This window comes from Phocoena sinus, chromosome 10, assembly GCF_008692025.1.
Source record: "Phocoena sinus isolate mPhoSin1 chromosome 10, mPhoSin1.pri, whole genome shotgun sequence".
NCBI lineage: Eukaryota > Metazoa > Chordata > Mammalia > Artiodactyla > Phocoenidae > Phocoena > Phocoena sinus.
Window position 1 is genome coordinate 47,424 of NC_045772.1, and position 123,782 is coordinate 171,205.

General features: G+C 54.0%; 5 protein-coding genes and 2 pseudogenes across 28 annotated transcripts in view; 4 read left to right on the top strand and 3 right to left on the bottom strand.

The window, feature by feature from the left end:
- Positions 1-1,136, top strand: part of RABL2B (RAB, member of RAS oncogene family like 2B) — a 16,796-nt gene extending 15,660 nt beyond the window's left edge. For all 17 annotated transcript variants that reach the window (XM_032645523.1, XM_032645535.1, XM_032645531.1 and 14 more), the window contains one exon: positions 1-1,136. This exon is cut by the window's left edge and continues 1,052 nt beyond it. The gene's annotated coding sequence lies outside the window, so the exon portion shown is untranslated.
- Positions 1,137-4,330: 3,194 nt separating this feature from the next.
- LOC116760444 lies at positions 4,331-7,287 on the top strand (annotated as a pseudogene).
- Positions 7,288-10,343: 3,056 nt separating this feature from the next.
- ACR (acrosin) lies at positions 10,344-16,302 on the bottom strand. The gene is made up of 5 exons (XM_032645383.1): positions 16,226-16,302; positions 15,005-15,211; positions 14,518-14,801; positions 11,490-11,635; positions 10,344-10,985 (listed from the first exon to the last, which is right to left on the bottom strand). Exons 1-5 carry the CDS (start codon positions 16,291-16,293, stop codon positions 10,440-10,442), a joined length of 1,251 nt encoding a protein of 416 aa, XP_032501274.1. The 5' UTR covers positions 16,294-16,302; the 3' UTR covers positions 10,344-10,439.
- A 5,064-nt stretch (positions 16,303-21,366) lies between these two features.
- SHANK3 (SH3 and multiple ankyrin repeat domains 3) lies at positions 21,367-71,836 on the bottom strand. Of its 8 annotated transcripts, none has more exons than XR_004351747.1 (22): positions 71,549-71,836; positions 71,038-71,241; positions 70,105-70,176; positions 67,914-68,022; positions 67,687-67,838; positions 67,426-67,593; positions 67,207-67,323; positions 66,771-66,848; positions 65,755-65,821; positions 59,656-59,929; positions 56,526-56,728; positions 55,294-55,407; positions 49,376-49,631; positions 49,100-49,182; positions 48,519-48,643; positions 48,286-48,418; positions 47,271-47,351; positions 39,283-39,413; positions 38,539-38,623; positions 31,946-34,196; positions 22,160-23,846; positions 21,379-21,477 (listed from the first exon to the last, which is right to left on the bottom strand). XR_004351747.1 is itself a non-coding variant. In XM_032645380.1 (22 exons), the coding sequence occupies exons 1-22, from the start codon at positions 71,834-71,836 to the stop codon at positions 23,826-23,828; spliced, it is 5,040 nt and encodes a 1,679-aa protein (XP_032501271.1). In that variant the 3' UTR covers positions 23,691-23,825. The 8 variants fall into 8 exon arrangements, 7 of the variants coding, with proteins under 7 accessions (XP_032501268.1, XP_032501267.1, XP_032501272.1 ...); XM_032645380.1 differs by lacking the exon at positions 21,379-21,477 and adding an exon at positions 24,935-24,962 and having other exon boundaries at positions 23,691-23,846; XM_032645377.1 differs by having other exon boundaries at positions 21,367-23,846; positions 49,376-49,451.
- Positions 71,837-88,284: 16,448 nt separating this feature from the next.
- Positions 88,285-92,929, top strand: ARSA (arylsulfatase A). The gene is made up of 9 exons (XM_032646610.1): positions 88,285-88,456; positions 88,776-89,028; positions 89,245-89,485; positions 89,566-89,784; positions 89,864-90,033; positions 90,356-90,480; positions 90,573-90,700; positions 90,945-91,047; positions 91,143-92,929. Exons 2-9 carry the CDS (start codon positions 88,811-88,813, stop codon positions 91,460-91,462), a joined length of 1,524 nt encoding a protein of 507 aa, XP_032502501.1. The 5' UTR covers positions 88,285-88,456; positions 88,776-88,810; the 3' UTR covers positions 91,463-92,929.
- A 5,898-nt stretch (positions 92,930-98,827) lies between these two features.
- On the bottom strand, positions 98,828-108,997 carry MAPK8IP2 (mitogen-activated protein kinase 8 interacting protein 2). Its single transcript, XM_032646793.1, has 12 exons — positions 108,854-108,997; positions 107,739-107,844; positions 106,138-106,410; positions 105,896-105,989; positions 104,603-105,802; positions 104,246-104,321; positions 103,944-104,116; positions 103,753-103,862; positions 103,015-103,119; positions 102,805-102,875; positions 100,026-100,124; positions 98,828-99,580 (listed from the first exon to the last, which is right to left on the bottom strand). Exons 1-12 carry the CDS (start codon positions 108,916-108,918, stop codon positions 99,508-99,510), a joined length of 2,445 nt encoding a protein of 814 aa, XP_032502684.1. The 5' UTR covers positions 108,919-108,997; the 3' UTR covers positions 98,828-99,507.
- Positions 108,998-111,886: 2,889 nt separating this feature from the next.
- Positions 111,887-112,074, top strand: LOC116760445 (annotated as a pseudogene).
- The last annotated feature ends 11,708 nt before the right edge of the window (positions 112,075-123,782 follow it).

Sequence of the window (123,782 nt, forward strand, 5' to 3'; positions counted from 1 at the left end):
TGCATGCTTTGTGGGCATGGATTTCTCTGAGCAAAGAGTCACAAGAGAACGAGCGGATCATCAGCCACATTAGTAAGGGGAGACTGCCGTGACCTGTAATGTTATCTCTAGATTTATTGTCACAGAGACCGTTTCCGTGGAATTTAGTGTTTTTAAAAGAATGGGTATTTGTTTGGGAGTCAAGAACAAGCATTTTTACCCTTTAGATTACTGATGCTTACAATTTCAACTTCACAGATTTAACCCGACCAGGAAATTTCAGGAATGCGTTACCCTGGTGAGATGTACTTTTAAAAACAAGGACAGAAACAACCCTTTAGTTATTATAAATGATTAATAAGTGTTTTTTAAATATAATGGCTTCACTGAGATATAATTCAAAAACCATATAATTCACCATCAGTATTGGCTTTACGTAACCATTTTGCATCAGGTTCCCTGGAAGCAAAGCCTGAGGAGGCAACTCTTGTTCAGATGACTCATTGTGGCAGTTTTCTGTCTCTGCTGGGGACCAGCTTCAGTCTCCCCATCCCTAGGGAAGCTCTGGAGGACAAACTGCCTTACAAGGACGGTCCCACTTTGAGACCAGGGCCCTTCTTGTGCCAGTTGACCAAGTGTGTGAGGAGGAGGTGGAAGGGGTGACTCATGGTGTCCAGGGCAAAAGGGCTCCTGTTTTAGCAAGGACAGTTCCCTGGGGAAAGGGCAGCTGTGAGTTTCAACACTCAAAGTAGGTAGGGGATAAGTGCTCAGGCAGGGTGCCAGCAATATCCGTGGCCACCTACCCATACATTGCTCAAATCCACGTGCTTCTTAAAGCAGTATGTCATCCTGACATACGGGAACACCACCCCTGAGTCTTTTTTAACTAATTCATTGAGGTGAAATTGCAGAACATAAAATGAAAGTACACAGTGCAGGGCCATTTAGTACAGTTACAGTGTTGTGCAGCTGTCACCTCTGTCTGGTTCTAAAACATCCCCATCACTCTGAAGTGAAACCCCTTACTCGTTAAGTACTTTCTCCAACGCTCCCTCCCCTCAGCCCCTTTGAAACACTGATCCACGTGCTTTCTGTCTCTATGGATTTATCTACTCTGGATATTTCATATAAATGAAATAAAACGATATGTGACCTTTTGTGTCTTTCACTCAGCATGTTTTCAAGATTCACGCATATATCATCTACTTCATTCCTCTCTATGGCTAAATAATGTTCCATTGTATTAAATAACACAAGTTGTCTATCCGTTCATCCATTGATGGATGTTTGGATCCATCTTTCAGCTATTGCGAATAGTGCTGCTATGAACATGCTTATACATGTGCTTATATGAGCAGTTTTCAATGCTTTTGGGTGTCAGAGTCTGCTCAGGCTGCTGTAACAAAATACCGCTGACTGGGTGGCTTACAACAGGTATTTATTTCTCACAGTTCTGGAGGCCGGGAAGTCTAAGGTGAAGATGCTGGCAAGGTAGGTTTCATTCTGAAGCCTCTTTTGGCTTGTAGGCAGCTGCCATCTCACTGTGTGCCCACATGACCTCTTTGTGTTCAGGTAGATTCCTCTTAAAAGACTATGTCCTGGGACTTACCTGGTGGCGCAGTGGTTAAGAATCCACTTGCCAGTGCCGGGGCCTGGGTTTGAGCCCGGGTCCAGGAAGATCCCACGTGCCACGGAGCAACTAAGCCCGTGCTGCACAACTACTGAGCCTGTGCTCTAGAGCCCGTGCCCCGCAACAAGAAGCCAACGCAGTGAGAAACCCGCGCACCGCAACAAAGAGTAGCCCCCACTCGCCACACCTAGAGAAAGCCCACACGCAGCAACAAAGACTCAACGCAGCCAAAAAATAAATAGTTTTTTTAAAAAGACTATATCCTGTGACCCCCATAGTGACATCCTAATTAGGGCCCCACCCTTATGACCTCATTTAACCTTAATTACTTCCTGAAGACCATGTCTCCAAATACAATCACATGAGGGTAAGGGCTTCAACATTTAAGTTGGGGGGTGGGGGAGGAGGGCATAGCACAGTGATCTAGGAGTGGAATTACAAGATCATATAGTGGGACTTTCCTGGTGGCGCAGTGGTTAAGAATCCTCCTGCCAGTGCAGGGGGCACAGACTCCATCCCTGGTCCGGGAAGATCCTGCATGCCACGGAGCAGCTAAGCCCATGTACCACAACTACTGAGCCTGTGCTCTAGAGCCTGCGAGGCACAACTACTGAGCCCATGCGCCTAGAGCCTGTGCTCCGCAACAAGAGAAGCCACCACCATGAGAAGCCCACGCACCCCAATGCAGAGTAGCCCCCGCTTGCCACAACTAGAGAAAACCTGCGCGCAGCTTTCAACACAGCCAAAAACAAATTTATTTTTTAAAAAAAGATCATATAGTAATTTTATGTGTAAACTTTTGAGGAATTGCCAATGTGTTTTCCACAGCGGAACCGCCATTTTACACCATTTTACATTGCTGTCCTACAAGCAATGTACAAGAGTTCCAATTTCCCACATCCTTGCTAGCACTTGTTATTTTCCATTTTTAAAGATAAGCCATCTTAGTAGTTATGAAGTGGTACTTCACTGTGGTTTTGAGATACATTTCCCCTTCATTTGTATTATTTATTTGGAGAAACAATTATTCAAGTATTTTGCTTTTTTTTTTTTTTTCCCGGTACGCGGGCCTCTCACTGTTGTGGCCTCTCCCGTTGCGGAGCACAGGCTCCGGACGCGCAGGCCCAGCGGCCATGGCTCACGGGCCCAGCCGCTCCGCGGCATGTGGGATCTTCCCGGACCGGGGCGCGAACCCGTGTCCCCTGCATTGGCAGGCGGACTCTCAACCACTGCACCACCAGGGAAGCCCCTATTTTGCTTATTTTTAAATTGAGTTGTTTGACTTTTTGCTGTTGAGTTATAAGAATTCTTTACATATTCTGGATATTAAATTCTTATTTATGACTTTTACAAATATTTTTCCCATTCTACAGGTTGTATTTACACTTTCGTGATAATGTCCTTAATGAACAAAAGTATTTAACTTTTTTTTTTTTTTTTGGCCGTGCCTCGTGACTTTCGGGATCTTAGTTCCCCAACCAGGGGTCGAACCCGGGCCCTTGGCAGTGAAAGCACCGAGTCCTAACCACTGGGACATCAAGGGAATTCCCTGAAAAGTATTTAATTTTGATCAAGTCCAATTTATCTTTTTTTTTCTTTTATTGCTCATGCTCTTGGTGTCATATCTAAGAACCCATTGCCAAGTCCAAGGTCATGAAGACTTACCCTTATGTTCTCTTTTAAGAGTTTTATGGTTTTAGCTCTTATATGTAAGTCATTGATCCATTTTGAGTTAATTTTTATATATAGTATAACGTAGGGATCCAGCTTCCTACCTTTGCATGTGGATATCCCATTGTCCTAGCAATATTTGTCAAGAACACTATTCTTTTCTGTCTGAATGGTCTTGCCACCTTTGTCAAAAATCAATTGGTCATAGTTGTATGAGTTTATTTCTGGACTCTCAATTCTATTCCATTGGTCTAGATGACTATCCTTATGCCAATACCACACTATTTCAATTACTGTAGCTTTGTAGTACAGTTTTGAACTTGGAAAGTATGAGTCCTTCAACTTCTTTCTAAAGATTGTTTTGACATCTTAACAATATTAAGTCTTCCAATTCATGAACACTGGATGTCTTTCCTTTTTTTTCCCATTTATTTATATCTTTAACTTCTTTCATCAATGTTTGTACTTTTCACGTATGAATCTCTCACTTCTTGGTTAAATTTATTTCCAGATTTTTTTAGATGCTATTTACTTTTTTATTTATCCCTTGCTGTTTATAGAAACAGCTGACTTTTGTGTGTTGATCTTGTACCCTGAAACTTTGCTGAATTCTTTTATTAATTCTAATAGTTTTCCTGCACATACTCTGGGGTTTTTCTATAAATAGAATCATATCATGTGCATATTGAAAAGGTTTTACTTCTTCCTTTCCAATGTGGGTGACTTGTATTTCCTTTTCTTGCCTAACTCCTCTGACTGGAATTTCCAGTACTATGTTGAATTAAATAGTAAAAGCAGCCATCCTTGTTTTGTTCCTGATCTTAGGGGGAAATTTTTCAGTTTTTCACCACTGAATGTGATGTTAGCTATGGATTTTTCATATGGCCTTTATCATGTTGTAGAAGTTCCCTTCTATTCCTGATTTTCTGAGTGCTTTCATTATAAAAGGCTGCTGGATTTTGTCTAATACTCTTCCTGCATTAGTTGAGATGACTGTGTGGTCTTTCCACCTCACTTCTATCAATGTAGTGAATTACATTGATTGATTTTTTATATTTAGCCACCCTTTGCAAACCAGTAAACAATGCCAAAACAAAAGAACAATTTGAAAATCTGTTACTGAATGGGACAAACAAGGAGTTTCTTTGTTGCTGGATGACTTTTGGAGCTGCAGGACTTGGTTCTGCTCTGGTGGCAGGGTTTTGCTATATTAATGACCTTACAGTAATCCAATCAACACAGAAGATGCACAAATACCTTGAGAGATGTTGAGAAACTTTGTCTTGGGTATGACAGCTGGAGTCAAGTAACTAACAGCTGCAGCATCCAAAGACTTCCTAAACTCACCATTTCAGTCTTGCTGGCTAACGATGTTTCTGTGTACCTTTTTCCGAAATAAGTTCCTACATCATATGCAGTCCAGGAGCTCAAAGCAGTTGGAGGTGTGATGATTACTGCCTCTCACAACTGCAAGGAAGAGAACAGACAAAGGCTCTATTGGGAAACTGGTGTTTAGATCACATCTCCTCATGGTGAAGAAAGTCCACAACGCATAGAGGACTGTGTGGAACCCTGGAATGCTTCCCGGAATAATGATTTAGTGAATGCCAGCCTACTGGAGAGAGACTCTCTGCAGGACATTACAGGAGACACATGGAAGATCTGAAAAAGACTGGTTTTCACAGGGAATCAAACTCAAAGACCACCTTGAAATGTGTACATATATCTTTTCATGGGGTCGGACATGACTATGTGCAGTTGACTCTGCACGTGTTTGGTTTTAAGCCTCCAATTCCATTACCAGAACAAAAAGATCCTGATCCAGACTTTTCTACCATTAAATGCCCAAATATGAAGGAGAGTCTGTGCTGGAAATTTCCCGGAGACTGGCAGAGAAAGAGAACGCTCAGATAGTGCTATCTACAGGTCCCAGTGCAGACCAGCTGGCTGTGGCAGAACTCCAGGAGGATGGTCAATGGAAAGTTTTCACGGGGAATGAGTTGGCAACTTTGTTTGGTGGGGGGGGGGGGGGGGGGGGGTGGGGTGGATATTTGATTGCCAGAAAAATAAATCAAGAAATTCTGATGTGAATAATGTTTATATGTTAGCCTCAGCAGTGTCTCTTCCAAAATTTTGTATCCAGTTGCACTTAAAGAAGGATTTTAGGGACTTCCCTGGTGGTGCAGTGGTTAAGAATCTGCCTGCCAATGCAGGGGACACAGGTTCGAGCCCTGCTCCAGGAAGATCCCACATGCCATGGAGCAACTTAAGCCCGTGTGCCTCAACTACTGACCCTGTGCTCTAGAGCCTACAAGCCACAACTACTGAGCCCACGTACCACAACTACTGAAGCTCACGTGCCTAAAGCCCGTGCTCTACAATAAGAGAAGCCACCAAAATGAGAAGCCCTCACACCACAACAAAGAGTGACCCCTGCTTGCCACAACTAGAGAAAGCCCGTGTGCAGCAACGAAGACCCAACAGCAGCCGAAAATAAAATACATAAATAGATAAATTATTTTTTTAAAAAAAGAAGGATTTTTATTTTGAAGAAATATTATCAGACTTTAAATGGCTAGGAAGTAGGATAAAAGACCTGGAAAATGGGAAAGAAGTCATTATTACATTTAAAAAGTCCATTGCTTTTCTGTGTGGAACTTCAATTTTGAATAAAGATGGGGTGAGTACAGCCATTGTTGTGGCTGAGGTGTTATCTTAACTGGAAACCATAAGCATAACACTGAGCCAGTAACCGATTAAGGTTTGTGAAAAATATGATTATCATATTTCAAAAACTTCATATTTCTTGTGTTTTGATCTGACTACCAACAAATGCATATTTGAAAGTCTTCACAATTTTGATTCTCTGAAAGAATATCCATCTTATTGCATACATGGGACATTACCTGTGAATATGACAGCAGCCAGCCTAATAAGAAGTCAATGCTGGACTTCCCTGGTGGTTAAGAATCCTCCTGCCAGTGGTTAAGAATCCCCCTGCCAATGCAGCGGACACGGGTTCAAGCCCTGGTCCAGGAAGATTCCACATGCCACTGAGCAACTAAGCCCGTGCGCCACAACTACTGAGCATGAGCTCTAGAGCCCGTGAACCACAACTACTGAGCCCACGTGACACAACTACTGAAGCTTGCACACCTAGAGCCCATGCATCACAACAAGAGAAACCACTGCAATGAGGAGCCCGCGCACCACAACGAAGAGTAGCCCCCCACCCCCGCTCGCCGCAACTAGAGAAAGCCCACGTACAGCAACAAAGACCCAATGCAGCCAAAGATAATTAAATAAATTTATAAAAAAGAAAGAAATCAATGCTGCCTGTGAATAAAAATAACCAAATGATTACATTTGTTACCAAACTCAGGTTCAGCTGTTCACCGCTCAAAAGCCAACAATCGAGAGGCAAGTGTCAGTAGACAGGAAAGATGTTTTAATCAGAAAAGCCGGCGATCTGTATTATGCAGAGAAGCGCACATCATCCAACCAGAGTGTCGCTGCCTTACTGAAAGAAGAATTGAAGAAATTCATTGAGGCCCTTCAATTAATTAATCAATAGCTGATCTAAGGAAGGAATGGAAAATTTTACTTGAGCCAATTTGAGTATTATTACCCAGGAGACAGTCTTGCAGAAAGCCCTGAGGACTGTTGGGCCCATTTTTGGTCAAAGAACAGTTATATACCTTTTTGAGACAACGTGTTACATATCAAATGACATATTGATAGTTTACACAACCAGATCTGCGTGTACAGAGGCAGCAGTGGGTCGTCTTTGCTCCTTACACGATTAGGAAAGAAGGTTCTCACCTGAGGAGGTCTGGTTAATGCAGATACACAGCACACACTAAAGGGTCTGAGGAGGCCCAAACCGGGAGAGAGAAATTCTACGTTTAATTGTTTCTTGTCTTGCCACAAAATGTGAATTTTATTTCATCACTCTGATTAAAAATTTTGAGCCCAGTAAAAATGGACTGAACTGGCACTCTGTTTAGGTGTACACCCGTCTGTCGTTGCTTTCGCTGGCACTTGGGACAGAAAACCCAAGCTGCGCCTGGACCTCGTGTTAGCATTCTTTATCTCATCTGGCTGAGTGTCTTTTTTCCTTTTATTTTCTTCTGGCTTGGTCAAGTAACTAAAGAAGCTGTATAAATTTGAAATGAAATGGTCTGGAGGGGAATTATTCAAACTTTTCATAATCTTGAACAAAACTCATTACATTAGAAGTATCATAGCAGCACATTGTTCTTCCTTTAACAAAAACATAACAAAAGTGAGTTTACTAATTAAAGTGTGATTAAGCTTAGTTCCAGTGTCTTGTAATTGTGTATAGCACATTTTATTTATCTATTTGGCTGCGCCGGGTCTTAGTTGCCGCACATGGGATCTTTGTTGCCGGGTGTAAGATCTTCGTTGCGGCACACGGTACCTTTTTAGTTGCGGCATGCGGGATCTAGTTCCCTGACCAGGGATCAAACCCAGGCCCCTACATTAGGAGCGTGGAGTCTTAACAAGTGGACCACCAGGGAAGTCCCTATAGCACATTTTTTAAAGAAGCATGTGTTATGTATTTAATTGTAGAGTTAGTTAAGGAAATTAATCCATTAAATTGGCAAGAAAATGGCACTGTTCCCAGATCACTGTGGAAACGTGTTATTGTTACATCATAGGTATTTATTTACAAATTAGAATATCTGAAGCAGGGCATTTCACACTTCTATATGTGACTTCAGCACCTCTGTTGATACTCTTGGTGCAGTATACGTTTATTGTATATTTTAAAAATCCCGATGTTTACTGAACATAAAACAATAGGGGACACTCCTGGTGGCTTTGTTCTTGTCACATTTCTTGGAACCTTCTCAGGGTCGGGTGTGAACTGAAATGATGTTCCTGCATTGAATATGATTTAATCAGTTCATTTTTAGGCAGCTAGAGAAAAATCTTTTGAACTATTTAGGTGCTTCACCTCTATGTTAAATGGATTTGCTGATTTAAGTAAAGAAAAAAATCAGAGCTGAGAAAGGAGCTGGAATTTATTTAGAAGTCTAACTTTTGAATTATATTTTTGTAAGTAGATTTATGCTAATGTTACCAAGAAATAAAACAAACAGATTTTAGGTGTTATGGAACACTAAAACTCCAGTTTATTGTAACATTTTTCTGACCTGAACAAAATTTCTGATCATATAAGAACCATTTATCATTTTTAATGTGGAAAAAATTTATGGAAGGTCATTTTTGGTTGATTCTGCAGTCTTCTGAAAAAAGACTTAATAGAGAAGTGCTATTTAATCTTAAAGTATATTCTGTCCTACATAGTTCACAGAATACTTAAACACACGTGGTATAGTTTAAGAGGTAACAATCCTAAGGCCTTGAATGTAATCATACTAAACAAATTACCTATAGGAGATAGCAGTGGTATAAGAGAATTTATTCCCTAACATAATAAGAGTGTAAAGTTTGAACTGATTAGAATGTTCAGTAAATCATGGTTTGGCTTGTTGCAGCTGTCAGCTAACATTTGGTTGAATGCACATAATTTTCAAATGATTATATTGCCACTATTGTTAATTTTTTCCTTCTTTACTTTCTCATAGCTGTGTCTTGTATGATTTAGGTAATAGGCAGCTAGCCAAACGTAAAGCACCACTTTTCTGAATGAGTTTGTTTTCAAAGGCTTTGCACTGAAGAAGAAATATGTAGAATTTTTTATTTGCTTTTAAGAATGTAGATTGTCATTTAGGAAATGGTCTCTATTTTACAAAGTGGTATAATACTGTATATGTGAAAAAATGTGTATATTTGGCTTGATATCCGTGTTTCAGTGACTGAAGAACAAAGCGGAGCTGAAATGATACAACAGTCCGTTCATCATCACTAAGCCACGTCTTGATGGTTACTCTCTATGAAGAGCATAGTTTTATTTGAGTGCTTTAATATAACGCAAGATTTAAGTCATCTTAATCAAGGTGAAAAGTTAGAAGCTTGGATTCTTATCTCAAAAAATTTTAAATCCAGGGCTTCCCTGGTGGCGCAGTGGTTGAGAGTCCGCCTGCCGATGCAGGAGACGTGGGTTCATGCCACGGAGCGGCTGGGCCCATGAGCCATGGCCGCTGAGCCTGCGCGTCCGGAGCCTGTGCTCCGCAGCAGGAGAGGCCACAGCAGTGAGAGGCCCGCGTACCGCAAAAAAAAGAGTCTTGCTTCACTTATAAACAGCTTCATTCATAATTTTAAAAATGAAGATTAAAACATCCATTAGATTGGCAAGGATTGATGAATTTGTTATGAACCAGATGTGGGGAAACGTGCACATTGAGGGGGAAGTAAAATGGAAGACGAAATTCCCTCCTAGGAAGGAAACGTGACACTATAGCTCATAAATGCCCATACTGTGGAGCGTGGTTAGAGAAGGGGTCCGTATGTGCTAATATGGAAATGTCTGTATTTGATAAATGAAAAAAAGGAAGTCAAAGAGTAATATGAACAGTGAAAATATAAGAAGGGGATTAGGTTATAGTCACGTGCATGGGAAGTTTGCAGAAGGTATACAAGAACCCGCCGCCTAGACTCTGCAGGCTCCCATCAGAGTGTTCCTTGAGCTCAGCCCTGTCTCTCCAGGAAGGAGACCCAAGTGTCAGCTACAGATCACAGGCCCAGGGCAGAATTTTCCACCTCAAGGAGGAGAGAAGAAACAAACTAAGGACAGATTCCTCTCGTGGGTCTGTCTCTTCACACCACCAGGAGAGCATGGCCTCCAGCAGACTTGGACGCACACCCTTCATTTCTAGTCAGCTCACCTCACAGGAGCTGAGAGGCCCGTTGATTTAATATGCAGAGACACTAAGTGCTAAATGATTACCTGGACCACAGCCCCAGGTCACCTTGCTCTAGTTTTTAAAATCAAGATTTAAAAAGAACCACAATTGACATCATTAATACAAGCAATTCCAACTTGTCGGGTGGTGAACGGAGGCGGCAAGGTGGTTGAGATGAGGGATTGAGTTGGGGAGGGCAGATAGGAAGAAGTCCAGAAAGCATCTCTTTATGTACATATACTTATATTTGTATTTATAATCATTTATTTCGACTTTTTTTCCTCAGGAGTGAGGGATTCAATGGGTCCGTTGAGAAGGGAGTCAGGTCAGAAGGAGGCAGGCTGCTCTGGGATGTCTGTGGTCTCCATTTCATAAGTGCACTTTCTGTCAAAAAAGGCCTTCCCCTTCAAGGCCTCTATGAGCTGCTGTAGTCGCTTGGCAAAAGAAAGTGCTTGGGGAGGTTTAGCGGAAGGTGGCGGTGGGGGACGGGGGGGCGGTTGGGGAGGGGGGGGCGGCTGGGGAGCGGGGGGCGGTGGAGCTGCGGGTTGCGGTCGGGCCACTGCAGCGGGGCTCTGGGAGGGAGGTGGTCGAGGAGGGTGTTGGAAGTACCAAGGTGGGCGAATAGAAGGCTGAGTGGAGGCGGGTTTAGTGGGGGGCGCTGGAGTAGAAGGAGGGGGAGGGGTGGGCAACTGAATCCTGTGCAAAGCGTTAGAACCAATCTTGGAAGCAATCCAGTTCAGATAGGACCAGGTAGACGTGTAGACTCCGGGGCGCTTAGCTCGGGCACAGCCTACGCCCCAGCTTGTGATTCCCACGACCACGTAGCTGTTTTCCACGCTCTCCCTGCACATGAGAGGCCCGCCGCTGTCCCCCTGCCCAGAAGGACACAGAAGTCGCTCTCTGCCGGAGCCACTTTCCCTGCCCAGAAGCGTCATAGACTCTGGGAGGCATTTTTGCAGTCGTATGGTTCCCTGCTGCCATAAACACAGGCGGTTGTGGTAAAGTTGAGGTGCACCAACAGCTTCTCTGGGATGTGAGAAGGGTGTGGATTGTCATGGGTTTCCTCGCAGTGAGGGGGCAGGATGAGCAAACACATGTGCCTGTGCACGTGGTTTTACGTTCATACGTGAGCATGTGTGTGCAAGGGGATTTGACTGTTTTGCATTGTGGTGAAGAGAGGTGAGCATCGTCTTTGGAGCAGTGTTTGGACCATATGATCTCTGCGTTAGGGTGGGATGAAGTTCTACAGATGGTGATTGACTCTTTGTAGGGGCAGCTCACTGACTGCAGATGCTGGAAGACGGGACCAGGGAAATTTGCTCAGGGATCCAAAAAAGAGGTGTCCGCAAGGGCCTGGGCACCCAAAGGAAAGTTACCTGGCAGGTGTCAATCTTGCCTTCAGGATACCCTGCGCACACATTGGTTGAACGAATGCGCCCATTGTACCAGCCGGTCGAGTTACATAAGTTGAGGTCGATGATGTCCACACGTGCCTCCTGCAGTTTAGGTGATATCCTGGGGGCTACAGCCAGGCAACTCAGTGGTCAGTGATCACAGAAGACGTGTTCTGGTAAAGCCTTCCTCCCTCCACTAAAACCCCATCGTCCTGAAATGCTCTGTTTAAACCTGAGATCCATGCAAGTCAATGCCCCCGGCCTCTCCTTACCCACTCCTGAACGGAAGAAAACACACAGCTGGAAGAGCAGAGGAGAGACGGGAGATGGAGGTGGAGGAGAGAGGAAGAGAGGAAGGAGGTGCACGTGGGCAGACGGCAGGTGGAGGATGGAGGGATACAGCTGGAGCGTCGTGTACGTTAATGGTAGATGATGGCTTACAGCGGGGATGTGAACAATTATACTGAGGATGCCCTGAGCGCTCACTATGAATCGCACAGGCTTCGTCCCATTCACTCCTCACAGCTGCCTCAGGAGCTAGGAACGGTTATTCCCCTTTTCTCCCATCAAGAGATTGGAGCACCGCTTGCCAGGGTCACGGCAGGGACCTGGTGCAGCTTGGATTCACACCCAGGTTTTCCTCTCTAGACTCAAGTCCAGGCCATGCCTTTCGTTCTGGCTATAGGTCACCCCCCTGCTTTTTATCCTCCACCCGGTTGTGGATGGGACCCGCTGGACTTGGTCTGATGAGTCCCTCTCCATGTGCCTCGTATCTGTTTTGAGATGTGGAGAGAGCAGGGCTATGCAGGGCCTCCACACACAGGCAGACCTGTCAGGGGCACGGGTGGTTGAAATGACCCCTGAGGCCACGTTAGAACTTCCTTTATTACCTCAGATGCTCAGCCATGACCAGGGGTTAAGAAAGGCCCAGCCTGTGATGGGGCCGGAGCAGCCAGCTCCATTGCCTCTGGCTTGGAGCCCAAGAGCCCACGCGACCGCCCCTCTGCATCACGTGGTCCCACAGAGAGGAGGGTTCCACTGGCCCTGCCACAGCAGCACCCACAGCCCAGCCACAGCCCAGTGGGCTTGACCGTCGTCTGCAGTACAGATGGGAGCTGCCAGGACAGACCTGTCGGAGGGGCAGACCCGGAGCGTGGCTCTGAAGGCCGAGACTGGAAGGCAGGCGCCCCGTGGAGCTCTGCGGGTGGGGCGGGCACAGGCAGCATTCAGTAGATGGCTGCTGAATGCATGTGTACGTGGCTTTGGTTACGCTTCCAATCTCCTCAGCCCCCACCTTTCCTTCCCATCCAAGCAGCAATGAGGGTTTTGTACACGCACTGCCCTTCGGGTAGGGGTAACACGGAAATAACAATGGCAAGCCTGGCTTGTTGGCCATTAAGGTGAGCTTTTAAATCTATGGCAGAGCCCACAGTCTTGAAAGCCATGAGATTCACTGTTAAGAGCCAGGTGTCCTGAAACACAGAAGAGTTTTCTCAGTCCCAGCACCTTGGCTTTAAACATCAAATGGCAAAAAAGCCTGCAGGAGCTAAAAATTCAATGGAAAAAGAGGCCGATTCCCAAAAGTGCTCTTCCAGCCCCAAAGCATCCGAGTTCAAGGAACAGGTAGGTCAAGGAAAAGAAAGGTCGGAAGGAATATCACAGGAGGCTGGGGGTTTCTTTAAGACTTGGCCTTAAAGGTGGGGGATGTGCTTGCAAAAAAAAAAAGATAGAAATCTCATTAAATTTAAGGTGATTCTAGAACAAAATAGGTCTTGCATGACATCCAGGGTATAGGTGGGAGCCCACAGTTCTCCTGAGCAAAAGGACAGCAGAGGTGGGGTTGGCGGGCGGGGAGGGGGGGCGGCGGTCACCAGATAGGAATCCTGAGACCAGCCTTCCAGGGACTGCAAGAACCCCCAAAAGAACCCCCGTTGGACGGGTGGGCAGAGCAGGGCAGGCCAGGGGATGAGAAAAGAAGAAAGTGTGCACTTTCTCTAGAGATGATGGCAGAGCCACAGATACCAACAGCCGGACAGGGATTGACACCCCAGGCCAGGGAGGAAAGGTTGTGAGTCAGCAAAGGCCAGTGAAAGCACAGGCGGCTGGGAGGAGATGCCCTTCCCCAAGGGACAGCATAGGTGGCAATCCTATCAGAAACTAAGAGCAAACTTTGAGAGAGGAGAAAACGAGTTAAGGGAAGAATCCAAAATTACCAATTTTTGTTACCAAAAAAAGAAAACAATACTGAGTTTTAAACCCCAAATGATTGAACTGCCTTGAGTTAGGAATCCCAGATTTTCCATTATCAATGAACAAAAGAGATTGAAAGCTAAGTTAATTTCAATCACACCTTCACATCCCTAATGTGACTCACGCACCCACCTACGGAAAGCTGAATGGGCAGCTCACGAGCAGAGCCTGTCCTACTCCGTCTTGCCCCGCTAGCAGAACCTTGCTGATCCGCAGAAAGCCACACCCACCGCCAGCCCCTCTCCCGGTCTCCAGAGGACACGCGCAGTAACGGCTGGGCAGGATGGGCTGCTGGGAAGCATGTGGAGCAGAGGTGGCACTAGGACAGAAGGGCCAGGCTCAGGAGCCGCAGAGCTTGGAGACCACGTGACCTGCCCTTCCATATACAGATGGGGAAACTGAGGCACTGAGAGGGAGGCTCAGTCTAAAGCCCTTCTCCAAGTGCTGCTACGGGGCATGTCCCCCACTTCCAGAACTCACCCCGGGGCTCCAGGCACAGCCTCGACCCCATGCTAAAGACGCCAAGGTTCTCCTGGCGCCTGCCATCTGCCTCTCCCCAGGGGGCACACCAGCCACCAGTGAGGGGCCCTGGGCAGGGAACTCCACTCTGTTTCTCTGGCTGTGAAAGGGGACAGTGACTGGACCCGCTCACAGCACCGTGCTGGGGACTGGGTGGGGCTAGGGCAGGCATCCACATATTTCCCCTTCACCTCAAGGACCACCAACGAGGTGACCAGCACTTCTCCCTGCCAGTACTCACCGTTGTCTTTTAAGAATCCCCAGCCGGCCACCCAGCATGTCTGGGGAATTCTGGGTGGGCCTGCCCGAAATTGGGGCAGGCAGCCTGGTCCAATGAAGTGCCCACAGGGAACAGGAGGGGTGATCTTCATGAGAGCAATGTCGTTTGCCTCTGAGCCCGAGGAGTATTTCTCGTGAATGATGATCTTCTCAGCGTATCTCTCCTGCAGAGGCGGCTTCACTGGCTTATTGCTTCCCCACACGACTTCCCTTGCTCCGAAAATCAGCCTCCAGTCGGTAACTTTGCTGTGGGCACAGAGGTAAGCCAGGTCACCCTCACTGTGGACTGGCTGGTGACCGTGACCCTTGGAGCACCCCATCCCCAGCGGGTGTGGGTCAACCACACGGGGCCCAAAGCATCAGGTTTCCCCGGCACACAGACCCTCAGAGAACGCCCAGTTCTGAGAAGAGCCTTTCTGAAGACCCCCTCCGCGTGTTCCCGCACATACGTTTTGCTCCGGAAGCAGTGAGCAGCAGTGAGCAGCCAGTGGGCGTTCAGCAAGGTGCCCCCACACACGTGATACCGCCGATTGTCATGGTACGTGAGGACCTGGAGGCTGACCATCCAGGGCCAGGCCCCGACCGCTGCAGGCTGCCCACCGATGATACGCATGCCCCCTTGCTGGTTCTGCCTGAACCGTAGCCCGCAGGGGCCACTGAGGAGAGACCATGGGCACAGTTCGAATCAAGAATAGGCCAGCCTGTCCTCTTGCCTCCACAACTGGGGGAGAGGGGCATGGGACTGGTCACAGTGGGGAAGAGCTGTGGGGTCCTGCGAAAGCAGGGGCAGCTCGAGGGTGTGGGATCCAGGGGGACGGCTGAGCAGTGGTGCTGTGGCGGCTGTGACAGGAAGCCACGGGCTCCAGGAACTTTTCCAGGGGTGGCATTTCTTGGGTCTTGTGAGTGTGGTCACAAGGTGGGGATAGAGGGGCCCATGGGTAGCTAGGACAGACTGTGAGGGCCCTAGAAGTATGGGAGTTCCCTGATCAGAGGGGGAGGCTAAAGGTGGGAGCAGAGGGGGGTCATCTTGTGTGGGAAACTCCGGGAAGAGCCGGCGGGTCCTGGGGCTGCAGGGCTGGGTTGGACAATGGTAGGAGGAGAGCAGCCGCAGGTAGATAAAGTGACCCCCAGGGGAGGGGGGCACACTGGGGCGGGAGCGGTCCAGAGGGGGAAGGTCAGGGCTCTGTGTCTCTGGTGGGAGTTTGGCAGCCATTGGCATTGCGGGGCACCTTGGGGGCTTGGGATTCTACACGTGGAGTGGAGGTCCCAGAGGTACCGCCTGACGATACCCTGGGGCCTTTGGGGTCACCCTCAGTGGGGGGGGTCCCAGTATCTGCGGGAGGACAGGAGCTCCTGAGAATCAAGACTCCCGTTCAAGAGGCAGTGAAGTCCGTCACTGGGCGGGGAGGGAGCACAGGCCTGTGTGCTGCAGAGCCCCAGGAGTCGATCTCTGGAGGAAACCATGGACGTCTGGGGCCCTGGGGGCTCTGGGATGAGGATGCTGGGAGCAGGGATGGTCTGGGTTGGGGATGTGGGTAACAGGCGCTGTGAGACCCGGGGGACTGCTGAGGCCCCAGCTTGGCTTCCTCCAGAGCCCTGGACAGAGGGTGTCTGGGTGGGGTCTCTTACTCAGAGGACACCCTCCCCGCCCCTGTGTCTCCGACACTTACTCACACGTGGTGTTATCTCTAGCGACCACAGACACTGCCAAGACCAGCAGAACGGCAGTTGGCAGCATCTCTACCAAACTCCTGCCCCAGCCTGGCCTGGAAGCCCAGTGACCTCACAAAGCTCCATGGCCTTCTGACCAATCAGCAGAGTGACCTCCCACCCCCCACCCTCCAAGCAGTCAGGCCAGGCAGGAGGAGCCCTTTAGCTCAACCGGTTCATGCTGAAGTGACTTCCCAACTTCCTGCACAGGTTTCCCCCGCGCCAGGGTGACGTGGGTTCACATGCAGCCCCCTCCCTCTGTCCCAAGGCCAGGATCTTCAGTCCCAGTTATCTTCCAAGGTCCCACACCATCTGAGGTTCCAGCTTTACGCAGGTTCAGGGTCTGACCCTCACGCAAGCTGTAGCCACAGTCCCATTCCAACTCACAGACTGAGGGGCAGCTCAGCCACTCTGCGACAAGATGGTGCAAAATGTCAGCGGTTCGAGGGAGGCTCCACGTGTTGACAGACCCTTAACACTGCGGGGGGAAATTGTCTTTCCCTCTTCCAAGTGTGTGCTATCAGCACGCTTTCTGAAGACCATTTTGAACTTACCCAGCTTAAGACTACAAAGCCCACCTTTGTGTCCACAGGGTCTTGGTGTCTTCTACCTGAGTGTCTCCAGGTCTCCTCCCTGGGGCCATGTGCAGCAGGGTCTCCTATACCTGAGTGTCAGGAATTCTCAGCACAGTTACCTGAATGCCATGAAGTGATGTTTCTTCTGATCGTCAGGAGACAGCATCTCGCCTCCCAGGGTAGGAGAATGCTCACCTCACCCACCTGGATGTTAAAAAGTTTTACCTCCCCCGTAAGAGTGTGGGAGGTCGCATCTCTACCTACTGGAGGAGCAGTCTTAGCTCCTGTACCTGAGTATAAGGTCTCAACTGGCCTATCTGAGTGTCAAGGAGTTGCACTCCACCTATATGAGTGTCACAAGGTCCCACCTCTCCCACCCGACTGTCAGGACACCTCATGTCCTCTTTCCAGGTGTGAAGAGTTTCCAGGTTGTCAGACGATCTCGATTCCTTTACCCGAGCATCGTCTCTGACGAAATGTCCTACTTTCTCATTTCATGTAACTTTCAGGAGGTCACTTCCCGCTCAACTGGACATCCAGCAGGTGGCATATATCTTACCTGAGTATCAGGGGCTGCCGGCTCCTCTCCCCGACTGTGACGATGTCTCTTTTCTTCCATCTCGGGGCCAAAGGCCTCAGCTCCACCGCCTGAGTGTCACTTTGTCCCATCTTCTGCCTGAGAACCGAAAGGCCTCACATCCTCTATCTGAGTGTCAAGAGGTTGCATCTCACCTATGTGAGTACTCTGAGGCTTCAACTGCCACACTGGGGTGTCAGGGATGCGAGAATCCCCACTTGACGGCCAGGAAGTCTCCCAGCCCCTGCTTGAGGAGACCGTCATCTCCCTTCTGGAATGTCGTGAGCTTACATCTTCTCTACCTGAGCACCACAAGGTCTCCTCTCCTCTACATAAGTGTCCAAAGCTCTCCTCTCAACCCCCTGACTGTCTGAAGTCTTTCTCTCCCCTTCCTGGGTGTCTGGAGGTCTCATCTCCCCTACCTGAGGGTCATGAAATCTCTATCTCCCATGTGAGCGCAAGGAGGTCTTACAGGCCCTGAGTGTCGGGAGGTCTCATCTCTTCTGCTCTGTGTCTGGAGGTCCTGCCTCTTCTCTCTAAGTGACCGAGGGGTCTCCTGTCCCTTACTTTAGTACAAGCACGTCTCATCTTCCTTATTTGAGTGTCATGAGGCTTCGTTGTCCCCGGGTATCAGGCTTTTCCATCTATTCTACCTAATTGTCGGGCCATCTCACTTCCTCTCCAATGTCCAGAGACATCCTCTCACACACCTTGTTGTCAGGAAGTTATTTTCTCCACATGACTGGCCCCAAATATACTCTCCCTGCAGGTCAGAAGGTCTTGTTCTCTCCTATTACAAAGATGAGTTTGAGATTCATTATTTCCCTTCCTGCCAAGCGGGAGGTTTTATCTCCCTTATATAAATGCAATCAGGTCTCAAAGATATCAACTATTGGAGTGTCACGAGATTTTTCTCTCTGCTACTGCATGTCGGGAGGTCTCCCTCTCCGCTCCCTGAGCGTAAGGAGGATTCATCTCCCCTCCGTCCGTTTCAGGGCTCTTAGATACTTTATCTGTTAGGATCTCTTACTGCCCATACCTGAGTGTCACAGGACTTGTTTCTTCTACTTGACTTTCAGGAGGACTCTTCTGCCTTACATAAGTGTTCAAGGTGTCTCTCTCTCTCCCTCTCTCTCTCTCTCTCTCTCTCTCCTCTCTCTCATCTCAGGTGGTCTCACCTCTTCTATCTGAAGGTTTCGAGGTCCTATTTCACCAACCTGAGGCCTTGCTTATTTTAACTCAGTGTCAGACTGTGCCTGTTTGGAAATATAGTTCGAGAAATGGCAACAGGAACTCTAGAAGTGATGTTAAAGGTCTGCTTGTTAAAGAAAATGTTATTCAGGTGTTTTCACAGGATTTTGATGGGCATAAAATTGATACGGTACTTAGATCCATGAGAATCATTTAACAGAATGATGTAACCATTTATTTTAAATGTTAATAGGTACAATTTTCTGGAAATCATAACTTTTGCAAGTTTTTCAAAATATAGGATGAAAACGTAACATATAAACTTCAAAATGAAAAGTGGTACCCAGTTTTTCAAAACATTTAGGGGTTATGCAGTAACAAAGATTGAAGACCCAATGTCTAGATCCTAGAAGACAATTCTTGTTTGACTCTTCAGAGTAGCGCCCACTTCTGATTCTTGGAGGGGTTAGAGCACCTGCCCCCGGCCACAGTCATGGGTTGAGCGATAGACACACAGACCGGCAGAGGCTTAATTTTGTCGTTAAACCTAATGGAAGGGTGACTGCGTTTGCCTTCTCCACGCTGTTCCCCAGAGCAAAGGAGGGAGGTGGGAAGGTACAGGACAGTTAGGATTCCGGGGCCAGAGGATGGGGTCTCAGTGGCTACTGGGGGCTGGGCTCAGGCCAAGGTGGGGCTCCCGCACCCCTCCCCGCGAGGTTCCTTCTCCCCGGTCTCCTGTCCCACTCCCTCCGCACCCCGACGTGGCTGACCCCAGCCCTCCGCCCTGCTCCTGTCCACTCTGCACCCCACTCACCTGAACAGTCCAACTCCCACCCCATCTTCCTCACGCTGACCCTTGACCTCTGCCGGCTCCCACCGGCCCCTGCCTCACTTCTCCCATCCTCTGTTGTTCTCCAGCACGGCCCCCGGCAGAGAAGAAACCTCATCGTCCAGCCAGCCTTAGTGCCCCCAGGACCTTGGGGGTGGCTGGTGGTGAGGGAGGGCTGGAGCCACAGCCTCTGCTCCGGGTTCCACAGAGAGCACTGGTGAGTTGCTTGGGGCCCCTGAGAGGATAAAGCTGGAACATTCTGAGGTCGTGACGAGGCAGAGGCGGGGCAGGGAGTTCGTCGTCCAGAGTGAGAAAGTGGCCACAGGCGTTTGGAGGCTTCAGCTCACTCAGCCCTGTGTCCCTCTGCCATCTCTCCACCTGCCGCTGCAGGCTTCTCTGGTATAGATCTGGAAGGTTCTGACCCATTTTCTGAGGCACTGGGGTGGCTTCCAACCCGTGGGGACATCGGTCTCCCCAGACCCCTGGGGGCCAGGACGGCAACGCCATTCCCAGGGAAGGCGGCTCCCACTGCCGAGCTCTTCCTCTCCTCCACTGGAAAGCTGGACTCGCCCCAAGTCCAGGGCCCAGTTCCGGGGAGGCCCAGGGTTCCACGCGCAGCTCAGAGGAGCCCAGCGCCCCAGCTGCCACAGCGCTCCGGCCCAGAGCGAGTCAGGGCCCCACCTCTGTCCCGCACACCCGGGCCCTCCCAGGCCCCCACTCCTCGACTCCCTTCTTGGCCTCTTCTGTAGGATGACCACTGCTTCTAACTTGAAAACGAAGCCAAAAATTTGAAAAGTGTTGAAAATTTGAAACTGGGGGGCTTTCTAGACAGACGGTGAGCCTCTCTCAAGGTCCCACTGCCAAGCAGTCGCCGTCGCAGCCTCACTGGGGCCTTCACCTTCCTTTGCAGGCCGTCCAGACCTTCACCTGCTCCTCAGAGCTTCTCTGCCTTCCCCCCACCTCCGGGTAAAGACTCCTGAGTCCACCCCGCTTCTGCCCACAAGGCTTCACCCATCCACCGTTCTTACTCTCCCTGGGATCCTCACCCTTCCCTGGAGGCGTCGCCCAGGCCCCATCCTGAATCGAGGTCTACGTTTGTCGTGTGTCACTTTCACATTCCACCTTGACCCAGCGTGGCCAGGCTCTGCACCCACTGCCCTCCTAAAACCCCACCGGGCGACTGGTGCCCAATTGGTCTGATATCCCACCTCTGCGGCTTCTGGCCCTGTCTCAGACCTGGGCCCCGCAGTCTCCACCCTTTCACGGCTCCCTCTGGGTCTCCTTGGCCCTCTCGTCTCACTGTTCCTCCTCCTTTCACTCTTAGAGGTGCCTCTGCCCTTCCTGTGAGCTACCAGCCCCCACCAGGTGCCACACGGCACTTGCCCCATCAGTGGCTGGTGGCAGCTGGCTCAGAGGGGAGAAGGCCTGAACGTGGGCAGAAGCTTTGGGGGCTGGAAAGCACGGGTAGACAGAAGAGGGTTCAAAGACAGGAGCAGCAGAATTTAGGGACAACTGGAACCAGGGGGAAAAGTGGACAGAGGCCACGGAGGACAACCGGACTTATAGCTCAGGAGGTGTCATTCACTGAGCTGGTGAGCAGAGGGCGAAGCTTCCAGCTCAGGAAGCATGGGCTCAGGTCCAGCAGGGCTTGGAGAGAGAGAGAGGCACGGAGAAGCCGGGCGCGTGGGCTTGGAGCTCGGCAGAGAGACTGGGGCAGAGACGGGGATCTGCAGGTGATCGTGGCGTGTGGCTGAATGCTTACTTGAGGCCGGGGAGGTTTGTGTGAGCTGTCCAAGGGACAGCAGAGTTTGTGCTCCCAATATCTCCTCTCAAGCAGGCAACAGAGAGATGGTTTCATTTCTTATAAATTTATTACATAATAATATTATAATAATTATTATCAATAATAATAATATAAGAAACATAGATCTCTGTGGGGTGTATCACAACGTCAGGGTCAGGAGGCCTCAGGACTGGAGCAGGGGGTGAAATCCCCCAGCTGGAACTCCATACAAAAGGAGGGGTGAAGCAGAACTGACCCTGTAAAGTTAAAAACCCAAATTGAACGGAACCAAAAACCCACAGGTGAGTGTGAGACGAGTGTGTATGTGGCAGTCTGTTACAGTGACTGCTGCTGTGTGTGTGACCTGGTCTCTTGGTGAAAGGGTTACTGGGTGTGAATCTGCCCAGGGAATGGGGCCAGCGGGCTGGGGGCGGGGCAGGTGGGCACAGACCGGCGTGCCAGGTCCCTGGGCTGTGAAAACTTCTGTTTTCTGGGTTTTTTAATTTTTATTAAAAAAAGCTAGAAATATAAACAGAAACTTGTGAGTGACGTGGATGGAGCTTAGTCCAGACTCCACAGCCTAGGTTTAAAAACGTCCCGGGCCCCCCGCCCCACAGGTCATTGCTGAGTGTGAGTAGTCACAGTAAGGGGGCTGGGGTGCCCGCCGGGGCCTTTGCCTCTCCCCGGGGCTCGCAGTGGCCTGGCTCTAGGGCTGCCCCTATGAAGCCCGACGGGGTGGGGGGGGGAGAGCACTGCCTCCGGGGGCCCTTGGGGGCCTCTCCCAAGCAGCAAGCCTTCACCAAGAAGGCCCACGCAGGCTCGGCGAGGCTCTGGAGGGACAGGCTGGGCAAACAGCAGGTCCCAGTGTGCAAGACGACCTCTGACTTTCTTTGGAAGTGGAGACGGGGTGCTTTCACAGGCACACACCCATGCACGCACCCTGTGCACGCTTCCGAAGCCCCTACACTAGTCCAGAGTGGCCCCTAGGGACCGCTCTCCAGTCAGGCACACGCGGGGCTCCGATGCACTCAGTCGCACCCCGAGATTCACACACTCGCACATGTGCGCCCACACGCAGGGCGGAACTGGAGACTTCAGGTCTGAGGCAGGGAGGCTTCTTTGCTGTAGTCGCCCAGCAGCGTGGGGAGGAGGCTAGACCCCTACTGGGGAGGGACCCTGTGAGAGAGATAGCTGGGGGCGGGGGCCAGGGCCCTGCCCTCCCACCCCACCCCCGCTCCAGGGCCACGGTCTCCCAGGCCATCTGACCTTGCTAGTGCCCAGCAGGACTCGCTGCCTGCCGCCCCTCCTCCACGCAGCACCTGAAGGGTCGGTGGGGCACACTATAGCTCAGCGAGGGGAGAGGGCCCAGCCGGGGCCCCAGGGCGGGTTACTAGGACCCTGGCCAACCCCAGACCAGCTGGAGCGTCCCCCACCCCATGTGGGGTGGCAGTGGCAGTTGAGGGGCCAGAGATGGAAGACTGGGCAGCCGCAGCGGAACCAGTGGGGGGCTGGAGGGGAGGGGAAGGGAAGCTATTGAGGACAGAGATATTTGTTCCTTTTCTCGTTCCAAATATAGAGTGGATTAAAATATGCAAAACAGGGGGGCTCCTTGGCCCCCAACCGAGAACCCCAATGTCTCCCCCCTCCCCCCGAGTCACCAAGGTGTGTCTTGACCTTGCATGCTGGACTAGGTTCCCCCCTCTGCGAAAGTAGCCACCAGGAGCTGAGCGGGAGATGGTCAGGCCGGAGCACCCCCGTCCCCAACCCCCTCCCGCTCCAGCCCCCCCCACCCCCACCCCCGCCCCACGGCCCGCGCCCTTCCTGACCGTGTGCTGGGTGGGGCTCGACGGCCTGGGAGGGCACTAAGCAATGTACAGGGCAAGTCTCCGAGCAACAGCAAACAGGACGATTCATGCAACATTCCTGGCCCGGGCGCCGTTGGGGTGGGGGTTAGGGGGCGGGCCGAGCCCGCGGCCCGGGGGCGGAGGTGGGGGACCCTGCCGGCAGGGCGCGGGCATGGGGGGCGGGGGGGCGTCAGCTGCCGTCCAGCTGCCTGAGCGCGCGCTCGATGTTCATGCGGTGGCCCACGCGCGTGACGCCCAGCTCCACGAAGTCGTCCTTGGTGAGCGCCGGCAGGTGCGCGCCCTCGATCTCGTGGTCCTCGAAGCGGTCGCGGTGCTCGCCCAAGTGGATGCTCTCCAGCCAGTCGCCCACGTCGAACTTGCTCCAGAGTTGCAGGGGCTTTTGCTGGAAGGGCCGGCGCGGGCTGGGGGCCCCGGGGCCGGGGCCAGGCGCTGGCGAGGGCAGCGGCGAAGGCGAGGGTGAGCGGCTGCGCGCGCTCACACTGCGCACCACAAAGCGCACCTCCTTCGGCTCGTGCGGGATGGAGAGGCTGGACGACTTGAGGATGGTGGGGGGCGTGAGGCCGAAGGGCCGCCCCGCGCCCCCCGCGCCCGCCCCCAGCCCCTCCACCCGCTCCAGCGACGCGGGCTTCACTGGGCTCGGGGCGCGCCGCGCCACTGGGTAGCGGCCGCCGGGCCGCACCGGGTAGGAGGCCCCGCCGCCCGGGCCCCCAGGGCTGCGCTGCGCTGAGATGGAGCTCAGCTCACCGAGGCTGCTGAAGAGCCTGCGGAGGGAGAGGGGGTCAAGGCCAGGTGAGGGGCACTAGGCCAGGTGGGGGTGGGCGGAGGGGCGGGGGCCAGCGGCCAGGAGGACTGTGGGAGGGTGGGGGCGGGAGGGGGTGGCCTGGGACTCGGTGGGTAGCCTTAGGGCCAGAGGAAGAAAGGAGGGTAGGGTCCTGTGGTTACTCTGGCCTGGTCCTCAGACTCAGAGCCAGTGCCCTGCTGGGGGAGGCGGGGCCCTAGACTGAGCGGCCCACGAGGAGTAAAACCCCTGGCCCCCTCCACTCTTTGCGGGCTCCAAGAGCAGGCTGCCAGAGGAAAGACAGCTGCTGGGACAAAGGGCTTCCCACCGCATTTCTGACAGCCCGGGACACCAGCTCTGGACACTGCCCCGTCCACCCACACCCTGGAGAGTAAGACTCCGGCAAGACCCCTCACCACTTCTCCCACACACCACTTCCCCCTCTGTCATCACGAGGGGACCCAGAAAGACCTGGGCTGGCCACACGGCTGGCTGAGTCGTGGTACAGGCTGGTGGCAGCACAAGACGGAACAAGTCCATGAGGTCTGAGACAGACACGAGGCGGCGTTCACACCCACACAGAGCGGCGGCACGTGCAGGGCAGGCGTGAGGCAGCAACACACCCATGATACTCGGCCTCCCCGCACGGGACAGCACACAGCAGCAGCGGTAGCACCCACATGTGTTACATACATGCAGCAGCAGTGGCAGGAGTGGCAGTGGCCTGCTCACGACAGTGACAGCAGCACGTGTGCACGCGCACACACACACACACACGGGTCTTCACTTCCCAGCATCACCTGATAGGACCCCAGGTCTTCAGCCCCGCCACGCCCCCCAGCATGGCCATGGTGGGAGGCCTGGCTGGGGGAACTCCTCCAGAGAAAACCCACTCCTAGATCCCATGCCACCTCCACCCCGTTTCTTTCCCTATCCCCTACTGTGGCCACGGGAAGCCTCATGGGGCCGTCAGTGGCACCAAAGCCCCATGAAGCCACGCAGAGCAGAGATCCAGGCGGGCAGGTGCAGCGCACAGACAGTGAGAGGCATGGGATGGGCATGCTCACTTACACAGCCGGCGCTCGGGACCACCGCGCAGCTAGACAGAGCAGCCACATGCAGATGGGCGGGAGAGAGCAATGAGAGAGAGTGTTAGCGGCCCAGGCCCTCAAAGCAGGCACATGGCCCCCAGTCACGGCCACAGCGAGGGCAGCCAGGTGCAGGGACCCCCTGGCCAGATACCCAGTAAGAGAGGGATTCAGGTGCAGTGGGCCCAGGTGCGATGGGAGGGAGCACATCTGGAGCTGCTGGAGGAAGGAAAGTGCAGGCACGACGTGGGCAGAGCTGGGTGGGCTCCTGGCTTGCCTGTGAGCTGTTCTCTGGTCTGTGAAGCGCAGACCACAGTGGTGTCCATCCACAGGCTTTACTAAGAGCCCTGTGTGGCAGCTGCTCAGCAGACCCCTGGCACTTGGGGATGCTTCGTGTCCCCTTGTGTTGCTGCTGCCTGAAGGGCCTCTCTCCAGCTGCCATCGCACCTCCCTCTCCCTGCCCTTGCCCACACTGGGCTAAGGACCCCTCCCCTGGGTTCCCCCACCCACCTCTGTGCTACCCTGACTGGCACCTGTCCCACACTGCACAGGCACCCTGAGCATCCCTCCTCCCCTGAAAGCAGGTTTGGTCTCTTCCTGTCTCAGCCGTGCAAGGTGAGCCTCCCGCTGGAGACCCAACTCTGTCCCTCCCACTCAGCCTGGTTTCCACTGCCTTCCACTGGCTCCCTCTCCTCAGCCTCTGTCCCTGCTGCCTCGCCCACCTGCTCAGACCCAGAGCAGAGCCTCTTGAAGAGGCCAGACCATGCTTCCCCCACCCAGCAGAGAGGGACTCAAAGGACGCCTGGGGTGATGGGCTCAAGGAACAGGCACCGATCACCGGAAGAGACCCTCCCCTCTCCCACATCTGACCTCCACGGTACCGCCTGGGTTTCGGAGCAAAGTGGGGCGGCAGTGGAGGGTGGGGGAGGGTGCCAAGGAGGTGGTAGGTGCCCAAGTGGTCGTGATTGCTAGGGAGAGGGCGAGGGGGCAGTGCTGGGGGATTGGGCCCAGTACAGCACTCCCCTCCCGCACCCCGGGGCCTCAAGCATCCCACCCTGGCATGGGGACCTGCATCTCGGGATGCAGTTCTGCGTGGCCCACCCCCAGAGTCCCCTGGAGCACGGTCTGCAGCCCTGGCAGGGGGTGAGCTGGAGGCCTAGGATGAGGGCAGACTGGCTCAGAAGCACCAGGGAGACCCTGCCGAGGGGAGATACTGGGTGTGGGGAGGTGGGCACCTGCCAGAGGCTAGGGCTGGTGCCAGGAGGTGCCATGAGTGAGGGACTGATCCAGCGGAGTGCAGGGGAGAGGACGGGTCACAATCCTAAGGCTGCCCTCCCAAGGCCCCAGGGCATAGCAGGGAGTGGCCGGGGATGCCCACGGCCCAGACGTCTGCTGCTTCTCCCCTTCCTCTTGGGGAACAGGGCACTTCCCACATTGTCCCAGGCCAGGCACCCCGGGAGTGTCCATGGTCAAGGTCCACATGTTTCCACACCACCTCTGCAGAGCCATTGCTGTCCATCACCACTCTGAGCTGTCTGACGGCCTCCCCAGCCAGGCTCTGACCACGGCATGGCCACATCACAACCCCTGCCAGCCTCCCAGAGGGCTTCTGGGCCACCCACTCTCTAACATGTGGTACCTCACTAGGCACAGCACCCCTGGACGCCTTCCGGTCTTTCCCCAGACGTCTCAGCCAGGCTCCACACTCCCCAGCAACTTTGCCACCAGTGTCTGAACCTTGCACTGCCTGCTTCCTCGTGACTCCTCGACCAGTGAGGTCTGCTCCTGCCCCACCACCCCTCGCCCGGCACCCTCTCCTCTACCTCTTCCTTCCTAGATAGGCTCCCCTCTTAGTTTGCACTTTCTCCCAGGCCGTGTCACCCACTCCCACCCTTTCCTGTGACCGATGTGCCCAAGAATGCCACATGTGAAGCCAAGCCACTCTCCCCAGACTTCTCCTGGGGTCTCCAAACATGCTCTCCCTCGCCCCAGTCCTGCCCACACCAGAGGCCTGCGAGCCACCATCAGCCGCTCCACCCTCCCCGCCATGGCCGATGCGCCACCAACTCCCAGCATTAACCCTGGCCCTCCTCGCCCGCAGCCACCTCTGGACCCAGACCTTCCGCGCTCTCACTCGGGACCTTCATCTCACTTCCTAATTGCTATCCTTGACGCTCGGTGCCTAGCTCAAAGCCAGGAGCACAATATGCACTGAAAAACTGTGTTATAAAACAATGTGACATGTCACTCTCAGGCTCGACTGCCTGTCAACCCGTTGGTGCCAACAGGCAAGGAAAAGCCCACTCCGGCCCTGCTCCCCGCCTGGAGCCTTCTGCCACTGCACTCACACAGGGCAGGTCTAGGCCTGTGGCCTTTTGAAATCTAAGAACCTCATTCACCGAAATAATCCTCAACAGGAGCACAAACTATATACGGGCTTGTGAGCGTCCACTGCGCTCTCTCTGGTCTCTGTGTCTCACTCCAGCCCTAACTTCCCACCGCCCACACCAGGTCATGGCTCCAACCTTGATGCACCCAGATGCCCCTACGGCCCCTCCTCTGTGACCCCTTCCCGCTCCCCTAGCAGAGTTCCGTGAACTCCTGAAGCCCTGATCACACCTCCTGCAAAAACACACCTCACAGGTCCCCAACCCGTGAGGACCTCCGCAAGGACAGAGCACATCCTGGCCCCTGTGCCCTGCACTGGCCGGCAAACAACAGGTCCAGTTTCAAAAGAACAAGCCCTGAGGCACCTGCAGTCATGTATAGCTTTATCCAGATCCCTGTCAGATGGGCTAGCAGGACAGAGCTCACAGTAGGTCCCCAGGGCGGGGTTTCTCCACCATCGCAGAGATGTGCATCTTCTGTGGGATGCTAATTAGTGATCTACCAAAGAAGCTGTCCGAGACCACAGCACACAGCACATCAAAAGTTCTGAGAAGTACTGCAGGAAAGAAACCTCGTCAACTTTGGGTTTCCAAAGCTATTTCGCCATGAACTTTTTTCTGTAACATCAGATGTGACGGTCAGACAGGTGTAAAACTGAGGGCCACAGCAAAACTGAGTATTGCTGTGGGGCTCAGAGACATGTGCCCCTCAGACCACCCGTGGGGTCTGGAAGACAAAGGGAGTTCAGAGCAGATGTGGGGCTCTGAGCAGACAAATGTTCTGCCTATCAGGCTAGACCCAAAGCCAGAAGCATAAAGAGGTGGATGGTCTGGGATCAAAGTTCCAAAAAGCCAAAGGCCATGGGCCTTCCGGATGCCCCAGTGCCATTTCCACAAGGTGCTTCAAGTCCATGACATAAGGGGTAACGTCCCCTTCCCCTTCTGAGATCTTCCTAGACCTCGGGCCGCAGAGTGTCTTGCGGGGGAAGGACGCCGGAGCCTAGACTGAGCTGCCAGCGAGGAAGGTGAGCAGAGCAAGCGCTTCCTTTCTGGTGGTGTCTGTCGGGTGAGGAGAGGGGCAGGCCCGCGAGGGAACACATGGGGGGCCAGTGGACAAGGCACAGGGGCGTGACCCACTGGGTGGCCGTGCCAACTGCCCTAGGGCTTCAGCTAGGATCCATCCTGGGAAGGAAACAGCCCCGCTGGACATCAGAACTTCCTGCACTTTGGACATGTCTCTGAAAGACAGTATCACCAGCACTTTTATCGCCGTGTGAGAAATGAGTGTCAGACACTAGCCGCCGCCGGCGGCAAGACAAGAGCTGCCCAGCAGCGCCGATGGGCAACACAGCCACTGCCGGCCACGTGCGGGGCTGACTGGACGTGGCCACAGCATCCCCGCTCAGCCGCCTGCCAGGGGCCAGAAGTGAAGGGTCCAGGACAGGCAGTGGGGCCCACTCCGGGGGCCACGGTTCCACCCAGGTCCGAGGGCAAGAAGGGGCGCGTAAGAGGACGGAAGGAAGGAAGGAAGTGTGAACAGGGGCCGAAGGAAACGTAGAGGGAAGTGGGAGTGGAAGCGCAGGGCAGACGGGTAGCTGCTGGGCCTCTCAAGCGGCACTGGCTGGGCTCAACTGCAGGTGATCTCAGAAGCCACGCGCTGCCTGTGACGCACCTGACTGACAGACAAAGGTTCGGTCTACAGAACGAACACACGCACTTCTGTGTGAGGGGAACTGCGGCACACACACAGCGTCTGTCACTAGAAGCGGCTGAACGACAGAGGCCCCAGATTCCAGGGGCCAGAGAGTGGGGCTTGAGGTCAGATGCCACCATCTGCTGGCTGGCACGGATCTCCTTAGAAGCTCAATTTTGTCGTCTGGAAAATGGAGATTCTATTATTATCCATCGAACAGAATGGCTCTGAAGAGGAGGTAACGTGACTTGGCCTTTTCCAGTGCAGAGCACTCATTTTCCCGTAAGGACCCTAAGAGTCCTCCTACCAGCCCGCCTGAGGGCCTGGTCACCCTCACCATTTCACAGGGGTGGGACTGAAGTTCACTGAGGTTAAGTGGTTTGTCCAAGAATACAAACTCAGACGCAATCTGCTGAGGGTGGGGATCCAGGGCCCCCTGACCCCAGGCCGATGTCAGGGAACAAAGCAAGGTGCTAAAGCTGGTGAATGCCATGGCACAGGGAGTCTCTTGCTTTAGGCTCTCCGGCATCTGGCACCTTTGGGAACAGCACCTGATGTTCCTTTGGATACCCGCCCCCCTCACTCAGCACCCATCCGGTAGCTCTGGCTGACCCCATGCCCTGGCTCCCAGGATAGCATATGAGGCAGGCCTGGCCAACAGTAGCCCTATGCCTCCCTGACCCCAGTGACCGTTTCAGGGGAGGCAGGGGATCCACACGAAGCCAATCGGAGGCCGGGATTCTGCAGGAACTCCTGAGGGAAAGAGGCTCACTCTCCCGTGGGCCGGCAGGACAGATGGGATGTACAGGTTGGAACTGCTGGCCTTGCCCCTCCCCCACACCACTTCCAAGAAAGGAAACAAACACAGGTTCTGGCATGACCCAGACCCACTGGCCAAGAGCACCTCGCCGTGACAAAGGGGAAACGCTGAGGACGACCGTGAGGGACGTGGCGGCAGGTCCAGCCCAGAGACCACCTCCTCCTGCCCTGTGACGGCCCAGCTGCACCACAAGAGCCAGCAGAGCTAAGGCAACACCGGGGCTCTCCTGAGCTCGGCCAAGGGGCTCGACAACCAGCAAACCTCAACCAAGCGTCTGTCCTTCTGTGGCATTTGTCCTAAGCCACCTCCCTAGACCTCAAGTCACAAAAGACAGCACTTGCGTTTAGCTTTGTTCTTTCGTCCGTTTAGCAAATGTTTTATTGAGGTCTGTGCTGTGCCGGGCACTGTGCTACCCGCTGTCAATGGCTTTAATTTTCATCAGGACCAAGGGGCACAGAGGAAAGGAAGGGCTGGTGGAGGGGGGAGAAACAGAGACTGAAGATGGGGACTGGTCCAGGCTGCATCAGGGATCCCCGCCTCTGTTCCACAGAGGCCTAGGACCTGGGCTGCTCACTGCAACTGGACACTCCTGGCCACACCCCTGACACCCACTCGAAGGGCACTTTAAACATCACCCTGCTGGGAAGAGGGCTTTCACATTCAACTGGGAGTTGGAAGAGGTGAAAAGGGGAGGGCCCCGGCGCAAGCCTGGGGTGATGGGAGCCGGAGGGCAGCGCTGCCCAACCACGCAGGAGAGGCGTCACTCGTCTCCCGAGACCCCACTTATCCTTCGAGTCCTCAGCTGGAAGAAAGTAGATGAGACAAGCCCTTGTGCACAAGACCTGGATGCCTCACTGCTCTGTGAACTCTGCCTCCCAAGGCTGGCAGGAGAGACTCACTAGGTTGGTCTTCAGGGTGGCGAGAAGGACTCAGGAGGTGGCAACCCAAGTGCTACCCACAAAGCCAGAGGTGGGGGAGGGCTACGGGGCACAGAAGGCAAAGGCAGACAAGGGCTGGCCAGGGGACGACCAGCTCTGCCTCAGACCACGCGTGGGCAGGAACCAGCTCTCCCGCCAGCAAGCCTGGAGCCCACAGGCCCGAGGAGGCACCCCTTGGGGGCGGAGCCTTGGGAATGAGGTCCTCAAGGAAAGGGCCAAGGGATGAGCCCAGAGGCTCTGGCAGCTTCTGCCCAGCCAGAGCAGCACCCCAGCCCCCTGCTCGGCCCCTCCCCCCACTTCCAGGGCACCACGCAGCCTCTTTAAGTCCCCACCGTGTGTAGGAAGTGGGCGGGGAGGACAGAGGAACGGGTAAGGTATGAAGAAGAGAGAGCAGACGGAGGTACAGAAAAACGGCATGATTTCCGCCCAAGAATGGTTTCCCGATGCACTCTGAAAATCACGCACAGGGATCTGTGCTTGAGAGACTCTGAGGCGGTGCTGAGAGACTGAACAGAAATGTTTCCAGGGCAGAAAACGGGAAACCGGTGGTGGGTCCTAAGAGGAAAAGGATCCAGTGTACTCCAGGTTTCAAAAGGAAGCGAGGCAGCTACGAAAGGAAGCGAGGCAGCTACGAAAGGAAGCGAGGAACGATGGCACCGGCCACGTGGGACAGCCAAGTGGCCACAGAGAAGCCAAGTAGCTGGGGTGGGGCTCGGGGAGAGCTGCAACTTGAGTGTGGACCAGAGAACGACCCCTGATGGCAGTAGAGGCAGCTACGTCAGGTGTGAGAGTGAGAGTGCAGGGACCCCGGGGCAGGGAGCCTCCAGGAGGGCTGTGAAGGCGTTCATGGCCAGCTTGGGTCTCCGGTGGGTGCCCAGCTCCCACTGCCAACACCGACAGGGATAGAGAGAACAGAACCCCTGATATTTCAGATCGCTGAAAGAGCCTTCGGTCTCAGACAGGTAAAGCAAGGCCAGATAAAAGACAGAGATGTGGACGGGAGAAGCACAGGGATGGGTGCCACGGACAGGTGAGGGAGGGAACAGCAAGGGCTGTGGAGGAGGAACAGAGGGAACCATGGAAGGACAAGAGGAAGAACGGGGTGGGCATGGACAGGGGACAAGGGACAGGACCCTCCCCACACCGCCCTGCTCACCGAGCTGCCGCGATGGGCGACTTCTTGGCAGGGTCCAGCAGGCCGCCCAGGCCGCCAACCGGCTCCTCCCCCAGGGAGCGAGTGTCTTTGTTCAGCTGTTGCAGGCGGGAGCTGAGCTCACTGATCACAGTTGGCTTGTCGTCTTCGGGCCCGGGGAGCCCCCGGCTCTCCACGGGGTCCCCCCACAGCTTGGACCTTCTCTGGAAGAGGTAGCGAGGGCGAGCAGGCCCGGCAGCGGAGGCCAGCCCGGCGGAGGCGGCATGATACTGCTGGGCCATGAGCTCGCTGTCCGAGGACTGCTTCAGCAGCGGGTCCCTGAAAGTCACCGGCCCCTTCCCCAGCGGGGACTTGAGCTTGGGCTTGGGAGGCACTGGTGGCTTCTCGAGTAGAAAAGTATGTCCGTCGGCGAAGGAGGTGTGGGTGTCGGTGAGTTCCCCGCTCTCCGAGCTCAGGGTGGACATGCTGGACACTGTGGAGATGGTGCTCGTGGTCTCCAGGTGGGGGTCGCTGGAGCTGCGCGTGTCGGCCTCCTCCACCCCCGAATCCGCTGCAGACTCGGGGGCAGGGGGCGGCTCGCTGCTCGGCTTCCCTGAGGCCGGGCCTGGCAGCGTGGCGGGCGAGGGACCTGGGCCAGGGAGTGGGGTGGCCAGCAGGACCCCATTGGCAAACTCTTCAGGAGGCGGCACGAGTCCGATGCGGGCCAGCTCCTCTCTGGTCTCCTCGTCGCTGGAGGACAGCTGGGCCGGCGGCAGGTTCACGGCGAATACCAGCTCTGGCTCCTCCTCCGAGCTGCCCTGGCCCAGCCCAGGGTCTGTCGGGGTACTGCCAGGGGGCTGGGCCCGGGGGCTAGGCAGGGGCTCTGCCACCACAGCCGACTGTGTGGGGGCCGGGGCCAGCTCTGGGGTGCCCGGGCGCTCCTCTCCGGCCCCCAGCCCACTGGGCTCCTGCCCATTGCTGGTGGCGTGCACGACGATGAGGCCGGCTGGCCGCTGCAGGGATGTGTCCAGGACGCTGAGGATCATGGACTTCTTGTCCTCCGGTGACTTCCGCTCCTCCCGGGGAGCTTTCTCGGCTTCCCTGCGAGCAGGCACAGGAACCCAGGCGGGGCTCCTCGGGGAGAAGGCTGGGGAGGCCAGGGGCCCTCGCTCAGTGTCACGAGCCTGCACATCCACAAACAAGGGCCCAGGGCGGTCGGTGTCAGGGCTGTGCACAGGTGTGGGGGAGCGGGAGGGCGCCTGGGAGGCCAGAGCCCGCTCCCGGGCAGCCAGGGCAAGGGCCAGGGGTGAGCTGGGGTCCAGGGGTTTGCCGGTGAGCGGGTGGATGAAGGTGGAGCCCGAAGGCCCAAGGCTCGAGCCGCTGACCAATGGCTTCAGAGCGGAGACAGGGGAGGGCAGCAGCAGGTCACGGCCGGTGGTGGCGCCGGGCCCCAGCAGGCGCTCGTCAATGGAGCGGGAGGGCTGGAGGGAGGGCATATCTGCGCTAGGAGAGCTGCTCTCGACGGCTCCGACAGACAGGAAGACGGTGGAGCGCCGCCGCTCCTCCAGCCGCCGGTCCTTGCCTGGGGCCGGGCCGCCGAAGGCGAGCCCGGGGCCGTCTCCGGCGCTGTAGTCGAGGCCGCTCGGCCGAGGCCCGCGGTGTGTCGGGGAGGGCTCCCGGGCGAAGCTGCCGCCCGCCGGGCCAGGGCTACCCACGGCCAGGGCCGCGCGCTCCTGCGCATCCTCCACCTGCAGCTGCTTCACCAGCGGGCTTTTGCGGCGCTGAGGTTTGGACGGCGCGAAGAGGCTGGCGCTGAAGGCGCCGAGGTTGGCGTAAGGGCTGTCGGGGCCGGGCGGCCGCGGCCGACGCTTCGGGCGCTCCGGCGGAGTGGCCGCTGGCGGGGGCCGGGGGACGTCGCCTGCCTCGGGCGCCGAGTCCTGAAGGATGATCATGGACCGCGCGCGCTTCTGCCGTTCCGGGTAGGGCAGCGGCCCGAGGGCCGCGCCGGGATCATACAGGCCCGGGGCGCCCGCCCCAAGGCGCGCCTCCAGACCGGGTTTGAAGCTGGAGCGCACGGTGTCATAGGCGCGGCCCGGCGGAGGCGGCGGCGAGAAGGCGGGGGGCGGCCCGGAGTCGAAGTAGTAGGGTGCGGGCGGGGGCGGCGGTGCGGTCTGCGGCGGGGGCGGGATACCTCGGCCCTCGCGCACTGAATCCTGCATCGACGTGCTCCTCGGGAAGCGCCCCTCCAGCAAGGACGCCAGCTTCTCATCTTCCCCTGCGGACAGAGGGGCCCCGGTGAGCCCGGCCCAGGAGCCAGGGGCCTTCGAGGAGGCCCCTCCTGACCCAGGCGCCCGCCCTCCCCGTCCGCAGAGGCCGGCCCCGCCCCCCACCCCCACCCCAGGGCAGCCAAGGTCCTGGACGCCAAGGCGCCTTCTTAATCCGCGGGCGGTGCTGGCCGCCAGCCAGAGGACGGAGTCAGGGTGGGCGTGGGCGCTAGTAGAGATCGGGGGAGACACGGGGATCCCAGAGCAGGGGATCTAAGCAAGATCCCCAGTCTGGGCTCGTCCCCGCCGGGTTGGGAGGGCTCCTGCGGAGACTGGGGAGAGGTATCCGTTCAGATATAGCGGAGAGGAGGGCCCCCCAGCGGAGGCTGTGACAGAAGACCCAAATTCTGCCTACTCAGGTTGGGTACATGGAGAGAGCCCAAGGTCAACACCGCAGGAGGGCAGGGGCAGCCCCACCCCCACCCCCAGTCGTGGGGACAGAACTGCAGAGAAGGGCCAGGGGGTGGCTGGCACAGGCCTTCACACACAAGACTGCACAAGGCCTCATCCCAGAACCACCAGCAGTGGAACAAGCAGGTGTCACTGGGAGGCCCTGGTGGCAACCAGAGGCGGGAAGAAGGGAGATGGTCAGAAATGAGCGGGAACTCTCCCAAGCAAGAGTGACGCGCTGTGGACAAGGGGGCAGCAGGGCTGTGGCCGGGGAGGAGAGCCGATGCCCAGGTGAGGGAGGCTTTGTAAAGAGAAGTCCTGAAAGGCTCTACCCCAGAGACCGACGGGCACTGGACTGGGGGAGGCTGCCAGGAGGTCACTGCCATAGCCCTAGTGGCGGAAATTCAGAAAGGCTGGGCAGGAGGGAGGGCGGGCAGCAGTGGAATGGCAGGCTGAGCACCTGACACGTGTTTTAGTTTCACTCCTTATGGGCTGTGTGACCCCAGGCCAGGCCCTGAGCCCCTCTGTGCCCCAGTTCTCTCATGGACAACATGGACTGAAAGTAAACCCTACTTCCTGCCGCACTCAGCTTGTCATTAGGACCTGTGCAGGGTCATGGCTGGAGCGCTCAGAGCCCCCACTGTCCCGCCGCCCAGCTAGGACAGGGCAGGGCCTCCCGAGCGTTCCTGTGTACACAATGCGCACACCTGTGCTGCAGGTGTTCGGTTAGGCTGCAGGTGTAAGGCAGCCCGATCGAAGGACAGTGGAGGGGTAGCTCCTCAGTGCTGACACACAGGTCTCTGGAACAAGCCTTTGGGAATCTACACCTGGCCTCACTCTGGGCTTGGTCCCATTTTTATGAACTCACGACGATGCAGACTGCCTGTTCCCAACCACCTCCTCCTTTGGCCACCACGGTGCTCACCAGGCCTCCCACCCGGCACTGTTTGCGTGTGTCCTGTATAAGGGCTCTTACCCGCCGGCTCAGCAAGGGGCATGGGGCATGGGGGAGCTTTTGTATAAGATAAGGCTTGAATTCCAGCCCTGCCACTTCTTGTCTGATACCTCTTAACCTCTTGGCACTTCAGTTTCCTCATCTCTGGAGACCTGCCCCCTCCCACTGAAGTGTGAAGTGAAGCCATTCAAAGCTTATAGCACAGGGCTGAGCCCCCAGCAGCGCCCCCAGGAAGGTGGCTGAGGTCGTCGTCGTCATCATCATCACCATCATCATTTTTAGGCCAGGCTTCCACCCCCACTGCTGGACACAGATTCTGTGCCCGGTTCGGCCTGGGTCTCCTCCCTGCTGCATTTCTCGCGCAGCATATAAACGCAGCTCAACACCCACAAGCTTGTGCATGAGATGGAGCCACGTGAGACAAGCTGCTGCACCTGGAACACGCCGGAGGGTCAGCATGCCACGTGCTGACCCAGGGTAAAGACAAGTCACTTTCCTTGTGATGAAAATGGGAATCCGTTCTGATACAGAGCGGGTGGGGCCGCTGCCCAAGTAACAGCCGTGAGCGTTTCTCCAGCGCTTTCTGCGCACCAGCCCCAAGATGCAGGACCTACATCTGCTATCACCATGGGCAGTTACTCAGTACTCAGTCTGTGAGTACAGCCCTCTGTGCGAACCTCAACCCTGAGGTTTCAAGGGTTGAGACGTGTGCCCAGGGCCACGTAGCCAGGACAAGGGGTAGGAGTCCCGGAGTCTGAGACACCTCAGCCAGCGTTCAAGTGGGTGACAGGCGGCAGGCTAGGGCAAGGGGGATTAAAGATGAGCCACCCATGGACCGAGCACAGGAGGGTCCAGGAGGGTGAGCAGGGACCACCTGGCAATCTCCACTGAGGCTTGCAGCCTGAAGGACAGGCACTTAGATGCGGACCTGTGGTGGTCAGTACTGAGACTGGGTGGGGCTGAGGGACAGGCCATCCAGGCAGATGAGGGCAGGTGGAGAACAGCCAGTCCTGGTAGATGTCACTCAGAGGGAGGCAGAGACAAAGGTCCCTAGATGAAGCAGGAGAGGGCTGGGGCTAGGCCTCAGGGCCCCAAGGCAAGGCAGAGCCCACAGAGGACCAACTCTAGGGATGTGAGGTGGTTATCTTGTGCAGAAAGCCCCCTGTGGCCAGAGGGATGGACTAGAGGGTGAAGCTGGGGCAGGAGGTCAAGAGGAGACCAAAGCTGTGGTCTCCAGACGCTGAGGCACAAGACAATAAGGCCTGGCCAGGTAAGACTGCAAGGACGGTGAGGAAGCCGGCCATCCCTAATTTGTCCGGGGAGGCAGAGAATAAGGAGGAAACCACAGAGGATGCCCAGGGCTTAGGCCAGGGAGGTGAGGGGGGAGTGCCTCTTGGCTCCAAAGTAGCTGCAGTCTCATGTGTCCTCTCCCCCACCCTCCTACCTACAGAAATGACCCATAGCGGTCTCGGAAGGACCACTGCTGTCAGCAGTTCATGCCATTATCTCTCAGAAACCCCCACTCAGCAAAGTATCCTGCATGTCTGAGCCCAAACACACACACATATGCCCGGCCTTTCTTGACACCCAAGCATGGTTGGTGCTCCCTAGTAAATGTGCTTTTGCACCCCCCATGTAACTGCTGAGCTGAGCTGTCTGCAGACATGTCACCTCCTCCAGCTGAGCCCCCAGACCCTGCCCAGCATCAGCCTAGAGTGTGCATCAATCAACTGGGGTCCTGGGGTGAATGAGGGATTGGGTTTGCAGAAACTGGCCAGATGAGTGAATAGAAGACAGGTAAGGCAGCTGTGTGACCTTGAGCAAGTCATTTTACCTCTCTGCCTCAGTTTTCTCATCTATAATCCAGAGGTGCTGATGGTGTTACCTCAGCAGGGTTACTGTAAGTACTAAATGAACCAGTGTGTGTAGAACACAGAGCGGTGGGGTACACAGGGACAAATGGATGCACAAGTGGAAAGGTCAGTGGGTGAACAGATGGACAGACAACTGGACATGTCTGTAGGGGGATGGATGGACAGGTGGGCAGGTAAGGGGGGACTAGATGCCTAGAGGGAGGAGCAGTGGGTGGGGCTTATTAGATGACCCAGTCTGGGGTCAACAAGAGAGGAGATGGCCAAGGGTGAGATGTGATGAGGCCCCAAGGAGACAGGTGCAGAAGGCAAAGAGGCTAAGGACATAGCCTTGAGAAGGACCCACATCTTGCAGGGGAACGACGGGCACTGAACAGGTCCAGCCTGAGAACTGAGGACAAAACCAGTTAAGTGTTGTCTTAGAAGCCCTGGGTAGGAAAATTTCATGGAGGAGGGAGCAGCAAAATCAAATGTGTCCACTGGGAGGAACGCCCTGGAAACCACTGGTGACCCTGGTGAGAACAGTTTCAGGTATGGACAATTCCCTAAAAGGCCGAAAGGCAGGCAGGGAATGGGAGACAGCAAGTATGGGTGACTTCCGGAGAAAACTGGCTGTGAAGGAGAGGAGAGATACAGAGCAATAACTGGGGTGCCAGGGGGAGGGGAGAGGGCAAATTCAAGGGGAGGGTAGCTTAGCATCAGAAACGTGGCAGGTACTCGGGCTGGAGGGGGCACAGCCAGGTAGGATATGGAAGACCCAGGGACAGGGATGCTGGTGTCTGTGGGAAGTACAGACAGGGGTGCCCACTGGCAGGGGGTGACAGATGGCGAGAAGCCTCAAGGGTATCTTTCAGCAAAGTATCTCTGGGTTGGGGGAAGGACTGACACCCCACACACACATCCATATACGTCCACAAAAAATGAGATTCCTGGGTTGAGGCCAGGGAGAGACAGGACTCAGAGAGAAACTGGAAACCTCAGTCAAAGGGTGGGGAGAGACAGGGTCCTCCAGCCCCGCACGCACTCCAGCCCCCGCCCCAGTCCTCCAGCCCCATGCAGCTCCCTGCCCAGCCATACCTACAGATTTGGTCCGTGGAATCCCCTTCCGCAGGGAGCCTGGCAGCTTCTCTGGGCCTGGGAGGCCCTGGCGCTCAAACAGTGACTGTGAGAGTTGGAGGGGGTGGGGGTATATGGAGGTTCCAGAGCACTGGGGTCCCCAGCTGCCCATCCAGCCCCACCCATCCTCCTCCCAAGCCTGAGATCAGACACCCCATGTGCTAATTCCAACAGTGCTAATTCCCATGGTGTCTGACCCAGAAGCCAGGCCCAGGCCCTGCCTCCAAAGAACAGGGGCATGGCTGCGGGCCCACAGGCATAGGCAGCACTGGACAGGAGTGATGCAGACGGGCCAGAGCAGTCAGGGGTCCTGGGTATGGCCGAGGTGAGGCTGCGGGAGCAGCCCAGAAGGTGCCAAGTGAGAGGAGTGGGCGGGGGGGGGGGGGGGGGCGGGTGACAGCGACACCATGTTGTGGCCTCAGCACGGCTGGGGTCCTTGCTCTAGGTGGCACAGAACCTGCCTAAGGCGGGAGGTGCCAGAAGAGTGAGAGCTCAGCATGAGCTGGACTGTGGCTGTTCTGAGGGCTGATGGCCCCAGGTGCCTTCGGGAGACACTATGGGGTCCTTCACCCGCACCCCTGGAGAGTGGAGTCCAAATGATGGACCCTCACCCTCCAAAATGCACAAACACCCAGTAGGGGACATGGCACTCTGACCCCATGCCCCACCCATCCCCCAGTGCCCCCAGCTGCCAGGCTGGCTTACGCTGATCTCGGCAGGGGTGATCCTCCGACTGGTGGGCCGCTGTTTGACGGTGGCAGCTCTCGAGTCAGCATCCGCGATGTCTGGCCTCAGCGCAGGCTCCGTGGCGGCTGCCAGGATTTCGTCCAGCTTCTCTGCACAGCCAAGGAGGTGCCGTCTCAGCCACAGGGACCTTGAACCCGCTACAGCCCCCTGCAGCCCCACTCACGCATCCTGGCTTGTCCTCCCGGGGCTGCTGACAGAGGCCACTGGGGCCCCGCCCACCTCGGCCCCTCACTCCCCAAGGCACACAATCCAGAAACATGACAGGAAGCCCCCTAACTTGTATCCCATCCAAGGCCCTCACACACCAGAACCCAGACCCTGCTCCAGCCCGGCCCCTCCGTCCTCAGGGAGGCTCCAGGAGACCCCGCGAACCCCACTCCAGGAAAAGCCTGGCTGACCATTAGGGAGAGAACCAGGCAGGGGGCGGGACTGTTTACAGCCCAGAGACCTCCTGAATTTCCCCATTTCCCTTTGCCCTTTCATTCTTCTCCTTAGCACGTGGCATTACTCGCCTGTCTGTACCGCCACTGCACCAAAAGATAAGCTGTAGCCCCAGAACAGACCTGATGCACAGTCGCTGCCCACAAAGAATGTGTATAAACCAAGAACCATGGGGGGCTGGGGGGGCTCACTGCCCGAGGCTAGAGACCTAAGAAATAGCTGTATGCAGATCAGGAGGCCACAGAACCTACAACCCCCGAAAAGCAGCCCCACCAAGGGTGGGGGGTGCAAAGGATATTGGGAGGGGCAGTGCTGGGGGGGCTTCCACCGGCCCCTTAGAAAGCAGCCCCAGAAGCCAGGAGGGGGAAGGACAAGCCCAGGGCTGAGGCCTGAACCAGGTGCCCTCGGGCGGCGCTCTTTTCAAATCTGTTGTAAAAGAAAAACTTTGCTTGTTTTTCTTAAAGCTATGTAATGTTTCTGAAAGTGGTGTTTTTGATTACCGAGTGCCTTGGAGATTTTGTTAAACACGTGTCTGAAACCTATCAGCTGTGGACGGCTGACTGGGGAGGGCCCGCTTAGAGCCAGCACACGGGACACAGCAGGGGCTGGGGGCAGCTCCCACGTGCACCTGGCCGCCACACTGCCCCTCTCATCCAGGAGCCCCACCGCAACCCACCCATCACTCAGCCTCGAAATCCCTGAGCCCTTCCAGACTCTTAGGAGCTGTGCCAACCACAGAGGACCACGCATCTGGTTACACTTAGTCCTTTTATGCCCCAAGTGCCCCCCTTGGAGAACTGTGGTCAGCCCTGACACCTCCTCCCAGCACTGCTCAGCCATTGCTGTGGGGAAGGAAATAAACTCCTCCAAGATGTACAGTACCCGACCCAACCCAGACCCATCCTGTATACTGACTGTTCTGACCTAACCTCTTTGTGACTTGATTTCCTGATCTGATAACAGGCATTAAGAAAGGTACCTGCTTCAGTGTCTGTTGTGAGAATTAGCACATACGGCAGAGGTGCTACAGCTGTGCCTGGCTCAATGCAAGCACTGAGGACACACTTGCTACAATTCTTCATGTCTGTGCGCCTCCACACGGGCTGTCAGGAGAAGAGGGCAAATACCCTCGCCAGCGTGCCCTGCGCGTCCAGCCTGGTCCCCAAATACAAGAGAGTTCAACAAATGCTACGAGTGACCAGCAACACGCTCCATCTACAGACCAGCTCGCCTGGCCTGTGCACAGCTCCCAGCGCCCCCAGCTGCAGACAGGGGCGGGCTGCTAGAGGGGCCTTCCTGTTTGCTTCTGTGATGAGGTAAGTAATTTCCCTTTGGAAGCTGAAATCACCATGATCACCATTTGCTAAGTCCGTGGGGACTTCCAGAGTTAGAAGAGGTTTATGTGGCCCCTCTCATGCTGCAACCACCACAGGCAGAAGGGATCGCTATTGCCCCCATTTTACCCAAGAAGAATCTGAAGCTCTGAGAGAGATAAGTTGCCCCAGATCATAGACCCGATAAGTGAGGGATCAGACTTAACAACCGGATTATCCGGAAACCACAGACATAACGACATGAGCGGAAAGGTATTTCTGTGGGACACACGGGGCGCACGCTCACCCGAGCTGTGGATTTAGAGGCTGCGGCTCTAGGTCCAGAAGCACTCAATCTCAGAGACCCAAAGCAGTGTGCGTGAAGTTATTAGCAAAGCGAATATTGTTGGCCATGGGGCCATGGTGCTGAGGCCAGACGAGACTTACTTTCAAAAGGAAAAGCATCAGGGGTTCTGCAGACTACAAGCTGGTGAGGTTGACACCAATCCCCAACAAAATGAGAAAACTATATTCTTAAATAAATGACTTTAGATACTTAACAAAAGAAATGAAGCCCATTAGGAACCAGGTCTGGGGCACTACACTGGCTGTCAGGGTCGCTATGCGGCAGGGACGCAGCTGGGGATGCAGCTGTTTGAACCAGGACCTAAGCAGGGATGAGGGGCCTGCGGGGGCGACGAACCGCCGTCACTTCCCCTACAGCTGGAAGAAGCACACAGGCCACAGCAGAGCACCCTGGGAGCCCCGCTAATGAGCTGAGGAAAGAACCAAAATATTCCAGAAATAGCTTGTGTGCCTGCCTCAAAGGTGTGAAGAAAAGTGGCCCCAGAGGAGACCTAGTCATCTGTTTTATACCTGAAAAGACCCTGAAAAGGGAAAGCATTTCACCTGGGACCGGGGCAAGGGCGACGGGAGAATTCAGAGGGTGAGATCGCAGGTCACACAGGGAACCTGGGCTCAGACAGATGGGCAAGCGTGTCCCTGGCACAGGGAAGGCCCAGCGGATCCTGGAGTGAGGGGTGGGCGGGCACCAGGCACAGAGACAAACGAGTGAACACACACGCCTGGGGCCACAAAGCCACCTCAGGCCCCTGCCTGGCACGGACTCCTGTGCAGCACAAAGAGGCTCCAGTCTCCACATGAGGTGGAGCCGGCTGGCAAAGGCCAGGCCCTCGACCCCGCCAGACCCTGGACCTCAGCACCCAAGCCCAGACTCTGTCCCCGCCTGGCTGCCGTGCCTCATGTGGCCAGGCTGGACATCCAGGACATCCAGGAAGGAGCTTCAAAGGATCCAGGGTGGGAGGTCTGACGGGAGGGGCGGGGTGGTCAAGCCAGCAGCTCTGGGGCCCAGATTCCCGCTCCTGAAGGGCCAGGCTTAGGCTTGAGCCCGTAACAGATCAGCACAGAGACGGGACCCACACACCAGGCACAGGAGCCCCAGGAAACAAGCAGAGAGAAGCAGCACGGGCTGGGGCTGAGCACCTGACACCCCCGCCCCCACCAGCCCGGTCACCTTGTTCCCCAAGCGAGCTCCACAGCTGGGCCCTCTGAACCCTTCCCCCCTCTGCTCCGGGCTGTGGCACGCGCTGTGGCCTCCACTGGGACGCCTTTCCAGCTCTGCCTCAGCAGCCCCCACGGCCCTCACACCACTGCCCCCAGCTCACTCGGGCCCCCGAGGATTGTGGCCACACTCACCATCCCAGGCCCATCTGACCCTTCCCAGGTCCTTCCACTGTGCCCCCAGCAGCTCCCCACGGAGAAGGCCAACAGGAGGGTGCAACCCAGGCTCCCAGACCCCCTGACTCGAACAGGAGCCCCTCACACACAAGCACTTCCGCAGCCAAGGGTCAGGCAAAGCTGGGCCCCGAGCACAGTAGATGACTCACCCCCTTTCCTTCTCCGAATGGAGGCTTGGAATCAAGAAACAGAGTAAACGGGGTGAGAGGCAGGATTTGTCCCTCGGCACCCGGGCCCCACTCCCCACTCCCACCCCCTCCTAGCCCATCCTTACCCTCCCAACAGCCAGGATCTCCCAGACCCCCACCACCCCTGGCCTATACCCTTGTCAGATCGTGGGTGGGAAATCGACCCAAATACCCAGTCAGTACATGAAATTCAAGGTGGGGACAACCACAAGCAGGGACAATGCTTGTACGCACGCGCGCACACACACTCACACGTGCTTGTGTACGTCCACACACACAGACATGCACACGCCTGTGTGGACACACAGCTAAGTCACACTTGGTTCAAACGTTTGTTCAGAAAAAAGGCAAAACCCCATAAAAACCCATTTCAGAGGCCACCAATGGTGCAGTGGCCACCCACAAGCATTCCTGCAGTGTGTTCCCAACAACAGGCAAGTCAGCGTGTTTTCCAGACCAAGGCCAGTCAGGGACCACACCCTGGCATGGCACCTGCCTTGACATTCTCATCTCGAAAGAACAAGGAACCCAGAAGTTCCAGATTTCTTAGGGGAAAGAGGATGGACAGGAGGGGCTTGGACCCATCAGGGCCCCTCTGGCCTGGGTCTCCACCAACCTCTGCAGCCCCAGCACGTCCTTGGTTCGAGCTATGCAATGAGCACCTGCTGAGTGTGAGGGGCCCCAGGGCTGAAGGGCACTAGAGGGGTCCCACCCTCCCTCCTCCTCCCTCCTCCTCCCTCCTCCTCCCTCTCTCTCCCTCTCAGGAGAGTCCCCACCCAACCCCTCCTCTTAATGCCGTTTCCGCCAGCCACCTCAGCCCTTCCTTTTTTGGGACACCAGTGCCCCCCCCAGGGGGCAGGATATACCTTCCCTTCCTCTTCCTCCTGCAGGGCCCTCCAAGCCACAGGGAGCCACCTTGCGTGAGCCCCCATCCTTGCCACCTGCTTTTCTGTCGCCTCCCATTTTCCCTTCTTCCCAGGTGTTCAGGTCATCTTCTCAACAGACCACAGACACTAAAGGGCCCTATCAGCCCTCGATACTGTGACATAAATCTGACATGTTTATGCTGGCAATGAACCCACGGGTCTTACTTCTGTCCCGTAAAAGCACAAACACTGGATCATGGGATGATCGCTTAGGTACCTGGGAAAACCCTGATGCTGGCCTGGCTTCCTCAAACCAGGTGTGTCTACCGAAGGTCGGCAGGTGGACTGGCTTCCCAGGACAGCTGTCGTCCAGGGGCAGGAGTGGGTCTCCTGTGGGTTTCCTCTGAACAGAGCCACGGGAAGGGCCTGGGTCCAGTTCAACAAAAGCTGTGACCCCCTCACTCAGCAGTGTGGATGGAGGCTCTGTGGTAGGCTGTCCCTTCACCCTCCCCCAGACTCTGCTCAGGAAAAGCTGGTGAAAAGGATGCTGACCTCGGGCCGCAAGAGTGAGCCCCCTCCCTCTGGAAGACAGGGGTCTGTGGAGCAACCCTGTCACAAGGCAACAGAGGGGACACCCAGGCCAGAGAGGAAGGAGGCTCTTCTTCCATCCACTGGTCTCTGCACACAGAAGCAGCCCAGAGGGCAGAAGGCAGCTCTTCTGTTTCTGCAGCGCACAGTCCCTGGGTCCCTGGATGACAGACCTCAGGCTGCCCAAGCACCTCTTTCTGAACGTGCACCTGAACGTGGCCACGTGACGGCCTCTGGCAAGAGACTCCCAGGAACCATCCACCAGAGCCCGGTGTGGGGTCTAGCCAGACCCAGCTGCCTACTGGTATTGGTTTATTGACCAGTTTGGATCTTCAATCAGTGCAGTGGGTCAGCTCCCCATGACTAGCCTTGCACCCTTGTGACCCCGGGGCCCGGAGCTTCTCTGCCTTACTCTTGAATGAGCGAGGTTACTAGGCATAGAATTCCAGGTGCGAAGGCATTCTGACCCAAGACTTTGAAGTTTCTGTTCCGCTGTCTTCTAGCATCTGCTGATCAGACCTCCGCTGTCAGTCTGACCCCTGTTCCTTTCTAAGTCATCATTCTCTGGCAGTTAAGGCTTTTCTTTTCGTCTATGGTGTGAAATTTTACTATGACAGGTCTAGGGGTAGCTTTGTTTTTACTTCATTGCTTCAGACTTACACTCCTGCAAACTGGAGTCTCATGTCCTCGTTCAATTTTAGAAAAGTCTTAGCCATTTACTCTTCAAATATTGCCTCTTCCCCAGTCTTTTAACTCTTTCCCTCTGGGACTCTATTTAGGCTGGGATTTTTCTCAGTTGTCCTCCATATTTTTTGTCTACTCTTTGATATTTTGCATCTCCTTATCTTTCTGTGCTGAATTTTGGGTAGTTTCCTCAGATTTATCTTTTAATTCATAGTTTCTTCCTTCAGGTGGGTCTACCATATTGTTTCCCAGGCACAGATTTTTAAAATCTCAGGGGCTCTATTTTTGTTTCAATAACATTTCTTTAGGAATCCTTTTTAAATCTGCTTATCCTTATTTCCCCCCCCCCCCCACTGTGTTGTTCTTTCATTATGAGTTCTGTTATTTCTCTCAAACTTTGTATTTAAACACTTTGTTTTGTCTCTTTCATAGCATTCTACGGTTCCCAGTTCTTCTGATGCTAATTCCAAGTCCTGGGCTTGGCTCTACTTTCCCCCATCTCTTGGCTTTGTGGGGGTATCAGAGCCCCAGTGCCCTGCCCGTAGGATCTGTATTGGTCCCAAGCCCTCATGGACTATGGGAGCATCTGCTTCCTCTCACTCCCTTGGCTCTGATTTCTCTCTTCATTTTCGAGAACTGGGAAATTCCTCTTCTTTTGTTTTGAGATGGCTATGTATTTTTAGAGTTTTACTTTATTCAGAATATTTATGGGGAAGGAGGTCCTGACCACATCAGCCTAATCTATCTTGGTGGCTGTCCTCCACACCAAACTAAACTGCAGTCAAGAGTACCTGCTCAGGGCTTCCCTGGTGGCGCAGTGGTTGAGAGTCCGCCTGCCGATGCAGGGGACGCGGGTTCGTGCCCCGGTCCGGGAAGATCCCACATGCCGCGGAGCGGCTGGGCTCATGAGCCATGGCCGCTGAGCCTGCGCGTCTGGAGCCTGTGCTCCGCAACGGGAGAGGCCACAGCAGTGAGAGGCCCACGTACCGCAAAAAAAAAAAAAAAAAAAAAGAGTACCTGCTTGGAAGGGAAGGGCTCAGCAGAGGTCTAGGGTCAGGGATCAGTCCATGAGGGAGGTCAGAAATAATTTTAGGGGACAGGTAAGGGTTCCTTCTATGTCTGGGGAAGAACCAAGCCTGAAGCCAGGGTTGGGGCGCAGTCTAGAACCAGGATCAAGGCCCTTCCTGTGCCCACGACTGGGTTAGAGCTCAGCACACGACCAGAGTCAGGGGTCCTTCTATGGCTGGAACGAGAGCAAAGTCTGGGACTCGAATTAGGTTCAGGTTATAGAAGGATCGAGCACGTTAACAGTCATGTGCATTGGGACATGCCATGATAAAGATGTTCACGGTCGTGTAAGTCAGGGCGTAACCATTATTAACTGTCACGTATGTCAGGACACGGTCATGTATATCTGAACATGCCAATGATGAGGCTATTAACGGTCACATATATCGAGACACACCCACGATGAGGCTGCTGGTGGTCACCCTGGAATCGTGCCCCCACATACCCATCAAAGCCCCAACACACTCTTGTTTGCCTCCTGCAACTTACGAGGACCTGTCCCATCACCGTACCAGCAACGTTCACAACGGCCCCGTGAGGTCGGCAGCTCACTCTACTGAGCCCTGCGTAACTGACGTGTGAACGGGTGCTGAGAGGGTAAAGGAAATGCAAAGACCACACAGCTAGTGCCTGGCAGAGCCGGGAGCAAAGGTCAGGTCCCCTTTTCTCACTTGGATGAAATGAAGACGTAAAGTCATCCTGGAGGTGTGGAGGACCAGGGGCTGCGTGCGCACACGCATGCAAACACACTGGTGAGCCAGGGCCCGATTCCCCACCGCCAGACGTGGTGGTCCCACTGCCTATCCCCAGCCCTGTCACCCTGCCCCTCAGCCCTCGATCCATCCACACGTCAGCTCCCTTTTCAGCCCACAGACACCCAATTCCCCCACCACTTCAGCACCCACCCATTTACCTCTAACCTGTCCATACATCCACCTCTCGGTCCTCCCTCCCCGCTGTCTCCGCCTGGCTTTGGCCCAGCTCCCCTGACCTGGCCCCCCACCCTGGGCTATCTGCCCACCGCCTGCCCTGCCACTCACCAAGCTCCTCAAGCTCCGCCGTCATGGACTTGGAGCGCAGGGTCAGCGTGGTACTGGGGGCCCTCTTAGGGGGCGGCGGGGCTGCAAAGAAGAGGGAGGCCTTGGACCTCCTGTCCAGCAGCAGGCAGCGCGGCGTGGCCAGGTGCAGGTGCCACCTGCGCTCCACCGCTTGGATCTCCTCGTACTCCCGGGAGGACGAGTCACACTGCGCCAGGATCTTGTTCAGGCTGCGGCTGGATGCAAACTTCTTCATGGCGCTGGTAGCTCAGGGGGCGCTGAAGGCCGGGCTGGGCCAGGGCAGCCAGGGCCTCAGGCGGTGGTCGAGGGCCCCAGGGGGATCACAGGGCTGGCCAGCCTCAGCCCGAGGGCCCACGTGGAAGGCTTCGAGGGCAGAGTCATGGGGTGGGGGCTGGGAGGGGTCTCCCGGCAGGCCGGGCTCCTGCTGCTCCAGCGCCCGCCCCCCCCCACCCCGCCAGGCCTGGAGGCCGCTGCCCCTCGGGGGACCAGGGTGTGGTCAGCCAAGCCAGGGCCTGGGCTGGGCTAGACCCGGCCAGCAAAGCCTCCTGGGCCCAGGCTGTGCCGCGACGTTGGCGCGGGGAGAAGACGCTTTTCCTCTTCCCTCAGGTGCCGCCTCCCCCTTCCCTCCGACAATAAGCGGCAGCGCAGCGTCAACCTCACAGTTGCTATGGCAACCCCGGCCTCCAGGCAGCTGCTGGCAGCGTCGGGAAGGAGAGCTCTTCCATGCCAGGGGCTGGGGGGCGCCGGGAAGGAGGGGGCAGGGATCTTAGGAGGGCAACCTGGGGTCAGAGGCCGGGAGAGGGTTGGCTGTCTAACATCGGGGATTGGCACCCAGGCGGCGCACGTGGGCGTTCGCCTAGGTTCAGGCCTCTGACGTCAGCAGTCAGCAGTCTGGGGCCGGGGGTGATGAGAGGAGCATGGGCCTGGGGTCAAAGGTCTAAGGTCAGGGCACAGAGCAGGGAGACTGGGCACAGAGGTCCGAAGCCCGAGCCCTCACCTCTGCGCCGAGCCCCATCTTCTTCGGGCTTCCTTGTCACTGACACCACCTTCATGACGAGGCGGTTCCCGCCCTGGCGGATCAGAGCCACCACCTGCTTGTGCCCGACCTTCACCACGTTCACTCCGTTCACCTGGGACAGTCAGGGCCCGGGGGCCATCCAGGTGAGTCCTCCTCGGGCTCGGACAGAGGCCAGCACCCCACAGGGCCCCACAGGGAAGGACGAGCCTCACCTCGATTAGGAAGTCCCCCGTGCGCAGCCCGGCCCTCCAGGCCACGCCCTCCACGTCCACCGACTCGAGATACTGAAGCGCTGGGAAGGCCGGCGTGGGCGTGAACTCCTCGATGGGGGTCTCTGCTGTGGGACGGGAAGAGGGCAATAAGGACGGCGTCCTGCCAGCAGGGTCCAGGTGGAGGTGGCTGCCACACAGCAACCTCCCACGAACGACCTGGGCCGGGGGGCGGCAGGCGGGGGCTGCCCAGCGCAAGAAGAGCCAGCCCGGGAATCCAGGACACACCCCTCTGAGAGACCCCCCCCCCCGCCCCCGCCACTCACCCCACCAGAAAGGCCCCCGCTCCATTAGACACGCACAGCAGAGATCCTGGGAACCAATGAGGGAAAGGACCCGCTGCCTCCTACCAACATCCCAAACCAAGAATACAGAGTCACAGCAGGGAGAGGAAGCGGGTGGGGGAGAAGAAAGGGGGGCAGGGGCGCGGCAGGAGGAGAGCAGAGGAAAGGAGCAGAGGCAGGACACGGAAGACACCCCGAGTGGTGCACAGCCCTTGACAGCCGGGTACCCCGCTCCGTTACCTTTGGCCCCCCGGAGCACAAAACCAAAGCCTTCGTGGTCCCGTTTCTGCAGGACAGCCACCTTGTCGTCGATGACATAATCGCTGACAGAGGAAAACAGAAAGGTGAGGAGAACCCTGCCGGGAAAGCACGTGCCCCAGACAGGACCCCACGGGCACGGGCACAGCCCACCCTGGGAGCTGTCCTTGGACTCACCCGGGAGGCCTCCCTCCACATCTGACGCTCCATCGCACGCGTGCCCACCCTCGCCCGCCTGCCCACCTGCCCCACCTGTACCTGTGCGCAGAGAGGCTGTCATAGGAGCCCACCGTGTAGTGGCGGAAAAGTCGCTTCGTCCGGTCCTCCCGGGTTTCTGAGGGGAGGTTCAGGAGCTGACGGAGGGTCTCATCCTCCAAGTGGCGTGAACCGCCCCCTGAACGACGCCGGTCACCAGCCGCACGCGTGCGCACACGCCCCTGGCCTGGTAGTGCCCGCATGGAAGTGGGGGGTCCAAACCCTGGGGTCCTGGGCCCAGCGGTCCTAGGTGAGAAGGCTGAGGGGACCATGCAGGAACTCTTGCCTCTAGGGGTCAGGGTCCAGACGGGGGCAGGAGCTGTGGCTCATCTTTCTCCTGAGTGGCTGCACAGCAGACCGGACGGGGCCAGGGCCAGGGCAAGCACGGAGAGAGTCAGCAAGCCCCCAAACTAAGGGCAGAGAAGGTGTGCGCACGCACACGTGTGGCCTGGAGTCACGTGTAAGTGCTGCGTTCATACAGGCGTGTCTCTGGGACCTGCAGTCACGCGCAGGTGCTGTGCTCATACGTGTGCGTGACCCACAGTCACGCGCAGGTGTCACGCTACATACCCCTGTGAACTGGCACTGAGGCGGCCCTGTGTCTTCAACGTACCCCTCACCACAGAGACGCTCATCCCCATGGGGTCCTTTGCTCCAGACCCCACCTCTGCGTGGGCAGGGAGGGGGTCCATGTATGGGGGGCCAGGTCCCCCTATCCTGCTGTCACTGCATCCCACAGAGCTTTATCCCCATCTGTACTCTTGATCTCAGAGTCCCTCACAGCCACTGCAGAGCTGCCCCGCCCTCGGCCTCGCTGATGTCCTGCAAGCCTGCAGGTTCCAGTCCGCACCTCCAGTCACGACCCTCCCTGCTCCAGGCTTACCTCTCCAGCTGCCTGCACACGTACACTGGATTTTCTGGTACCCTCGCACCCACTCCTGGCCCCCAGCCCCCAGCACCTCTGTCTCCAGCTCCACCACCACCTGTAATTTCACCCCTCAGCTCCTCCCCCCTTCTCTACCAGCTTAGCATTCCTCAAGAGCAACTTATTCATTCAACAAGTACGTACTGAGCTCTTACTACGTACCAGGCTCCAAGAATGGAGCAGAGAACAGAACGAAGCCCCCCTACCCTGCAGAGTTTACAGGCTAAACTGTACAGATGAAGAGAGAGAGGAGACGAGAAACAGGTACGCACAGAACGTGTAGAATGCTGGTAAGCGGTAAGAAAAAAGGAAGCCGTTTGGTGCGCTGCAATTCTAGGTGGTCACGTGAAGGCCTCCCCAGGAAGGGAGAGGTGAACAAAGGCACGAGGACGTAAGGGAGCAGCCCTCCGTGTGGGTAAAGGCTTTCTGGGACAGTGAACAGCCTGGGCAGCTGGGGCGGAGGGAGCAAGGGAGAGAGCAGGAAAGGAGGCCCGAGAGGGGACCTATGATTCTGACGACTGTCTCCTCCACTAACTGTAAGCTCCTGAGGGTAAGGACCATGTCGCAGTTGTTTCTGTGATCCTAGCACCAAGCACAGCACCTGGCACACAACAGGCGTTCCAAATGCCAACTGGAAGGACAGACAGGTGGACAACTGGCTGGGTGGGGGGGGGGGGGGTGGATGGAAGGATGGATGGAACAAGAGGTAGACATAAAGATGGATCAAAAGGTAAATGTATATATAAGTGGATGGAGGGAAAGAGAGCAGGGTAGGGGGGTGGGGGGATGGATGGAAGGAGGGGAAGGGTGGACTGGGTCTGCTAGGTGGGTTGATGGATGAGTAGATGGATGACAGGATGGGTGGGTGAGTGAAAGCATAGATGGATGTAAGAGTAGACAGAGGGGACTTCCCTGGTGGAACAGTGGTTAAGAATCCGCGTGCCAATGCAGGGGACACGGGTTCGATCCCTGGTCTGGGAAGATCCCACATGCCGCGAAGCAACTAAGCCCATACGCCACAACTACTGAGCCTGAGCCCTAGAGCCCGCAAGCCACAACTACTGAAGCCTAGAGCCCGTGCTCCACAACAAGAGAAGCCACCACAATGAGAAGCCCGCACACTGCAACAAAGAGTAGTCCCCGCTCACCGCAACTAGAGAAAGCCCGCGCACAGCAACAAAGACCCAGCACAGCCAAAACTAAATTAATTAATTAGTTTTTAAAAAAATAGTAGACGGAGGGACTTCCCTGGTGGCGCAGTGGTTTAAGAATCCACCTGCCAACGCAGGGGACATAGATTTGATCCCTGGCCCGGGAAGATCCCACATGCTGCAGAGCAACTAAGCCCGTGCGCCACAACTACTGAGCCTGTGCTCTAGGGCCCATGAGCCACAACTACTGAGCCCGCGAGCCACACTACTGAAGCCTGCGGGCCCTAGAGCCCATGCGCCGCAACTACTGAGCTCACATGCTGCAACTACTGAAGCCCACGTGCCTAGAGCCCACGCTCCGCAACAAGAGAAGCCACCGCAACGAGAAGCCCGTGCACCTCAACAAAGAGTAGCCCCTGCTCACCGCGACTAGAGGAAGCCTGCGTCCAGCAACGAAGACGCAACGCAGCCAAAAATTAAAAAATTTTTAAAAAAGAGTAGATGGAGCAGTGGCTGGATGGAAAGAAGAGCTCCTGTTAACATCAGAAGACACAGGTATCAGGAAAAGTATTGATCTGGATTTCAGAACCCTGCCACTAACTTGTGTGATTCTCAGTATGTTCGACAGTCCCTTTTGGCCCTCTCCTTATAAAGCAGGAAAATTCACCTTGGAGGCCCCCTAGGTTCTGATGGCCTATAGTCTGATCTCACTGGCACCGTCCCCAGTGCTCACACCCTCTCCTCCCTCTGCAGCACACCTGCACCCACCACCCTGCCGTCCCCAAAGCCAGAGCAGGCCAGGCCTCTCCTCACCTCCACCACACCCTTCTCCACGCTGACCCAACTTCGGAAATGTTCACGGTGCCTGCCTGCAGAAGGACCCCTCCCCCAAAAAAGACCCTCTGCAGATCACTGGACTCCTATTTTTATATTTATCAACCAAACACAAATTATTACATAACGCAAATGAAAACACACAGCATGCCCCCCCCACCCCCAGTACTGGAAAGAAAGGGGGAGGAGGGAGGATGCCAGCCAGAGCCATAGCTTTGGTGTTCTATGCCAGCCTCCAGGATGCCCAGGGCCGCCTCCCCACTCCCTCCCCTCACAGCTCAACTCTCCCTGCTTGCAACTGCTCCTTTCACCCAGATGGGTGCCGTGGGAGCCTTGCTCTCTGCTGACCCTGGGCATCGGCCTGGCCCACACGTGTTGGCAGTATCCCCTCCTTGGCCTCTAAGTCCCTTCTCTGTCCCTGCTCCAGTCTCAGAAACAGATCTTTCTTTGGATCTGGGCCTGTTGGAAGCAGGTTCCTGTTCCTGGGCTGCCCTCTCGCCTCTGGCAGAACTCAGCCCCTGGGTCCCAAATCAGAGACTCTGCCCAGAGCAGCTGGCGGCCGGGCCTGCAGGTAAGGACAGAGGTTATTCCCACCCCCTCCCAGCAGGCAGCCCCCGCAGGCCTGTCTCCCTGCCCATCCATGAAACACTCCCATCTACCCAGGTACCTTCTGACACTTTCAGATGACAAACCCCAGAGCCACCCCTGTCTAGGAGCCCCACCACTGCCCGGAGGCCTATAGCTCCTTCAACAGGTTGCTCTGTGTCGTCTCCCTTCTCTATGACTCCAGTCCAGCCCTGCCCATCCCGTCTCCGTCTCCCTGCTTTGCCCTGCCTGGGCCATCACCCTAATCCTAAATGACCAGCACGATCAGGACAGCGCCCCCCAGACGCCTCCTGCGACACCGCCACAAACTTTAGCCCCTAGTCCCAGGACGCGGGACCAGCCCTCACACTCCCCACTCCAGCCCTGCCACCCGCCCCTCAACGCACAGGTTCGCTCAGCCAGAGCCCATGAAGCGTGGCAGCTACAGCACAGACCCTGCAGCCCACTGCCTACACTGCAAACAAGACTCTGCTCCTTGGGCTGCGGAAGAGAACCCTCCGAGAGATGACTAACAACAACTGTCCCCACCTCCCAGGCATGCTGGGACAAGTCAGTGAACTCTTAGAGGTAAGAGAGCTTAACACCCAGCCAGGCATCCTGACACTGCTTGGAGCACACTGGGTGCCAGCACGTGTAGATCTAGAAGGCCATGCCGTGCCCTGGCCAACAGGCTCTGCCCCCACCCCCATCATGCTGACCACCTAGATGGTCCTAGCGATCCTTCAAGGCTTAGCTCAAACAACACCTCTGCTTTAAAGGCCCCCGGACTCCTTCAGACCGACCCAGGGAGGCCCCTGTGCTCACGCCTGTCACAGCCATGCAGTGTGCCCGCCTGCCCCTCGCTAGGCAGAGAGCCAGCCCCTGTGACCCCAGCTCCCGACACAGGGTCCAGCGCACGTCAAACACCTAACAAACACGGGCTGTTCTCAAATTCCAACTCCAGTCCAGACCTCCCTTCCTTCCTCCCCAGCTTCAGACTCAGCTCCAACTGCCCCTGGACCCGCAGAGTTCTCAGACCAGAACCTTCATTGCCCACCCTATAGGGGCCCACAGGACCCACTCCCTACGCAGGTCTCGAGGCCCCTCCTTCCCCTCACCTCTCCTGTCCAGTTGGCACCAGAGCCCAAACTTCCGAAACCACTCCCCACCTCAACATACCACCCCACCTGCCCACAATGGGCAGAATACAGGATGTCGTGTCCCTCCCAGGCTCCCAGCCGCAAGGAGAGCCGTCAGGGTGAGGCGGTGTGAACAGCCAGGTATGAGAGTAAAGGCTCCATTGTGAAGCAATTATACTCCAATAAAAATAAATAAATAAGTAAAACTTAAAAAAAAAAAGTAAAGGCTCCTGATCAGGAGTGGATCAGCGGCCACACTCCTGCTTCCCTGGGCTCTGCCACACTCCACCCAGGGCAGGGGTCCAGGCCACACAGGGGTGGGCTCCCCTGGGGAAACCCGCAACCCAGGATAAGGGAGCACAGCAACCCTGGGTCTGAGCCCTTCATGTGCAGAAAGACAGAGGTATGCACCCTGGGTCCCGACACACCACTAGTGACCACCACTTAGCCACCATTCAGGAGGGGGCTCCCTTGTCCCACCAGCTCTCGGGGCCAGAAATAATGCCTGCGGGTCGAGGGGCCTCCTGGGTGCGCAGTCAGCCCTGGCTGGGGTCTTGAAAGGACCAGCCGCTCCTTTCCACTGGCAGGACCACCTCAGATCCCAACTCCCAGAGGGGTCCTTCCTGGAGGTTCAGGTGGTGAGCAGGGTTGGACCGAGGCTGCTCACCAGCCCCAGGAGCCACGGCCTTTGCCCTCACGTCCTCCCTGCAGGCTAAGGATGCAGCCATCCCCCACCTGCTGCCCTCAGACCATCCTGGCCCCAGGGCACCCATGACAGCCCCTCTGGGCCCAACTGGCCTCATTTCCTTTTGGCCCAGGCCTCCCTGCACTGCCCACTTGGACAATCTGTCCACTTTGGAAAGATGCCTCTTTTCTCATACTGACCTCTTTACTTGTCTGCCAGCCACACAGCAATCACACACTCCAAGCACCCAGCATTTCTGTGAGAACCATGTCTGGGAAGGGTTGTGGTCACTGAGAGCCACACGTGGGATCACAGACCGGTGCACGTTCATACGTGTGCGTCCCATGGGCGCGCACGTCACACGTGTCTCCACAGCTGTCCAGGATCCAGATGCACACGTGTGTGTTGGTAAGTAAGTATGGGGTGAACGCGTGCCGTGTCTGTCATGTACACGAGTTTGCACCTACTTCGAACGTGTGTTTGAGTTTGCTCTAGTCTTTTCTCTGTGTACACAATGAGGATCCGCCTCCAAGCAAGACCAACGGGCAGCTGGAAGGGGCGGCACCCTCAGGGGCCACCCAGGGGACGTAGGGGTCACTCACCGTGCCGCGCGTCATACTGTCTCATCTGCACCTCCTCCACGCAGTCAGCCGGGAACCAGCCTGTGCGGCCTTTCACGGTCCCCTCCCAAAAACCGCCCTCCCCAATGCTGAGCACTGGAGGGACAGAAGCCAGACGGGCTGTCAGGGCGGAGGAGGGCGGCCGGAGGGCCACACCTCTCCCACCAGCACCACCAGCCCCACCTCCACCTCCTCGGGCTCAGGCTCTGCCCACCCACCCTTCACGTCTCTCCTTCCCTTCCCGTCCCTTCCTTCATCCTCCTGTCTTTTTCCCTGGGAAAATTTTGGGATCCACACAGAAGACAGAAAAGAACAGATGGGCACAGCACAGGATGGGCATGTGGGGGACAGAGAGACGCACAGATGGACACACTCGAGGGGGGGACAGGAGGCAGAGGTAGGGGCCACAATCCTACTCCTGCCCTCCCAGCTGACCCCTCTCCTCCCACCTCTTCAACCAACCCCCAAGCAACCTTGCTCTGTCGCCCACCCCAGGGGTCACGGCCAAGAGCTCAGGGTCATTGGATTAGGACACATGATGGGCCATGGAGAGCTGACCCTCGCAACTGTGTCTTTCTTAGGCTCCACGGGCAGAGAGCGCTCATGAGGTGAGGACCCCAGTGATGACAGAGACACTCGTAATGCAAGGAGCTTGTCGTGGCACAGGACCCCCTCATCACAGACACCCACATTAACTGTCACATATACCCCCAGAATGGCAGAGAATTCCCACATATCACAAGCGTTTCCAGTGAAGAAAGTCCCAGAAGTGACACAGGAACCCCATAATTCAAGGAAGCTCTGTAATAGGATAAGGTCCTACGAACACAGAGAACCCCACCACCACCAGCCCCGAGCATGACACAGAAACACCCCCATGACGAGAGGAGCTTCTGTTGTGACACGGAAAACCCAAAATGACAGAGGATGGAGAGGGACCCACGACAGGAACCCCGTAAAGACTGACACCCCTCCCTGACAGAGCCCTTCACAGTGACACAAGGAATCCCCAGTGGCAGATGCAACCCATAATGACCACGGCGACTCAGAGTTCCCAGGGACACCCCTAATAACAGACGCCCCAAAATGGCATCAGTCCCTCCACGGTCGCCGGGAAGCCGGGCCGGGCACCCCAGAGTGGCGTCCGCGAACCCCAGGAGGCCCCGCGCCGCGCCCCCCCCCCCCCCGCGACCGCGCCCCCCGCGCCCCCTCACCCTTCACGGCCTCGCCGCGGTGCAGCGGGATCTCGCCCTCGCCCTGCGGGCTGTGCGCCTTCACGGCGATGAACTTGCGGCCGGGGACAGCGCTGTAAAGTTTCCGCTTCGGGCCCCGGGGCGGCGGCGCGGGGGCCGCGGGGGGCGCCGGGCCAGGGCCGGGCACGGGACCGGGGCCGCCGGGGCCGCCGGGACCGCTCGGGCTGTAGACGAACACGTAGGTGACGGACGCGATGCCGGGGGGCAGCGGGCACGCGAAGCCGGCGCCCGGGGCCTCCATGGCGCGCGGCCCGGCCCCGCCGCCGGCCTCACCGCAGCCGCCGCCGCAGCGCCCGCCGCCCGCCGCCCGCCGCGGCCGCCCGCCCGCCCGCCGGGGGCCCGGCCCGGGGCCGCTCCATGGGCCGCGCCGCCGCGCCCGGCCCGCTCCCGCCAGCGCACGAGCCGCGCCCGCTCAGGGCTCCGGGGCCGCGGGGCTGCGCTCCCGGGCGCGCCGGGCTCGCTCCATGCCACGGCCGCTCCGCGCGCCCCGCCTCCTCCGCGGCCCGGCTCCTCCCTCTGCGGGCGGCGGGCCGGGCTCCCTCCTCTCCCCCCTGCGGCCCGGTCGCCGCGGCCCCGACGCGGGAGAGGCCGAGGGGCCGAGGAAGGGGACTAGGGTGCCCAGAGGGGAAGGTGGGGGAGGGGTCAGTCCGACGGAGGAGCGCGGGGACGGGGGAGGCGGGACCGGCTGGGTGGGAGCTGGGGAGGGGACTGGAGGCTTCGGACAGGAGGGAAGCGCCTCCGTGAAGGTCCGCCTCGCCGCCAGGAGGGGCTCCCCCAGCGGGTCCGCGCCCGCACCCTCCAGCTCGGGCCTTGGCCTCCTCACACCCTGACCGCTGCGTGTGCTGGGCGCCAGAATCCCCCTCCCGACCTGGGTCTTCTCCTCCTGGACATCTGCCTCGGATGTTCATGCCCTCTCCAGGCTGACCGCCTTGCCCGGACCACTCCCCCGATCTGGGCACCGAGCCTGAGGCCTCGGCCCTACGCCTCTGCCCTGCTCAACGGCCTGCACTGGCTCCCTGGCACCTAGGCCGACCAGGTCCACGTTCTCCACCGATAGCCAGGCTCTCTGGGACGAGAATTAGTTGCACTTCAGTAACAAGGCTGGGTACCTTCTTCTCCCTCCCGCGGCCGCTCATAAGGCCGTCCCCAACACCTCAGCTATCCTGATGCTCCTCCTCCGGCCAACTGTTAAGTTACTGTCTCTCAGCTCCCAATGCACCTTCCTCTGTCCGGCTCTACGATGGTGGTGGGGACTCTGCGACTACACTTCATGCCAGGCTTTGCCAACAGGGGGAGCCGGGGGAAACTGCCACGTCGGCCACCTCTACCCACCACCCCAAAACAGCAGCTCAAACTCAGCCGTCTAACCTTCTCTCCTTCCACCAAACGTGATCTCTCCCCCTGAGGCCCTCTCCCTCCAGGGTGCACCAAACTTCCTCAGCCCCCTCCTGGCCACTCACTGGGGGACTCCCTTACCCCCAATAAAAATTACCTGGATCGCTCCGCCCCAGCTGCTGCTTCGCCCTTAGCCCCCCACCACATCTGGCACCCTAGGCACCTACTAAATGGTTGCTGGAAAGAAAGCTATAATAATTCTGTTCTCCCCACAGAGCAGGTCTCAGCTTGTGTTTGCTAAAAGAATGACCGAATATACGAAAACTGCACGAAAGCAGGGCTTCCACACAGCTCCAGCTCAGGGGCAGCCCATCTGCAAAACTGAAACACCCCAAAGTTTGTTCTTTTAGCCACTGGGCCATGCAAAAGTTTTGGGGGAGAACTGAGGTGATTTGGGGCAGGACAGGTAGCCTTGCAGTCTGGGTAGGGACATCACAGGTCGAGGCTATATGAGCAGGGACGACAGCAGAGGAAGAAATGGCTTTTATAAGCTCCTGCTGCACCCCAAGCCCTCTGCTGAACGCTCAGGCTTAGGAAGTTTGGGAATCAGGTCTAGCCGGGGGCAAGTTAAGCTGCTTCCCAGCTCTGTGGCTTTGGGCAAGTCATTTACCCCACCTGAGAGTTAGGACCCTCATCTGTAAAATACAGCACAGCCTCACACACGGTCAACACTACGCCGCTCAGCCCAGCTGTCACTGTGAAAACAAAGTGCTATTTATGTAACTCTTTCAGTCAACATGTCAGCCGAGCACCTTCTATGTGACTGGCTCTGGAGCAACTGTGGGAAATGAGAAAGACAGCTCCTGCCCTCAAGGTGCAGGGAGGAGAGAGGCCTTAATCAGCAGCAGCAGGCCGCTGCTGTGGGCCACGGGGTCCCAGTAGGGAGCCTTCACTGCCCGGGCTCCAGAAGGCTTCCCAAAGGAAATCTTTCGGGTAGGATTAGCCTACCTTACTGATGAGAAAGGTAGGCACAGAGTGGTTGGCTAATCCTCACAAGGCCACACGGGAGGCAGATGCAAGGACTGCACTGGAGCCCATCCATCTGTCTGCAGAGCCAGTTTCTACCTTCCACTCCCCACTGCTCAGCTCAGTGGGGCTCCAGCCCACAGAGTCTGGTGGGGCTCCCGCCCAGGCTTTTTGCTCTAAGTTCTAGGAATGCCAAGTCCTTCAGACGTCCTTGGTTCTCAGGGTCCCAGCACTCATGGTGAGGGATAAAGAGAAGAGCCATGGGGTCCTGTGGTTATACAGGGCCAGAGGGGTTGGGGAAACACCAAGAGGGAGTCTTGGGATGAAGACTCCCCCCTTGGGAACAGGGCTAGCGTCCACCCATAGATTTTGAGCCCTCATGGAGAGGAAGCTCCAGTCCCTGACCTCTTGCCACACGTCACCCAGCCCTGCCTCATCCCAGCCCTCATCCTCCTCCCTGGCACTGCAGGAACCTTTCTAAACCACAGGTCTGACCAGACCCTCTCCCCACAACATTCTCCCTCAGCTGCCCACTGCCTTTGGGACAAGTCCAGCTCCAGCCAGAGATCAGCATGGGGGACCTCACCTTCTTCCCTTTCCCATCCAAAGAGACCCCCCCCTGCCGACCCAAAGCCTCAGCTCATCACTGCAGAGGTGCCAGGCACCAACAGGCCCCTCCCTGCCCCGCTAATGCTGGCTCCTCCAGGCTCAGGTCCCGGCCCCCACATACCTGATCTTACTCTGGCTGCCCCTGCCTGCTGCGGGGCCACTGCCGTCACTCTGCTGGTCACCATCCCGGTCCCGGTCTTTCTCTTCCTGCAGCCGCTGGAGCAGCAGCTGGTGGGGGAGGCTTCGCAGTGAAGGTCCAGGAGAAGCTGCTGGCTGCACCTCACCCTTCAGGTTGATGTCACTGGCCGAGCGCTGCAGGGGCCGAGGAGAGGCAAGGCCGCTAGGGCCAGCCAGGCGCCGCCGCTTCGCATAGCTGGGGGTTTCCCTGAATGGTACTGGGAGGGGGTAGGGGGGACAGGTGAGACTCTGGGCAGCCAGAAAGGGTGACCAACTTGTCCTGGTTTGCCTGGTATTTCCAGATTTTAAAAGTAGAATCCTATGTCCCAGGAACTGCCTCAGTCCCAGGCAAACGAGGACAGCTGGTCACCCCATGACTGAAACTATGATGCCAGGAGGGACACATACCAAACTGCCTCTACCTCTACCTTCAGGGGTAAAAGCCTGCCCTTCCTGTCAGCCAAATGAGGTCTTGGAACTGCCTATTTCACAGGCTTCCAGAGAGACAAAACCGGCCACATGTGACAAATCTCACCAGACTACCACTGTATAGGACTGTTTGCAGTTGACCATAACCAGAGAAACTGTAAAAGATGTTCTAGACCAGGGGTTGGCAAACATCTGTAATGAATCAGATAGTAACCATTTCAGGCTTTGCAAGCCATACAGTCTCTGTTGCAAGGACTCAGCACGGCCACTGCGGCATGAAAACAGCCTCAAATGATGTATAAGCAGATGGGTGTGGCTGAGTTCTAATAAAACTTTATTTAAATAGCAGATGGTGAGTTTAAAAACATGATCCAACTATGTACTATTTACAAAAGAATCACTTTAGATCCAGAGACACAAGTAGGCTTAAAATAAAAGGATAATGGAAGATATTTCATGTAAATAGTAACCAAAAGAGAGCTAAGTAGCTACATTAATATCGGACAAAATAGACTTAAAAGATAAAAAGTGTTACAAGAGACAGAGGACATTATATATTGATAAAAGTGTCAATTCATCAAATAGATTAACAATTATTAATACGTATACAACAAAGCATCAAAATATATGAAACAAACACTGATATCTTTGGAGAAATAGACAGTTCTACAATAATATTTAAGACTTTAACACCCCACCTTCAATAATGAATAGAACATCTAAAGACAAGATCAATAAGGACATAGAAGACTTGAACCAATTAGACCTAACAGATATATATATAGGACACTCCACAGAACAAGAGCAGAATACGCATTATTCTCAAGTGCACATGGAACATTCTCCAAGACAGATCATTAATGAGGTCATCAAAAAAGTGTCAATAAATTTAAAAAGACTGAAATCATACAAAGTATCTTCTGCAATGACAATGGAATGAAGCTAGAAATTAAGAACAGGAAAAAAAACCTGGAAAATTCCCAAATATGTGAAAAATTAAACAACACTCTTAAACAATCAATGTGTCAAAACAGAAATCATAAGGAAAATTGAAAACACTTTGAGAAAAGAAAAACAAAAATACAACATACCAAAACTTACGGGATGCAGTAAAAGCAGTACTAAAAGGTAAATTTATAGCTGTAAGCACCTACATTAAAAAGGGATAAAGGTCTCAAATCAATAACCTATTTAAGGAACTAGAAAAAGAGAAGCAAACCAAACCCAAAGCTAGCAGAGGAAGGAAATAATAAAACTTACATGAGATAAACAAAATAGAGAATAGAAATACAGAGAGAATCAATGACACCAAAAGTTGTTTCTTTGAAAATATCAACAAAATTGACAAAACTTTAGCTAGACTGACTAAGAAAAAAAAGAGAAGGGGGACACAAATAACTGAAATCAGAAATGAAAATTGGGGTATTACTGCCAACCTTATACAAGTAAAAAGAAATATAAGAGAATACAATGAATAATTGTATGTCAACAAAGTAGATAAACTAGATGGACAAATTCTAGAAAAACATAAATTACCAAAACTGACTCAAGAAGAAATAGAAAATCTAAACAGACCCATAAAAAGCAAGGAGATTGGATCAGTAATCACAAATCTCCCAACAAAGAAAAATCCAGCATGAAATGGCATCGCTAATGAATTCCACCAAACATTTAAAGAAGAATTAGCAAAATCCTTCTCAAATTCTTCCCCAAAAATGGAAGAGGTAGGAACACTTCCTAACTTATTCTATGAGCAATTTTAAAATGAGCAAAGGGACTTCCCTGGTGGTTCAGTGGGTAAGACTCCGTGCTCCCAATGCAGGGGGCCCAGGTTCTATCCCTGGTAGGGGAACTAGGTCCCACATGCATGCCACAACTAAGAAGCCCTCATGCCGCACCTAAAAGATCCCGCATGCTGCAACTAAGACCCGGCAAGGCCGAAATAAATAAATAAATAAATAAATATTTTTAAAAATAAATAAAAATGAGCAAAGAACCTGACATTTCTCCAAAAAAGATGTACAAACAGCCAACAAGCACATGAAAAGATGCATCAGCAACCATTAGGGAGATGCAAATCAAAACCACAATGAGATACCACTTCACTTAGACTAGAATGGCTATAATAAAAAAAATTTTTTAATAAAAAATATTCTTTTAAAGGTAATAACAAGTGGTGGTGAGGATCTGAAGAATTTGGAACCCTCATGCATTGCTGGGGGAATGTAAAATGGTGAAAAACAATTTGGTAGTTCCTCAAAAAATTAAATATAGAATTATCATATGACCCAGCAATTCCACTCCTAAGTGTACACCCAAAATAATTGAAAACAGGTTTTCAAGCAAATACATTTCACACATCTTCGTAGCAGCAATATTCACAATAGCCAAAGGGTGGAAACAGCCCAAGTGTCCATCAAAGGATGAATGGATAAACAAAATGTCACATATACAAACAATGGAATATTATTCAGCCATAAAAAAGGAATGAAGTAGTGATACATCCTACAATATGGATAAAGCTTGAAAACAAGGAAGCCAAATACTAAGGGTCATTCCACTTAAATGAAATATCCAGAATAGGTAAATCTCTACAGACAGAAAGTATGTTAATAGTTGACAGGGGTTGAGGGAGAGGGGAATGTGGAATAGTTGCTTAACATATATGTTGTTTCCATTTGGGAGGATGAAAATGTTTTGGAATTCAATAGAGTTGGTTGTGAATGTACTAAATACCACTGAATTATTCAATTTAAAATAGTTAATTTTATGTTACATGAATCTGATTTTGACGGTGGGCTGGATTTGGCCTGGGAGCATTGTTTGCCAAGCCCTATTCTAGACTCCTGTTATGCAAAGTGTGGGCCTTGGGCCTCACCTCCAGCTTTTAGAAATGCAGAATCTCAGGCTCCACCCAGACCCTCTGAGTCAGAATCTACATTTAACTAGATCCCTGGGTGACTCAAATGTACATTGCTAAGTGAGAAGCACCTCCCTAGGGCACTCTTCAAAAGCACTCTGGGATAGCAAGTCTGAGAGAAGTGTACTTGAAAGTGTACACACAAGAGAGGGTGGGAGAGCCTGTGGACCCAGAGGTAGCCCAAGGCAACAGGTGAGGAAGCAGAGGTGGCTGCTCCCAGGTAGGATCCCTGCTTCCAGCTGCTCAGTCTAGAGGGGGAAGGTGAGGCTGCCAAGAGGCTTCCAGGTGACCTGTCCGGGGAAGGGTGACAGGGCTCAGCCTACCAGATCCCTTCAGGTGGGCTTCGTGCCTGAGGAAAAGGAAGGATGACTGGGCAAAGCCTCCCTGCCGCTCCTCCTCTGTGTGCAGGTCCCACCCGGGTCCCCAAGCTGGGGTGGGACGTGACAACTGACTCATGGAGGAAGTGTGCGCAGAGGGAGTGGGGTAACAAGGAGGGATCCCTGGATCGCTCAGGACTGAAGACAGGCTTTGCCATTAACCCTTCTGTGCCTCAGTTTCCTCCTCTGTAAGAATGGACTAACAACAACCACTCATTGGGGGGTTGTTACAACAGTGAATTAAAATAACAGGGTTTATCATAAATACTCATGAACACCTGGCTGCGTCTTCTGAGTGTATGTGTGACACCTGAGCAGGTAAGGGTACATGGCCGGCAGAGCTGATGCCCACAATGGGACTAACTGATATGGACCTCTCAGCTCAGCGACAAATGCCTAACCCCAGCCGGGTGAGCTCACTCTGGATCAGGTAGACAGAAAGATAATGGTGACCCCAGGAGCCCTGGCATGTCTGTCCAAAGAAGAGGGGCAGCTGAGGCCTGCCTGACTCTCAGCCTGGACCGTGGCCTGGCCCCCACCCTCAAGGCCACCTGCCAGAGTCCAGACCCACGGAATCGAATCCCACATGAGGTCAGAGGGGGAAGGGGTTGCAAATAACCATATTTTACTGAAAGGAACTGAGGCACAGAGGTCCCAGGAAGCTTTCCCAAGGTGACATCACAAGCAGAAGAGGGAACCCACATCCGCAAACCAGGCTTCTCCCAGACTAACAAACACCTCCAAACACGCAGCAGCCCCAAGCAGACCCTAACTGGAGCCCTTGCTCTGTCTCTCACCCCTAATTCAAACCTCAAACTTCATCACAGTTCTTTCCCAAGCAGAACCTGGGCCCCAAGCCTACACCACTTCATCAGCTCAGTTACGTGCTCGACACACGCCTACTGATCCTGCAGCCTACCCGCTGTCACAGTCCGCTGACCCTGCTTGGGGAACAAGGGGCTCCTAACCAAGCCTCACTGTGGGGAGGACTGTTCAGGGAAGACTCTATATCGGAAGACTTCTTAACATGAACTTGGCCTTCGTCTTAACCCCTGCCTGACCATAACCTCACATTAGAACCAACAAGGACTCAAAACCTGAGACCAGCTCTAGCCCTCTGCAGTCCACTGTCACTTTAAATTTTATAAAAATGTGGATATCGGGCTTCCCCAGTGGTGCAGTGGTTGAGAGTCCGCCTGCGATGCAGGGGACATGGGTTCGTGCCCCAGTCCGGGAAGATCCCACAGGCCGCGGAGCGGCTGGGCCCGTGAGCCATGGCCGCTGAGCCTGCGCGTCTGGAGCCTGTGCTCCGCAACGGGAGAGGCCACAACAGTGAGAGGCCCGTGTACCGCAAAAAAAAAAAAAAAAAAAAATGGGGATATCGCAGTCCCAGCAGAAAGGGGAGCCTGGGAGTCTGTGTTCCAAAGAGAGCCGTGGGCAGAAAAGCCTTGTCCACCAAGGACACAGGGAGCTGAGCAGGAAGTCCCTCTATGGCTAGGGGGCTGGAGGGGGCAGCCCCTGGCCAGAAAATATACTTTCCAGGAAGAGAGGCCCACCCCCCAGCCACCCCACACAGGGAGGGGCGGCAGGATTTGGAGGGCTGACAGGGGAGTGGGTGCCCCCTGACCCAGGCCCGATGTGAGCCCTCCTGCCCTGAGGTTCAGACTAGAGGGCACCCCCTGGTTCTCCTTCTGGGGCACGTACGGGGCTCCCCCTGAAGCACTGGCTGCTGAAGGCTCAGAGCCCCTTGCCCCGAGACCGCTGCCACCCTCTCCCACGGGCATCCCCACCACTGTGTTCTGACTTCTTTACGCGTGCATACATGTGTCGAGGCTTGCTATGGGCCACTTGAACTGCTTTATGTGCCAGGATGAAGTGAAACACTGAGGGTCCACTGCCACGTGTCCCCTGCTGGCCCTTCACACGACCTAACAGGAAAACAAATCTTGACCCTAACTTCAAGCCTGCTTTCAACCTAACTTGATCTCTAAACCCAGCACTGGCGCCAACCCACAGCCCTATCCATTATTACCATACCCTTGACCCTGACCTGACTCTAACCCCAATCCACAGCCCTCACCTAACCATGACCTTGACCCTGACCCTTTGTCCACCCTACACAGGCCCTTCCCTCAGCACATTCCCCATACCTGCAGGGGCCACTAATGGACCACTCCCAGTTGTACTGGGAGAACTGAAGGAAAAGGCTCAGAGTATGGGGGCTTCCTTGTAACATCCCCACTGACCCTTGCACTGCTGGGCCCCGACGACCCCCACAAATGCACATTCAGCAGGGACCTGGGTGGGCAGAACTCACCAACATCCGAATCTTTGTGAGTCTTGATGACCTCCGCAAGCTCAAAGTTCCCTGCTATGATGGCCACCTGCGGGAGGGGAGGGGCAGGAGGGAGGCTCAGCAGCCCCAAACGCGCCTCCCCTGGGCCCCAGCGGCGCCTTCTCGGACCCCTGTGTGGGGTCTTCCTCGGCTGGGGGCCCCAGGTTCAGACCCTGTCCCCTGCCTAAACTCACCACCCCAGTCTGCATGGGACTGAGGGGCCTCCTGGGACATGAGACTCTCGGAGCTAAAGCTGGGACGTGCTGACCACTCTGCCTGTTCTCTTAAGGGCCCCTCCACACACCATCTTTTCTGTCTCAGCCATGGCCCACCACTACCTTACTCCTGTCACCCTCTCTGCTCCGTGCCCCCACCCCTGCATCTCGTCATCCAGAAAGCCCTCCACTGCTGCCTCTGCCCCCTTGACTAGACAATCAGTGGCCACACCTGCTCTTCCCACGTCTCCTATGAAGGCCCTTGCTCCCACTGAGAGTGGGGTCCCAGCTCCCTCCGTGTCCAAAGTCCCCATGACGTGGTCCCCGACTCCCCCCACAAACTCCAGGCCACACAGAGACCCATCCGTCGGGTCATCCTGGTGCTAAGAACCAAACCTGGCCAGAGAAAAGGCCCAGAAACATGACCTGAGTTCAGTCGGGATCTGGGACCACCCCTCTCGCCCCTGGTTCGGCCTCTGCACCCCACCTGTCTCTGGTAGGTCAGGCCCACACGTGTTCTCCCTTGGCCCCAGGGCCCTCTAGCCCTCTTCTCCTCTTCCTGGAAGGGGGACCAAGGGAACCACCCTCAACGAACACCCCCACCACGAGCTGGGCACTGCACCGGCTCACCCCCTTCCTCCATCCCACCCTGGGGCGATCCTGGAGTCAGAGCTCCCTTATTACTCTATAGGGAAAAAAAGCAAGGTCTAGAGAGACCAAGCCCCATACAAACAGACAAACACACCCTGGGGCAGCCTCATGCTCCTGCAGACACTGGTGTACCTGGAAGGCTGTCTGGCTGTTATAATTGCGGACATCCTTATTGGCTCCACGGAAAAGCAGGACGCGGGCACAGCTCTCCTGTGGGAGGGTCGGAGTAGGGGTTGCAACTGGGCGACAGCACATGCGCGCACCAGAGTGCAGGGCACACGTACCCACGCCTACATGTTCAGCGCACACATTTGTAGCACAGGGACAAGCAGGTCAGGCCCCAGAGGGCCCAAGTGCACACAATTCACACCTGGTTGTGCAGAACACACACACGACACGTGTGTGCAGGGAGATGCTATACACACGTAGGTCTACAAGGCCACAGCTCACTGCAGGACGCAGAACACGCACTTGTGGCGCGACACACAGGGTCAGACGTGCACACACAGGTAGTCACTGTACAGCATCACCTGTGTGTACACACACGTGTGCACAGGCGCAGGCACACCTGGTTGTAGAGGGCACAGATGTGCAGGGCTGTGTTCCCCGAGGCGTTCTGGGCCCCCATGTTGGCTCCGTAGAACAGCAGGTGCTCCAGGTGCTGCACGTGCCCAAAGCGGCAGGCCTGGGGGAGGAAAGAGGTGCTGCTGGGCCCCTGGACAGAGCCCAAGCCCCAAACCCCAGAGACAGAGCCGGGGACACCCCCGCCGTCGTGCTCCCCGCCCACCTGGTGGACCTCCTGCCAGCCATTCTCGTCGGCGGTCCCCAGCCGAGCGTGGTCGTGCAGAAGCAGCTCACAGCAGAGGGCGTCTCCCCCACCCAGGGCGCTGTGGTACAAGGGCGTCAGGCCGCGGCTGTCCTTGTAGTCGGGGGAAGCGCCCAGGTCCAGCAGGGTCTGAGAGCGAGAACCTCAGTATTCATGCCAGGCCAGCCTCCTCCCGCTACTGGGCCGCACGCCCCTCCAGGCCAGGGCTGTGCCCGCACTGACCGTCAAGGCCGCCGCATTCCGCTGGCGCGTGGCACAGTGCACAGCGGTGAGCCCGTCGCGGGTGCGGAAGTCCAGGTGAGCACCGCCGTTCCTCAGCACCTTCAGCAGGTCCGTGGCATCGTCTAGCTGGGCCGCAAGGCTCAGAGGACACTCTGGGTTCAAGGGATAGATGAAGGTCATAGTCCTGGCCATTCCAAGGCCATGCCCCTTCCTGCTCTGCTTCTCACCTCCTGAGTCAGGATCGTGGAAATTGGGGTCCAGCCCCTTGTCCAGCAGGCGTGCCACCTTTTCCGTGTTGTGCAGCTGGACATATTCCATAAACTTCTTCAGGTTCGCCTGGAATACCCAGCCATCCTGATCAGCCCACACCACGGCCACCATCATCTGACCATCACCCACCTTCCACCAGGGAGCCTCAGATTACCTGTGGGGCATCTACCACCCCACCCCACCCTCAGTCTGACCTATCAGCCTACATCGTGACCTTGTCACTCCTCTCGTGTCACCCTAAGCCCTGCACTCCCGCTGTGGCCCCGATCCCAGCTCAGCTGGACCCACGCCCTGCTCCAAGTCCTTCCCTGCATCCCAAGCCCAACACAGCTGTCAGCCTGAGCCCAGCCAGCCCCTCGACAAGGCCAGGCTGCCCTCGCTCACGCCCCTTAGTGAGTTCCCTACCCCAACCTCAGCCCCTGCCCTGGCTTCTCTCCCTGGCTCCTGGTGCCCCAACCTGTCCAGCCTGGAAGAGCCCGAGGCCACGTGGGCAAGAGCCAGCCCAGGGCAGCCCACATCCCCATCACTCTCAAGGTAGCCTGTTCCTCATCCAGCCCATTTTCTTCACAAGCTCACCCCATGACAGACTGCCAACTCCGGGGCCCTCCCCCATCACCAGGTGTCCCCCTCCTGTCACGTGACCTTGACTGCCTTTCATTCATACCCCCAGTCGTGCGCTAATTTACCCAGCAAAGCCTCACTGAGCTCCTGCTGGTGCTACAGTGCCACGTGCACAAGGCAAGGTGCCCTGGCCAGAGGCCCCGGGCCCTCTAGAAACGAAGTGCATCAGAAATAAGACACAGCTCCACGGGAGGTAGCATCCTCCAGGGGGGTCAGGCAATGAGAAAGGAGGAATGATGCTCATGGCTGAGAGGGAAGACCTCAGCTGTAGCCGGCAGGGAGGGAGGGGGGCAGTGTGATGGTGGGGGCCAGCTGGAGCCCAGGCAGGCAGAAACACGGGACTGTGGTAAGGAATTGAAACGCATCCTAAAAACGAGTGGGACTCACTGAAGGTCAGGAGTCACTGGTGTCCTGTGGGTCACTGGGGACAGTTTTGGAGGAGGGGCAACTACAGGAGGAACCCAGGGTGATAGGTCACACCGGGGCCAGTGAGGGAGTCTCTGCCCAGCCACAGAGTCATGGCTACTGACCACCACATGCCCCAGGGTAGCAGAGAAGTCTGGCACGGAGGCCCCAGGATCACAGCGCGGTCACTGGGCCACAGAGGTGAATGTTCAGATCCCTCTCTTAGGCTCCAGAGACTGTCAATGAAGTGTCCAGCAAGCAAATGTCCATTGGCCCAGGGGAGCCTGGGGTGGGAGCTCAGGGACTCTGACTGTGGGAAGGGCCGCGGCACTCACCCTGCCCCTCCTACATTCAGAGAAGACAGGGAGGTGCCCCCCAAAGAGCACTTGGGGTCAGACCCTCCTAGCAACATTATCGAGGAGTAAAGACTCCACAGGTATGCCTAGGGGCAGGGCCCCAGAGTCAGAGAGATCTGGGTTCAGCCCCAGCATCACTGGATGCAGAGCTGTAAGTAAGTCACTTAACTTCCCTGGGACTCAGTATCTTCATCTGTGAAATGGGATAACAACAGTCCCTCACAGAAGAACATTAATGAGATGCCTAAAGTGCCCAGCACTGGATGACTACTAAGTGCTGGGCTCCCTGTTCTCCCCACCCCCACCCAGCTCCCCGCAACAGCCACATCTGGCGCCTGCTCACTTCTCCCCCACAAAGACACTGTGCCCTATCGCACTCCACCCCTTAGCCGGGGCCCACCAGAGGGGTCAGCCAGAGTCTGATCTGACTAGAACCCATCACCAGACCGACCACCCCAAAGCCGTGGTGCCCCGAGTCTGCACCCAGCCCTCTAGCCGTCCCCAACACCCACTCTGGGCCCCTAAGGACAAGAGAAAGCAGACTGAGCCAACGCTGGCAGGACTGACTGGTCAGCCCCAACCAAGGTCGGGTGGGGGGTTCTGGGAACAGGTGGAGGGCCTCAAGAAGGGAATTTTTAAACAACATTTTTGACACCACAAAACCCAGTTAAGGCTGGGGTGGGTGAACACTGGTCATGGGGGGGCGGCGGTCGGAGGGGGTGTAGAAGGTGACCTTGGAGTCCACTCCCTGTGGCTGCCTCCTTACCTTTGTGTGAAGCTTTGCAAACTGCTTATCATCAATAAGGTTCTGGGCATAAACTCGTCGCTTGTATCGAAACTGCTCAGGTAAAGACAAGGCAGAAAAAGGCATCCGCCTGGGCTGAGTGAGTGAAAGTATGCACAGAACCGAGTCCTGCCCACTTCTGTGCGGCTAGGGCCCCACGCTGCTCGCCACCACCACCACCACCCCCCCCCCGCCCCCGTCACAAAACCCCTGCCGGCCAGCCACACGAAGCCATGCACACTACCATGGACACCACCAACACAGAGGTCAGGCGTGATGTACGCCCAGCTGTCTGCCTGCAGTGCCCTTTCTGTCTCATTCCCATCCCCGGGATTCCCTGGAAACCTCAGTCCTCTTCCAAGACCAGGTTCCAGGCTGACCTTCCGAGACATCCCGTCTCTGGGAAGAACTGTCCCTACTTGCCGGGGCCACCACGGAGGCCAAGCCGGCTCTGAGCTCTGCCACCATAATTCTTGGCTTCAGTGCTCACTGCACTTGCCACCCCCACCTCCAAACCGTGGGTCTGGGTCCCCTTGCTCACAGGGCGCTCAACAGCCTTTACACCGTGGACGGGTGAGCAAACGAGGAAGCTTAGGTCGCCCTTCGGACAACTTCACGGGCGGGGAGGAGGAGACGCTGACACCGACATGCACACAGACCACGGCTGGCTTACTCCACACAGCGCTCCGGGCACTCACGCCTGCTCACACCCCATCGCACGTGCCGCTGACCGCACGCACGGCACGCGGCTCACACCTCACGCGCCAGACACACAACTCAACACCCCCCCCCCGCCCGCCGCTTCCACACTAACTCGCCGCGTCCGTGCCCCTCGCTGCCGCGCCCTCCGCCGCTACCGTCCCGGAGCTCGGAGCTCTCAGCCCGACCCCTGCCGCGCCCCCGGCCGCCGCTCACCTCCAGGTAGGGCAGGGGCGTGTCCAGGTTGGGCGGGTATTCCTGCAGGAGCCGCTCCTCGTCCAGGAACTTGCCCGCGCGGCCCCGGGAGGGCGGCTGAAAGAGCCCGTAGTTGAGCGCGTCCTGGAGGCTGTGGTTGAGGGCGCAGAGCACGCGCTGCTTGGCTGCCCACACCGGCGCGGCCGGGTCCAGGCGCAGGCACTTCTGCGGCGGAGCGGGAGCGTGAGCGCCGATCGGCCCCGCGCGGCGCTGAGTACTGAGTCCCCGGGCCCCGCGCGCCCAGGCCGCGGACCCCGAGCTTCCGCGCCCCGCCGGCTAGGCCTCGCCCCGAGGGCGGTGCTTCCCCGGGCCCCGCCCCCGCCCTGGAGGTGGGGAGGGTCCCGGCGGAGGTGGTGGGGGAGGGGTGAGTAGCGGCGGGCCTGGGGTCTCCAGCACAGGGCTCCGAGAGCGCGGGTGGGGGGCTGGGAGAGGAGGGCGAGGGTGCCGCCGGGATCCGGGCGGCGAGGCTCACCGTCTGCTGAAGGTCCGGGATGCCGACGCGCACGATCACGGCGCTGGCCCCGGGGCCGTCCATCCCCGCGCCCCGGCCGTGGCCGCTCGCGGCCGGGAGCTGGGCGCCCCGGGGCTCCTCGCGGCGCCCCGGCCCCCCCTGCCCCCCCACCGGAGCCCCGTCGGCCGCGCTGCGCGGGAGGGGGCCGGGGGGGGCCGGGGCCGGCACGGGGGACAGCGGCGCCGAGGGCTCCGCAGGGGCGGCGGCGGCGGCGGCGGCGGCGGCGGCGGCGGCGCGGCTCAGCTGCATCGGCCCCGGCTCCGCTCGGCGCCTGCCTTCCCTGGGGGCGGGGGCGGCGGGGGGAGGGGGCCTGAGCGGCGAGGAAAGCGGGGGTGGCAAGGGGGCTGCGCCGGAGGCGGGGGCCGGGAGGGCTCAGAGCCAGCCGAGGGCGAGGGGTACTTTGCGGGGTCCCGGGGTGAGGGGTGAGGGGTGGGGTTGGTGCGAAGGGCGAGGGCCGCGCAGCAAGGCGGGGGCCTAGGGGCTGCGCCGGGGGTGTGGGGAGTCCTAGGCCTCAGTGTAGGGAGAGTAGCTGAGCAGCGAGGGCCGCGCCGCCGTTCGGCTGCGGAAGAGCATCTGTGGCCCACAGGGGAAGATGCGGAGAGGAGGGGGTCTTGGACCTGGCGTGGGGGCCGCCTTGGGCACAGGGACCAGAGGCAGGGCAGGAAGGGGAGAGAAAAACAGGAAAATTAATTTCCGGGGGTGGCAGCTTCTCTACCACCCTACCGACCTCCCCTCCCCACCCCACTCAAGCCCCGGAGGAGATGACAGAGACCAACACTGCCCCAGTCCTGGGGTGGGACGGTGGGGACCTCGGAAACCTGGAGGGGCCGGGACTTCTCCCACAGCCAGAACCAATTAACCTCACAACTTAACCCTTAGGACCACGCCGAACAGTGTGCCGCGCGGCTCCCGGCTCCCCCACCCCTGGCCGAGGCTGGGGAGTTCACTCCGGACTCTGAGGCCCGCCTCTTCTGCCCTCCTCCTCAGGTCCCCTGGTCCGCCTAGCTCCAACGCCTGTCACGCCCTCCCAGTCACCTTAGCGACGACAAGATGGGGGCGCGACCTGAGAGGAAGGGCTTAGGGGAGGGGGCGCCACTAGCCTCCACCTGCAACCGGGAAGTGAATTTTAGTTTCACGCGTTGTCGTGGCAACGCGGGAGGGGGTGATGAGTAGGCGGAGGAGAGGGGAGCGCAGTAAAGAAACTAGCTCAGGCGCCACCGCCCCACTGGAGCTGGCCAGGTCCCACCAACACTCATCAGCCTCACAGAACTACCCCAGTGCTGGGAAACCCTGTGCCCCCAAGGTCCCTAAAAGCGAAGAGCGGCCCCTTGACGTCGAAATAGCCCTGATTTCCCGAGAAACAGCTTCTGACTCCCCCAGAACTCCCCCAGCATGCCTGACTCCTCCCCAGAAACAGGCCCTGACCCCCGCAGCTGCTCACCCTGGCCGACCTTCACAGAACACCCCAGCATGAGGACACCTTCGGGTCCCTGGCAGAAGACAGCCCAGCCTCACCTACCTTCTCCAAGAGCAGCCCTGGGTCCCCTGAGCCTCCCGGGAATAAACTTGAATGAACCTCCCCCCCCCACACACACACACAGAAAGCCTCCCTACCCCTCCCCATGACAACCTGGAAGCAGCCTTACCCCACACGGACCAGCGCTTGACACCCCCTCCAAGAACAGCCTCCTCCCCACAGAGCCCCGCAATACCCACCCCTCCCCCCCAACAGCCTCTGGTCACCCCAGAGCGCGGCCCTCTTCCCCAGGACCAGCCCTGACCCCTGAGGGAAACCGGGCTCTCTCCCTGCCCAGCCGGCCCCCCCTTCAGGAAAAATCTCTGCCTCCCAGGATTTCACTGACCCCGCAGAGCCGAGTTTCCAGCGCTGTCTGTGGTCTGGGCCCGCTTTCTTCCCGAGCCTGGGTGGACCCTGCCTGCCTAGAAATGTGGCCCCAGGATGTCCAGGCTCTTCCCAAGGCCACTGGCCTGGCCTGAGTCGGGGAGCTGAGGGTCCCCAGGGGCTGGAGCAGGATGGGAGGGGTAGGGGAAGGGGGGAGCAGGAAGGGGCTGTCGGAAGCCCACTTATCTGCAGGAAGCACATTGGGAAGCACGTGGCCCAGCCCTGGAGAGAGGAAGCTAGTGCTTCCCGGCCCCCCTCCTGTCTCCACTGTCTTCCTGCCCCTGTTCTCCCCTCCCTGAGTCACCCAGAGCTGCCCCCCCCCCCCCCGCCCCGTGTCCCTCATCCCTCCCACTGTGGCAGCTGCGAGGCCGGCCGTGCTCACCGGAGTCCCCGATTCGTGGTGGGACTGAAGGAGGAGGCTCACAACCAGCTGCAGAGCAGCCCCAGGCCTCCGTGCTCTCCCTGCAAACCTACCCTTGACCTGGAAAGCCAGGCGCCCACATGGCCGCCCATCCTGGACCTCACGGAGGCCCCCTCGGCCTCCCCAGCAACCCACTGGCCTCGGTGAGTCCAGCAAGATGAATGCCGAGCTTTCAGGAGAAAACCTCACAACCTTGACGATGGCCACATTCCTGTTCTCCAGGCTCAGGCGGGCCTGCACTGCCAGGGCTGTTTCCACAGAGCACCTGGCGCAAAGGATGGGTACATAATGAACGAATGCCAAACCGGCACCACTCCTCTGGACCCACCACCACCCTGGCAAATGGCAAAAGTACCAATACCCAGAAGCACCTTACCCACACAATGTCCTCCTGTCCCTGCAACATGGTGGGTTTACAGAGGAGGAAGCCCAGGGACAAGCTATTTTGTGGAGAATAAAAGACCCCCAGGCTCTTCACCACCTCCCAGCCTCACCCCGCTGCTCTCCTGTCTCTGTCCTTGAAGGTGAGGATTCCCCAGACTCCATGGCCCCTCTGCATCTCCACTCCTTCCATCAGGGCTAAGGTTCCAGAATGACCCATGGTTCTCCCATCCCCACTTCTTCCCACCACATACGTTCAGACGCCTGGGGCCTGTGGGAGCTCACGTGGGCAAAGCGTCCAGAACAGTGCCTGGCACAGGATCAAACCCATCCGTGGGTTAACCCCTGCACACATAGGCCGTCTGACACCCTTGGTGCCCCACACTCTCAAAGTCTTAAGCCCCCCCCCCACAGCGTGGGTGGTCCACCCCCAACTCCTGGCCCTTCCTGGTGAGGCCGTTTGTGACCCCTCCCTCACCATGCCATCCCTCCCTCCTTTTACATTCCTGGGGCCACTTCCTCACCCAAACCCTAACCCTTCCCTCCCTCTCACCCCTCGGCCTGGCCGCACAATCCGCCTCTCGCTGAAAACCCCACAGGCCTGCGTTCTCTCCGATCTCCCCTCACCCCTGGTTTCCTTGACAACTGGGGGCGGGGGGGGGGGGGGGGGGGGGGGGGGAGATGAGCGTCCTGCTGTCCGCTGCTCCCCTGGCTGCCCTCGGGCTTCTCTCCCAGTCTATGCTCCACTCTGATCTCTCCTCCGCAGCGCCCTAGTGCCCACCTGCCTGTAATTCACTTACTTGTTGCTCACTGTTTAGGATCTGTCTTCCCCGCCCCCCCCCCCCCCCCCCCCAGAATGGAGGCTCCCTGTGGAGAGGGAGCTTTGCCTGTTTGGTTCACTGCTGTGTCCAAGGCCCTGGTGCTCAGTCGATGCTCAGCGTGTGTTTGCTGAACCTTCATCTACAGACTGTTCACGCCCAACTTTCTTCAGAGCAGACCCTCTCCAGAGCAGATTGTAGGGGCAGAATACCCGAGTGTTCAGTTGACTGTCCGGATCTGGTGTACTTTTGTGGGTAGGGTTTTGGGGGTTTGTTTGTTTGTTTGTTGCTGTTGTTGTTTTGCTTCTAGTTATTTAACATCAGTATAGTTAGATTCTGTTTCATCCTGAGTCTGATTTGTTAAGTTTTATCTCTCTAGGAATGCAAATCCATTTCTAAAGAATCAACTTTTCATTCTGTTAATCATCTCTATTTCTATTTTGTTTATTTCTTTCTACTGTTTTGGTTGTTGTTAAGATTCGTTTTCTTATTTCTTCAGCTGGGTACTCAACTCAATTTTTAGTCTTTCTCTTCTCTGACAATGAGTATATAAGGTTATAAATTTCCAAGTGTGACTTTAGTTATGTCCAGTAAGTCTTGATAAGTAGCATTTTTAATTTCATCTTGTTGATTTTCTAATATCAATTATATTGTTTGCTTTAGGAATTGCTGCAAAATGTGCTTACTTAAATTTTCAAATGTAAACTAGGTTTTCTTTGGAGGGAGGACTAACCCTTAGCTACTGATTTCTTTTTTTATTGTGTTGTGGTCAGAAGATGATCTGCATAATGCAGATGTATATATATATATCTCCATTGTATCAAGCTTGTTAATTGTATTATTCAAATATCCTATGGCCTTTCTAATGTTCTGTTTGCTTGATTTATAAGTTACTAAAAGAAGTGGGATAAAATCTCACTTTAGCAGTCTCACCATGAAATTTTGCCAATTTGGGATTTATATGTCTTTCCAGACTTTGTTTTTAATGCTAACAGGTTTAGGATTATTATAGCTTCCTGATAAATTATTCCTCTTATTATTATATGGTACCCTTCTTTATCCCTATGCTTTTTGCCTTAATTTTTTTTTTCAATAATTAGCCTAAGGCACGGCACTTTTCTGTGAGTATTGACCTCATATGTCTTTTCCCCTCATTTTCCTTTTATCCTTTCTACATCTTACATTCCTAGGTGTGCTTGTGGTAAATAGTATGTGTGGCCAGATTTTTATGAAAACCAATCTTACAATTTTCAACTTTTGATGGTGCTTTATTGTGATTATTGATTACTGATATGTTTTCATATTTTTTTACCATCTTATTTTGTGTTGTCGGTTGGTTTTTTGTTTTTGTCTTTCCTCTGTGCTGCTTTTTTCTCCCTTTGGGCCCTCCGTTTGATTGATCACATTATCTTTATTCCTTTTTCCCTCAACTCCCATTGTTTTGGAAGTCCAGCATTCTCCTTCTTTCATTTTCATAAACACACTTAAATTTTCAGCATGTGGGATTAACAAAGCCTGAAGTTAATTACTGTCTCCACCCACCTCGGGAACTAGGGGGAGTTTAAGATGCTTTAGCTGCAGGTATTTGTCCACATCGTCCTCACTCCAGTGAGTCTTGAGGCTGCTTCAGGAGTCACATGTCAACCCGCTCTTTACTCACTTTCCTTCTGGCTTGAATTTTCTTCTTCCTGAAAGTAGTGACAAATTTCAGTCTTTGAAATGTCTTATTTCACCCTCATTTTGAGTGATAATTTAGCCACTGTAGAATTCTAAATTGGCAAATTATTTTTTTCTCAATACTTGGAAGATTTTTCTCTCTGTGTGCTGTATTCTGAGTAATTTTCCCAATTCTGACTTCCATCTCACTGATTCTGTTTGATTTTAATCTGCTGTTAATCCCATCCATAGGGTTGTTGTTGGTTTTTTCCCCACAGACTTTTAAATTTCAATGACCGTAGGTTCTATTTCTGTAAGCCCTGTTTCGTACATTATCAAATCTGCTTGCTCTTTCTTTATATTGGCTTTTTCTTTTTTATTTAATGCAATTTTTAGATTTCTTTTGTCTTTAATTATTCTAAAAACATTTATTTTAAAATTCTAGTCAGTAGTTCCCTTATGTGAAATTTTTGGTGGTCTAATCCTGTTTGCGGTGTCCACCAACTCACTCACTGTAGGGGGACTGTAGGTTCTTTCTGTGACAGTTTTGTGACTTGGGGTTACGAACTCAGCTGGGCCTGTATTGATGTGGAAATCCTGGGCAGCCTAGATGTGTCCCTCAGAGGAGTGCGACTGGCCCAGGACTTGTTTTCTCTTAATTTCTTGGCTTGGCGGTCCTGGGGACTACAAAGAGTAATACAGTTCAGACCCCAACGTTGTTGGGGACACGCAGTGGTGACAACTTCATAGGGAGACTTCTCCACAGCGAGATCACCACAAAGCTTTATGAAAATTGCTTAAATAAAAGAGAAATATATAATAAGAATTATGAAAATAGATTACTCACCGGGTTTTTGAGCACTGCGTGCCATCCTAAGTGTATGACATGTATTAACTCATTCAGTCATCACAAAATCACTAAGCAAACCCATTACTGTCCTCACGTAACAGATGAGGAAACAAAGCAAACTGGAAGTAACTTAACTTGTCCAGAATCACATGTGGCTCATCAGTGGAGAAACCAGGATTTGAAACACATCAGTGGGAATGTGACCCAAGCAGGACCAGTGAGAATCCTGCCCTGGAGTCTTACGCTTGCAACTAAGGGAAGAAACCCTTTTTCTACTCTTGGAATTCACAGGAAAGATGTAGCTCGGCAACTGCTAGTGATGGAGATTCCAGCCTTGGGAAGAAAGCAACGCTGCAAGGAATATAGATACAGGAGACGAGGACGGTCCTGAAGGAGCTTGAGCCCCCAGACTCGGTCCCTGAAATCTGCTTTTCTTGCCTTTGGTTTCAAGAGCCAAGGGTCCCTAGAAGGGGCTTTCCCTTCTAGGCTGAAAATCCATGGAAAAGAGAGGCTGAAGGGCTGGCCCTAGGGCAAGGGCCTCGACTGGAATGCCAGCTCAGCCACGAGATACCCCAGTGGCCTGAGAAAGCCTCCTTGCTTCCCTATGTCTCCCTGTGAGCTCTGGTACATTGGGTACAATGGTAAGAATTACTTCATTCCCTCCCTCATTCAGGCCACATACCAAAAACCTGCCTTTGGGCTGACAAGGTGGCTCCTTTCCCCCTGGGCTGTTGTGCAGGTTAGATGAGGTCCATGGATGTGACACACTCACCATGTGCCTGGTACATAGTGAACACATTTTTGGTATAATCATAAAGCTAGTTCAGATTTGGTTTCTGTCATCTCAACCAAAGGAGTGCATTCTAATGCACATTCTTCATGTATAGTGGCAAAACTTAGAGGCGTGAGAAGGGACGGCTGATCTTTGTTGTAAGTTCTTAGGAAGAGCATTAGACTTAAAATATTATTTTAACAGTGAAATTAAGAGTGAGAAATATATGCCTAGTTAATTTTACACTTAGGATTCTGCTTACCCTTTGGTTCAAGACTCTGAGGTTTTTGGGGGGTTTTTTTGCAGTATGTAGTCCTCTCGCTGTCGTGGCCTCTCCCGTTGCGGAGCGCAGGCTCCGGACGCGCAGGCTCAGTGGCCGTGGCTCACGGGCCCAGCCGCTCCGCGGCATGTGGGATCCTCCCGGACCGGGGCATGAACCCGTGTCCCCTGCAGGGGGGACAGCGCAGTCAACCACTACGCCACCACGGAAGCCCCAAGACTGTGAGTTTTGCCTACATGTTTACCTCTTCTTCCCAAAGGTCACTGACAATTTAAGAACTATGTGAGGTTTTTTTTTTAATTATTATGGTAAATAATACATAACAAAATTTACCATCTTAACCACTTTTAAGTGTATAATACAGTAGCGTTAAAAGGAACAATATATTTTTTAAAATAATAAGTCCATCCTAGTGTTAAAAGACAGGCACATGGATTGTGAATAAAATCTGTGAAGACATGATACGGACGGATCAGAAGATGGAAAAGCCAACAAAAGCTGAAGAGTCGGCTGCACAGCCCTAATGTCACAGCAACTTCAGGGGAAGGGGCCAGCTGGGCACAGTGGGACCATGCTGGAGTGGGGTGGGGTCAGCTGACTCCAGCTGCAGGGCACAGAACTGCTCCCTGAGTATAGTCGGCGGGGGACTGGAGAGACCCCTGGGCCAGAAGAGAAGTGGGGCTGTTATTGCAGGGAGGGAGGGGCTTACCTTTTTATGAAAGGTAATTCCTAGCCCCTCCTTCTCAACTTTCTGAATGACAGGGGATCCCCAGCCTACTTTCTGCCAGGGTCCCCTTGCACTCACACGTCCCCACCCACCATCTTGAAGGGAAGCCCTCCTAGGGATAAATCCCACTCAGTCCATTCTTTTTGTTCTGAGCAGCATTCCATTTTATGAAAATACCACGTTGATATGCATATTTGGGTTGATTCTAGTTTGGGACAGTTATGAATAAAACTGCTGTGAATATTTTTGCTAACTTTTAAAGAAACTGGCAAGCAGTTTTCCAGAATGATAGTACCATTTTACATTCCAGCTTTTCCCATCTCCTCCACATCCTCGCTAACACTTGGTATTTCCTGTCTTTTTAATTTTTAGCCATTCTAATGGATGTATAGTGGTATCTCCTTGTGTGATTAAATTTGCATTTCTCTGATGACTAATGATATTGAGACTCTTTTCATATGCTTATTAGCCATTCACATGTCTTTTGTGAAGTGTCCATTCAAGTCCACTGACCATTTTTTTTAAAATGTGTAGTTTACCTAATTGAAATTTTGAAGCTCTTTATATATTGTGGGAACAAATTTTTTTGCAAGATACGTGTATTGCAAAAGTTCTCTAATTTTGTAGCTTCCTTTCACTTTCATAGTAGTTTCCTTCAAAGAACAGAAGTTTTTTATTATTATAGAGTGAGCTTATCTTTTTTCTTCTATCATTTATATTCTGTATCCTATCCAAGAAATTTTTGCCTCCTGCGAGATCATAAAATTTTCTCCTGTGTTTTCAATGAGAAGTTGTAGTTTTAACTTTTCATTTAGTTCTATGATTAATTTCAAGTTAATTTTTATTTGTGGTGTCAAGAAAAGGTTGATGTTTGTATTTTCCCTTTTGGGGTGTCCAGTTGTTTCATTCCATTTTTTAATTATTTTAAAATATTTTTATTTACATTGTTTTGCAACCATCACCACTATGTCCAGAACTTTTTCATCATGCCATATGGAAACTCTGTGCCCATTAATTAGTAACACTCCATTCCCCTCCTCCGGCCCCTGTAACCACTTTTCTACTTTCTGTCTCCACCACTATTTTAGGGACCTCTCAACACCATTTTTGAAGACTTTCCTTTCCCACTGAATTGCCTTTGCACTTTCTTTACTTTTCCTTTAATCTATATTTATAATTTTATTTATTTATTTATTTTATTTATTTTTTTTTGGCTGTGTTGTGTCTTCATTGCTGCACGCAGGCTTTCTCTAGTTGTGGTGAGCGGGGGCTACTCTTGGTAGTGGTGCATGGGCTTCTCACTGTGGTGGCTTCTCATGTTGTGGAGCATGGGCTCTAGGAGTGCGGGCTTCAGTAGTTGTGGCATGCGGGCTCAGTATTTGTGGCTCACAGGCTCTAGAGGGCAGGCTCAGTAGTTGTGGTGCACGGACTTAGTTGCTCTGCAGCATATGGGATCTTCCTGGACCAGGCCTCGAACCTGTATCCCCTGCATTGGCAGGCGGATTCTTAACCACTGTGCCACCAGGGACACCCTAATCTATATTTATACACTTTCTCCAATACCACACTTATCTTAATTTCTATAACTCTATACTAAGTCTTGAAATCAGATAGTGTAAGTCCTACAACTTCATTCTTTTTTAATTTTGTTGGCTATTCTAGGTCATTTTCATTTCTATGTTTTAGAAGTTTTAGAATCAGCTTGTCAATTTCTACAAAAATTAAAACCCACCTGGGAATTTAATTGGGTATTGCGTTGAGTCTATAAATATCTTTAGAGAAAATGGACATCTTAACAATATTGAATCTTCTAATGTTTGAACATGGTATGTCCCCCATTTATTTTGTTTTCCTCAGGTATCTCAGCAAGGCTTAGTAGTTTTCAGGGTTGCATTCTTAAACATTTTGTTAAATTTGCTCCTAAGAATTTCGTTATTTCACGTTATTACAAATGAAATTTTTAAATTTCATGCTATAATTGTTTGTTGCTAGTATATAAAAATACAACTGATTTTTGTAGGTAAATTTTGTAGCTTATAACCTTGTTAAATTCACTTCATTTTATAGTATTTTTGTAGATTCCTTAGGATTTTCTACATAAATCATCAGCAGATAGCAAAATACTTCCTTATTTTGAATGTTTATGCCTTTCATTTATTTTTCTTGCCTTGTTGCAATGACCACCAGTACAGTGTCATACAGAAGTGATAAGAGCAGGCATTCTTGCTTTTCTCTCAATCATCAGTAGAAAATGTTTGCTATTTCACCATGAAGTATGTTATCTGAAGGTTTTTTTATAGATACCCCTCATCAGATTTAGAAAATTACCTTGTAGTCCTTGTCTGTAGAGAGTTTTTCATTATGAACAGATAGCTGACCCACTTAAGGAACATTTTGATACCTTACCCAATAACTGCGTACATCCTATTGGCCAGAACTGGGTCTGGCTGCAAGTGAGGCTAGAAAATGTTCTTTCTTAAGTGAGCACATTACTGCCTCCTAGAAAACCAGGGCTCTGTTAATAAGGAAGAAGTCATGATGGATATCAGAATAGGCAACTAGCAAGATGCCACTGTGGGTATACAATTCTAGATTAACAGTTATTGACATGCCACATTTTAAACTTACTATTCTATTGTCATCTTGTTGCCATTAAAATAAATACTGTTTTGAATTGTTATTCTTTCCGTAGGTAATTTGTTCTCTCTGGCTACTTTTCAGACCCTGTTGTCTTTAATATTATTCAATTTCAATATGATGTGCCTAGGTGTTCTTTTACTTTTATTTATCCAGTTTGCGATTTGTTGTGATTCCTGAATCTGAGGAGTTATGTCCTTCATCAAATCTGAAAATTCTCTGCTATTATCTTTTTTAATATTGTACCTCCTCAGTATCTTCTTTTAAAAATATGTTAGACCTCATGTATGAACGTTGAAAACATTATGTGAAGGGAAATAAGCCATTCACAAAGGGCAAACATTATATGACTCTACTGATCTGAGGTTCCTAGAATAGGACAGAAAGCAGAATAGGGGTTACCAGGGGCTGGGGAAAGGAGAGAATAGATAGTATTGTTAATGGGGACAGAGTTTCTCTTTGAGATAATGAACAAGTTCTGGAAATGAATAGTGGTGATGGTTCTACAACATTGTGAATATATTTTGTTAAATTATAAATTGTGAAATTTTTTAAAAGAATGAAATTTTTAATGTATATTAGACCTTCTCACTGTAACTTCTATAAAATGGTCTTATCTCCCAGTCTAACTATTTTGCATTCAGTCTACCATCTTCTAGTTCAATAATTCTCAGCTGTGCCTAGGCTGCTATTAACCTGCCCATTGAAATTTCAATTATTATATTTTTCATTTCTAAAGTTATATTTCATTTGTTTTAAAATCTATCAGATTCTTTCTTTTCCTTTATCCTTTTTTTCTGATGCTTTCTAACAGTTTCTCATTCCTTGTTCAGGTTTTCAACTGCATCTTTTATCTCTGAGGCCATTTTTAGCATCCTTACATGTTTTGTGATTTTTAGATTGTGATCTCATGTTTGGTTAATCCAAACTGTGGTAAGCTGGAGGGATTGAACTCCTCCAGAGGTGACTTGCATTTGCTCCTGCTAGGTGCCTCAATGCTGCCAACATATAACCACTTCAACTCAATTCTAAACCACCCAGGTAGGGAATTCCCTTATGGTCCAGTGGTTAGGACTCCACACTTCCGCTGCTGGGGGCGCAGGTTCGATTCCTGGTCGAGGAACTAAGATCCTGCAAGCTGTGCAGTGTGACCAAAAAAAACCCATCCAGTATATATTTAAAACCCACACCCATTTGAAGGTAAAAGTCTGTACTTATGAATTCTGAAGGGAGATTTGAGTTCTGTCTTGTGGTGAGTTTGTCACAAATTTTCTCATTTCTCTTTCCTGGAAAGGAGATTTTTTTTCCTAGCCTTTGTAACCTTTTACTGAAATTACGAGTCTTTAATAATCCTGACTTTATGTGGGTATCAAAATACCAACTTCTTATATTGCATGGGCCCACATCCCTTTCTCTTGCCTTCTATGCAGCCATTAAAACCCAGAGCTTTAAGTTCCTGGTATTGAGAATGTCCCTGATATCACACTTGCTTACCCTGTTGCTTTTAGTTTCTACTTACTATATTTTACTCAGCATTTTCAAGTGTTTTACAATAGAGGGGTTTTAGGTTATATTGTTGGAAATCTGTTTTTCTTATTCAGCCACAGCAGTCAGCACATAGAAGTGCTTAATGATTGTTTGCTGGTCAGATATTAAATGAATCAATAAATGAACAGAAAGACATCCTGCATTTTATTTTACTTTTTAAAATAAATTTATTTATTTTTGGCTGCATTGGGTCTTCGTTGTTGCACGCAGGCCTTCTCTAGTTGTGGCGAGAGGGGGCTACTCTTTGTTGCGGTGTGTGGGCTTCTCATTGCGGTGGCTTCTCTTGTTGTGGAGCACAGGCTGTAGGCGCACGGGCTTCAGTAGTTGCAGCACGCGGGCTCAGTAGTTGTGGCTCGCGGGCTCTAGAGCGCAGGCTCAGTAGTTGTGGCGCAGGGGCTTAGTTGCTCTGCGGCATGTGGGATCTTCCTGGACCAGGGCTCGAACCCATGTCCCCTGCACTGGCAGGCAGACTCTTAACCACTGCGCCACCAGGGAAGTCCAACATCCTGCACTTAAAAATGTTTATTACCCACATACAACAAAGTATGAGGGTAAGGCACTAGGAATACAGCAGTGATCAAATGGGTCCCTCCTGGTCAACCACATCCTCTCATTCACTGAGAACTTCAGCACCCTGATGACAGGTTGTCTGCTCACTCCAAGTTCTGACATCCTCCATGTCTCTCCAAGTGATCCCTCACACCATGGCCTCCCAGTTCCTCCACCTCTCATCTCACTGACTGTAAAAGCTAGGGTTTAGGTGTAGATTATAGACCCACGTACGGCTAGTTTGAGCAGAAAGGTATTTAATACATGGAATTAGTGTCTACAACGTCATTGGAAGTACTGAAAGTAGCACTTACCCTGAGCTGCTAGAATTATACTCTCCCCCAACAATACCACAGAACTAGTCCCCTGGGGATTTGTTCTTTTTTGCCACAGTCAGCAAACTGAGGTGTCAGAAAACTGATATTCCAACTGCTGGCTCCAACAGACCACACCTCGGAGTCTGTATTTCCCAGCCCCTTTCGCATCTAGGTAAGGCCATGTCGCAGAGTTCTGGAATTGGTTTGGGTAGAAATGATGTGTGCCACTCCTAGGCCTAACCCATAAATACCTCCTGCTTATCCTGCACACTCTCTGTTCGCTCTTCCGCTGGCTGAATGTAGGCGTCTAGGATGACCTTAAATCCACATGTCACAAATGGCAGCACTTCCTTCAGCACGGGTCCCTAAATGCCTATATGGAGCAGAGACTCACCCACCCCCATTCCTGCCTATGTCGCAAACTGGACTTCCTGTGAGCAAGAAATAAATGTCTATTGTATTGAGTCACTGAGACTTCGGGGTTTACCTGTTAAAGTAGCTGGTGTTTCCTCAACTGCTATAGGAGACTCCATTGAGCTTTCCACCTTCAGAGTCCTTGTCTAGATCAGCAGGTAGTGTTGCGCTGTCCAGCTGCTCAACATATCTGTTTGAATAATATGCTTGAGAACCAGGGAGATTAATACAAAATAAATTCACGTAACCACTGTATCCATTGTGGGATGGACAGTGGCCTCAAATGCATGACTTGTCTGACTTCCAAAGCCCAGCTCTATCAGTGGACTGTGGGGGCATCAGAATGTTCAAGAAGTGGGGCTTCCCTGGTGGCACAGTGGTTGAGAGTCCGCCTGCCGATGCAGGGGACACGGGTTCGTGCCCCGGTCCGGGAAGTTCCCACATGCCGCGGAGTGGCTGGGCCTGTGAGCCATGGCCGCTGAGCCTGCGCGTCCGGAGCCTGTGCTCCACAACGGGAGAGGCCACAACAGTGAGGGGCCCGCGTACCACAAAAAAAAAAAAAAAAAAAAAAAAAAGAATGTCCAAGAAGTGGCATTCGCTCAGAGCCAGTGCCCAACAACCCCTCCGAGCCTGAGGTGTCCCTTCCCCTAGTGCATGGCCATCCTGGCCAAAGGCCATACCTCCCTGCAGCGGAGGCCAGGAAAAAGACTTAGTACAGCCTTGGGTGTTTCTGCCAGGTCTTTCCCTCTGACAGAGGGCTCCAGGTCTGTGAGTGACTCATGTCCAGAAACTGGAAGAGGAGCTGCGCTGTGAGTCACGTCTGGGCCGTGTTCCCGAGACCCAGGGTCTTTCCACCACCAGCCCCGCCTCCACTAGTGCTGACCCCTGCTTTTGTCCTGGAGGGTAACTCCACTGGCCAGGGAGCCAAAAATCTGAGGCCACGCCATTCTGCCTGACCATGATGGTGATAATACCTGCCTGGCCATGTGGCCTCTGCCACCCTAGCATCTTTTCATCCATTTCATTTGTGTCCCACCACGGCCAGCTCCCCAGAGCCTTGCAAGGGTGTGGCTGCTTCCCTTCCTTACTCCAAGGTCCACCTCAATGTCTCAGTGAGAGCATCTTCCAGGCCCTCACAGAGGACAGTTAGGGGACAACAGAGCAGGTCAAGCACAATACACTCCTGTCCCTCTCTGTCTTTGGATGCCTTTTTCTGTATTAAACCAAAGAGTTTCCAGCATCTTGGCTTCATTCACATGGGCTGTCATGAGCCCTGGTTTTAAGCACAGCACAAACAGTCAACACCATCCGAGCCCCTCAGATCCAGAACCTGTGCTCAGTCAGTCCCGCCTGACTTAGGATCATTTTCCTCCAATATCCAGGGGACAGGAATGATGGTTGCTGAGGGCAAAGTGGACGGAGCAGACCCAAAGGAGGAGGTGGAGGCCTGCACAGATGGTCTTCGGTGTCCTGGGTCCCCCCACATCCGCCAGTCCCAAGAACCACTGCAGAAGCCCTTCAGGTGGGCCAAGTGTTCTCCATGAAGCGGCTGGCCCACCCCACTCACCCCAGGCAGGCCCAGGAAATGGGAGGCCCTTCCTTGCCCTAGGTGCCCAAAGAGCAGGCACGCACCGCTCACAGGGCCCCTCTCCTAACTGTGGGTGTTAGTTCCAAATTAGCAATGCCCAGAGCCACTTCCGCAGCCTGGCAGGATGCCTCGCACCGGGGCTCTGTCCCAAGCTGACCCTCTTGCCGGCTCCCGCAGCAAAGCCAAGAAAGGCTCACATCTCCAAAAGACTCTGGCGCCCGCAGAGCGTGGCTTTGAACAAACACAGCTGGCAGCACATGCGCCCTCCCCCCACCCAGAGGTCAGGGCTGGGCTGGCTCTGCCGGCCCGTGTGCACACACCAGAACAGCCTCCAGAGACTGCAGGGGAAAGTGCCAGTCATTTGCATAACATCACAACCACAGGCCGGCTCTTCCAGAGAATCAGGGCAGGCCCTCCGCTGCCTGGGGTGGTTCCCAGCTTGCAGCAGAGAGGGAAGAAAGTGCTTTTGGTTGATTCCTTTTAAACTCCGATTCACAGCACCAACCAGCTGTGATAGTTCCAATTACAAGTTCAAAGATTTCTGGGCCACGGAAAAACTTTCTGTCCTGGCCACCCACCCCATACTGCTCCCACGCACCGGCCCAGAAACCACACTGGAATGTGACACCAAGGGGGTGGCTCACCGGAGCCCCTTCCGTTCCCCACGAGGCCAGCAGCAGCCGCAGGCCCAGCCGTGTCTCTGGGAGTCGCTACCCTTCCAATTTTCTACCCCACGCTGCCTCTCATCTTGAGCTTTCATCTCTCACCAGCAAAATACCAGCTCCCCAGCCAGGGCTGCAGTGGAAACTGTGTCTTGGCCCCCACCCCAGTGACCAGAGGCCTTTCAGGGGCCCTGTCCACTCTCCCACTGGCTCCAGGGTCAGTAACCACGGGAAGCCCTACCCAACCAGCAGCCCGCATCCTGCTCTTCCTGAGGTCCGACCTTGTGGGGGACCCTGAAGCCTGAGAGCTGCCCTGGGGAGGGCTGGGGGTGGGCGACGAATGTCCTAGGGGAGCTGCTGTGGGGAGGCGCTCTGGGGGAGTTACGTGGGGTCTTCAGCTGCACTAAGATACCCACCTAACCACCCCCTGGGGCGTTCTCTTACTTTGAAACAGCTAAACAAACTGCGGACCAAAAAGGTGAAGCCATTCGTCCGAAGCTGTGCAGTGATGGAGCCAGGACCGTCATCTCCGCTTTCGATGGGCCCTTCCCATTGGTGTAACCCGGACGCAGAGCAAACCCCATATGCCCCTCTACACAGCACACACACGCCCCACCTCGCACACCGCACATCACACACACACACATCACACACACACACACACCCTGACGCACAACAGACACACACATGAACGGAGGGGAAAGGGTTGGGAAGAAATTTTTATCTCCTGTTTCAAGAAAAACACCAAAAGTAGTGTTGAAGGAAAAGCCAGCAGCCCGCGGGCTCCACGGTTTTTGTTTCGATTCGCTCGTTCCACACTCTCCGGGTTCAGGCCCCTTAAGGAACACACCGCGCGCCGAGCGCGAACGCCGGCAACCCGCTTGCGAGCACCTCCCCCGCCGCCCCGCACGTGGCGCCAAATGCCTCGGGGGGCAAACCGGATCGGAGCGCGCGCGCACGACCGCGCCGCCCCCCGCCCAGGCCGTCCCCCGCCGCAGGATCGCGACCCCGCCCCCAACCCCGGTCAGAGAAGGCCTCGCCGCACCCCCGGGCCGGGCGCCCCCTGCCTGGCCCTGCGCCCCGCCCCTGCGGGGGTGGGGTGGGGTGGCCGCGCGGAAGTCACGGGGTCAGGGGGCGGGTCGCAGGGCGGGCCGGGGGCGGGACCGGGCCAGGCGGAAGCGCCAGCAGAGGGCACTGCTGCCCGCTCTTCCGCGTTCGCCCCTCCTCGGCCGTGAACTGCCTTCGTCCCGCTTCGTGCGGGTCAGCGTCCTGGGACTTCTGCCCCGATCACGAGCCTGGGCCTGGACCTTTACGTGAAGAGGGTCAGATCTCCGCCTAAGAATCTAAAGGTGTCCTGGCCCTTGAGGGTCCCCAGGGAGTTAGATCCCAGGCTACGGGCTCCTGCGTTCTGTTGAGGTCAAGGGTCTCAGGTGCCGAGTTCGCTGGGACTTAAGGAAAGGAGTTGTCTCAGGCGGGGTTAGGGGAGTATTTGGGTCTGAGGTCTCAGGGGAGGGTAGTGCCTGGGTCTGAGGTCTCAGGGGAGGGTAGTGCCTGGGTCTGGGGTATCAGAAGTTAGTGCCTGGGTCTGGGGTCTCAGGGGAGGGTAGTGCCTTGGGTCTGGGGTTCTGGGATAGAGCTTTCTGGAACCATTTTGCCTTCCCTCCCAAGGGTCTCTTGCTACAGGCCTGTCTGTGCCGGGTGCCATGGTGGCTCTGTGGACCCTCACTCTGGCCTTGGCTGCCGGCCTGGCTGCTACCAGCCCACCCAACATTGTGCTGATCTTTGCTGATGACCTGGGCTATGGGGACCTGGGCTCCTATGGACACCCCAGTTCCACCACCCCCAATCTGGACCAACTGGCCGCAGGGGGTCTGCGGTTCACGGACTTCTATGTGCCTGTGTCTCTGTGCACACCCTCCCGGTGAGCAAGGAGACCGGGAGCCCTCACCCCAAATGCCCACCCCTGCCCATCCAGTTCCTCCCAGATGCACTCTGGGTTGCAGAGGGAGGAAGAGGGTCTCCATCCCTCTGTGGAGAAGTTCGCGTCTCTTTGTTTTTGTCCTCTCCCTCCCCTTCTCCTTGTGTCCATCTCAGTCACTTTTGCTCCCTCTCACGGACTCTGTGACTTGTCCTATAGGGCTGCTCTCCTGACCGGCCGACTCCCAGTTCGGATGGGCCTGTACCCTGGCGTTCTGGAGCCCAGCTCCCGAGGGGGCCTGCCCCTGGAGGAGGTGACCCTGGCTGAGGTCCTGACTGCCCGAGGCTACCTCACAGGGATAGCTGGCAAATGGCACCTTGGGGTGGGGCCTGAGGGGGCCTTTCTGCCCCCCCACCATGGCTTCCATCGATTCCTGGGCATCCCATACTCCCATGACCAGGTAGGAACCACAGGGGTCCTCCCCCTTGACCCTACAGCCCCAGCCCACAGCCCAGACCTCTGAAGGAGCTGCTCCCCCAGGGCCCTTGCCAGAACCTGACCTGCTTCCCGCCGGCCACCCCCTGCGATGGCGGCTGCGACCAGGGCCTGGTCCCTGTCCCTCTGTTGGCCAACCTATCGGTGGAGGCACAGCCCCCTTGGCTTCCTGGACTTGAGGCCCGCTACGTGGCCTTCGCCCGTGACCTCATGGCGGATGCCCAGCGCCAGGGTCGCCCGTTCTTCCTGTACTACGCCTCCCATGTGAGTGATCGTGCCCCCCCCCCCAGCCCAGGGCTGCCTGTGACCTCTACCTGCTGCTAACTCCTGTCTCCATCCCCAGCACACCCACTACCCCCAGTTCAGTGGGCAGAGCTTTTTGGGGCACTCAGGCCGAGGGCCGTTTGGGGACTCCCTGATGGAGCTGGATGCGGCCGTGGGGGCCCTGATGACGGCTGTGGGGGACCTGGGGCTGCTCGGAGAGACACTGGTCTTCTTCACTGCAGACAACGGGTACTCTGGCAGGGGGCAGAGGATGCTGGTCGATCCCTCACAGGGCCCTAGGGTCTTCCCATCTTGACTGCTGGCCGAGGATGTAGTGGGATAAGGGGGTCTCGGGAGATGCTGGCCATATGTGGTGACACCAGGTGCATGTGTGTGGGAGGCTGGGGCCACGAGTACATGGAGGTGCTTATCTTGGTAGGACAGGGAGCGGACAGGCACATGCTGGCCTTTTCTGGGCAAAATGTGTAACTTAGGAGTCTGGGGCCGCGGTCACTGGGGCAGGCCAGAGACCCTGGGCCCCTCATCGCAGATAACCTCTCGGGTGTTGCAGACCTGAGACGATGCGGATGTCCCACGGCGGCTGCTCTGGCCTCCTGCGATGCGGAAAGGGAACCACTTTCGAGGGGGGCGTCCGAGAGCCTGCCTTGGCCTTCTGGCCAGGCCACATCGCTCCCGGTCAGTCTTCAGGCCTTCTCCTCCTGGACACTTGGCCCCACCTCCCCAACCTTGATCACAGATGGAGTGACTATACAGCCCTCTACCCGCAGGTGTGACCCATGAGCTAGCCAGCTCCCTGGACCTACTGCCCACCCTGGCAGCCCTGGCAGGGGCCCCGCTGCCCAATGTCACCTTGGATGGCGTTGACCTCAGCCCTCTGCTGCTGGGCACAGGCAAGGTAGGGCCCGTGACCTCATGACCCCTGCTCCCCCCAACCCCCCCCGGGCCCCCCCAACTTGCCCTCCCCGGGAGTGAGTATGGGGAGCACCTGAAGCCCCTGGGGCCAGGCAGACCCTCTGTTGAGCAGTGTCCAGGGGGTGCCGCCCCTGGGGCTCTCGGGTGGGCAGGGAGCCACTGCACAGCCAGGGCCCAACGCAGGGCTGAGGCTCCAGGTATGTGCAGACCCCCGACTTTGCCCCCAGAGCCCCCGGCAGACCCTCTTCTTCTACCCGGCCTACCCAGACGAGGTCCGAGGGGTCTTCGCTGTGCGAAGCGGCAAGTACAAGGCACACTTCTTCACCCAGGGTAACTGCCTCTCCCCAGCCCCGCCCACCCCTCGTAGCCCCAGAGCCTACCCCCCTCCGCCCCCACCCTGTGCACAGATGTGTCCCCCTCCCCAGGCTCTGTCCACAGCGACACCACTGCGGACCCTGCCTGCCATGCCTCTAGTCCTCTGACTGCCCATGAGCCCCCGCTGCTCTTTGACCTGTCTGAGGACCCTGGTGAGAACTACAACCTTCTGGGGGGTGTGGCTGAGGTCGCCCCAGAGGCGCTGCAGGCGCTGAAGCAACTTCAGCTGCTCAAGGCCCAGTTTGATGCTGCCATGACCTTCGGCCCCAGCCAGATAGCCCGGGGCGAGGACCCTGCCCTGCAGGTCTGCTGTCAGCCCAGCTGCACCCCCAGGCCATCCTGCTGCCACTGCCCTGAGCTCCAGCCCTGAGAGCACAGGCGGAGGCCAGCCCCAGGCCCCTCGCCCCACCCAGGCGTGTGATGGTTCTTTGCTGTGCTGCGGGTGTGGAGAGGTGGTTTGTACCTGAGCACGCTAATAACACCAGCTGACACTTGTAGGTGTGAGAATTCACATGATCCTTGTGATAGCCCTGAGATAGGTGTTGTTCTGCCCGTTACAAATGAGGAACCTGAGGCGTGGAGAGGTCCAGCAACTTGTCTGAGGTCACCCAGCCAGTGAGAGGTTGGCTCCGGAAGCTGTCCCCCTCCCCCTGGTGATTGCTTGTGTCAGTGCAGACAAGCGTGGTGGTGAGTGTGGGCACACCTGTTCACGGGGGCAAAACTAGGTGCTTTTATGTGCCAGGACGGGGTGAGGAGGGGGCGAGGGCATGGCGGGCAGCAGACCCCGAAGACGCGGAGTGCCCACAAGAGCCAGGTTTTCCCGGGGGAAGAAGCACAGGAACTGGACCGCCCTGGGTGTTAGAAACCTGTCTGAAGGAGGGGGAGGGGTTACACGGTCTACTGTGGTGAAGTGGGCTGGGGAGCCCTGCCAGCTCTGAGGAAGGCATGTCAGCAGCTCCAGAGGCTTCCCCTCGGTCCCCCAGTGCCCCTTCCAGAACTCTGCATTTCCTACCTGCACACACATTTCCAGTCTCCTGGCTTCGCCTCTGCCCCCATGGGAGCCATTCCCCACCGGCAAAGTGATCTCTCAAAAACAAGCAGATTGGGCTCCATTTGTGCTCAAAACTGCAGGCTTCCTGTCATGCTCAGAATAGAACCCAGACTCCTTGGAGTGGCCCGCCATGCCCCACCCCACAGCCCTCGTCCGTCAGCCCTGGCAACTGGCCGGGTTGCCCATCATCAGGGGAAGATGCTCATCTTTGACTCTGTCTGGCATCTTCTCTGCAGAGGGGCCTCCTGCCTGCCCACCCACTGGCATCTGCGTGGTGGCACGTAGCCCTCCTGGGGTCCCCTTGTGTGTGTACCGATCCAGGGCCACGTGCTCCTAGAGCGGCTGTCACACCCCACATGCTCCCTCAGCATTGGTTGAGTGAGAAGAGTGCTGTCTGGGGGCTCAGGGCCCCGAGTGGGTGTCCTGTCCTCATGGTAGACCAAACAGCCATCCCCGTCCTCCTCACGGTCCCCTCACTGTTTCACTGGTGGGCAGAGGCCCCGTGACCTCTGAGGTACAGGCTCTCCTAGTCCCAGGAGGCTAGTAGCCAGTCTGAGACAATCACAATCCAGTGATTGGTCCAAGAGAGGCGTGTGACCAAGGGTCCTGGTCAGTGAAAGGTCAGGGGCGCCTGCTTGAATCGCGGGGTCTCCTGCATCACTCATCCTCCAGGAGTGGTGAGGGCGGTGCCCTGACCAGACATCATGCATCCGCTAAACACGTGTCTCCAGCCATGTACCTCCAGAGCTCACAACGTAAGAAAATAAACCAGCCTATTTAAGCCAAGTGCTGCTGGCTTGTCTATCACTTGCAGCTGAAAGCAGTCTTGCTGGAATGATGTGTGAACGGGACATGTAGAGGGCATGTGTATGTGTGCGGGGTCCTCCTGAGCGAGCCTGTGGTGTCAGATACCGTGTGCTGAGGCCCCTTCTGTGTTCTCCATGTGACTCTCCCATCACTTCTAGTCTGGTTTGGGGGCGGCACTAGCCATGCCCCAAATCCTGCTGTATCTTGGAGCTGCCCCCATAGGGCAGTGGTTTCCTTGGGGGCCCCTTCAGCCACTGATGCTGACATAAGGAGGGCCCACGTGCACGTGTGGTCTGGGCATGCCCACCCCCTGCAGCCTGCAGCTTCTCTTCTAGGGGGCCTGCAGTCACCTCGAGGTGCCTTGGTTTCAGGATGAGAACAGAGAGGAATGGAAGCAGGTGCATGATCTCTGTATCACATCCAAAGGTCAAACCCTCCAGCAAGAATACGTGAATGCCAGCACTCAGGCCTAACGTGCAGGCGCCTTGTCCAGGTCTGTCGCCCAGCTGGGTGGTGAGCATCGCTTTATTAGTTCCACAGACCTTTACTTACCACCCAGAGCTGCGCTTAGGGCTGGGGCACAGATCGACAGAGGGGACTCACCCCTGCTCCTTTGGTGCTTAATGCCTAGCAAAGGAGATGACCATCAACCCTGTGCACTCAGACCAAATGGAGTTCAGTGTGGTAGAAACTCAACTTCCCAGGTTTCGGGGTGTGGGTATTGCCTGGGAACAAGGATCGGGAACCGTCAGGTGCTACAGAAGTTCTCTGTCTTGACTGGGGGTGGTGGAAACGTGGTGCACACATATATATAATGCACTTGAGCTACACACTTGAGTGTGTAGCTTGAGTGCCCTTTATGATGCCATGTATATTTTATACTTCGGTAGAAATAAAATATTAATCGTGATTGTGTCAACTGTATCTCGAGAAAACTGGAAGAAAAAAATTTGTCGTAAATACCACAAAGGAAGAGAGCTTGGTGCTACAAAAGTGCAACTGCGGGGCGGCGCGGGGCGGGGGTGCGGGAAATGATGGAACCAGTCAGGGCTGCTTCCCCGTCTGCTGAGACCTGACGCAAGGTTCTCCCCCTCCCCCTCCCCTTTCGGTCTCGCCGTGAGGCTCTGAGGGCAGAAAAGCTTGTTTCTCATCATTTTAGCTGCTTTAGTGCGATGCACCCTCTTTGTAGAGGCACCAGTATGCGCACGTGCTCTCCCGTGTGCGTGCACACCGCCCGCAAACGGGCCTGCATGCTCGACACAGACATGCACACGCTCACGCATATTCATACACACACTCACAGCCCCACGTGCTGTCTGCGACGTCCCTTCTCTGCTGCTGTTGATTTGAAAAGCAGCCCTTTTCCTGTGAGCCTGAGACCATCCACGCCCACCGAGTGGCTTCCTCAGGGATCCCAGCATCCTCTGGAAGGAGCCACGTGTGTTTGGAAGGAACAGAACGTTGTGCTGTGGGTGCTGTGGTTTCCCTCAGGAGGGAAGAAGAGATACCTGGACACGCCCCTCCTACCCCCCGTGACTGTGACTGTGAACCCCACATCTTACCTGTGGGTGTTGAACTCGACCCTGACCCTCATCACGGCTGGACACTGCCTGTGGGATGTCTGGAGAGTCCTGCCAGCTCCCTGACCCCAGGCCTGGTGTAGGCAGGGCTTGCTTCTTCTCTCTGCTCTCAGCCCGCAAACGAGCTGCTCTAAAGGGCAAGGGGTGTACACTCCTGGGGTGGTCCTCAACCAGTGGGGGTCAGGAGCCAGCAGGTAAGTGTTCCTGCTTCCCGTCCTTCGGGTATATGGTTCAGGGAAGAACTCTTATGCTTCTCAGAAGGGCAGCCAGCCTTAAGGATGGGCCTTACACTGGCTTTTGCTCCCTCCCTACCTCGTTCGTGCCCTCTCCTCACTACAGCACACAGTGGGGCTTTTACAAAACCAGCTGCCTGCCCCTCTGCCCTTGTATGTCCTCTTGCATGGAACTGAGCACAATGCCCAGAGATACAGCAGCCCTCAGGCAGTCATGAGGGCAAAGACCACACACTAAGCACACAGGACCAAGGGAAGGAGCCTGCTGTTTTCGACGTCACCTTCTAGAAGCCACACCAGCGTCCAGGCCTCCTGCGGCACAAGAAACGCCCTGATTTATTAGACTGTCTCCCTGGGCAGTTCTCTTAGAGCTGAATGCTCTGCATCCCACCTATCACACGAACCACTGTTGAAACATTCCCAGTGGCATCCAAAAAGAAGCGAGCTCTTGACATGCAGAATATAAAATCCAGGGTGTACATGTATTTCTTTTTACCTTATTGATTATATTTTTGAATCTATGATTATGTTTTTCTCCTTGCCACTCAAACATTTTAAATCATGAATTTCTTGGTCAGCAGTTTCATAACTAGAATCTGAGCTGAGACCACCATTCTTTATTTTATAATGATCTTAGCTACTGTGCCTTAAGCTTTTTTTTTTTTTTTTTTTTTTTTGCGGTACGCGGGCCTCTCACTGCTGTGGCCTCTCCCGTTGCGGAGCACAGGCTCCGGACGCGCAGGCTCAGCGGCCATGGCTCACGGGCCCAGCCGCTCCGCGGCATGTGGGATCTTCCCGGACCGGGGCACGAACCCGTGTCCCCTGCATCGGCAGGCGGACTCTCAACCACTGCGCCACCAGGGAAGCCTGTTTGCCTTAATCTTTTTGCCCTAAATTATTCCTTGATTCTCCCAATCTCTTTCTGGCCTCAAACAAAACAAAACAAAACTCATAGATAAGAAGGAAACTGGAAAAAAAATACACCAAAACATTAGCAATCGTCTTTAAGTTGAAAAGATACGCTCAGGGGAGTCCCACTCTTGGCCTGACAGCTGAACTCACCAAATCCTATGAGATTGGTATTTCCATTGTGGCCAAAATAACTTTTTATGTTTGGGGTTTTTTTGTTCTTTTTTTTAGATGTATTTATTATTTATTTTATTTTTGGCTGCATCAGGTCTTAGTTGCGGCACACGGGATCTTCGTTGAGGCATGTGGGCTCTTTCATTGTCGTGTGCAGGCTTCTCTCTAGTTGTGGCGTGCGGGTTTTTCTCTCTCTAGTTGTGGCGTGCAGGCTCCAGGGCGTGTGGGTTCTGTGGTTTGCGGCACGCAGGCTCCCTAGTTGAGGAGCACAAGCTCAGTAGTTGTGGCTCCCGGGCTTAGTTGCCCCGCAGCACTTGGGATCTTAGTTCCCTGAGCAGGGATCAAACCCTCGTCCCCTGCACTGTAAGGTGGATTCTTTACCACTGGACCACCAGGGAAGTCCCTATGTTTGGAATTAATGAATGTATCTGTAGTTTTTTTAGTTTTCTGTGGGTGTTTCTATTTGCATTCCGGGGTCCCTAATAGCAACATATAATGCTTGAAACAAGACATGTTCATTGCAGAGAAAAAAAGGAAGAGAAACTGTCAGCCCCACCTCCGGCAACAAAGACTGCAGTCTTTGTGCTTTCTTTCAGTCTTTTTCAGTGTAGTTTCTAGTGTAGATTCTGCATATTTATTTTTCCTTAATAGCATAACAAATATTTCTGTATTATTACTAAACGTTTGTAAGCACACTTTTTTTGTACCAGCCACTATTCCAATTAGGTGTATATACCTTAATACAGTTCACCCTACTGGTCAATATTTAGATTGTCTTTTATGTTTTCAACATTTTAAACAAGAACATGTACAATACAAAGCTTTTCATTTAGGATGCTCTCCTTGGCTGGATTTCCAGATGGCACAGTCCTGGCATTGGAGGCTTACTCACTCACCACTCAGGGCTCTGAGGGCCCCCAGCACGTGTGCCAGGCTCTGGGAGGACGGGGGCACTAGCAGACCCACAGTTGGCAGCCTCTGCCCAGGGCCCCCCTGCGTCCGGGAGGATAGGAGGTCACCCAGCCACATGCAGAGAAAGCTCAGTGTCCAGGGTGGAAATAATGGGGTGGAGGGAGGAGGGGCTGGAAAGGGGCAGCGACAGGGCAGGCTGAGGTCGCACAGGGAGCCACAGCAGAGTTAAGAGGGCGAGCGGCCTGCTCAGGTTTCTGTTTAAACAACCGTGTCTGGTTGCAGGAGCTGGTGGATTGCAGACACAGGTGGAGGTGGGAGCCTAGAGGAGGCTGCTTGACGCACAAAGATCCAGGCGGAGGCGGGGAGGCCGGGGGGGGGGGCAGGCTTGGGGTGGTGGGGGGTGGCGCTGACAGCAGGGGCAGTCTAGGGTGCCTCCACGCTTCCTGCTCAGGCAACTGGAAGAGACACAAAGCACAGATATAGAATGGGGCACACGGGGAAGAGGCTCACGTCAGTTCGAAGTGTCCGTGGCTCCCACCAGTTCTGTGTCTCTGCACCTCAGGGCCCTGGTTAGGGTCCCGCGTTTACCGAACTCCACCACACGCCTGGCCAGTGACTGGCAGAAGCAGCGCTCCTGGAGGGCACTGGTGTTGGTGAGGTAAGGCACAGCACAGAGCTGAACCACACGGTCTGCCGGGGGCAGGACTCTGGGGCCCTCAGCACAGGGAAGGCACCGAGGCCGCCGCGGGAGAGAGGAGGCCAGTAAGGGGACCCAGGACAGAGCCAGGGCGGGGTCTGGAGCGCAGCTGAGCCAGAGCAGACCATGAGCCAGCCCCGAGAAGGAACAGCTGGGGAGGTGAAGGAAGGTGCCCGGGCCGGTGCAGGAAAGGAGACCAGAGGCGGAAGGAAGGTGGACAGGTGTGGGAAGGACCCTACTGACAGGAAGCTGTTCCAGGTGAAGGATGCCCAAGCGTGTCCGGCTGCTGTCCCAAAGGGCCACCACAGGAAGGGAAAGGTATGGATGCAGAGACGTGAGGAGATGAGTTGGAGGGAGGGACTGAGCCCAACAGGGGCGGAGTGGGGGCCGGGCAAATGGAGCCTCCCCCGAGATGGGGGGTCAAATTTCCACCTGACAGAGAGTGAAGGGAACAGCGGGCGGGGTGCAGCCACAGGGACCTGAGAGTCACGCCCCCCAGGCTGCGGGGCAGAGGTGCGCGTCCAGGGGCTCTCTGCCTGCCTCGTTCTACTGTAATCAGGAAAGTTTTCTCGTAGATGTTCTGCTGCGTCGGTCTTCTTGCAGGGTCGGGGACCCGGCCTGCGCCGGGGCTACCCAAATGCCGAAGGGCGGCCACTTACCGATTCGTAACCCGTGACTATGTTCTCTGTTTGCCGGTTGCCCTTAAATTAATTTGAGTAGAGGTGTGTGATTTCTATAGACAGTGGTTTTCAAGCTTCATGTACTGAACTTGTCTACACTGGCCTTTCTCACTCTCATTTCTTAACCTTCACCTGTTGTCTTCCTGGAGCTGCTGGCATCCTGGGCTCGGGGGGTTAGGGCGGGGGGCAGGCCCACCCTCAGAAAGGCACTGACCACCATGCTGACCTCAGCACTTGAGAGCTGGGGCTCACTGGGGCCAGGGAAGCCCTTTCTCCAGGAGGTACCATCTGTAATCACCTAGGGCGTGTGACAGTCACCTCTTTTCTTCTGGCTTTCTGTGGAGAATTTTAAAAACACTAATCTTAAGATCTAAGCAGACTGGCGCCTGCTCTCTGTCTCACACACACACTCACAAGCGTCCAGGCCCACACATAAGCACGCACACACCTCCCGGCCTGGCGCTCCAGTGCAGCGGAAATGACACACGCTGCGTGACCTTTCTCTCTGGCCTCAGCTTCCTCGCTGGCCAAGCAAGTGTATTTGCAGAGCACCCGCTGCGCGCCGCACAGGGACACCAGCGTGATTTCAGAGAGCAGTGAAGGGGTCTCCGGATTCCATCACCCTGGGGTCTTGGTCCCCACTGCCATGGACAGTGCCTGGGCCCCTGGCCCCTTATCTGCTCCCCCCCACCCCAGAAACAGCCAAGGTCACACGAAGCAGAGAGTTTATTGAGGTGCTGGACTGCGGGGAGTGCTTGCAGCGGCATAGCAGATGCTGGTGTGGCCGGGGCCTGGGCCGGGGCCCCCTCCTCCTAGCAGCGTCTGGGGCTTGGGGTGACCACGACTCCTAGTCTCCCGCAGGGCCCTACTGGGGAACCCCTCCCTGCTTACCCCTGAGCTCCTCGTGGGGCACTATGGGGGGGGTCCCTCTCTTTGTCCCTATGGTGAGGATGGGATATGACCCCTTGATATTCACTATAAAAATTAAAATTCCTTTATAAATCACACGGGAAAAGCAAGAGGGGATCACCTGGGAGCTCCCTCCACACGCCCCTCCCAATTCTGACCCCAAAGTAAAGAGCAGAGGGCAAGAGTTTGCAGGCACAGAGGAGCAGAGACAGACAGGAGGAGAGAAGAGGGAGGCCAAGGGCAGGCCAGGGCGACACAGAGAGAACAGATCAGGGGTAGCGAAGGTGCAGGCTCCACGCTTCAGCAGCCCCTGGGGAGCAAGGAGGAGAGTTCCCAGCACAGCCCGGAGACTCGCCAGATGCTAGGTCCCATGTGCCCCCAGTCCAGTCCTTGCCAAAGTCGAGGTGGCCGCATGAGATGCCCCCAGCCCCAGCCGCTCCCGGAGCAGGAGAGCGGCGGGTGGCTACTCCAGGTAGATGTCCTCTGTGGGGCAGGCGTACTCCAGGTGCCGCTGGTAGTACTCCAGGAAGGCGCGGCTGGAGGAGAGAGCGGCCTCAGCCCCAGGCTCCCCAGGCCCGCCCACCTGGGCCAGCCCATGCCCCGCCCCCAGCTTCGTCCCTCAGCCCTCCTGGCCCGGCCCCATTTCCTTACGGTCTAACCTCAATGCTGCCTTCCCACCCCCAGCCCCGTGGTCAGTGTGCCCGTGCCGTTCCCACGCCCAGGACTCCCCTCCACGCTCCTGCCCCAAGCGTTCTGCCCACCACCTTCCCAACCCTCCACCACCACCACTGTCATCTGGCCTTCCCTCCCTTCCCCTCCCCTGTCTCCCCAAACTTCATCTCCATCCCTCCTCCCAGTCTGCTCACCGCCCCCCCTACCCGGGGAACCGCTGCACCGGTTCTGCATCCCCACTCCAGTCCCAGCCGTCACTCCACGCTGGCCCAGCCCTAATCCTGCAACCCACCCTCCGGACCCACTCACCCCACACTCTGGGCCACGGGCCTCATCGACTCCTGGGAGACGAAAACGTGGCAGGCAAAACGGCTCAGCAGCGGGTGTTTGGTGATGAAGCCAAAATAGCTGCGGGGAGAGCGGCGGTGAGCACACGGGACGCCCCCGGGTCCACCCCTCAGCCCCCAGGGATCGGGGAGAAGAGCCAGGGACAGAGGGCTCAGGGAGGGCGTGTGGGGCTGGGGAATGTGCGGGTCACATGATTTCAAGATTCGAGGCCCCTTTCTGGGTCCTCGTCAAAGCACAGCGCTGGGCATCTGTGAGAAGTTAGCGATCTATGCTCATCTGTCCACAAGGGTGTCCCACTGCATCTTCCTTCTCCCAAGACAGTGCCAGCTGCCTCTGTGCCCCCCACCCCCACCCAAAGCCTGCCCCTGGACCACAGAGCAAGGCCTCCCCGTCTTCTGGGCACCACATCTCAGCTGACTCTTCCCTGTCATGTCACCTGACACCCTGAGCCTGCCCAGTCCCACCTCTGGTCCTGCAAACCCACAGCTGTTTTCCGGGCTCTGATGTGGGGCTCGGCATGGGCCCTGACATGTAAAACAGTCTTTCTGAAGAAGCTTGTACCCTGGCTCTGTCGCCCCAGCTCTGTTCCACGTATGCCTTTCCTGAATCTGCCCTTCTTCTCATCAAGACATTAATAAAAATTGTTGTCCAGAGGGAGGAACTGCCAGAATCCTGCAGCAGGAGGGCTGAGACCCACCCCCCGACCGTGGCTAATGCAGCCCACGTCAGGTGGGATTAGGGTTTTGCGGTTCCACCAGATGGGAATCCACACGGCAGCATCATCGCTGGGACAACGTGCTCACGTTGGCCACGAACACGTCACGGCCTTATCTTGAATGCCACGCTCAGATGATCCCATTCACGGGGAGTGCCAGGCACCGTCCTCAGCAAAGCTCTTTATGTCATTAGCTCCCACAAACCTCACAATGGCCCTGCGCGCTGGGCCTCTAGATGAGGGCGTCGGAAACGCAGCCCGTCTGTGGCGCCCTGGGGGTGCTCTCAGCCACCCGTGATCTCACACGTCACATGCTCCCACCTTATCCGGACAGTGGGCCCAGCACGTGCCTAATCCAGCCCGCTTCACAGCGAGATGCCCGACATTGGCTCCTTGTGGCCCCTCACTGTGCGGACTGGGCTGAGCTCTGCAGTAACATGTACCAGGAAAGTCTGGGCCGGTTCCTGGCCATGGAACTGCATCCGGGTCAGCGTCTGGCCTGGACGCCTGAGCCTGTGGCACCCACAGTTTCCCTCTGCTGTCCTTCCTCTCTCAGGTGTGCCACCCTCAGCCCACTGTCCGTGTGGGCCACCGTGCACACTGGTCCTCATGGTGCCAGATCTGGCCTGCCGCCTGTTCTGAGCCCTGGCCCTCCACCCCTCAGAGCAGCATCTAAACTGTGATCCCATCAAACCACCTCCCTCTCAAGGGAGAAACCAAACTGGGCTCTGACCCGGCTGAGGGTGGACACCATCGCCCAGCCAGCAGACAGAGCGCCCCTCACTCTTACCACAAGTGTCCAGGTGACACACATGCCGGCCTCAGTATCTGTCACAAGCCTCAGCCCCAGCAGCAGTGTGTCCTTCCCACATCCTGCCTCCCCTGAGGACCTGAGGACCTGCTTCCTCAATACCACTGGGCCCTTCGGAGCCTCTGCTTGGCCCTGTCTGCGTCACAGGTTAGCTCCTCCTGTCGCTTCATCTAGGGCACTGGCATCCTGTGCGCAGGAGGCCGGCTGGGCAGGAAGGCTGTAGCCCTCCATCTGCTGGTTATGCTTCCCTTTCGCTCCCATCTCTTCTCTCTCTGCCTGGCTATCCTGTCTGCCCCACGGCCGAAGTTACCTACCGGCTCCGAACGTACCTCCCCCCAGGTCTCCTTTCCACACTCCAGACCACGTAGCAACGGCCACTTCACCCTCACTGCCTCTGGATTGAACACTGCATCGCCAGCCTGTGAGGCCCACTCACTCCAGGCCTCTTCTCTTGGCGCGTGGGTTACTAACTGCTCAACACCCAGGCCACCCTTGATTCTCTCTCCAGGTCAGCCTCTACATCCAATCAACTCAGGTCTTGCCTGCCCACCTCCTAAATGCCACTAGGTCACAGCACCTGGATAACCTCGGCAGCCACCTGGTCTCCTGCCAGCAGCACTTGGGTCCTTCCACTCTGCACAGCAGCCAGAGGCAGCCTGTCAACCTGACCGTGTCACCCCATGACCCCATCGCCAATGGGATTAAGCATAAGCTCCCTGGCATAGTCAAAAGGACACAGAGCTCCCTGGCATAGTCAAAAGGACACAGGTGCTCTTAGTGTCCCTCCAGCCTTACCCAGCTGCCCCCAAAGAGCCCCTAGTGCCCCTTGCCCACAGCCCTGGCTCAGCTGGCTCCCTGCCAAGAAGATCCACCCTGTCACCCACTTGCCTTTCAAGGTTTGTAGAGTGGTCTTCAGCCACCCCGCTAAGTCCCAGGAGAATTTGCCCGCCTCCCTGCAGGTCTGCTCACTGCAGCCCCATGCGCACGTCCACCAGAGTCCCACGAGTGCTTCGAGCACTCACTTGTCTGTGTGTCTGTCTCCCCACCCAGACCAGATGGGAGCCTGTCTGATCCAGGTGTCCTGGACCGAGAACAGAGTGGGCGCCATGTGGGGACTCAACTCCTGGAGCCAAGTGGGTGCGGGTGAGAGGGTGGGATGGTGAATGCGCAGCCCTCAGGGTTTGAGGGGACCAGGGGATGGGTGAGTCTCGTACCAGCTGTTGCGGGGGTGGCAGCCGCAGAACGAGATGTTCTTCATCTGGAAGAAGTGGCTGCAGTGCTGGAACTAGAGCAGAGGTGGCAGGAGAGGGCCACGTTAGAGCAGCCGAGGGCCACTCCGGCCACCCCTGCTGGACGCGCCTCAGTCTGACCCCCTTGCCTCACCCCTCCCACCGTCCCCTGTGCCTCAGGCCCCCACACCCCACCTCAGGTCCTCCACTTAGACTCAGCTTGACCCCCCGAAGAGAAATCTCAAGGTCACAGGAGGCAGGAGGACGCAGGTGGACGGTCAGTTTCCGGGCAGTGGCGATCTGCAGAAGAAGTTAGGGGAGAAAAGGGTCTCCAGGGCCTACGAGGGTATCTCTCCCTCTTGGCGGGACGCTGTCGATTAGGTTTGAAGACTCCTGGCAGCGATTCGGGAAGATGTGAGCGTGGCCTTGGCCTCTCCTCAGCCTCAGGACGGCCTGCCTCGTCTGCCTTCCGCCCCTCCCCAGGACTGCGGCCCCAGCAACCCCGGCCTGCTCACTGCCCGTCTCGTGCGCTGGACGCGGGCTCTCAGGCGCAGAGCCGTGCTGCTGCCCTGCTGCCCCACCCCCGCTCGCCCACAGGCCCAGCAGACGGGCCGGCCCTCACCGAGTGTCCACTGAGTGAATAACGAGTGTGCAAATAACTTCCAGGGAAGGGTCTGTGAGAGCTGGTCTTGCTTTTCAGACACGAATAGGATGGGCTGAAGGAGGGGGAGGGGCCGGCGGGAAGGTGACGGGGAACAGCTGCTGAGCGCTGCCCGAGGCCTGTCTGCCAGGCCTCTGAATAGGGGCTGGGGGGGGCCCGGGCCCTGAGGCCCCCAAGCATCCTGGAACCCTCCGTGGAAGAGGGCGGAGGCCTGGGGCCTCCAAGGGCTGTGCCAGCCTGCAGGGCTCAGGGGCCCCCACCTCCAGACTGACCTTCTGCATGGCTGCACACAGGATGCCATTGCCCTGGTGACAGGGCACCTCCACAGAGCCCAGGAACTGCACGTCAAAGCGCTCCACCCAGCAGGGACCCCGCTTGCTCCCTGGGAGATCACAGGGGCCTAGGTCAGGTGAGCAAGAGAGGACCTCGGATGACAAGACGCCCCTTGGGGAAGGGGCCTCACCCAGCAGGTCCTTGGCCGGGCCGGGCACCGCGTGGGCATAGAAGGCGGGGAAGACGCCACGCTCCCCCGTGCGCATGTTGAAGCCACGGAACCAGAAGTCGTCCTCCTCGGCCTCCACCAGGACCGGGTCGTCCACATCCAGCTCAAGCTCGTCGGGATGGCGGGGAATGAACCTGAGGTCAGGTCAGAGGTAGGAGGTCACGGGGGCAGGGGCAGGAACGGTTGGGTTGTGTCCACCAGTGTCCCATAGCGTCTGCAGGCTCAGATGGAGCGTCGCTAGCAGCGAGGGGGAGAAGCTGTACCTGAAGACAGCCCGATGGGTTTGCTCTCTCTCCTCGCCATTGACCAGGCAGGAAAAAAGGCCGAAAGACTCGGTGCCTGAGAGACAGAAACAAAAGAGACCAAGGCTCAGGGGAGGGGCAGGAAGAGAAATACTTGATGGCCCCGCGGAGCTCCCCTCCCCTCAACGGTCTGGTGTGGGTTGTCCTCAGTCACCGAGGGAGGGAGAAGTAGCTCACCGGGCGGGCACTGGAGACAGAGCAGCCTTCCCCAGGCAACTCCCCACCCCACCCTACCCTACGGGGGCCTGGGGGAAGCCCTGGGGCCAAGGAGCCAGCCTGCTCCCCCGGGGCCACCCCCTTTCCCCACCTCCCACTCACTGGAAGATCGGGAGGTGCTGTTGACAAAGACATTGAGGAACTTCTTGGAGAAGGTGAGGTCAGGGCTGTCCGGGGAGGCAGCCCCGGAGACCCGATCACGGCCCAGCAGTGCGGCTCCCGCCTCTTCCTCGCTGGCCTCGCCACCGCTGTCCCCGCTGTCCTCGCCCAGGCGCGCGCAGCGCCGCAGGCTCACCAGCTCCAGCTGCGTGTGCTCGTCCACCACCAGCGTGTACTTGACCGCATCGTACACCAGCGAGGCGTCCGGCGCCGTGGCGCCCGTGCCCCGGCCCCCGGGGGGCGCTGCCTCGGGCTCGGCTTCGTCCTCCTCCTCTTCATCCTCGTCGTCCTCCTCCGAGCAAGCGGCAGAGCAGGCGCGGCCCGGGCGGGCAGGGCGACCCGGAGCGGCCCACAGGGGCGTGATGGTGTCGCGCGTGGGGTTGCTGAGGAAGAGGCAGGGCCCGGGCTGCGCGGGGCCGGGCCGAGGGGCGGAGGGCTCGGGGGGCGGCGGCCCACACAGCGTCTCCATGTCCACCAGCTCCACGCCCGGCCCCGCCGCCGCCTCGGGAGCCTCGCCGGCGGGCGACGCACACTCCCCGGCAGGACGCGGCGCAGGAGACAGGCACTGGCCAGGGCAGCGGATGGGCGAGGAGCCCTCGGAGATCATGCGGCTCACGAGGTTGCTGAGCAGCCAGGGCGAGTCGGCGTCCTCGCTGAGGTCCGGCTCAGACTCGGACCCAGACTCGTACTCGCTGTTGGTGTCGTCGGGGCCCACGGGCAGGAAGGCGGGGCGGCGCGGGGGCTCGCACGGTGGCTCGGGCTCGGGCTCCGAGGCCGGCGATGAGGCCTCCTCGATGGAGTTGGTGAGGTGCGAGGAGCGGCCGCTGCTGCTGCCGCCGTCGTCGCTGCTCCGCTCCAGCTCTGTCTCTGAGATGGAGGAAATCATGCGCCCCAGGCGCGCGCCGCCCGCGTCCTCAGAGTCGGAGCCCGGCGACGACAGCTCCTGGCTGCTGCGCCGACCCCCGCGGCCTCCGCTGGAGCCGCTCCCCAGGTCGGCCTCGATGCCGGGATCCGAGGAGGGCGAGGCCCCACCTGGCGCCAGGGGCCTTGCGGGCTGGTTGCCTTCGGAGTCGCAACCCGGATGCACAGGTGACTGCGCCCCGCAGGGGCTTCTGTCCGTGGGCGGGAGGGGGGCGGGCGGCTCTGCGGAGCACGGGGTTGGGTCAGCCAGCCCACCTCCCCCACTCCTCCCTCCCTCGCCTCCGGCGTAACCCCGCCCACCACTGCCCAGCTCACCTCTGAGGGGCTCCTGGGCCGGTGGGCACAGCACTGTTTCCTGCCTGGAGGCTGGAGGCCCTGGAGCAAACCCTCCATTGTTGTTCAGGGAGTCCTGGGGAGGAGGGGAGGGGCGGGGGGAGGAGAGCAGCGCTGAGGAGGGGCCCCAGCTCTCAGGGGTAGGTGGGGGGACAGGCTGCCGCGGGGGACCAGTCCCGGATGCTGGGAACCACGGATAGCTGCGGGTCTGGGTGCCGGCTCACCTGGGCTCCCAGCGTCGTCAGGTGGAGCGTGGTGGGCCGGTGCTTGTGGGGCTCCTCCAGGGAGGGCGAGGGGATCAGGGGCTGCCGGGCGCGGGCTGCTGAGCCAGGGCCTCCCCCCTCAACCTCCCCCTCTGCTTCCTCCTCTTCCTCTTCCTCTTCCTCCTCGTCGTCCTCCTCCTCTTCATTGTCATCGATCATCTCAAACTCCTGGAAGTCATCCTGGAAGGAGCAGATGGGGTGCGGCTGCTCCGAACGCCCCAGGGAAAAGCTGTCCTGCAGGGAAGAAGGCCAGGGCAGAGCTGGGCCAGTGTGGGATGGTGACTTGGGTCCCAGGCGCCAGGAAAGGGGAAAGCAGGAAGCTATAAGTCAAGGGACAGATGCCTCCCTCCAGTTCTCTCTGCTCTCCACCAACAGAGCAGCTTTTTAAAAAATCTGCTTAAGATACATAAGGATCGCTACAGTTCTTGGTAAGTAAGAGCCCAAACTCCTAAGTCTGGGTGACAGAGATACTAAAAGTGGCCCCAACCCACCTGCCAGCCTCATCTCACCCTCAAACCCCGTCACATTTGACACCAGCACTTTTCCTTCATAGCATTTTAACACAACGCATAGAGTTTCGGGTCTGTCTCCCCCACCAAGCTGCAAGCCCCACCAGGACAGGACCGTGTCCATACTGGACACTGGTACAGCCCACCCCCAACCGAGAACAGGACCGGGCCCACAGTAAGAGCTCAGTAAATATCAAATGAATGCATGAAGTAAAGACAGCCAGCACCAGGCTTCACCAACCTCAGGGCCTCTGACCACTAATCCCTTACCAGCAATGCCTCTCCTCCATTCCCTCCAACCCCCCTCATCTGCCAGTTCCTTCTAGTCCTCCCTAAGGGCACGGTTGTGTGCCACTTCCACTGGAAAATCTCCCTGATGGCCTCAGTCTTGGGTGGGTTCCCATCGTCGCACCTTCTGCCCCCTCACTGGAATCCAGCCGTTGACACTCAGGCAGCCACTGCCTCTCTCATGTCTTTCTCCCCTACTAGGTTATAAGCTCCTGAGGGCAAGAGCCACACGTGTCCTGCTCTCCTCCCAGGCACCTGGAAGCCCCCAGCACTTGCCACATGGGAGTTGCTCAGAAATGTTCTTGAATGAAAACAAAAACGTAAAGAAATGGGGAGGAGGAGATGGGCAGGGGAGACTTCAGGGCTGGAGACATGAGGCAGACAGATGGAGGCCTGAGAGGTGGGGAAAGGGCAAAGGAGGAGATGAGGTGAGATGGCAGCTGGAAGGGGTTAGATCTTTCTGGGAAGTGAGCTGAACACAGAGGCACCAAAGCATAGACACATCTCCCCTCCCCCAAGCTAGCCAGCTGGTGGGGGTCAAGCGAGGACTGATGGGGAAGGTCCTCAGTGGACCTCTGTCGGAAAAAGAGAGGTCTGGTATCAAGGAAGACCCCGGGTCGAGAGGCCAAGGGAGAGGGGGCAATCAGAGGATTTCTTGTTTCAAGGCTGAGCTTAGACCCACCCTAAACCCCCACGAGACTGCGAAGCATAACCTAAGCGAGACTCCCCCTTGAGAGAGTTCTCTGCCCCCAGCCCCTTCCCCACCTTCTCGCAATGGTCCGAGTCGTAGCTGAGGCCCAGACCACAGTCATCGGTGATCTCAGACAGATCTTCATCATCAAATTCTTCCAGACTTATGTCCTGTGGAGGCCTGGAGAGGAGAGCAAGGACAGGGCTCCTGAAAGAGCCACCAACCCTGGACTCCCTGGCCAGGAACTGGTCCTAAGGAGGGGCCAAGAGAGACACCCCCCCCCCCAGCTTCTAGGCCCCGTGATCTCCAGAGCCCCCAACTCCCAGACCTGCATCCTGCCATTATCTTGGACCTCAAACTCTGCTCTCCAGCGGATTTCCCCCTCAATTTGAGCCACGACCAGCTCAGAAGAGGCACCTGTCCCCCAAACCCTCCTCCCGGCCCTCCTTCCGCAAAGAGCCAGCAGCCTCTCCCCCCTCTACCCTCAGCTCCAGGCCCCTCTGGGTCACAGGCTCAGCCTCAGGGGAGTCAGGCTGAGCGGAGAAGGGGGAGGGGGGGCTGAAGCTGCAGCAGCAGGAGGAGGGGGAGGGGTGAAGGCTGTTCCGGGAGCAGAATCTGGCCAGTTTGTCCCCCACTCCTGCGGAAGGCAGGCCTACACCCAGAGGTCCAGCCCTCTCCCCACCCTAGTCCCTTCCCCCAGGCCCCAGGCTTGATTTCGGCTCTCTCCCTCCCAGAGCCCTACAGACCAGGCCGGGCTTCCACCAGAGGCCCAACAAGGCCAGAAGGACACTGCCAAGCACAGAGCGTGTACTCAGCGTCCTGCGCAGGCAGCCCACCCCTAAGAGGCTCCGCCCACGACCCCTGAGGACCTCCACCTTAGAGGGGGGCGGCTGTTCAGGCTGGGTGCAGCCCTGGATCCCAGCAGGACTTTGGGGTTGGGGGCGGTCACTGGGGCTGGAGGACGGGCATAAGGGGAGGACAAAAATGGGGAGACCTGGAACCGAGGGGCGGGGGGCGAGGAGCCGGAACCACGGGCCTCAGGACCAGAGGGGGGGTCTGGGGCTTGGGCCCCCAAAAGCGACGAGGGGGGGGTTGGCAGGGTCGGGTCGGAGAAGTCTGGGGACTGGGTCAGAGGGGGTGCTTTACGAAGGGAAGGGCCTGCCGAGGCCCGGGGCGCCCAAGTGCGTACCTGCAGCCTGGCGGCGACAGCGAGTGAAAGGTGGAAAGAGAAAACATCTCCGCCCGATCCGCCATCTTCTCCGGGGAAAGGTCCGCCGACTGCGGCGGGGGAGGGGTGCCCGGAGCGACAGCCCCGCACGCCCTTCGTCGCTCCCTCCCGCCCGCCCTCAGCCCGCCCCAAGTCACCTCGTGACACGCCCTGCGACACCCCGCCGCCAGCACACCTCGACGCCAGGACACCGCGGCAGCGCGAGCCGGGGGGGAGGGGAGGAGGGGAGGACCTGGGAGGAGGGAGGATCCGGGGAGGAGGGGAGGAGGGCGGACCCGGGAGGAGGGCGAAGGGGACTGCGGGGAAGCTGGTTGGAGGAGACAAGATGGTTTGACTAAGAGGCTCGGGTTGGGGGAGAAGCGGGTTGCGGTTTGGTTTTTTCGGGGTGGGGGCAGGTGAGAAGCGGATTAGTGGGGATGGGGGATCAGTTCGTATGGTGAGAGTTTAAATGAGGAACTTGCTGTGGGGAAGTCGGTCCGCACACCTCTGGTTAACTGACTTTGGGTGTGGAGTGGATGGGACGGGGCCTGGTGGGGTGGTGGGTGCAGCCCCAGGAGCTGCGCTGGCGTCCCAAGGAATCAGAGGAGCTGGGGTCCCAAGCCTGGCTCTGAGTGAGTCAGACTGAGACTGGGCAGCTGGAGGAGCTGTCCACGTCTGGGTGCTGACCAGGGCTGGTCGGAGCTGTCCCACAAAGGGTGCTGATTGGGCCCACGGAGATTTCTCCCTAAAACGTGCTGACTGGGACTGGAGGAGCTGTTTCCCCGACGGGTGCTGATCAGTGCTGGGCAGAGGCAGCTGCCCAAGGAGTGCCGATCCGGGCTGGACTCACAAAGAGTTGTGACCCAAACTTCCCAGATTTCTTTTCTATCCCGAGTCTTGTCATCAAACCGATTAACTTGGACATTCACATAAATGACCCATCCAACACCCTTGACTCCTGATCAGGTCTGATGGTCTGTGATCCACTAATGGTACACCTAGTACAAAACACAAAATCGAATGGACTTACGTGGGAAAACTGAAATAGCAACACACTCTCAGCAATCCTCATGACAGATGAATCCTAAGACATCAGAGGATACTTTCTGACAATTTTCTCATAGATTAGAAAATAAATAAATGCAAACCTTCTATCTTTTACTCTACTCACATAGCACCGAAATCACAAACAAAATAAAAACGCCAATAGCTAAAACTGAAAAATGAAAAGCTTAAGAGGGACTTCCCTGGTGGTCCAGTGGGTAAGACTCTGTGCACCCAGTGCAGGGGGCTGGGGTTCGATCCCTGGTCAGGGAACTAGATCCCTCATGCCATAACTAAAGAGTTCACATTCTGCAGTGACGATCCTGCATGCTGCAGCTAAGGCCAGGCGCAGCCGAAATAAATAAATAAATATTTTTTAAAAGAAAGAAAAGCTTAAGAGCCACACCTTGTTGGGAATACTGTCAAAACCAGGAACTTCACCACCTCCTGATTCTTGATTTTAAGCCTCCAATTCTCTGATGATTGCCTCCTATTTTTCTCACTTTCTTATGGTATTACCATGACACTCACAATTCTTTGACTCCATAAGAAACTTATTCCAGGGAATTCCCTAGCGGTCCGGTGGTTAGGGCTCTGTGCTCTCACTGTCAAGGGCCCAGGTTCGATCCCTGATCAGGGAACTAAGAGCCCACCAGCTGCACAGCATGGCCAGGGGAGAAAAAATAAAGAAACTTATTCCAGGTACTATTGCTGTGTAGCAAATTACCACCAAATTTAGAGAATTAAGACGACCACTTTACTCTGCTTACAGTTTGGGGGTCATAAATTTGGGAAGGACTCCAATGGGAAGCTCTTGTCTGGGGTTTCTCATGCACTTTGGTTACAGCTGGAGGTAAGCTGGGCTAGATGTCGAAGATGGGGCTAGATGTCGAAGATGGCTCACTTGCAAAGTTGACAGTTGGTACTGTTGACTGGGAGCTCAGCTGGGGCTGTCAACCAGCACCTACACCTGACCTCTCCAGCATGGCAGTCTCAGGATAGTTGGACTTCTTACATAATGGCTTGCTTCTCCCGGAGTGACTGTACTAGGAGGGCCAGGGGTCAGCTGCATGGCCTTTTCTGATTTGGCCTTGGAAGTCATATGGCTTCCTATTGGTCAAAGTCACGATCCCATCCAGATTCACGAGAGCAGTCATAGATCCACCTCTTAATGGGATGAGTGTCAAAGAACTGGGGGTCCATGTTATAAACGCAACACAGATCTCCAATCCATTGACCCTCCCACTTCTTTTTTTAACATTCACTTTTTAAAAAATAAATTTGTTTATTTTATTTATTTATTTTTGGCTGCATTTGGTCTTCATTGCTGCGTGCGGGCTTTTCTCTAGTTGCGGCTAGTGAAGGCTACGCTTCAGTTGCGGTGCACAGCCTTCTCATTGTGGTGGCTTCTCTTGTTGCAGAGCACGAGCTATAGGAGCGTGGACTCAGTAGTTGTGGCTCCGCGGCTCATGGAATCTTCCCAGACCAGGGCTCAAACACGTGTCCCCTGCGTCGGCAGGCGGATTCTTAACCACTGCGCCACCAGGGAAGCCCGATCCTCCCACTTTTCTCATTGCCAGCTCAAGTTCCTTGCTTTAAATTAAACTCCTTTCTGGAATCATCAAGTTCTTCTCTTCTGGATCATTTCCAACAGCAAACAAGCATAATCTCGTGTTAAAAATAAATGGTATATTCTCATCTCTTCATATAAGTGATCCAAAGCCATGGGGTTTTTCAGTACTGTTATGCCTTAAAGGAAAGGACAGTTAAAATGTCCTTCTTTGGGTTTAAGAAAGAATGCTTACAAATAGTTATACCTTTTGGAAAACAGATTTCTACCAATGAGGAAAACTATTATGACAATGAATCGGACTTGAAGCTTTTTTCTTAAGGGATTGTTACGAGGAAATAATAACAATCTCTGAAATCTAAATGTCTAGCTTTTTGCTTCGTTGCAGCCAAGAAAGCAAGATGGGTCACCAGCAGCTCTACCAGAGCCATCGGAGAAAATTCGGCAAGGCTCTCACTTTTGCCATGTCTGCTCAAACCGGCCTGGTCTGATCTGGAAATACGGCCTCAATATGTGCCACCAGTGTTTCTGCTAGTATGAGAAGGATATTGGCTTCATAAATGAAGCTGGACTAAGCGAACTTCCTTGAATGTGTCATCGAGGACATCTACCCTATGCAGAAACAATGCAAGCTCTTTGTATATAAAATGAAAATGTTAAAACTTCCCTCAAAATAATAAATAAATGTCTTAAAAGACTCCTTTTGCCTGAAGTACATTCTTCAGAATTTTCCTTATTGAGAGCTTTGGGAGGTAAACTCTCAGTTTGTCTAAAAATGTCTTTATTTTGCCCTATCTCCTGAAAGATGTTTTCACTGGATATAGAATTCTAGGTCAGGTAGTTCATTTCCATCATCACCCAGTGTCTTCCTCTGAATTCCCTTGTTGCTATGAGAAGCCACCTCTCTGTTTGCCACTTCCTTGAGGTAATTTCCTCTCCAGCTGCATTTAGGACTTCTCTCCCTGACTTTGGTGTTCTGATGTTTCGATGCAGTGTATCTAGCTGTGGTGTATTTATTTTTTCTGGCTGAGGTTCACAGAGCTTCTTCACTATATGATTTCTCTTTCATCAGTTTAGAAATTTCACAGCCATTATCTCTTCAAATATTGCCTCTGCTCCGTTCCATCTCTCCTCCTTCTGGGACTCCAACAGACTCATGCTGGATGGACCTTCTCATTCAAGCCTCCATATTTCCTAACCTTTCTTTCATGTTTTCCATCTCTATGTCCTTCCAGGCAATATTCAGTTAATTTATTCACATTTATCTTTTAGTTCACTAACTCTGTCTTTAACTGTTTATAATCTGCTCTTAAAGCTGTATACTGAGTTTTAAATTTAGTTAAAATTAAAATTCAATTAACATTTTTACTAAATTAAAACTTTTATTTTAGAACTTCCATTTGGAAATTCTTCTCAAGCTTCTTGATTATCCGTTATAGTGTTTTTAGTTTCTGCACATATTTTCAAACTTGCCTTTTATTACTATATCGAACACAGGCATTTTATAATCTGTTTGATAATTTCATTATTTGAAACGTGCTATCTGTGGTTACTGCTGGCTTGCTGCCGTGATTTCTCATTATCTTTCTGTTTAATTACCTTTTTTAACTTAGAGGTGCCTGTTAGCCTTGGCATTGTATTTATGGAAAACTCTGAGGCCTAAGAAGAAAGTGAGTACCTGCAGAGAGAATCTCCGTTTGCTTCTACCAGGCACCTACAGAATTACAAACCTGATATCATTATATATTTAATGCCCACTGAGGTTTCTTGGACCACCCTGACTGTATGAATTTGAGCTGCAACCCATGTGAGGACCAGCTTCTTGTTCTAAGTTTTCAGCATCTCTTTCTCATCTCTGTCTCTGTGTCTCTGCCTCTGTAACTCTCTCTCTGTCTCTCTGTCTCTGTCTCCATCTCTCTCTCTCTCTCTCTCTCTCTCTCTCACACACACACACACACGCACACACACACACACACACACACAACTTCACTTTGCCCCCAGATTCGAAGCTGTCAATTTTCTTCACAATCCTCGAAAGACAGAGAGTATCTCTACTTCATCCCTACACGGGGGGTTTAACCTTTCAATGTCTAAGCTTTGTAGAGGGTTGGTCTCTTATTAGGGGTCTCCTCCTGGGTGGACTCTGTGCTTTATATCTGTTCTCTACATCTCAAAGGTTACATATTAGTTTCCTAGGGCTGCCATAAAAAATACCACTAACTTGGTGGCTTAAAACAACAGAAATTTATTCTCTCACAGTTCTGGAGTCTAGAAGCTCAAAATCAAGCAGACTGTTCTCTGCACAGTCAGCAGGCCATGCTCTCTCCAAAGACACTAGGGAAGGGCTCTTTCTTGCCTTTTCCTAGCTTCTGGTGGTTGCTGGCTTTCCTCGGCTTGCGGATGTATCACTTTAATCTCTGCTTCCATTGTCACGTGACCTTCTCTCCTATGTTTCTCTGTCTGTGTCCAAATTTCCCCCTTCTTACAAGGACACCAGTCATTGGATTAGGTGACTGGTGTCACCAACCTAATCCAGTATGACCTTATATTAACTAATTTCATCTGCAAATACCCTATGCCTAAATAAAGTCACATTCTGAGGTTCTGAGTGGATATGAATTGGTGGTGGGGCAGCACTAGTCAACATGGCATAGGCTATAAAATCCCAAATCCAAGTTTTCTTGGTTCACCAAATGCCCTAATCAAAAGCAATGTGCAGTGCTCCACTTGTCCCTCTGGGCCCCTGTCTTATTTAGTCCCTGTTTTCTTACTAGATCATCAATGATCTTAGAAAACACTTCTTTAGAAAATAGTTTATCCTGGATTTTTAACCACTTTCAGCAGGAAATTCTATGTAGGAACGTAGCTCACCATATTACATCTCCATTCATTTTATGAAGCTACAACATGATAAGAATAGCTCAAGAAAATTAATAAATTATATGTCTATTTCTCTTATGAGCATGTGCAAAAGTCCCAACAAAATATTAGCTAATGAAATTCAACAGTTTATTTTTGTAAATGCATCCTGATCACATGGGTTTAACAGAGAAATCCAAGAATGTCTCAACATCCCACTTTCATTTTCAATGGTAATTCAACACATTCATGGACAAAGAGAGAAAAATTGCATGATCATCTCATGCAATGTGATTTTTAAAAAAATAAATTTATTTGTTTATTTACTCTTATTTTTGGCTGTGTTGGGTCTTTGTTGCTGCGCACAGGTTTCCTCTAGCTGCGGCGAGTCAGGGTTACTCTTCGTTGTGGTGTGTGGGCTTCTCATTGTGGTGGCTTCTCTTGTTGTGGAGCACGGGCTCTAGGCACATGGGCTTCAGTAGTCAATGTGAATTTTATAACATTCAACAATTAATTATGATTTTTTAAATGGCTTCCAGCCATTATGGAATAATAGCTATTGGACTTGCCCACCTGCCAAAGGGGGAAAAATCCAGACAAGTAAACAAAATATTGGAAGCAACTATTTTCAGACATTGGACAAAGGACAGCATAGGACTGTGATCCCTGAGAGAAAGGAAGCAAATTACATAAAGCCTATGATTGCCCTGGTTTTCCCTGGTTCTCCAAATGGAGGCATTTCCAGACTTCAGTGTAGGGAAGAGGGTCCAATTAGAGTGTGGCGGTCTTGATGAGTTTAGAAGACAGATGTCAGAGTTTGAGGAGGCTGATGTATTTGGAATTTTCAGATAAAAGTACTAGAGGAAAAGAATCAATTCAGGGAAAGAGTTCCAGAAATCTACAATAGGATCCCCCTAGGTTTTAGTAAATACTCAGTTGTGCTTATGTAGAATAAAATTCCATAAGGCTGCGTAAAGAAAAGCTATTGGGAAACTGTAAACTATAAAATTCCCAGAGCTCATGTAGGACTGGGGGAAGGTCAAGATCCAATAGCTAAGTGGTGAGACATATTGAACACTGTCACATTCAGTAGGGCTAGACTAACGCCAGAGTAAAGACCACTTTAGACTGATGCTTACAAAGTTTTAAAATGAACCTGAAAAGAATCAAGGATCCACAAGAAACTTAACTGACTTCCAAAACCAACTTCAATACTCTTTAGAGGAGGATAATGAAATCCAAGCACTTATGTCCTGCAACAACAACAACAACAACGAATCCCAGACCTGCAGTGAACCAGGAAAAATCTGGAAGGAAAAAATCAGTCAAAACAGAATCAGAAAGGACAGAAATCATGGAATTAATAGACATGGACTTAGAACAACTATTATAATTATACTCATGGATTTATAGAAAACATCAACACAATGAGCAAAGAAATGGAAGACATAAAAAAGAATCAAATGGAATTTTGAGAGATGAAAATTCAGTATACGAAATGAAAATTTTACTAGATGAGGTTAACAGTGGGTTAGACACTGAGGAAGAAAAGATAAGTGAACATGAAAACAGAGTAATAGAAACTATCCAAATTGAAGCAGAGAGAAAAAACATTGAAAAAAAATTAACAAGCTTCATTGATCTCTGGGAAAATATCAAGCAGTCTAACAACTATATAATTGGAGACACGCACAAAGGGTAAGCACACACACAAAAGCATTGAAAGAAATAATGGCTGAAATGTTTCCAAATGTTTTGAAAACTATAAACCCACAGGTCCAAAATACTCAACAAATCCCAAGCAGGAAAAACACAAAATAAACTAATTCAAAACATATAATAATCTAGTTGCTGAAAATTTATGATCAAAAAAAAGTATTAAGAACAGCCAGAAAAAAAGATGCGTGCATATCAGGAAACAAGGATTAGAATTTTTGCTGATTTCTCATCAGAAACAATGTAAACCATAATAAATGGAATGACATCCTTAAATTGCTAAAAGGAAAACATTTTCAACCTAGTATTCTACATGCAGTGAAAACATCCTCCAAAAAGTGAAGGTGAAATAAAGACAACAACAGACATACAAAATCTGAGATAATTTTTCACTAGCATATCTGCAATACAAGGAATATTAAAATAAGTTATTTAGAATGAATGAAACACATCTGAGGAGAACTTGGGTGTACACAAAGGAATAAAGAGGACTGAGGGTAATCCTAAAAGACTTTTCTCATGCTTGAATTTCTTTAAAATATAATTGACTGTATACATTTTTAAAATCAGCAATGTACTGTAGAGTTTAAAACACATGTGTAAGTAAAACATACAACAACAACAACACAAACTGGGGGGAGGGAGAATAGGAAATACACTGTTGTAAGGTTCTTATATTTTTATTTGAGGGTAAACTATGATAATCTAAAAATGCATACTACAAACTCAAGAGAATACACATTAAAAATCATAGAGGGACTTCCCTGGAGGTCCAGTAGTTAAGACTCCATGCTTCCAATGCAGGGGGCATGGGTTCAATCCCTGGTGGGGGAACTAAGATCTCGCATGCTGCGTGGCGTGGCCAAAAAAAAAAAAAAAAAAACAAATCACAGAGATATAGTTAGTTAGCTAAGAGTGGAGATAAAATGGAATTCTGAAACATGTTTGTTTAATATAAAAGAAAGCAAAAAGGAAGAGAAATAAAACAAAGGTAAGATGGGACAAATATAAGACAAATAGCAAAATGGTAGGTTTAAAGCCAAAATGTCAATAATTACATTAAATGGAAATCTTCTAAACACTTAAATTACAATGCAGAGATTGTTAGACTGTATAAAAAAGTGAGGGCTTCCCTGGTGGCGCAGTGGTTGAGAGTCCGCCTGCCGATGCAGGGGACATGGGTTCGTGCCCCGGTCTGGGAGGATCCCGCATGCCGTGGAGCGGCTAGGCCTGTGAGCCATGGCCGCTGGGCCTGCCCGTCTGGAGCCTGTGCTCCGCAATGGGAGAGGCCACAGCAGTGAGAGGCCCGCGTACCGCAAAAAAAAAAAAGTGAGACCCAACTACAGGCTGTCTCAAGAGATGAATTTTAACATAAAAACAAAAATAAACTAGGGACTTCCCTGGTGGTCCAGTGGTAAAGAATCCTCCTACCAATGCAGGGGACACAGGTTCGATCCCTGGCCAGGGAACTAAGATCCCACATGCTGTGGGGCAACTAAGCCTGCACGCCACAACTACTGAGCCTGTGCACCTCAGTGAGAGAGCCCACGTGCCACAAACTACAGAGCCCATGTGCCCTGGAGCCCATGCACCACAACTAGAGAGAGAAAAACCCACATGCCACAACTAGAGAGAAGCCTGCATGTTGCAATGAAAGATCCCATATGCCTCAATGGAGAACAGCATGCCGCAACTAAGACCTGACACAGCCAAATAAATAAATAAATATTAAAAAAAAAAAACTAAATGGAAAAGCCTGGAAGGGAGAAGAACCAATGAATTAGAAGGAAAAAACAGAAATAAGTGAAATGGAATTGTTTTCTTAATTTCTCTTTCTGTTAGCTTATTGTTAGCATATAGAAATGCAATAGGTTTTGTTTTTGTTTTTTTTGGTAGTGCCGTGTGGCTTGTGGGCTCTTACTTCCCCAACCAGGGATCAAACCTGGGCCTTGGCAGTAAAAGCACAGAGTCCTAACCACTGGACATCCAGGGAATCCCCTAAATGCAACAGATTTTTGTGTGTTGATTTTGTGCCCCACAAGATTACTGTATTTATTATTTCTTTTTTTCTAGAAAATTTTAAAAAATCCCACTTTATTATCAGGAAGCTAAAGTTAAAACTCCTTGCACCTTCACAGAAATGTTTTCACTGAAATATATATTTTCCCCATTTTATTTGATTTCTTTTTTATTGCGGTATACTGATTTACATATTATATAAGTTTCAGGTGTACAACATAGTGATTCATGATTTTAAAGGTTATACTCTATTTATAGTTATTATAAAATATTGGCTATAGTCCCTGTACAGTAGATCCTTGTAGATTATTTACTTTATACCTAGTAGTTTGTACCTCTTAATCCCCTACGCTTATCTTGTTCCTCCCTATTTGTTTATTATTTCTAATATTTTTTGGTGGGGTCTTTAGGGTTTTCTATATATAAAATCATGTCATCTGCAAATAGTGGCAGTTTTACTTCTTCCTTTCCAGTTTGGATGCCTTTAATTTCTTTTTCTTGCCTAACTGCTCTGGATAGGTTTTCCAATACTGTGCTGAATAAGAGCGGGAGAGTGGGCATCCTTGTCTTGTTTCTGATTTTAGAGGTAATGCTCTCAGTTTTTCACCATTTAGTATGATGTTAGCTGTGGGCTCATCATATATGCCTTTGTTATGTTGAGGTACATTCCTTCTATGCTCACTTTATTGAGAGTTTTTTTTTTTTTGTATCATAAACGGGTGTTGAATCTTGTCAAATGCTTTTTCGGCATCTATTGAGATAATTATATGGTCTTTACCCTTCATTTTGTTAATGTGGTGTATCATATTGATTGATTTGTGGACATGGAACCATCCTTCCCTCCCTGGGATAAGTCCCACTCGATCGTGGTGTATGATCCTTTTAATGTATTATTGCATGGGTTTTCTAGTGTTTTGTTGAGGATTTTTCAATCTGTGTTCATCAGAGATGTTGGCCTGTAATTTTCTTTTTTTGTGCTGTCTTTGTCTGGTTTTGGAATCAGGGTGATGTTGGCCTTATAAAATGAGTTAGGAAGCATTCCGGCCTCTTCAGTTTTTTGGAGTAGTTTGAGATGAATAGGTATTAAATATTCTTTGGATGTTTGGTAGCATTTACCTTTGAAGTCACCTGGTCCTGGACTTTTGTTTCGGGGGAGATTTTTTTTTTTTAGCGGTACGCGGTCCTCTCACTGTTGTGGCCTCTCCCGCCGCGGACCACAGGCTCCGGACGCGCAGACCCAGCGGCCATGGTTCACAGGCCCAACCGCTCCGCGGCACGCGGGATCCTCCCAGACGGGGGCACGAACCCGCGTCCCCTGCATCGGCAGGAGGACTCTCAACCACTGCGCCACCAGGGAAGCCTCTGGGGGGAGCTTTTTGATTACTGTTTAAATCTCTGCAGTAGTGATCAGCCTATTCAGATTTTCTATTTCTTCGTGATTCAGTCTTGGAAGGATGTATGATTCCAATGATTTGTCCATTTCTTCCAGGTTGTCTACTTTGTTGGCACATAGCTATTCACAATACTCTCTCATAATCCTTTGTATTTCTGAGGTATCCATTAGTTCTCCTCTTTCGTTTCTGATTTTATTTATCAGAGTCTTCTCTCTTTTTTTCTCAGTGAGCCTGGATAGATCTTTGTCAACTTTGTTTATCTTTCCAAAGAGCTACCTCTTAGTTTCACTGGTGTTTACTATTATCTTTTTGTCTCTACTTCATTTATTTCTGCTCTGCTCTTAATTATTTCCTTCCTTCTACTGATTTTGGGTTTTGTTTGTTCTTCTTTTTCTAGTTCCTTTAAGTGAAAAGTTAGATTGTTTATTTGAGATTTTTCTGTGTCTTGAGGTAGACCTATACTGCTATAAACTATGTTTTTGCTGCACCCCATAGATTTTTTTAGAATTCCTTTATTTTATTTATTTATTTATTTACTTATGGCTGCGTCAGGTCTTAGATGCAACACATGGGATTTTCATCGCAGTGCGTGGGCTCTTTGTTGCAGCACTCAGGCTTCTCTCTAGTTGTGGCATGAGGGTTTCTTCTCTCTAGTTGTGGCACACAGGCTCCAGAGCGTGTGGGCTCAGTAGTTGCAGCACATGGACTTAGTTGTCCTGCTGCACGTGGGATCTTAGTTCCTCGACCAGGGATCAACATGTGTCCCCTGCATTGGAAGACAGATTCTTTACCACTGGACCACAAGGGAAGTCCCACCCCATAGATTAAAAAAAAATTTTTTTATTGGAGTATAATTGCTTTACAATGTGTTAGTTTCTGCTGTACAATGAAGTGAATCAGCTATATATATACATATATCCCCTCCCTCTTGGACTTCCCTCCCACCCGCCATCCCACCCATCTAGAGCACTGAGCTCACAGAGCACTGAGAGCACTCACAGAGCACTGAGCTGAGCTCCCTGTGCTATACAGCAGGTTCCCACTAGCTATCTATTTTACACATGGTAGTGTGTATATGTCAAAGACCCTGAATAGCCAAAGCAATCTTGAGAAAGAAAAACAGAGCTGGAGGAATCAGGTTCCCCAACTTCAGACTATTCTACAAAGCTACAGTAATCAAGAGAGTGTGGTACTGGCACAAAAACAGGAATATAGATCAATGGTACAGGCTAGAAAGCCCAGAGATAAACCCACGCACCTATGGTCACCTAATCTATGACAAAGGAGGAAAGGATATACAATGGAGAAAAGACAGCCTCTTCAATAAGCGGTGCTGGGAAAACTGGACAGCTACATGTAAAGGAATGAAATTAGAACACTCCCTAACACCATACACAAAAATAAACCCCAAATGGATTAAAGACCTAAATGTAAGACCAGACACTATAAAACTCTTAGAGGAAAATTTAGGAAAAACATTCTTTGACATAAACCACAACAAGATCTTTTTCGACCCAGCTCCTAGAGTAATGAAAATAAAAATAAAGATAAACAAATGGGACCTAGTTAAACTTAAAAACTTTTGCAGAGCAAAGGAAACCATAAACAAGACAAAAAGACAACCCTCAGAATGGGAGAAAATATGTACAAATGAAGCAACAGGCAAGGGATTAATCTCCAAAATATCCAAACAGCTCATACAGCTCAATTACTAAAAAACAAATAACCCAATCAAAAACTGGGCAGAACCTAAATAGACATTTCTCCAAAGAAGACATACAGATGGCCAACAGGCACATGAAAAGATGCTCAACATCACTAATTATTAGAGAAATGCAAATCAAAACTACAATGAGGTATCACCTCACACCATTTAGAATGGGCATCATCAGAAAATCTACAAAAAACAAATGCTGGAGAGGGTGTGGAGAAAGGGAACCCTCTTGCACTCTTGGTGGGAATGTAAACTGATACAGCCACTGTGGAGAATAGTATGGAGGTTCCTTAAAACACTAAAACTAGAACTACTACATGACCCAGCAATCCCACTACTGGGCATATACCCTGAGAAAACCATAATTCGAAATGACACATGTACCTCAGTGTTCATTATGACAGATGAATGTATAAAGAAGATGTGGTACCTATATACAATGGAATATTACTCAGCCATAAAAAGGAATGAAATTGGGTCATTTGTAGAGATGTGGATGGACCTAGATTCTGTCATATAGAGTGAAGTAAGTCAGAAAGAGAAAAACAAATATCATATATTAATGCATATATGTGGAATCTAGAAAAATGGTACAGATGAATCTATTTCCAGGGAAGGAATAGAGACACAGACATAGAGAGCAGGCATGTGGACACAGTGAGGGAAGGGGAGGGTGGGACGAACTGGGAGATTAGGATTGACATATATACACTACCATGCACCCCTATACACTAACAATGAAAAATCAGAAAGAGAAATTAAGGAAATAATCCCATTTACCATTGCAACAAAAAGAATAAAATACCTAGGAATAAACCTACCTGAGCAGGCAAAAGACCTGTACTCAGAAAACTATAAAACACTGATGAAAGAAATCAAAGATGACACAGACAGATGGAGAGATATACCATGTTCTTGAACTGGAAGAGTCAATATTATGAAAATGACTATACTACCTATAGATTTTGATATGTTGTATTCTTATTTTCATTTGTCTTCAGGTATTGCTTTGTCTGCTTTGATTTTTTTCGTTGACCCAATGTTGTTCAGTAGCATGTTGGTCAGCCTCCACATATTTGTGATCTTCCCAGCTTTCTTCTTGTAGTTGATTTCTAGTTTCAAACCGTCGGATTGGAAAATTGCTTGATATGATTCCAATCTTCTTAAATTTATTGACACTTGTTTTGTGTCTCAACATACGGTCTGTTCTTGAGAAAGTTCCATGTGCACTTGAGAAGAATGTGTTTTCTGCTGCATTTGGATGGAACGTTCTGTACAAATCTATCAAATCCATCTGGTCCAGTGTTTCATTTAAGGCCACTGTGTCCTTGTTGACTTTCTGTATGGGTGAACTATCCATTGATGTAAGTGGGTGTTAAAATCCCCTATCATCATTGTGTTACTGTCAATTTCTCCCTTTTGGTCTGCTAATGTTTGTTTTAAGTATTTTGGTGCTCCCATGTTAGGTGCATATATATTAATAATGTTATGTCTTCTGATGAGTAGCCTTCTTCATCATCATATACTATCCATTTTTGTGTCTTGTTACCTTTTTCGGCTTGAAGTCTACTTTGTCTGATATGAATATGGCTGCACCCCCTTTCTTCTGGCTGCCATTTGTTTGGAGCATCATCTTTCATTCCTTCACTGTGAGCCTATGTGTATCTTCAGAGCTGAGGTGAGCCTCCTGGAGAAAGCTTTAGTTGGGTCTTATTTTTTAATCCACTCTGTGTATTTTGATTGGTGACATCAACCCATTTATATTTAGGGTGATTATTGATAGCTGAGAACTTAGTATTGCCAGGTTATTTCTTGTTTTCTGGTTGCTCTACAACTCCATTGTTTCTTTTTTCTTGTGTTTCTATCTGCCATTTTGGTTTGGTGGTTTTCTCTTATGTTTTTCTCAGTTTCCTCTTTTTTGTTTCATGTCTCTGCTCTAGATTTATGTTTTGTCGTTATCATGAGGTTTGTATAAAATGTTTCTGAGATAAAATGGTCTTTTTTCTGCTGATAGCATCTTATCTTCATTTACCTACATGGGTTCTGTCATTTTCCTCTTCCCCTTTTGTGTTTTTGTTGTCTCAAATTATCTCTTTTTATGTTGTGAGTTTGTTACCAAATTGAAGTAGCCATAGTTTTTTTTCTTCTTTCCCCCCTTTTAACATTTATGCTATAATAAAGTGTTTAAAAACCTATTCTGATAAAGAGTTGCAATTTTCTGATTATGTCTATTTATCACCTTACTTGAAGTTTTGTGTACTTTAGCCTTTTGGTTTCTGGTAAAAGAGCTCCTTTCAACATTTCTTGTAAGGCAGATCTAGTGGGTTGTTTGTTTGGGTTTTTTTTAATTGAAGTATAGTCGAATACAATGTTGTGTTAATTTCTGCTGTACAGCAAAGTGACTCAGTTATACATATATATCAGTACACTCTTTTTCATATTCTTTTCCACTATGGTTTATTACAGGATATTGAATATAGTTCCCTGAGCTATACAGTGGAAACTTGCTGCTTAACCATTAGGCCTAGTATTAATGAACTTCCTCAGCTCTTGTTCTTCTCAGAAAGTCTTTATTTCCCTTCATACTGAATGATA

Bases quoted from the DNA above. Each gene is read 5' to 3' on its own strand.
- ACR (XM_032645383.1), bottom strand. From the start codon at position 16,293: ATGCTGCCAACTGCCGTTCTGCTGGTCTTGGCAGTGTCTGTGGTCGCT. The intron at 15,212-16,225 runs GTAAGTGTCGGA...GTCTCTCCTCAG, and splicing joins AGAGATAACACCACGTGTGA to TGGCCCCTGCGGGCTACGGT. The intron at 11,636-14,517 runs GTGAGTACTGGC...GCCTGGCTGTAG, and splicing joins GGGATTCTTAAAAGACAACG to CCCCCAGGATATCACCTAAA.
- SHANK3 (XM_032645376.1), bottom strand. From the start codon at position 71,836: ATGCAGCTGAGCCGCGCCGCCGCCGCCGCCGCCGCCGCCGCCGCCGCC. The intron at 49,632-55,293 runs GTGAGTGACCCC...TGGTCCCCTCAG, and splicing joins ACAGTATGACGCGCGGCACG to CCTTCTCACCTAGGACCGCT. The intron at 34,197-38,538 runs GTATGGCTGGGC...CTCTGTCCGCAG, and splicing joins TCCACGGACCAAATCTGTAG to GGGAAGATGAGAAGCTGGCG.
- ARSA (XM_032646610.1), top strand. From the start codon at position 88,811: ATGGTGGCTCTGTGGACCCTCACTCTGGCCTTGGCTGCCGGCCTGGCT. The intron at 89,785-89,863 runs GTGAGTGATCGT...CTCCATCCCCAG, and splicing joins TCCTGTACTACGCCTCCCAT to CACACCCACTACCCCCAGTT. The intron at 90,701-90,944 runs GTAGGGCCCGTG...CTTTGCCCCCAG, and splicing joins TGCTGCTGGGCACAGGCAAG to AGCCCCCGGCAGACCCTCTT.
- MAPK8IP2 (XM_032646793.1), bottom strand. From the start codon at position 108,918: ATGGCGGATCGGGCGGAGATGTTTTCTCTTTCCACCTTTCACTCGCTG. The intron at 106,411-107,738 runs GTGGGGAAGGGG...TCTTCCCTGCAG, and splicing joins ACTCGGACCATTGCGAGAAG to GACAGCTTTTCCCTGGGGCG. The intron at 99,581-100,025 runs GTGAGTGGGTCC...TCTCTCCTCCAG, and splicing joins CCCGTGGCCCAGAGTGTGGG to CCGCGCCTTCCTGGAGTACT.